At 37.6% G+C, this 144,179-nt stretch overlaps 1 long non-coding RNA gene and 1 pseudogene across 1 annotated transcript; one reads left to right on the forward strand and one right to left on the reverse strand.

Moving 5' to 3' along the window:
- Window positions 1-36,981: 36,981 nt before the first annotated feature.
- On the forward strand, window positions 36,982-114,491 carry LOC130682317 (putative bifunctional UDP-N-acetylglucosamine transferase and deubiquitinase ALG13; annotated as a pseudogene).
- On the reverse strand, window positions 86,943-89,161 carry LOC130682321 (uncharacterized). Its single transcript, XR_008995541.1, has 3 exons — window positions 89,151-89,161; window positions 87,914-88,059; window positions 86,943-86,986 (listed from the first exon to the last, which is right to left on the reverse strand). It is a non-coding gene; the product is annotated as an uncharacterized LOC130682321 (long non-coding RNA).
- Window positions 114,492-144,179: the final 29,688 nt, after the last annotated feature.

The following is a 144,179-nucleotide window of genomic DNA, read 5'->3' on the forward strand; positions in this document are numbered from 1 at the left end:
ATTATACACACTAATCGTAATGCACGCTTTCTTTCTCCCCCCTCCTTATCCCTCCATTGCTACTTATAGACCCCAGTCCCTTTCCCTTTGTTAACTGTTAGTCCATTCTTGGGTTCTATGAAACTGCTTCTGTTGTGCTCCTTCGGTTCTTTCTTGGTTCTCCTTCTCCACATGTGGGTGAAATCGTTTGATAGTTGTCTTTCTCCCCCTGGCTTATTTCACTGTGTACAATTGCCTCTAGCTTGAACCATGTTGTTGCAAATGGTAGTATTTGTACTGTTCTTATGGCTGAATAGTATTCCATTGTGTATATGTACCATGTCTGCTTTATCCATTCATCTACTGATGGACACTTAGCTTTCCTACTGTGAATATTGCTATGATAAACATAGGGGTGCACATATAATTTTTACACTGGGCTGATACATCATTTCATCTATCTATTTATCTATCTATCTATCTATCTATCCATCTATCTATCTATCTATCTATCTATCTATCTATCTATCTATCTATCTATCTATCTATTTATCACTAATCTACAATTACATGCCTACCATTATGTTTACTAGACTCCACCAATGACCAAGTTTCCCCCAGATATCCCACTGCAGACCCTTTCCATCAGCGTAGTACGGTAAAGTAGAACCACTACTACTTTTCTCTGTGTTGTTGAGCCCTCCCCATGCCCCCCCTTCCACATTATACATGCTAAACTTAATCCACATATTCTACCTCCCCCCTTGTCCCTCCTTTCCCAAACATCCACCCCAGTCCCTTATTAACTTTTAGTCCATTCTTCAGTCTGTGAGTTTGGTGCTGTTTTGCTACTACAGTTTTTTCTTTGTTCTTGTACTCCAATGATGAGTGAAATCATTTTATATATATATGTATGCCAGATCCACTGATGTTTGCTAAGATGATGCCACTCCCCACAGCTTCACAGTCTGCTCCCTCTGGGCATCCTGGACTGGGGACCGATGTGATGCACTGGCCGAGGCCTGTGACTACTTCCCGGTGTAATTCTATCCTGTGGAGAATCGTGTTCCTTCATTTGCTAAACTTGACAGCCTGCAACTGCGTTTCCTATATGCGTTTCCACTAGGCAGGTGCAAGGTGGGTAGAGACAAGAATGGAATAACAATTCCATCCCGCCATCTTGGGGTGGAGTTTGCAAGAGCATCACGGTTGCCTGGAGATTCCATGATATCTCAGTGATGCCACGTTCCTAGACACAGAATGTGTATGCTGAGAGATGCAGCTAACCACTTTAGAGCCTGGTGCCCAAGACAGGGGTGTGATTTCAGTGAGGTGGGTGCTGACCACCTTGACAGCATCAGGGAAAATGGAAATAGATCTAAGGTACTCTGTGTTTCTTTTTATTTTGGTGTCAGTACTAAACAGTTACATAAGCAACCTTATGGTTACTGTAATACCCCCATTATCAAATCCCCACCACATAGCCCATAAGAGTCATAGTCCATCAGCGTAGTATGGTAAATGTATGTGCCCAGTAATATGGCCTAGAAGCACTACTGAACTTTGCTGTGTTTTACTGCCTTCGTGCCCTCTCCTGGCCCACATTATGCATGCTACTCGTAATGCCCCATTTTCCCTCTCTTCCCTCCCTTCCAACCCATGCTCCTCAGTCACTTTCCCTTTGGTAACCATTAGTCCATTCTTGGATTTGGCGTGGGTGCTACTGTTTTGTTGCTTCATTTTTCTTCATTTTTCTAATACTCCACATGTGAGAGAAGTCATTTGACACTTTTCTCTCTCTGCGTGGTTTATTTCACTGAGCGTAACACCCTCTGGCTCCATCCATGTTGTTGCAAATGGTATGATTTGATTTCCTCATATGGCTAAATAATATTCCACTGTGTATATGTACCACATGTTCTTCATGCATTCATCTACTGATGGACATTTAGCTTGGCTATTGTGAATACTGCTGTGATAAACATAGGGCCACACATATCTTTTTTAAACACGACAGTGGCATTCTATTCATTTTTGAACTATTTATTTATTTGTTTCTTTATTTATCATTAATCTACAATTACATGAGTCACTTTATTCACCAAGTTCCCCCTGCATACCCCATTGCAGTCAGTTTACATCAGCATAGTAAGGTAGTGTAAAATCACTACTTGACTTCTCTGTGCTGTTCAATCCTCCCCGTGCCCCTATCCCACATTGTACATTTTAATCATAAATTCCATTTCTCCCCCACCCATTATACCTCTGTTCCATCCCATCCTCCCTAGTGCTTTTCCCTTTGTTAATTGTTATTCCATTCTTATCTTCTGTGAGTCTGCTCCTGTTTAGCTCCTTCTGTTTTTCCTTTGTTCTTATACTCCAATGATGTGTGAAATCATTTTATATATATATAAGTAGGCAAGAACCACTGATGTTTGCTAAGATGATGCATCTCCCCATGGCTGGGCTGTCCCAGCCATCTGGGGGTGGAATTTGCAAGAGCAACACTGTTGCCTAGAAGTTCCATGACATCACAGTGGTGCCTCTTTCCTGGAGACACAATGTGTATGCTGAGAGCAGCAAGTTCCCACTTCAGAGCCTGGTGCCCTAAATGGGGGTGTGATATCACTGAGGTGGTTGCTGACCACCTTGACAGCATCAGGGATAATGGAAACCAGATCCAAGGTACTATGTGTTTCTTTTTATATGGTTTCAGAATGAAACTGTTATGTGAGCAACATTATGGTAACTAGACACCCCCCGTTATGAAGTTCCACTTACATACCATGTAAGACTCAGTGACCATCAGCCCACTAATATTTGGTAGAATCCCTACTGATTTTTGCTTTCTGACACTGCCTTCCCCATGCCCACCCTGTGACCACATTATGTGTGCTACTCTTAATGCCCTATTGTCCCTCTCTTGCCTCCTTTCTAACTCATTCTCCTCAGTCACTTTCCCTTTGGTAACCATTGGTCCATTCTTGGGTTGGTCAAGGCTGCTACTGCTGTGTTCCTTCACTTGGTTTCTTTTTTCTAATACTCCACAAGTGAGTGAAATAATTTGAGACTTTTCTCTCTCTGCCTGGCTTATTTCACTGATTATAATACCCTCTAGCTCCATTCATGTTGTTGTAAATGGTAGGATTTGATTTCTTCATATGGATGAAAAGTATCCCACTATTTATATGTACCACATGTTCTTCATCCATTCATCTACTGATGAACACTTAAATAATAGTGCCACGATAATCATCGGGGAGCACATCTTTTTTTAAACTCAGCTGCTGCATTCTATGTATTTCTTTATACATTTATGTATTTATGTTTATTTATTGTTTATAATTAATTTTCAGTTACAGGAGTAACATAATGTTTGCTAGACTCCCCCCATCGCCAAGTTCCCCCCAAATACCCCATTACAGTCACTTTCCAACACTTCTCTGTGTTGTAGAGCCATCCCTATGCCCCTGTCCCCCATTATAAATGCTAATCATAATTCACAGTTTCCTTACCCACCCCCTTTTCTCTCCATTCCCATCCATCCACCCCAGTCTGTTTCCCTTTGGGAACTGTTAGCCCATTCTTGGGTTCGGCGAGGCTGCTACTGTCTTGTTCCTTCACTTTTTTCTTTTTACAAATACTCTACAGGTGACTGAAATCATTTGGCACTTTTCTTTCTCTCCCAGCTTATTTCACTGAGCATAATATCCTCCAGTCCCATCCATGTTCTAGTAAATGGAAGGATTTATTTTCTTCTTATGGCTGAGTAATATTCCATCGTGTGTATGAACCACATCTTTATCCATTTATCTACAGAAGGACACATAGGTTGCTTCCATTTCTTTTGTATCCTGTATAGTGCTGTGTTAAATACAGCCATGTGTATGTCTTTTTTAAACTGTGCTTCAGCATTTTTTTAATTTATATGTTATCACTTATTTGTTTGTTTTTTTAGTTTTCATTTTTCATTAATTGACAATTACATGAGTAACTTTATGTTTCCTAAACGGCCCCCATCACCAAGTACCCCATAAACTCCATTGCAGTCACAGTCGATATGTGTAGTAAGATACAGCAGAATCACTGCTTGTCTTCTCTTTGTTTTATAGCCATCCTCGTTCCCAACTCTCACATTATAAATGCTAACTACAATGCGTCCTTTCTTTCCCTTCACCCCTTTGTCACTGCACTCACACCCATCCTCCCTTTTAGTAACTGTTAGTCCATTCTTGGGTTGTGTGGATCTGCTGCTGTACTGCTCCTTCTGTTTTTTATTTCTTCTTGTACTCCAATGATGAGCGAAATCATTTTATATATACATATAATAAGGGCTGAACCGCTGATGTTTGCTAAGATGATGCAGCTCCCCATGGCTGGGCAGTGTCCGCCAACTGGGGGTGGAGTTTGTAGGGAGCACTGCTGCCTGCAGATTCCATGACATCACAGTGGTGCTTCTTTCATAGAGACAGAATTTGTATGCTGAGAGGTGCAGGTTCCCACTTATGAGCCTGGTGCCCTAGATTGGTAGTGTGATTTTGGTGAGTTGGATGCTGACTAATATGACAGCATCGGGGAAAATGGAAACCATTTCCCTACATTAATCTACAATTACATGAGTACTATTGTGTTTACAGGTCCAAAGTACTATCTGTTTCTTTTTATTTTTGTGTCAGTAGTAAACAGCTACATGAGCTACATTATGGTTACTACACTATCCCCACTATCAAGTCACCAACACATACCCCATAAGAGTCACTGTCCACCAGCCTAGTAACATGCTATAGAAGTGCTACTGATCTTCACTGTGTTATACTGCATTGCCCGTGCCCGCTCCTGGCCACATTATGTGTGGTACATGTAATGCCCCATTTTCCTACTCTTCCATCCCTTACCACCCAACATCCTCAGTCACTTTCCTTTTGGTAACCATTATTCCATTCTTGGGTTTGGCAAGGCTGCTACTGTCTTGTTCCTTCACTTTGTTTCTTTTGTCTAATACTCCACAGATGAGTGATTTAATTTGAGACTTTTCTTTTTCTGCCTAGTTTATTTCACTGAGCATAATACCCCCTAGCTCTTTCCTTGTTGTAAATGGTAGGATTTGTTTTCTTCATATGGCTGAATAATATTCCACTGTGTATATGAGTACATTTTCTTCATCCACTCATCTACTGATGGACACTTAGCTTGGCTATTACGAATAGTGCTTTGATAATCATAAGGGTGCACATCTCTTTTTCATACTGGGCTGCTGCATTCTGTTTATTTATTTATTTAATTTTTATTAATTATTTTTCATTAATCTACAATTATATGAGTAATATTATGTTTACTAGAATCTCCCATCACCAACTTTTCCCCAAATAACCCCTTTCAGTAACTTTCCATCAGAGTAGTATGGTACTGTAGTATCACTGTTTTTCTTCTCTGTGTTGTACAGTCCTTCCCGTCCAATCCCTCCCTCATTATATGTGCTAATCTTAGTGCACACTTTCTTCCCGCCACCCCTTGTTCCTCCTTTCTGACCCATCCACCCCAGTCTCTTTTGGTATTGGAACTGTTAGCCCATTCTTGGGTTCTGTTAGTCTGCTGCTGAACTACTCAAGTTTTTCATTGTTTGTCTTTATTCTGTTATCATTAATCAACAATTACATGCAGAACATTAAGTTTTCTAGAATCCCCCTATCATGAAATTCCACCCACATACCCCACTGCAGTCACTTTACATCAGTGTAGTAGTAAAGTCCTGTAGAATCACTACTTGTCTTCTCTGTGTTGTACAGGCCTCCCTGTAATCACCACCCACATTATACATGCTAAACATTATGTGCCCTTTCTTCCCACCTACCCCTTTTCCCTCCATTCCCACCCACCCACCACAGTCTCTTTCACTTTGTTAATTGTTGGTCCATTCTTGGGCTCTGTGAGTCGGTTGCTGTTTTGCTCCTGACTTTTCTTTCTTCTTATACTCCCATAATGAGTGAAATCATTATATGTATATATACATACACACACACACACACACACACACATGCACACACACACACACACACACACACACACACACATATATATATATACACACAGAGAACCGCTGATGTTTGCTAAGATGATGCAGCTCCCCATGGCTGGGCAGTGTCCGCCAACTGGGGGTGGCATTTGTAGGGAGCACTGCTGCCTGCAGAATCCATGATGTCACAGTGGTACTTATTTTATAGAGACAATTTGTATGCTGAGAGGTGCAGGTACCCACTTCAGAGGCTGGTACCCTAGATGGGGATGTGACTTTGGTGAGTTGGATCCTGACCAATTTGACAGCATCAGGGAAAATGGAAACCAGGTCCAAAGTACTGTCTGTTTCTTTTTATTTTGGTGTCCATACTAAAGAGTTACATGAGCTACATTATGGTTACTAAACTATCCCTACTATCAAGTCCCAACACATATCCCATAAGAGTAACTGTCCACCAGCACAGTAATATTCTGTAGAATCACTACTGATCTTCACTGTGTTATACTCCCTTCCCCGTACTCGCCCCTGGCCACATTATGCATGCTACTCATAATGTCCCATTTTCCTACTCTTCCATCCCTTGCCACCCATCATCCTCAGTCACTTTCCTTTTGGTAACCATTATTCCATTCTTGGGTTCGGCGAGGCTGCTACTCTCTTGTTCCTTTACTTTGTTTCTTTTTTCTAATACTCCACAGATGAGTGAAATAATGTCAGACATTTCATTCTCTGCCTGTCTTATTTCACTGAGCATAATACCCTCTAGCTCTATCCATGTTGTTGTAAATGGTAGGATTTGTTTTCTTCACATGGCTGAATAATATTCCACTGCATATGTAACAGATCTTCTTCATCCATTCATCTACTGATGGACACTTAGCTTGGCAGTTGTGAATAGTGCTGTGATAAAATTAGGGCTGCACATGTCCTTTTAAAACTTGGCTGCTGCATTCTGTTTATTTATTTATGTCTCTTTATTTTTTATTTAGTATTAATCTAAAATGTCATGAGTAACATTATGTTTACTAGACTTTACCCATCACCAATATGCCCCAGATACCTCACTGCACTCACTCTCCATGAACATCTAAAGATACTGAAGAATCACTACTTGTCTTTCCAGTGTTGCACAGCCCTCCCCTTGACCCCCCTCTGACATTATACATGCTAATCATAATGCACATTTTCATTCTCCACCAGCCCATTATCTGTCATTTCAGACTTACTACCCAGTCCCTTTCCCTTTGGTAACTGTTAGTCCATTCTTAGGTTCTGTGAGTCTACTCTTGTTTGGTTCCTTCAGTTTTTTCTTGGCTCCCCTTCTCCACAGGTGAGTGAAATCATTTGATACCTGTCTTTTTCCACCTGGCTTATTTCACTGAGTATAATGCCCTTTGGCTCCATCCATGTTGTTGCAAGTGATAGGATTTGTATTCTTCTTATGGCTGAATAACATTCCGCTGTGTATATATACCACATCTTATTTATCCATTCATCTACTGATGGACACGTATCTTGGCTGCTGTGAAAAACATAGGAATGCACATTACTTTTTTACACATTACTTTTTTTACAGTCAGTGTAAAAAAAGCTCCATTCTATTTAGTTATATATCTATTTGTCTGTTTATTTATTTATTTATTCTTTATCATTAATCTACAATTACATGGGAACATTATGTTTACTTGACTGTCTGCATCATCAAGTTCCCCACAAATACCACATTGCAGTCACTTTCCATCAGCATAGTAAAGTACTGTAGAAACACTATTTCTCTGTGTTGTAGAGGCTCCCTATAGCCCCCCATCCCACATTATACATGCTCATCATAATGTGCAATTTCTTTCCCCTCACCTTTGCCCCTCCATATCTACCCATCCACATCAGTCTGTTTCCATTTAGTAACTGTAGGTCCATTCTTTGGTTCTGTGAATCTGCTGCTGTTTTGCAGCTTCTGTTTTCTCTTTGTTCTTATACTCCAATGATGAGTCAAATCATTTTATGTATATATGTAGGCCAGAAACACTGATGTTTGCTAAGATGATGCAGCTCCCCTCGGCTGGGAAGTGCCCACCATCTGGGGGTATAGTTTGCAAGAGCAGCACTGATGCCTGGAGATTCCATGATGTCACAGTGGTGCCCCTTCCTTGAAACAGTATGTGTATGCTGAGAGGACCAGGTTTCTATCCCCTACACGAGGGTGTGATATTGGTGAGGTGAGAACTGACCACCTTGACACCATCAGGGAAAAAGGAAACCAGATACAGTGTACTGTGTGTTTCTTTTTCTTTTGGTGTCAGTACTAAAAAGTTTCATGAGCAACATTATGGTTACTAGAGTACCCCCATTATCAAGACCCCAACACATACCCAGTAAGAGTCACGCTCCATCACCCAGTAATATACTGCAGAAGCGCTACTGATCTTCACTGTGTTACACTGTCTTCCCCGTGCCCACCCCCACCCGCATTATGTGTACTAGTCATAATGCCCCATTTTCCATCTCTTTCCTCCTTTACAATCCCTCCTCCTCAGTCACTTTCCCTTTGGTAACCGTTAGTCCATTCTTGGATTTAGCAAGGCTGTTACTGTCTTGTTCCTTCACTTTTTTCTTTTCTCTAATACTCCACAAGTGACTGAAATCAGTTGACATTTCTGTTTCTGTGCGTGGCTTATTTCACTGAGCATAATACCCTCTAGCTCCATCCATGTTGTTGACAATGACGTGATTTGTTTTCTTCACATGGCTGAATAATATTCCACTGTGTATATATATCACGTCTTCTTCATCCATTCATCTACTTATGGACACTTATGTTGGCTATTGTGAATTGTGGTGTGATAAACATAAGGGTTTACATGTCTTTTTTAACCTGGGATGCCTCATTCCATTTATTTATTTATTCATTTACCTTTATATTAAGTCATTCATTTATTATCATTAATCTCCAATTACATGAGTAGCATTATGTTTACTAGACTCCACTCATAAACAAGTTCCCCCCAAATACCCCATTGCAGACACTTTCCATCAGTGGAGTGTTGTATTGTAGAATCACTACTTGTCTTCTTGATGTTGTACAGCCCTCCCTGTATCCCCTCATTACACGTCTGAATCAAAAAGCCTCCTTTCTTCCCCCAGCACTTTTCCCTCCATTGCATCCTATCCTCTCCAGTGGCTTTCCCTTTGTTAACTGTTACTCCATTCTTAGCATCTGTGCATCTGCTGCTGCTCTGCTCCTTCAGTGTTTTCTTTGTTCTTACACTCCACAGACGGAAATATTTTGATACTTGTCTTTCTCAGATTCGATTTTTTTCACTTAGCATAATACCTCCTACCTCTATCCATGTTGCCGAAAGTGGTAGGATTTGTTTTCTTCTTAAGGCTCAATAATATTCCATTGTCTATATGTACAACATTTTCTTTATCTGTTCATCTCCTGATGGACACTTAGCTTGGCTATCATGAATAGTGTTGTGATATAGAAATGGGTTCATATATCTTTTGGAAACTGGGCTGCTGTAGTGAAATATTTATTTATTTATTTTGGTGTCATTAATCTACAATTACATGAGGAACATTATGTTTACTAGACTGGCCACATCACCAAGTTCCCCACACACACCCCATTGCAGCCACTCTCCTTCAGTGTAGTAAGATGCTGTAGAATCACTTCTTGTCTTCTCTGTGTTGCACACCCCTCCTCATAGCCCCCAAATTATAATACATGCTTATCATAATGCCCCCTTTTGTCCCCACCCTTATTCCTCCATTCCAACCCATCCACGCAGTCCCTATCCCTTTGGTAACTGTTAATCCTTTCTTGGTTAATGTGATTCTGCTGATGTTTGTTCCTTCAGTTTCTTCTTTGTTCTTATACACTAGGAATGGGTGAAATCATTTGATACTTGCCTTTCTCCCCCTCGCTTATTTCACTGAGCATAATACCCTCTAGGTGATTGATACTGTTGCAAAAGGTAGGTTTTGTTTTATTCTTATGGATATATACCACCTCTTCTTTATCCAGTCATCTACTGATGGACACTTAGGTTGCTTCCATTTCTTGGCTATTGTAAATAGTGCTGTGATAAACATAGGGGTGCATCTGTCTTTTTCAAACTGGGCTGCTGCATTCTTAGGGTAAATTCCTAGAAGTGGAATTCCTGGGTCAAATGGTATTTCTATTTTTAGTTTTTTGAGGAACCTCCATACTGCTTTCCACAATGGTTGAACGAATTTACATTCCCACCAGCAGTGTAGGGGGGTCCCCTTTCTCAACAACCTCACCAACATTTGTTGTTGTTTGTCTTTTGGAAGGTGGCCATCCTTACTTGTGTGAGATGATACCTCATTGTGGTTTTAATTTGCATCTCTCTGATGACTAGTGATGTGGAGCACCTTTTCATTGTTCACCATCTGAATTTCTTCTTTAGAGAACTGTCTATTCACCTCCTCTGCCCATTTTTAATTGGATTATTTGCTTTTTGTTTGTTGAGGTGCATGCGCTCTTTATATATTTTCAATGTCAACTCTTTATTGGATCTGTCATTTATGAATATATTCTCCAATACTGTAGGATACCTTTTTGTTCTATTGATGGTGGCCTTTGCTGTACAGAAGCTTTTCAGCTTGATATAGTCCCACTGTGCATTTTTTATTTTGTTTCCCTTGCCTGGGGAGATATTTTCATGAACAAGATGCTCATGTTTATGTCTAAGATATTTTTGCCTATTTTTTTCTAAGAGTTTTATGGTTTCATGACTTACATTCAGGTCTTTGATCCATTTCGAATTTACTTTTGTGTATGGGGTTAGACAATGATCCAGTTTCATTCTCTTACATGTAGCTGTCCAGTTTTGCCAGCACCATCTGCTGAAGAGACTGTCATTAACCCATTGTATGTCCATGGCTCCTTTATCATATATTAATTGAACATATATGTTTGGGTTAGTGTTTGGAGTCTCTGTTTTGTTCCACTGGTCTGTGACTCTGTTCTTGTGCTAGTACGAAATTGTCTTGATTACTGTAGCATTGTAGTAGAACTTGAAGTTGGGGAGCAAGACCCCCCAACTTTATTCTACCTTCTCAGGATTGCTTTGGTTATTTGGGGTCTTTGGTGGTCCCATATGAATTTTTGAACTATTTGTTCCAGTACGTTGAAGAATGCTGTTAGTAATTTGATAGGGATTGCATTGAATCTGTATATTGCTTTGGGCTGGATGACCATTTTCACGTTAATTTTTCCTATCCAGGAGCATGAGATGAGTTTTCATTTGTTAGTGTCCTCTTTAATTTCTCTTAAGAGTGTCTTATAGTTTTCAGGCTATAGAACTTTCACTTCATTGGTTAGGTTTATTCCTATGTATTTTATTCTTTCTGATGCAACTGTGAATGGAATTTTCCTAGTTTCTCTTTCTATTAGTTCATTTTTTGTGTATTGGAAAGCCACAGGTTTCTGTGTGTTAATTTTGTATCCTGAAACTTTGCTCTATTCCGATATTAGGTATTGTAGTATTGGAGTAGAGTCTTTAGGGAATTTTATGTACAATATCATTTCATCTGCAAATAGTGACAGTTTAACTTATTTACCAATCTGGATTTCTTGTATTTCTTTGTTTTGTCTAATTGTCGTGGCTAGGACCTCCAGTACTATGTTGAATTACAGTGGGGAGAGTGGGTATCCCTGTCTAGTTCCCGATCTCAGAGGAAAAGCTTTCAGCTTCTCGCTGTTCACTATAATGTTTGCTGTGGGTTTATCAAATATGGCCTTTATTATGTTGAGGTACTTGCCCTCTATACCCATTTTGTTTACAGTTTTTATCATGAATGGATGTTGAATTTTGTCGAATGCTTTTTCCACATCTATGGAGATCATCATGTGTTTTTTGTCTTTCTTTTTGTTGATGTGGTGAATGATGTTGATGAATTTTCGAATGTTTTACCATCCTTGTATCCCTGGGATGAATCCCACTTGGTCATGGTGTATGATCCTTTCGATGTATTTTTGAGTTTGGTTTGCTAATATTTTATTGAGTATTTTTGCATCTACATTCATCATGGATATTGGTCTGTAGTTTTCTGTTTTGGTGGGTTCTTTGCCTGGTTTTGGCATTACAGTGATGCTGGACTCATAGAATGAGTTTTTGGAGTATTCCCTCCTCTTCTATTTTTTGGAAAACTTTAAGCAGAATGGGTATTATGTCTTCTCTGTATGTCTGATAAAATGCCGAGGTAAATCTGTCTGGCCCAGGGATTTTGTTCTTAGTAGTTTTTTTATTACTGCTTCAATTTCATTGCTGGTAATTGGCTTGAGTTCATAGTTTTTGTAGCCTGAGAAAGAATGTGAAGTGAAAATCAGAAAGGTTCATTTTAATTATTTTAACAATATTGTAGCTTTAGTATGATTTGGGGAGTAATTTTTTATAAGCAGCAAACTCACATACAGATAGGATTTTAAAAGCTTACAATTTAAGCCTGATATAAAGAGATCAGACCTGTAGTGTGTCTACCACCATGCTTGGCACATCAGGAGTGTTCAGTAAAAATTAGTTTTTCCCTGCCTCTAATACTTCAAGTAGTGTTGTTGCCAAACAGCTGTGTCTGGAAAGGTCTCTCCCTGTGCACTAGGCGAAGCACTTGGAGAAACCTGAACCTGGAGGGGGCGGGTTTTTTACTCTGATCGAGAAAGAATTCTCAAGCAGGTCAGATGAGTGTAGGTCAGGAAGGAATTCATTAACGCAGAGCAGCAGGGAAGGGCAGCTGCCTTTCAGGCAGCAGAGAACAGGAAAGTGCAGAGGGAAAGTTCTCGGCCTAGGATAGTTTCGCTTGCCACCTCCTGAAGCCAAATCATCTGGCATCCTGTGTCCTATTGGGTCTGCATGGCATGAGGACTAGCCACTACAACTCCAGGATTTGGAGGAGCCATGGAACACAGGAAGAAGTGAGACTATGTTCTGAGAACTTCCCAAAAAAAGGAGATTTCCAGGTCAGCTACCAAGAGCAGATCGCACAGTTGCAGTTTCATCCATCCAGGTCACCCAAGCGACAGAAACATGCAGGTCCAAATCTGAGCTTTCAGCACTCCCTTCCTACTTAATAGGAGTAAAGTGGAAACCGAATGAAGACTTGGAAATAAAATGAAATAGCAAAGAGACAAATTTCAATAATTTGAGCAGTGAGAAAGCTTTATTTGAAAGCATGCAATGAAAGAAAGGAAAATACAGGCATTCTCAGAGAGGAGGCACACTGAAAGTTTGGGGATTCTGTCTTTTTTACACAGCAGGGGGTTAACAATATCACTGATCCATACAAGAGGCATATACTCAAGTAATGTTGCACTAGGAGAAATCTCAACTTCTCCCTAACAAACTTTACAAAACTAAGTAAGTTTAAAAGAAATGTAATGCGGCAAAGGGCAGGGGGTGTGGTTGTTGGGCATAGGCTTGAATTGTGTCTCAAGGTGTTTGTATTTGGTGAGAGACACCATGTCTCCTCCTTTCCTTTATTATAAGTTCTCCAGCTAATTCTGCTAAATAAACCCAACACAAGGATTTTATTTATCCTGTTCTTCTCCAAGACAGTGGTTACTCTCAAGCAGTGAGGACATATCAGTTAAGACTGCTTGCCCTTCCTTGAGGTAGACTGTGGGGTTATTGTCTAATTACCAGAGAATATGTTAGGAATTTTACTTTATAACTCTCTGCTTTTGAAAATGGAATACTAGTATTAAGATTGGGTCGCTCCTGTTCTTACTATACTGCTTATATCTCAGCATTTTTCATTATAGCCAGGAAAAGTTAATTATGATTCTTGTCCCATATCCTTGGCCCTACCTCACTGTTGCAACCCACTGTCATTCATCACAGCCCATTGAAAACCCAGTTTTATACTTATATAGTTTTACAACCAAAGCCTAACACTTGGATCCAATTTATTTGAATTAATTGTTTCTGCTTCTTCATTTATTCTTATATATATATATTTTTTTCATTAATTTTATTTTGGTATCATTAATCTACAATTACATGAAGGACATTCTGTTTACTAGGCTCCTCCCTTCACCAAGTCCCCCTCACATCCCGGTTCACAGTCACTGTCCATCAACATAGTAAGATGCTGTAAAATCACTCCTTGTCTTCTCTGTGTTGCACAGCGCTCCCTGTGCACCCCCACTGTACATGCTAATAGTAGTGCAACCTTTCTTTTTTTCCTGCCCTTAACCCTCCTTTCCACCCGTCCTCCCCAGACCCTTTCCCTTTGGTAACTATTAGTCCATTCTTGGGTTCTGTGCTTCTGCTGCTGTTTTGTTCCTTCTGTTTTCTTTGTTCTTATACTCCACATATGAGTGAAATCATTTGGTACTTGTCTTTCTCTGCCTGGCTTATTTCACTGAGTATAATACCCTCTAGCTCCATCCATGTTGTTGCGAATGGTAGGACTTGTTTTTTTCTTATGGCTGAGTAATATTCCATTGTGTATATGTACCATATCTTCTTTATCCATTCATCTACTAACGGACAATTAGGTTGCTTCCATATCTTGGATATTGTAAATAGTGCAGTGATAAACATAGGGGTGCCTCTGTCTTTTTCAAACTGGAGTGCTGCGTTCTTGGGGTAAATTCCTAGAAGTAGAATTCCTGGTTCAAATGGTATTTCTATTTTGAGCATTTTGAGGAACCTCTGTACTGCTTTGCACAATGGTTGAACTAATTTACATTCCCACCAGCAGTGTAGGAGGGTTCCCCTTTCTCCACAACCTTGACAACATTTGTTGTTTGTCTTTTTGATGGTAGCCATCCTTACTGGTGTGAGATGATAGCTCATTTTTTGTTTTAATTTGCATTTCTCTGATGACAAGCGATGTGGAGCATCTTTTCATGTGTCTGTTGGCCATCTGAATTTATTCTTTAGAGTACTGTCTATTTAGCTCCTATGCCATTTTTTTATTGGATTATTTGCTTTTTGTTTGTTGAGGTGTGTGAGCTCTTTATATATTTTGGATGTCAACCCTTTATCGGATCTGTCACTACGAATATATTCTCCCATACTGTAGGATACCATTTTGTTCTATTGATGGTGTCCTTTGCTGTACAGAGGCTTTTCAGCTTGATATAGTCCCATTTCTTCATTTTTGTGTTTGTTTCCCTTGCCCGGGGAGATATGTTCAAGAAGAGGTCACTCATGTTTATGTCTAAGAGATTTTTCCCTATGTTTTTTTCTAAGAGTTTTATGGTTTCATGACTTACATTCAAGTCTTTGATCCATTTTGAATTTACTTTTGTGTATGGGGTTAGACAGTGATCCAGTTTCATTCTTTTACATGTAGCTGTTCAGTTTTGCCAGCACCATCTGTTGAAGAGACTGTCATTCCCCATTATATATCCATGGCCACTTTATCAAATATTAGTTGAACATATATGTTTGGGTTAATGTTTGGAGTCTCTATTCTGTTTCATTGGTCTGTGTCTCTGTTCTTGTGCCAGTACCAAATTGTCTCAATTACTGTGGCTTTGTAGTAGAGTTTGAAGTTGGGGTGTGAGATTCCCCCCCACTTTATTCTTCCTTCTCAGGATTGCTTTAGCTATTCGGGGTCTTTGGTGTTTCCATATGAATTTTTGAACTATTTGTTCCAGTTTATTGAAGAATGCTGTTGGTAGTTTGATAGGGATTGCATTGAATCTGTATATTGATTTGGGCAGGATGGCCATTTTGACGATATTAATTCTTCCTAGCTAGGAGCATGGGATGAGTTTCCATTTGTTAGTGAACTCTTTCATTTCTCTTAAGAGTGTCTTACAGTTTTCAGGGTATAGGTCTTTCACTTCCTTGGTTAGGTTTATTCCTAGGTATTTTATTCTTTTTGAGTCTATTGTGAATGGAATTGTCTTCCTGCTTTCTCTTTCTATTACTGTATAGGAAAGCCACAGATTTCTGTTTGTTAATTTTGTATCCTGCAACTTTGCTGAATTCCGATATTAGCTCTAGTAGTTTCACAGTGGAGTCTTTAGGGTTTTTATGTACAATATCATGTCATCTGCAAATAGTGACAGTTTAACTTCTTCTTCAGCAATCTGGATTCCTTGTATTTCTTTGTTTTGTCTAATTGCCGTGGCTAGCACATGCAGTACTATGCTGAATAACAGAGGGGAGAGGGGGCATCACTGTCCTGTTCCTGATCGCAGAGGTAAAGCTTTCAGCTTCTCGCTGTTTTGGTGCTGGCTGTGGGTTTATCATATATGGCCTGTATTATGTTGAGGTACTTGCCCTCTGTACCCATTTTGTTGAGAGTTTTTATCATGAATGGATGTTGAATTTTATTGAAAGTTTTTCAGCATGTATGGAGATGATCATGTGGTTTTTGTCTTTCTTTTTGTTGATGTGGTGGATGATGTTGAGGGATTTTCGAATGTTGTACCATCTTTGCATCCTTGGGATGAATCCACTTTGTCATGTTGTACGGTCCTTTTGGTGTATTTTTGAAATCGGTTTCCTAATATTTTTTGAGTATTTTTGCATCTATGTTCATCAGGGATATTGGTCTGTAGTTTTCTTTTTTGGTGGGGTCTTTGCCTGGTTTTGGTATTACGGTGATGTTGGCTTCATAGAATGAGTTTGGGAGTACTCCCTCCTCCTCTGTTTTTTGGAAAACTTTAAGGAGAATGGGTATTATATCTTCTCTGTATATCTGATAAAATTCCAAGGTAAATCCATCTGGTCTGGGGGTTTTGTCCTTTGGTAGTTTTTTTATTACCACTTCAATTTCGTTGCTGGTAATTGGTCTGTTAATATTTCCTGTTTCTTTCTGGGTCAGTCTTGGAAGGTTGTATTTTTCTAGGAAGTTGTCCGTTTCTCCTAGGTTTCCCAGCTTGTTAGCATATAGGTTTTCATAGTATTCTCTAATAATTCTTTGTATTTCTTTGGGGTCCGTCGTTATTTTTCCTTTCTCATTTCTGATTCTGTTGATGTGTGTTGACTCTCTTTTCCTCTTAATAAGTCTGGCTACAGGCTTATCTATTTTATTTTCTCAAAGAACTAGCTCTTGGTTTCATTGATTTTTGCTATTGTTTTATTCTTCTCAATTTTATTTATTTCTTCTCTGCTCTTCATTATGACCCTCCTTCTGCTGGCCTTTGGCCTTATTTGTTCTTCTTTTCGCAATTTTGATAATGGTGACATTAGACCATTCATTTGGGATTGTTCTTCCTTCTTTAAATATGCATGGATTGCTATATACTTTCCTCTTAAGACTGCTTTTGCTGCATCCCACAGTAGTTGGGGCTTCGTGTTATTGTCATTTGTTTCCATATATTGCTGGATCCCCATTTTGATTTGTTCATTAATACATTGATTATTCAGGAGCATGTTGTTAAGCCTCTGAGTGTTTGTGAGCCTTTTTGCTTTCTTTCTACAATTTATTTCTAGTTTTATGCCTTTGTGGTCTGAAAAGTTCATTGGTAGGATTTCACTCTTTTGGAATTTACTGAGGCTCTTTTTGTGGCCTGGTATGTGGTCTATTCTGGAGAATTGTTCCATGTGTACTTGAGAAGAATGTGAATCCTGTTGCTTTTGGATGTAGAGTTCTGTAGATATGTATTAGGTCCATCTGTTCTAGTGTGTTTTTCAGTGCCTCTGCGTCCTTCCTTATTTTCTCTCTGGTGGATCTGTCCTTTGGAATGACTGGTGTGTGGATGTCTCCCAAAATGAGTGGACTGTATTCTATTTTTTCCTTTAGTTTTGTTAGTATTTGTTTCACATATGCATATGTTGGTGCTCCTGTATTGCGTGTATATATATTTATAATGGTTATATACTCTTGTTTGACTGAGCCCTTTATATTATTTAATGTCCTTCTTTATCTTTTGTTACTTTCTTTATTTTGAAGTCCATTTTCTCTGATACTAGTATTGCAACTCCTGCTTTTTCTCTCTGTTCTTTGTATGAAATATCTTCTGCCTTCCCTTGACTTTAAGTCTGTGCATGTCTTTGGGTTTGAGGTGCGTCTCTTGTAAGCAGCACATGGATGGGTCTTGCTTTTTTATCCATTCTATTACTCTGTGTCTTTTGATTGGTGCATTCACTCCATTTACAATTAGGGTGGTTATTGAAGGGTATGTACTTATTGACATTGCAGGCTTTAAGTTTGTGGTTACCAAAGGTTCAAGGTTAGCTTCTTTACTACCTTGCTGTCTAACTCAACTTGCTTATTGAGCTATTATAAACAGGGTCTGATGATGGTTTATTTCTCTCCCTTCTTATGCCTTCTCCTCCCTTATTCATATGTTGGGTGTTTTGTTCTGTGCTCTTTTTAGGAGTGCTCCCATCTAGAGCAGTCCCTGTAAGATGCCCTGTAGAGGTGGTTTGTGGGAGGCAAATTCCCTCAACTTTTACTTGGATGGGAATTGTTTAATCACTCCTTCATATTTAAATGATAATCGTGCTGGATACAGTAGTCTTGGTTCGAGGCCCTTCTGTTTCATTGCATTAAGTATATCATGTCATTCTCTTTTGGCCTGTAGTGTTTCTGTTGTGAAGTCTTTGATGATAGCCTGATGGGTTTTCCTTTGTAGGTGACCTTTTTCTTCTCTCTGGCTGCCTTAATACTTTGTCCTTGTGTTTGATCTTTGCCATTTTATTTATGATGTGTCTTGGTGTTGCCCTCCGTGTATCCCTTGTCATGGGAGTTCTGTGTACCTCTGTGGTCTGAATGGCATTTCCTCCCCTAGTTTGGGGAAGTTTTCAGCAATTGTTTCTTCAAAGACACTTTCTATCCCTTTTTGTATCTAATCTTCTTCTGGTACCCCTATAATGAGGATATTGTTCCATTTCGATTGGTCACACAGTTTTCTTAAAATTCTTTCATTCCTGGAATCCTTTTATTTCTCTCTGCATCAGCTTCTCATTGTTCCCGTTCTCTGTTTTCTAGTCCATTAATTGTCTCTTGCATCAAGTCCTTCCAGAGATTGTTTAATTTCTGTAGCCTCCCACCTTAGTTCTTGCATATTTCTCTGCAAGTCCATCAGCATGGTTATGAACTTTGTTTTGAATTCTATTTTAGGAAGATTGGCTAAATCTATCTCTCCAGGTTCCTTCTTAGGGGAAGATGGAAGATGTCAAAGCTGTCTGGGTTAGTCTTGTCTGGATCAAGTTTTTTTTGTCTTTTCATGTTCATAGTTGCAGTGGAATGTTATTGACGCATCTAAAAGCTGGGAGAGTCAAGAGTCTTTCCACTTGGCTCCTGGCCTTTCTTTACTGGGACAGCTGCGATCCCTAGTGGCCTGTGTTGGGAAATTGCGTGTAGACTGTGTCTTTGTATCTTGCCAGGCCGGTATGGAGGAAGCTCCCTTGCTGTGGTCATAGCCAGCCTCAGGCTGCTCTCTGCTATGGTGGGGCCCTGGAGGGGTAATGGATTGGGTCTGTTTGGCTGTTTACCTCCGTGAGGGGTCTCAGAGCTGTTGCCCATGGGGTTAGTGTGCCCAGAGTTTCCTAGAATTTCCAGCTGCTGGACTGTGACCCGTGATGCTTCTGTACAGCTGTGGGGTCCCTGTCCCTTTAAGACTTTCAAAGAGCGCTCGCTTTTCTTTTTCACAGGGGTGCTGGCTGCGGGACTGGCTCACAGGTCTTACTGTCCTGCTTCCCTAGTACCCAGAACCCCACGTATGCACTGTGTCTGCGCTCTGGTGGGGATGGCGGGGCTGGGTGTTCAGCAGTCCTGGGCTCCCTATCCCTCCCTGCTCTGACTCCTCTCCTCCCACCAGGAGCTGGGGTGAAGGACCTCGTGTCCCACCGGGCTGTCACTTATATCTTACCCCTTTCACCAGGCGCTGGGTTCTCACAGGTGTGGATGTGGTCTGGCTGTTGTCCTGTGTCTTCTGGTCTCTCTTTTAGGGATAGTTGTATTTGTTGTATTTTCAAATATATATATATGTTTTTTTGAGGAGATTACCACTGTCCTACTCACAATGCCATCTTGGCTCCACCTTCTTAAATATTTTTAAATATCTTTTTTGAAACTTGGTTATATTAGCTCTCTTGCACACTCTTGGGTAAACGAAGTTCTTCATTTTACTCACTATTATCTTTAAGAAACAATGTAACCTAGCCTGAACTTTTAAAATACAGTTGAAATAAAAATATTGATTAGTAAAACAAAGAGGAAATAATATTTTTTGTTCCTTTTTTATTTCTAGGTTCTCATCCTGGAGCCTTGCAAATTTAGACTGGCAAAAGACAGAACAACAAGCAAAAAGCAAACAGAAGTTTATTAATATGTGCGTTATGCACACACATAGGAGTACTCAATGATGAGTACCTAAAGGGGTAGTTATAACTTGAGCTTATATAGCATCTCAACAAAAAATACATTTTAAGAGAAGAGACATGAGCGGCAGAGCCAAGATGGTGGTGTGAGTAAGACAGTGGGAATTTCCTCCCAAAAAACGTATATATATTGATAATACAACATATACAACTATCCCTAAAAGAGAGACCAGAAGATACATGACAACCCCCAGACTACATCCACACCCGTGATAATCCAGCGCCAGGTGAATGGGGTAAGATACAACCCCCAGAATGGTGGGATTCGAGCGCCCCTCACCCCAGCTCCTGGCAGGAGTAGAGATGTCAGAGCGGGAAGGGAGGGGGACCCAGGACTGATAAATAGCCAGCCCTAGCCATCTGCACCCAGAGTGCAGACACACAGTGTATGGGGTGCTGGACACTAGGGAAAAAGTACAGTAAGACCTGTGAGCGGGTTCCCACAGCTGGCAACCTTGGAACAAAGAAAAGCGTGTGATTTTTCAAAGTCTTAAAGGGACAGGGACCCCACAGATGGAGTGAAGCACCCCGGGACACTTAGCCCAGCGGCTGGGAATCCTGGGGAACACTGAGGGCCCTAACCCCCTGGGCAGCAGCTCTGAGGCCCATCATAGGGATAAACAGCCCCCTGTCTGTTCCCCCTCCAGCACCCTTCCATAGAAGAGTAGCAGCCTGAGGCTGGCCATGCCCACAGCAAGGGAGCTTCCTCCATACCAACCAGGCAAGATACAGAGACACAGTCTACATGCAACTGCCAAACACAGGCTGCTAGGGGTTGCCATTGTCCCTGTAGAGAAAGGCCAGGAGCAAGTGAAAAGGGTCTTGGCTCTCCCAGGTGACAGACAAGTCAGTAGCATACCACTGCATCTATCAACATGAAAAGGCAAAAAAATTTGATCCAGACCAGACTAACCCAGACAACTTCCACATCCTCCCCTAAGAAGGAATCTGGGGAGATAGATTTAACCAATCTTCCTGAAAAAGAATTCAAAACAAAAGTTATAACCATCCTTATGGACTTGCAGAGAAATATTCAAGAACTAAGGATAGCGAATACAGAAGTAAAACGATCTCTGGAAGGAGTTCAAAGCAGAATGAACGAGATGCAAGAGACCATTAATGGACACGAAATCAGAGAAAAGGAATGCAGAGAAGCTAATGCAGAGAGAGATAAAAGGATCTCCAGCAATGAAAGAATATTAAGAGAACTGTGTGAACAATCGAAACAGAAGAGTATTCTCATCATAGGAGTACCAGAAGAAAAGAGAGAGAAAAAGGGATAGAACGTGTATTTGAAGAAATAATTGCTGAAAATTTCGCCAAACTAGGGGAGGAAATGCCCTCTCAGATAACAGAAGCACACAAAACCCGCACGACAAGGGACTCAAGGAGGGCAACACCAGGACACATAATAATTAAAATGGCAAAGATCAAAGACAAGGACAGAGTATTAAAGACAGGGAGAGAGAAAAAAAAAGGTCACCTACAAAGGAAAACTCATCAGACTATCATCAGACTTCTCAACAGAATCCTTACAGGCCAGAAGAGAATGGCATAATATATTTAATGCAATGAAACAGAAGGGCCTCAAAGCAAGAACACTGTATCCAGAATGATTATCATTTAATTATGAAGAAGGGATTAAACAATTACCAGCCAAGTAAAAGTTGAACGAATTTGCCTCCCACAAAACACCTCTACACGGTTTCTTAGAGGGACTGCTCTAGATGGGAGCACTCCTAAAAAGAGCACAGAACAAAACAACCAACATATGAAGAATGGAGGAGGAGGAATAAGAAGGGAGAGAAATAATCATCAGACTGTGTTTGTAATAGCTCAATAAGTGAGTTAATTAAGACTGTAATATAGTAAAGAGGCTAACCTTGAAACCTGGGTAACCACAAACTTAAAGCCTTCAATGGCAATAAGTACATATCTTTCAATAATCACCCTAAAAGTAAATGGACTGAATGCACCAATCAAAAGACACAGAGTAATAGAATGGATAAAAAAGCAAGACCCATCTATATGCTGCTTACAAGAGACTCACCTCAAACCCAAAGACATGCACAGACTTAATGTCAAGGGATGGAGAAGATATTTCATGCAAACAACAGAGAGAATAAAGCAGGTGTTGCAATACTAGTATCAGACAAAATAGAGTTCAAAACAAAGAAAGTAACAAGAGATGAAGAAGGACATCACATAATGATAAAGGGGTAAGTCAAACAAGAGTATATAACCATTGTAAATATATATGCACCCAACACAGGAGCACCAACATATGTGAAACAAATACTAACAGAATTAAGGAGGAAATAGAATGCAATGCATTCATTTTGGGAGACTTCAACACACCTATTCACTCCAAAGGACAGATCCACCAGAAAGAAAATAAGTAAGGATACAGAGGCACTGTACAACACACTAGAACAAAGGGACGTAATGGACATCTATAGAACTCTACATCCAAAAGCAACAGCATACACATTCTTCTCAGTGAACATGGAACTTAATCCAGAATAGAACACATACTAGAACACAAAAAGTGTCTCAGTAATTTCAAAAAGATTGAAATCCCACCTAACAACTTTTCAGACCACAAAGGTATAAAACTAGAAATAAATTGTACAAAGAAAGCAAAACTTCTCACAAACACACAGTGGCTTAACAAATGCTCCTAAATAATCAATGGACCAATGACCAAATTAGAATGGAGATCCAGCAATATATGGAAACAAATGAGAAAATCAACACAAAGCCCCTTGTACTGTGGGATGCTGCAAAGTCAGTTTTAAGAGGAAAGGACCTAATGTCACAATTATCAAATTGGAAAAAGAAGAACAAATGAGGCTGAAGGCCAGCAGAAGGAGGGACATAATAAAGATCAGATAATAAATAAATAAAATTGAGAAGATTAATACAGAAGAAAAAAATCAATGAAACCAAGAGCTGGTTCTTTGAGAAAATAAACAAAATAGATAAGCCTCTAGCCAGACTTATTAAGAGAAAAAGAGAATCAACACACATCAACATAATCAGAAACGAGGCAGAAAACATCACCATGGACCCCAAGGAAATACAAAGAATTATTTGAGACTACTGTGAAAATGTATATGCTAACAAGCTAGATAACCTAGCAGAATTGGAAACCTTCCTAGAAAAATACAATCTTCCAAGACTGAACCAGGAAGAAACAGAAAACCTAAACAAACCAATTACCAACAACGAAATAGAAGTGGTAATCAAAAAACTACCCAAGAAACTGTCACTATTTGCAGATGACATGATACTGTACATAAAAAACCCTAAAGACTCCACCCCAAAACTACTAGAACTGATATCGGAATACAGCAAAGTTGCAGGATACAAAATCAACACACAGAAATCTGTGGCTTTCCTATATACTAACAATGAACCAACAGAGAGAGAAATCAGGAAAACAACTCCATTCACAATTGCATCAAAAAAAATAAAATACCTAGGAATAAACCTAACCAAAGAAGTGAAAGACTTATACTCTGAAAACTACAAGTCACTCTTAAGAGAAATTAAAGGGGACACTAACAGATGGAAACTCATCCCATGCTCGTGGCTAGGAAGAATTAATATCGTTAAAATGGCCATCCTGCCCAAAGCAATATACAGATTTGATGCAATCCCTATGAAACTACCAGCAACATTCTTCAATGAACTGGAACAAATAATTCAAAAATTCATATGGAAACACCAAAGACCCCGAATAGCCAAAGCAATCCTGAGAAAGAAGAATAAAGTAGGGGGGATCTCACTCCCCAACTTCAAGCTCTACTATAAAGCCATATTTATCAAGACAATTTGGTACTGGCACAAGAGCAGAGCCACAGACCAATGGAACAGACTAGAGAATCCAGACATTAACCCAGACATATATGGTCAATTAATATTTGATAAAGGAGCCATGGACATACAATGGCCAAATGACAGTCTCTTCAACAGGTGGTGCTGGCAAAACTGGACAGCTACATGTAGGAGAATGAAACTGGACCATTGTCTAACCCCATATACAAAAGTAAACTCAAAATGGATCAAAGACCTGAATGTAAGCCATGAAACCATTAAACTCTTGGAAGAAAACATAGGCGAAAACCTCTTAGACATAAACATGAGTGACCTCTTCTTGAACATATCTCCCCGGGCAAGGAAAACAACAGCAAAAATGAGTAAGTGGGACTATATTAAGCTGAAAAGCTTCTGTACAGCAAAAGACACCATCAATAGAACAAGAAGGATCCCTACAGTATGGGAGAATATATTTGAAAACGACACATCCGATAAAGGCTTGACGTCCAGAATATATAAGGAGCTCTCACGCCTCAACAAACAAAAAACAAATAACCCAATTAAAAAATGGGCAGAGGAACTGAACACACAGTTCTCCAAAAAAGAAATACAGATGGCCAACAGACACATGAAAAGATGCTCCACATCGCTAATTATCAGAGAAATGCAAATTAAAACTACAATGAGGTATCACCTCACACCAGTAAGGATGGCTGCCATCCAAAAGACAAACAACAACAAATGTTGGCGAGGCTGTGGAGAAAGGGGAACCCTCCTACACTGCTGGTGGGAATGTAAGTTAGTTCAACCATTGTGGAAAGCAGTATGGAGGTACGTCAAAATGCTCAAAACAGACTTACCATTTGACCCAGGAATTCCACTCCTAGGAATTTACCCTAAGAATGCAGCAATCAAGTTTGAGAAAGACAGATGCACCCCTATGTTTATTGCAGCACTATTTACAATAGCCAAGAATTGGAAGCAACCTAAATGTCCATCAATAGATGAATGGATAAAGAAGATGTGGTACATATACACAATGGAATACTACTCAGCTATAAGAAAAGGGCAAATCCAATCATTTGCAGCAACATGGGTGGAGCTGGAGGGTATTATGCTCAGTGAAACAAGCCAAGCGGAGAAAGAGAAATACCAAATGATTTCACTTATCTGTGGAATATAAGAACAAAGGAAAAACTGAAGGAACAAAACAGCAGCAGAATCACAGAACTCAAGAATGGACTAACAGGTACCAAAGGGAAAGGGACTGCGGAGGATGGGTGGGTAAGGAGGGATAAGGGTGGGAGAAGTAGGGGGGTATTAAGATTAACATGCATGGGGGGGTAGGAGAAAAGGGAGGGCTGTACAACACAGAGAAGGCAAGTAGTGATTCTACAACATTTTGCTATGCTGATGGACAGTGACTGTAAAGGGGTTTATAGGGGAGACCTGGTATAGGGGAGAGCCTAGTAAACATAATATTCGTCATGTAAGTGTAGATTAGTGATAGCAAAAAAAAAAAAAAAAAAAAAAAAAAAAAAAAAAAGGGCAGTTCCTGTGTGGTAACCTCCAACGAGTTCTACACAAGGGTATAAAGGGCATATAAAAGTGTAGGCAAAGGGTCTGTTTGTGTTTATACAGAGGATCAAAGCCTAATTGGGCTACCCCGAAAATGAACTAAGATACGATATGAAAAAGAACTTCCAACATCTGCACCCTCTGGAAGACTCATGCCAGAAGATGATCATCAAAAAACCCCAACAAAGATCCACGCACTGCTACAGCTGTAGATGCACTCATCCCACCAGTTCCTGGACCTGCCATGGGAATGAGGAAGGAGATATCTAAGCTGGCCTGTGCATACAGTAAAACAACAAAATTGGACTGGATCTATACTGTTGGAACTCAACCAAGAATTTGGAGAAGTGCAAATTGTAGCGCTCCAAAGTCTTACAACTACAAACTATTTATTGTTAAAAGAACATATGGCATGTGAACAGTCCCCAGGAATGGGTTGTTTTAATTTGTCTGATTTCTCTCAGACTGTTCAAGTTCATTTGGACAATATCCACCATATCATAGATAAGTTTTCACAAATGCCTAAGGTGCCTAACTGGTTTTCTTGGTTTCACTGCAGATGGCTGGTAATTACAGATATGCTTTGGTTATGTAACTATACTCCTATTATGTTAATGTGTGTGTGCAATTTAAGTAGTAGCTTAAAACCTATACATGCTGAAGTTACTCTACAAGAAGATATATCAAAGAAATAATCAATCTTCCCATGTTTTCTTCCGCCTGCTACTTCTATAGCTTTTCTTCTTCCTTCCTAATTACAACCCTTAAATAGAATTCGTGCCTCATATCAAATTTACCGAGTATCATAATTCTTCCAAGTGGTAAAGATACCTCAAGACAAATGCTGGGCATAGAAGCCACAGGGCATAAATATGCAAAGAAGTAAAAAGCTAACTTTTTCAAACAATAAGGCTTCTCTCTCACTTACCAACTTCACATTTCCCTGTATGGCCCCGGAAGATGACTGGTTAGCCAGAGACGGGTAAGATTCCTCAAGGGAGGAACAACCTAAGACAGGCACAGTCGCAGGGGGGCCATCAGGTGAGAAATTGGGGATCAACAGAGGTGAGGCTTACTACCTCACCCCCCCGCTCTGAGAGAAATCTTCTGCATACGTGGATGTTTTATTGCCCTGGTCTAGCTTGGATTAACACATAGTCTACAGGCACACACCTGATCATCTACATGTGCTCTCTTACAACACTAAACTATGTTTTCTACCTTTATCTTGTATCTACCTACCACTTCAGCATTTTATTAAAAATAATAATAATAAAGAGAGAAATGTGGTATCCACATATAAATCAAGTATAAAAACCAAATGAGTATTCATATTTGAACTGACTGTTTATAGTTCATAATGCATGAGCAAAACCGAAAGTTTCTGTGATGACTGCCCTTGTACTGTTCACTATGTAACTTATTCATTATGTAAGAATTTGTTCTACATGTAAAAACTTGTTTGTTATGCCTCAGAAGATTGGAGACTGACAAAAATTAGGCTTGGGGTGGAATAATGATTGTGCATTGAGCATTGACTCCCCTATACAGAATTTTATTGTCGTTAACAACCATTTGATCAATAAATATGAGAGATGCCCTCACAAAAAAAAAAAAAGAAAAAAAGGACAGACTTCCAATGGTAAAATAAATTAGTAACCGGGATGTAAGGTATAGCATAAGAATATAGTCAAGATATTGTAACAGCTTGGTAGGGTGATAGCTGGAACCTAGAATTATGTATATAAATGTTCTACCACTGTGTTGTACACTTGAAACTCATGTAATGTAATACTGTGCGTCAACTACCCTTCAATAAAAAATAAAAAATAAAAAAAATAAAAAAAAATAAAAAAAAAAAAACTACCCAAGAACAAATTCCCGGGCCAGATGGATTTACCTCGGAATTTTATCAGACATACAGAGAAGACATACTACCCATGCTCCTTAAAGTTTTCCAAAAAATACAAGAGGAGGGAATACTCCCAAACTCATTCTATGAAGCCAACATCACCATCACCCTAATACCAAAACCAAGTGGGATTCATCCCAGGGATGCAAGGATGCTACAACATTCGAAAATTCATCAACATCATCCGCGACATTAACAAAAAGGACAAAATACATGATCATCTCCATAGATACTGAAAAAGCATTCGACAAAATTCAACATCTATTAGTGATAAAAACTCTCCACAAAATGGGTATAGAGGGCAAGTACTTCAACATAATAAAGGCCATATATGATAAACCCAAAGCCAACATCATGCTGAACAGCGAGACGCTGAAAGCTTTTCCTGTGATATCGAGAACAAGACACGGATGCCCACTCTCCCTACTGTTATTCAACATTGTACTGGAGGTCCTATCTATGGCAATTAGACAAAACAAAGAAAGTTTTCCAAAAAATACAAGAGGAGGGAATACTCCCAAACTCATTCTATGTAGCCAATATCACCCTAATACCCAAACCAAGTGGGGTTCTTCCCAGGGATGCAAGGATAGAAACCAGATTGGTAAAGAAGAAGTTAAACTGTCACTATTTGCAGATGACATGATATTGTACATAAAAATCCCTAAAGACTCCACTTCAAAACTACTAGAACTGATGCTGGAATAGAGAAAAGTTGCAGGATACAAAGTTAACACACAGAAATCTGTGGCTTTCCTATACACTAACAATAAACTAATAGAAAGAGAAATTAGGAAGACAATTCCATTCACAATAGCATCAAATAGAATAAAATACCTAGGAATATACCTAACCAAGGAAGTGAAAGACCTATACCCTGAAATCTATAATACACTCTTAAGAGAAATTAAAGAAGACACTAAAAAATGGAAACTCATTGCATGCTCCTGGCTAGGAAGAATTAACATTGTCAAAATTGCCATCCTGCCCAAAACAATATACAGATTCAATGCAATCCCTATCAAATTACCAACAGCATTCTTCAATGAACTGGAACAAATAGTTCAAAAATTCACATGGAACCACCAAAGACCCCGAATAGCTAAAGCAATCCTGAGGAGGAAGAATAAAGTGGGGGGGGGGAACCAATCCCCAACTTCAAGCTCTACTACAAAGTCACAATAATCAAGACAATTTGATACTGGCACAAGAACAGAGTCACAGACCAATGGAACAGAATAGAGACTCCAAACATTAACCCAAACATATATGGTCAATTAATATTTGATAAAGGATCCATGGACATACAATGGGGAAATTACAGTCTCTTCAGCAGGTGGTGCTGGCAAAACTGGACAGCTACATGTAGGAGAATGAAACTGGACCATTGTGTAACCCGATACACAAAAGTAAATTCAAAGTGGATCAAAGTCTTGAATGTAAGTCATGAAACCATAAAACTCTTAGAAAAAAAACACAGGCAAAAATCTCTTACACATAAACATGAGTGACCTGTTTTTGAACATATCTCCATGGGAAAGGGGCACAAAATTAAAAATGAACAAGTGGTACTATATGAAGCCAAAAATATTCTGTACAGCAAACAACACCATCAATAGAACAAAAAGGTATCCTACAGTATGGGAGAATGTATTTATAAATGACATATCCGATAAGGGCTTGACATCCAAAATATATAAAGCGCTAACACGCCTCAAGAAACAAAAAGCAAATCATCCAATTAAAACATGAGCAGAGGAGCTGAACAGTTTTCCTAAGAAGAAATTCAGATGGGCAACAGACACATGAAAAGATGATACACATCACTAATTATCAGAGAAATGCAAATTAAAAAAACAATGAGATATCACCCCACACCAGTAAGAATGTCTACCATCCAAAAGACAAACAACAACAAATGTTGGTGAGGTTGTGGAGAAAGGGGAAAAGATGATACACATCACTAATTATCAGAGAAATGCAAATTAAAACCACAATGAGATATCACCCCACACCAGTAAGAATGGCTACCATCCAAAAGACAAACAACAACAAATGTTGGTGAGGTTGTGGAGAAAGGGGAACCCTCCTACACTGTTGGTGCTAATGTAAATTATTTCAACCATTGTGGAAACCAGTATGGAGGTTCCTCAAAATGCTCAAAATAGAAATGACCCAGGAATTTACCATAAGAATGCAGCACTCCAGTTTGAAAAAGACAGATGCACCCCTATGTTTATTGCTGCACTATATACAATAGCCAAGATATGGAAGCAACCTAAATGTCCATCAGTAGATGAATGGAGGAAGAAGAGGTGGTACATATACAAAATGGCATATTACTCAGCCATAATAAAAAAACATATCCTACCATTTGCAACAGCATGGATGGAGCTAGAGGTATTATGCTCTGTGAAATAAGCTAGGCAGAGAAAGACAAATACCAAATGATTTCACTCATATGTGGAGTATAAGAACAAAGGAAAACTGAAGGAACAAAACAGCAGCAGAATCACAGAACCCAAGAAGGGACTAACAGTTACCAAAGGCAGAGGGACTGGGGAGGATGGTTGGGAAGGGAGGGATAAAGTTGGGGGAAAAGAAAGGGGCATTACAATTAGCATGTATAGTGGGGGGGGGCACAGGGATTGCTGTGCAACATAGAGAAGACAAGTAGGGATTTTACGGCATCTAACTACACTGATGGACTGTGAGTGTGAAGGGGTATTTGTGGGGAACTTGGTGAAGGGAGGAGCCTAGTAAACATAATATTCTTCATGTAATTGTACATTAATGGTACCAAAATTTTAAAAAAATAGTTGTGCAGCCAGGGAAGGGGACGACGATAAGTTTCAGGGAAAGAATTGCCCAAACTAAACCTCATCATAATCTCATTAAAATAAAATTTACATTGTAGAAAAGAAAAGAAGAGACACGACAAAGGAAGAGGACTGTGAGTTTCTTGGGTGGCAAATTGTTGGAAGGTAAACAAATGGGAGAAATGGATCCTAAGTGTTAATTAGTAAAGTTTGCTATGTAGATATGTAGATTACTATGGTATTCCTATGTAGAATTATCTCTGGTGGTTATCTTCTTCCTTCCTGGTAGAGTGGAGGGTACACCTTTATGATTAATTCTAGGCAAATAAAGGTAAGCAGAGTGTTTTTCTCATGTATCTGCTTTTTCCCAATAGCCTTCAGCTTAAAATAATCCTTACCTCAAAGCACCATATTTTGGGGTGGGGTATTTTGTTACCCTTTAAAATTAAACCATTTTTTTTATGGTTCTCCCAAAATTGACTCATAATTTTGTAGTATTATTTTAATCCAATATTTGAGTTGTGTAACCAAGAAATTATTATTTTGGTGTCCCTGAAACATTTGTGAAGAGGGGGAGGAAAGGGAGAGGCAAGTTTTGGCAACTTTTCAAGAATATAATGGACCCACAAAGCAGAGATTAAAAACAAATGTTTTACAACATGCAACTTTCTGCCTGGTTATCTGATTCTATAGTGGTTTGTGTCTTTTATTGGATTTTGAAAGAGCCCTGGAAATGTTGCCTCAGTTCACTGGTATGCTCTGAACGTTATCTAAGTGATATTGTTAGGCAGAAAGACAGAAATGAGCAGGTTGCAAAGGAGAAATGGCCCCCCAAAGATGACGCAGGGAGTTGATCAAATAGAACCAGAAAGAAAAAAGGACTCAGAGAGTTAATTAGATGAAGCCATAGGGTCCAAGAGTGACTCAGGAAATGTCCAGGGTCCCCCCAGATAAGAAACATCACAAGCACAGAAACAGCACAGCCCCCATTTCACCAATCAGAACAACCTTAGAGAGCCAACAGCTCTCAAGGAAGGACCTCTCTGCCCTGCCAAAACCACATAAAAGAAGCCTCAGAATGAGCATCCTGGCCTGTCTCACCATAGGCAGGCCTGCTCTGTTACTCTATTCAGAGTGCACTGAAACTTTGCTTTCTTAACTTTGGTTTCTCATCTCACTATATCTGATTTCCCAGCGACACCAAGCTGAGTCCTTTCCTTCCTAACAAAATAGTTTCAGAACCCTGAACCCCAAGTCTATTCTTTGAAGTTCCAATCCCTTGAAGTACTTGGTATGGCTCTTTTCTATGAGGTTCTGAAACTGTTCTTTGTTGAAGATACAAATTCTAGTAGTTTATGGTAGAAGCATCAGGTAAGTTTTAGAGTAAACAATAACATTAACAGATTTAATGACTATAGTTAATTTATTACTATTTCCAATGCTATTTTAATAGAAGTTAAACTCAGTATTGGAGTACAGTATATAACAGTTTCTTAAGAGTTTTGATGAGGTGAGGGTTACCCCTGAAGGCAAAACTGTATTACATCTGAAGGACAGGGAGGGCACTGACAAGTCATCAGGGACTTCCCATAAAGCATATAATTTCTGAAATGTTTATGTAATAATATTTTATCAAAATAAACTTAATTTAGGGGAGGTTGAATGTCTCTTGATCTGATAGCTCTTCCCATGCAACTTGATAATAGTAATACATTAAACAAACATAATTCTTTCCCAATATCTCTCTTTATAAGGATAGCAAATCTCAGTGATTCCAGAGGCCCTCTGAGAAGTATTCATGGTTTTACGTATAAAATTTCATTTTAGGTATAAAGTATACCCTGAAATTTTTATTTGTTCTAAATTTAGGAACTGATTTAGGGAAGGCAAAATCAAGAGTTTCCAGAGATTTGAGCACTTTATTAGACAGGCTCATGAGTGAAAAACCAATTTAATCAAAGCACAGCAGTCCCCCTTACTGGTGGGGGATTCCTAAACCTCAAGTGGGTGCCAGAAACTCTCGACAGTACTAAACCCTATATATACTGTTTCTTCCTGTATTTACATATCCATGATAAAGTTTAACTTATAAATTAGTCACAGTACAGATTAAGAATAATTAACAATTACAGCAATGTACTGTAATAAAATTATGTGAATGTGGTCCCTCTCACAATATCTTATTGTACTGTACTCACCCTTCTTGCAATAAGTGAGATGATAAAATTCCTACATGATGAGATGAAGTGATGAGAACAATGTAGGCATAATGCACATATTAATAAACTTCTGTTTGCTTTTCTCTTGTTGATCTGTCTTTTGCCAGTCTAAATTTGCAAGGTTCCAGGAGGAGAACCTAGAAAGATAAAGGGACAAAAAGATTTTTTCCTCTATGTTTTACTAATCAATATTTTTATTTCAACGGTATTTTAAAAGTTCAGGCTAGGTTACCTAGTTTCTTAAAGATATGTCAGCAGGATAATCTGCTTCTGGACTATAGTAAGCAGTGGGTAACAAACTATAGGAAGTGAAACCATGGATTAGATGGGGATTACTGTACAAATAAAGATTTGAAAAGAAACAGAATAAAACACTATTGTAAGTGAAGAGCCTCTGTGCTCTGGGGTTTTTTCCCCTTAAATTATTAAAGACATGATAAAGGCAACTTTTTAATTTTAATTTTTTATTGAAGTATAGTTGATATTCAATATTATATTGGTTTCAAGTATAAAACTCAGTGATTCAATAGTTACACACATTAAATCCTCACCCCAACTAATGCAGTTATTAACATTGAAAGATGTTACAGAACCACTGACTACATTCTCCATGCTGCACTTCCATCCCCATGACCAACTTATATTACAACTGAGATTTGATGTCCCCTTATCCCCCTTGTAAGATAAATTTTAGCCGAAGTAAGCAGGCAGAGAGAGGCAACAAAGGGCCAGGTACTTTATTTGAATATCCCCAGGCGAGGTTCCGTGGCCTTCCTGTCACAGGCCAGGGAAGTCACACCTGGTCAGGGAGGTGGGGGTTTATAAGGGATTAGGAGGGGGAGGAGTGGGCAAACTATCCTATGGGGTGTGGAGAGGTATGATTGGCTAAAGGTGACATAATAGACAAGTAGAAACTTTTTTCCTTCCCAGAGGGAGGAGGCTAACATCCCGGTCTTAGTTGGCACTTCAGAAGGATGGAATTCAGGAAGTGCTGTCCCCTTTCCATATAAGGCACGGACCTTGGGGTCTGGTCTGTTCTCCCCCTATGCCATCTCCCTGTTCTGTTTGCATGTCCTTCTTTTTCCTTCCTCCAGCCTAACACCCTCACCCTACCCACTTACCCCAACCCCTCTCCCATGATAACCACCAGCCACTTCTCAGTGTCTATAAGTCTACTACTGATATGTTCATTCTGTTTTGTTTGTATATTTAAAGGCAACTTAAATCATAGAAAATTAGTCTTGTAAGACATAGAATCTCTATCTAGGCAAGATTACACTTAAAGAATGACCTTTCATACTGTAGGAGGAAAAATTCATTACTAAATAAAGGAAACAAGACTTTTTAAACTGAGGGAGTACTGTAAACACTAATATATTTTATAGCTTTGTTTCAGCCTCAGGTATTATAAACCAAAGCAAATAAAATTCACTTTCTAAAATGTCCTTTTTCATACTCTCTTGTATTCTTTTAGAGGATCTGTGAGGTCAAAATGATTTTCATTATAATACTAAAATGTAATTTGTCTTTTCGACTCTCATCCTCTCATGAGCGTACTGTATTTCCCAGAGGCTATGATAATGCAATAGATTAAGTGTAGAAGAAGATAAAAGGATCCATTTCTCTTCTGTGAGCTCAGATAGTAAAGAGATTTGCAAAAAATGTGAAACAATGCTATTCTTTTCAGAGAAATTCTGGTTTAAATAATATAGTTGTTTTTCATAAAAATTAGGTCATTTAGATTAACATGCAATGTGTTCATCATTGCTACTTTCCAATGAATCAATATTTTTAAACTTTCTCATTTTTAATATCATATTGTAATTATCAATAGTTATAATTCACATTATAATCCACATAACCAAGAGCTCTTTGAGGTTCTCAACAATTTTTAAGAGTATAAAGGAGTCTGGAAACCAAAACTCTGCTTTAGAAAAAAAAAGTATTCTTTTTCCTTGAAAAACCAAAGTACATACACATATACTGTTGTACTTCTCTGTCACTGTTACTGCTTGAAGACCCTCAACCACCTATATTAATTCTCAATTTTAACCAATGTGACTAACTGTGGGTAAAATTGCAGGATTTCCAGAATCTCTCCCCTGGCTTTAGTGCATTTCCATATCAACAGGTGTTCCTAAGGGGTGGAGAGAGGTAATTCATCTCCATATTAATGGATAATTACGTGGGCAACCCAGGGCTTATCTGAACCTGAGAGGCTGGAGAGGACGGGTATTTGCTTGCTTCTGACGGAGCAGGAGAGAAACAAACCCTGACCGCTGTTTGTAAACAATAAATAGGTTTTAAACTTCATTTCTCCCTTTGACTGATTTCGGTTTCAGCTAGGTATTTTGCCCCTGGATATCCTCTCCCCGGAGTTACACTAACCTTTATTAGAAAAGTGCAGAGTAGACAATTGAGAACTGTCTGATTTACGCAAGCATTTTAACATTCTAGCAGAGCTTTAGAATGTACGTGACAGAATTTTCTATAACTATCAAATCTTTTTCATAACTTCTTATAATGGTGAAAATGAACACATTCCTCAACTCCAAGATATAGCTTCTTTATAGCATTTCAAAGTATGAAGCAAAAGGATGTCAATTTAGCATTATGCTTTGTATAAACCAGTGTTTCAAAATTTTACTTATAAAGTAGCTGTGCAATGATTAACTATTAATTTACTCAGTTTAATGTCAGGTCACAACTTTTAGTTGCTTAAAGATTTTGGAAATTATTCTCAAGCTGGTATAATATAAAACAGTTGTTGTTGAAATAAAGTTTGTCAGAATACTGATTTAATGTAGTTGAAAACAAATTTCTATTTTTCATAATTATAAACATTTTCAAAGTGACATTAATTTATTTGATCAGTAAGCATGTATGAGTTTATTAAAAACACACAAGTAAAATAAAGTGCATGCTTGTATTATATTTAACACTAATAGAGAAAAGACTTGCTAAAATTTTCCATTAATTATGTAATCTTGGATTCTTAAAACATTTGTGGATCAGCTTGTGCAAGATGTTTTAACTTTGGCACATTTAAATTATAAGTTCAGTTTTCTTATTTTCTGGAAGTTAAAGCCTATTCGATTTATATATATGTTTATTCACTCTATGAGCTAATTTAAACAGTGCTCTTTTAATGCTTTTCAGATATATGAAAAAATCTTACAGACACAAGAGGTAAAGGCCTTTCTGAGTTTCAGAATACTTTGGAATATTTGTTGTCTTTATAGTTTAATAAGTACTCGTGGTTTATTACTCTTATTGGGCAGAAAACATAAGTATGCTTATGTTTTACTATTTAACCACAGCCTTTCTACATTTGTCATTATGAACTTTAGCTGCACTGCATCATTCGTTCTTGAAATTTGGCATCAAGAAAAGGATAGCAAAATACCACTCCTCAAAAATGCAATTAAACAAGCTACAAGATATAAAGAATCCAGCAGAAATAGACTAGGTTTTTTCAGCATATGTTTTAGCCCTAATTCACCTCCAATCCTCTTTCTCTTTCAAAATAATTTCTTCTCACAGCTTTCTTCCTGTATATCATCAGGCAGGACAAAGCATAAATATGGTTTAAAGGGAGATTTTAATCAGGAAAGAAAGAAGACATTAGAATGAAAAAGAGCACCTGATGATCTAATGCTGGGAGGAGAAGTCTTGATAAATCACCTCTCCTGTACTTGGCTACCTGAGTGTAATTATCTGTGCTGTTTATTCAGGCTAATGTATAACTTTAAATTTCATCATACTTTAACATATCTTTACATTTTAAATGGTTCAATGGATGGGTTCAATGAATGATAGATGTAGGTTTCAGGCCTTAATGCCTCTTATTTTACACACAAAACTTGTTAATGGAGTTTGACTCTGCAGCTTCCCAGGGACCCCATAAGCGCTCTGACTTCTTGAGAATCACATTTGTAAGAGACCATTGCCAATTACTTTGAAATGGCATTATTTTTGGATTGCAGTCAACAGACTTGAGGCAAAACCATCACTCAAATGTATATGGGCGAAACATGTTCACAAATAAAGAATCCCAAACCTCAGCATCATTGAAAAGATTTGTGGTATCCAACCAATTATGTGAACTCTTAGGATAGGGTATGAGGCTTCACTGTTCTTGCTTAACCACGACGTTTTAAGAGCTAAATTAAGTCTGTCAGTTCCCTCCTCCTTCTCCTCCTGGTGAGGCTGCCGTGACTTATACACGCAGAGGGTTATCATCAGTGGCCGGCTGGTGGGCCATAAATAGTCTTTGACTCCACCCTCCCCGCCCCAAAGATCTGATTTCCAACGCCCTATGGCGGCCGTGGCGGACTTCCGCCTCCCGCACCCCCCGCGGCCCCTGCGCTCCTGGATTCTGTACGTCATATCCGGTCGTTGCGGTTCGGGGGAACGAGCCTGCGCGACGAAGTGTTTGTTACTGTAGGGACCATCAGCTTTGACGACCTCATCGCGTGCGTATCGGCGCACGCCAGTCGGCCAGTGAGTTGAGGAGGCGAGCAGGCGGGCAGCGGCGTTGTTCGCTGAGCTCGCCGCTTGTAGCTTGCCACCGCTAGCCTCGGTAACCTCGGCCTGATCGCAGCGCTCACTCAGGTGCCACCGCCCGCTTCGCTAGCTCTTCCCCGCGCCCGGCTGGGCCCTCTTGCGGCCCACCCGGCCCTCAGGGCCCTCTGCCTCCTCAGATCGCTCCCCCACCCTTTTCCGGCGCCTTCTCCTGCCCCTGGCTTTTTTCCTCAGATTCTCCGCCTCCGCCTCTCTGCCCAATAACTTCGCCCCTTCTTCCTGAGGGCCGGGGCTGCTCTCGCCGGCTCCACTGGCTCGCTTTGGGCCGCGTGGTGGACAGTGGCCGCCTCCGCGCGCTCCGCTGGGCCTGCCAGGCGCGTCGTCTCGGCTCAGCCCCGCCGTGCTGGAGCAGCGCCCGCGCCCGGCCCGCCTGAGGCGCCCTCGCGGCAGGCGTTTTTGGGCGCGCGGTGAGTCCTGAGCGCGCCTTCTCCTCAGGGCTAATAGTTCGCGCAGCCCCATCCGGGAGGCCGAGCGGGCCAATTTCTTGGTCTCCTCACTAGTTTTCGACACCCTTTTCAGAGTCCTTGCCTGATCTCATGCCCCTCGAGTGGCCAGTTCTTTCACGGCTTGGTCAGCCAGGTCGCTTACGTCCATTCCGGCCAAGTGAGCTAACTTGCTGGGCCCAGTACAGGGAAAAGTCGTTTTGGAAAACTTACTTTATTCGGTCATTCTTTTGGACAGCCCGTGCTCTGGCCTGAACACCGACCATAGGGTTTGTTGTTACTGCTGTTTTTCACAGTGGCCTGTTGAAAAAGCCCGTTTTTTTCAGTTTTCTCTATTTAGATAATCAAGAGACTTGGTTACAACCGGCTTGTCCTGCAAATAGGTAGAGGAAAGGTGGTACCTGAGCCATTCAGTACGGAGTCATTTACTCTGGATGTTTACAGGTACAAGAATTCCTTGACAGAAGACCTTGGGAAGGCAGATCTTGTTATTAGTCATGCAGGTCAAGTGTTTTAGAATCTCAAAGAGTTCGGTTTTGGTAGACAGTCACAAATCTGAACCTTTTGAGGTACAGTAAAATCACTAGAGTAACTCTAGCCCTTTTGAATGTAATGCTCAAATATAACAATTGAGAACATTTGTGGAGATAATTTATTTCTGGGTGACAGAAGGCTGAAAAAAATTAAATCACCAACCCAACTTTAAGAAACCCTTAACACAGAGGGAAAAAATAATTTACCTGATAACACATGCAAAGAGTTGTGAAACTTGAAATTACTGTTTGGGCTTAAGCAGGAGTGTTCAGCCAGCCAGTTGGTTGGATTGATCATGGAGAAATTAGCTTAGAAAGATTTTTTACATATTTGTTAAAAGTGAGTGTGAAATGAATGCTTTCAAAAATGTTCTTTAACGATCACATACTGTGTAACTCATTGCTAGCTTCTTAGAGAACCATCCTGTTGTAGTTAGATTGCCAGTACCTTCAAAAGAACTGCTTTTGGGGAGGATTGCTGTTTTGACTGCTGGAAAAGTGAGGGAGTAAGTTTCTTGGTTTTTAAAAAGCCTAGTTTGAAGAGAGGTCTTTCAAAATAGACATTACTACCAGATTTGGTGATTAGAAATGTATACGATAGTAATAGATTTTGGTATGGTTTTGCATGATTTGTGTATATAACTTGTTGAATTCTCCCAAACAGTCCTATGAACTCTAGTGTGTGCAATTCACAGGAAGAAACTGAGACACAGAGGTTAAGTAACTTGTCTAGTCAGTAAATGGTAAACAGTCTGCTGCTAGAGTTTGTTTTAACTACTACCCTAGCATCACCTAAAGATTTTGCCTAGTTACTTATCAGTCTCTTTGCTCCCACTTAAAATAGCTAAATGATTTTAGATTTCAAAGTTGAATTGACCCAAGTATTGTATATACGAACATTAGTGGAGATTTGTTCTTGACTATTTTTAGGGTGGTACCTCACAGGCAGAATCATAAAAAGTGTTAAAAATTTTTCTTTATTGGTGTGTCTTCCTATTGAACGCTTGCTATATCTACTTGCGTTTGAATGGAAGTACATTCAGTTTCATGTACAGTGTGTTGAACCTGAGACTGATGTAGATTCAAGACTCATACTTAGGGCTTAGTACTAGAGGGCAGGTGGCAAAGCACTCAGTCATGGGTCATCAGTGGTAAAGAATGTTTTCCAAGTCAGTTTTATAACACTTCATTAGAGAGCAACTGATGATTACATTTTTGTCATTTTAAAGGTATATAATTAAAAGGCCGGGATTGTAGTGTTGTAAATGTTTTTTTTTTTACTTTTTAATTTTGTTATCATCAATCTACAATTACATGAAGGACATTATGTTTACTAGGCTCTCCCCTACCCCAAGCCCCCTGCACAAACCCCCATTACAGCCACTTTCCATCAGCATAGTAACATGTTATAGAATCACTACTTGTGTTCTCTGTGTTGTACAGCCCTCCCCTTTCCCCCACCCCCTACATTATACATGCTAATCATAATACCCCCTTTCTTCTTCCCTGACCTTATTCCTCCCTACCCTCCCATTCTCCCCAGTCTCTTTCCCTTTGCTAACTGTTAGTCCATTCATGGGTTCTGTGATTCTGCTGCTGTTTTGTTCCTTCAGGTATTCCTTTGTTCTTATACTCCACAGAGGAGTGAAATCATTTGGTATTTGTCTTTCTCTGCCTGGCTTATTTCACTGAGCATAATACTCTCTAGCTCCATCCATGTTGTTGCAATTGTAGGATTTGTTTTCTTCTTATGGCTGAATAATACTCAATTGTGAATATGTACCACATCTTTATCCATTCATCTACTGATGGACACTTAGGTTGCTCCCATTTCTTGGCTATTGTAACTATTGCTGCGATAAACATAGGGGTGTGTCTGTCTTTTTCAAACAGGAGTGATGCATTCTTCAGGTAAAATCCTAGAATTGGAATTCCTGGGTCAAATGGTAAGTCTATTTTGAGCATTTTGAGGAGCCTCCATACAGCTTTCCACAATGGTTGAACTAATTTACATTCCCACCATCAGTGTAGGACAGTTCCCCGTTCTACAGAACCTTGCCAACATTTGTTGTTGTTTGTCTTTAAGTTGGTAGCCATCCTTACTGGTGTGAGGTGATATCTCATTGTGGTTTTAATTTGCATTTCTCTGACAACTAGTGATGTGGAGCATCTTTCCATGTCTGTTGGCCATATGAATTTCTTCCTTGGAGAACTGTCTGGCTCAGCTCCTCTCCCCATTTTTTAATTGGATTATTTGCTTTTTGTTTATTGAGGTGCGTGAGCTCTATATATTTGGATATCAAGCCTTTATTGGATCTGTCATTTGTGAATATATTCTCCCATACTGTAGGGTACCTTTTGTTCTATTAATGGTGCCCTTGCTGTACAGAAGCTTTTCAGCTTCGTATAGTCCCACTTGTTCATTTGCTTTTTTTCCCCTTGCCCAGGGAGATATGTTCATGAAGAAGTTGCTAATGTTTATGTCCAAGAGATTTTTGCCTATGTTTTTTTAAAGAGTTTTATGGTTTTGTGACTTACATTCAGGTCTCTGATCCATTTTGAATGTACTTTTGTGTATGGGGTTAGACAGTGATCCAGTTTCATTCTCTTACATGAAGCTGTCCAGTTTTGCCAGCACCATCTGTTGAAGAGACTGTCATTTCGCCATTATATGTCCATGCCTCATTTATTGAATATTAATTGACCATATTTGTTTGGGTTAATGTCTGGAGTCTGTAATCTGTTCTACTGGTCTATGGCTCTGTTCTTGTGCCTGTACCAAATTGTCTTGATTAATATGGCTTTGTAGTAGAGCTTGAAGTTGAAGAGTGAGATCCCCCTCACTTTATTTTTCTTTCTCAGAATTGCTTTGGCTATTCAGGGTCTTTGTTCGTTCCATATGAATTTTTGAACTATTTGTTCCAGTTTGTTAAAAAATGTTTTTGGTAATTTGATAGGGATTGCTTCAAATCTGTATATTGCTTTTGGCAGGATGGTCATTTTGACTATATTAATTATTCCTAGCCATGAGCATGGGATGAATTTCCATGTGTTAGTGTCTCCTTCAATTTCTCTTAAGAGTGACTTGTTGTTTTCAGGGTATAGGTCTTTCACTTCTTCGGTTAGGTTTATTCCCAGGTATTTTATTCTTTTTGATGCAATTGTGAATGGAATTGTTTCCTGATTTCTCTTTCTATTGGTTCATTGTTAGTGTATAGGAAAGTCACAGATTTCTGTGTGTTAACTTTGTATCCTGCAACTTTGCTCTATTCCAGTGTCAGTTCTAGTAGTTTTGGAGTGGAGTCTTCAGGGATTTTTATGTACAATATCATGTCATCTTCAAATAGAGACAGTTTAACTTCTTCTTTACCAATCTGGATTCCTTTTATTTCTTTGTGTTGTCTAATTGCTGTGGCTGTGACCTCCAGTACTATGTTAAATAACAGTGGGGAGAGTGGGCATCCCTGTCTTGTTCCCGATCTCAGAGGAAAGGCTTTCAGCTTCTCGCTGTTCAGTATGATGTTGGCTGTGGGTTTACCATATATGTCCTTTATTAAGTTGAGGTACTTGCCTTGTATACCCATTTTGCTGATGGTTTTTATCATGAATGGATGTTGAATTTTTTTGAATGCTTTTTCAGCATCTACGGGAATGATCATATGTTTTTGTCTTTCTTTTTGTTTATGTGGTTGATGATGCGAATGGATTTTCGAATGTTGTACCATCCTTGCATCCCTGGGATGAATCCCACTTGGTCATGGTGTATGATCCTTTTGATATATTTTTGAATTCGGTTTGCTAATATTCTGTTGAGTATTTTTGCATCTACGTTCATTAGGGATATTGGTCTGTAATTTTCTGTTTTGGTGGGTTCTTTGCCTGGTTTTGGTATTAGGGTGATGCTGGCTTCATAGAATGAGTTTGGGAGTATTCCCTCCTCTTCTATTTTTTGGAAAACTTTAAGGAGAATGGGTATTATATCTACTCTGTATTTCTGATAAAAATCCAAGGTAAATACATCTTGCCCGGGGTTTAATTTCTTGGGTAGTTTTTTGATTACTGCTTCAATTTCTTTGCTGGTAATTGGTTTGTTTAGATTTTGTATTTCTTCCTTGTTCAGTCTTGGAAGGTTGTATTTTTCTAGGAAGTTGTCCATTTCTTCTAGGTTTTTCAGCTTGTTAGCATATAGGTTTTCATAGTAGTCTCTAATAATTCTTTGTATTTCTGTTGGGTCCGTCGTGATGTTTCCTTTCTCATTTCTGATTCTGTTGATGTGTGTTGATTCTCTTTTTCTCTTAGTAAGTCTGGCTAGAGGCTTATCTATTTTGTTTATTTTCTCAGAGAACCAGCTCTTGGTTTCATTGATTTTTTCTATTGCTTTATTCTTCTCAATTTTGTTTATTTCTTCTCTGATCTTTATTATGTCCCTCATGATCTTTATTATGTGCCTCATTTGCTCTTCTTTTTCCAATTTTGATAATTGTGACGTTAGACTATTCGTTTGGGTTTGTTCTTCCTTTTAAAATTATGCCTGGATCGCTGCATAATTTCCTCTTTAGACTGCTCTTGCTGCATCCCACAGAATTTGGGGCTTTGTGTTGTTTTCATTTATTTCCATTTATTGCTAGATCTCCATTTTAATTTGGTCAATTATCCATTGAGTGTTTAGAAGTGTGTTGTTAAGCCTCCATGTGTTTGTGAGCCTTTTTGCTTTCTCTGTACAAGTTATTTCTAGTTCTATAACTTTGTGGTCTGAAAAGTTGGTTGGTAGAATTTCAGTCTTTTTGAATTTACTGAGGCTCTTTTTGTTCCCTACTATGTGGTCTACTCTGGAGAATGTTTCATGTGCACGTGAGAAGAATGTGTATCCTGTTGCTTTGGGTGTAGAGTTCTATAGGTATCTATTAGGTCCATCTATTCTAGTGTGTTGTTCAGTGCCTCTGTATCCTTACTTTTCTGTCTGGTGGATCTGTCCTTTGGAGTGAATGTTGTGTTGAAGTCTCCTAAAATGAATGCATTGCATTCTATTTCCTCCTTTAGTTCTGTTAGTATTTGTTTCACATATGCTGGTGCTCCTGTGTTGGGTGCATATATATTTGTAATGGTTATATCCTCTTGTTGGACTGAGCCCTTTATCATTATGTAATGTCCTTCTTTATCTCTTGTTACTTTCTTTGTTTTGAAGTCTATTTTGTCTGATACTAGTACTGCAACACCTGCTTTTCTCTCCCATTGTTTGCATGAAATATCTTTTTCCCTCCCTTGGCTTTTAGTCTGTGCATGTCTTTGGGTTTGAGGTGAGTCTCTTGTAAGCAGCATGTAGATGGGTCTTGTTTTTTTTCCATTCACTGACTCTGTATCTTTTGATTGGTTCATTCAGTCCATTTACATTTTGGGTGGTTAATGATAGGTATGTACTTATTGCCATTTCAGGCTTTAGATTCATGGTTACCAATGGTTCCAGGTTACTTTCCTTACTATCTAAGAGTCTAACTTAACTCACTTAGTATGCTGTTACAAACACAATCTAAAGGTTCTTTTCTATTTCTCCTTCTTTTTCTTACTCCTTCATTTTTTATATATTAGGTATCTTTTCTATTTCTCCTTTTTCTTCCTCCTTCATTTTTTATATATTAGGTATCAAATTCTGTACTTTTTGTCTATCCCTTGATTGACTTTGGGGATAATCAATTTAATTTTTTTCATTTGCCTTGAAATCAGCTGCCTCACACTCCCTTCCATTGTTTTACTCCCTCAGGTGACAAGCTATCCAGCCCTAGGAACACTTCCATCTATAGCATTCCCTCCAAAATAGGCTGCAGAGATGGTTTGTGGGAGGTAAACTCTCTCAGCTTTTCCATATCAGGAAATTGTTTAATCCCTCCTTCAAATTTAAATGATAATCTTGCCAGATAAAGGAATCTTGGTTCCAGGCCCTTCTGCTTCATGGCATGTAATACATCATGCCACTCCCTTCTGGCCTGTAAGGTTTCTGCTGAGAAGGCTAATGTTAGTCTGAAGGGCTTTCCTGTGTATGTGATCTTATTTCTGCCTCTGGCTGCTTTTAACAGTCTGTCCTTATCCTTGATCTTTTCCATTTTAATTACTATGTGTCTTGGTGTTGTCTTCCTTGGGTCCCTTGTGTTGGGAGATCTGTGGATCTCCATGGCCTGAGAGACGATCTCCTTCCCCAGATTGGGGAAGTTTTCATTAACTACCTCCTCAAAGATACTTTCTAACCCTTTCTCTATCTCTTCTTCTTCTGGTATCCCTGTAATGCATATATTGTTCGGCTTGAATTGGTCACACAGTTCTCTCAATATTCTTTCATTTTTAGAGAGCCTTTTTTCTCTCTATGCCTCAGCTTCTTTGTATTCCTCTTCTCTAGTTTCTATTTCATTTGTTGTCTCCTCCACTGTATCCAACCTGCTTTTAATACCCTCCATCGGTCTCTTCTACAATTCGATCTCTGCCCTGAATTTGTTCCTTAGTTCTTGGATGTCTTTCCATACCTCCATTAGAATGTTGCTAATTTTTATTTTGAACTCCCTTTCAGGAAGAGTCTCAAGGTCCATGTCATTTAAATCTTTCTTGGGAGTTGTATTAATAATTTTACTCTGGACAAGGTTCCTTTGACATTCATGTTTGTATATGGTTCCCTCTAGTGTACAGAAGCTCTATTCTGGATCTGCTCAGCTTCTGAAGCAATGTCGGGGGTCGCAGGGGAGCAGTACTGATGCCTTGGGGGAGGAAAGAGCTGTTCCCCGCTTCCCGGCTGCTGTGCCTGTCTCCACCGCCTGAGCCAGTGGGCCGGGCACACAGACATAAGTTTTTGTCCCATAGCAGCCGGATATGGATCCCTGCTTTCCACAAGTGGCCGGAATCCCAGTCTCCCCAGGAACTCTGTCTGTATTAACTTTCCAACCCGTTAGTCATGCGAGTCTTATGAAAGCACCATGAAATGTAGGTTTGTGCTCCCAGAGTAGATCTCTGGAGCTAGGTATTCAGCAGTCCCAAGCCTTCCACTCCCTCCCTGCTCCGTTTCTCTTCCTCCAGCCAGTTAGCTGGGGTGGGGGAAGGGCTCGGGTCCCACTGAGCCACATCTCTGGTACTTTACCCTGTTCCATGAGGTCTGCTCTTTTCTCTAGCTGTATGCAGTCTGACATCGTCCTCTTTCCTGTTGCTCTCTCAGAATTAGTTGCGCCAATTAAATTTTCTCATTGTATTCATTTTTAGGAGGAAGTCTCTGTCTCTCCTCTCACGCCGCCATCTTTAACCCTCAAAATAGCTCTTCTTCAAGTTTTTTATCTTTTGAGTCCTAGCTGTAATGCTTGGTGCAACACCTTAATTTTTTTAAAAACTGTATTAACACATTTGATTTATTTGTGTAGGTGCGGAAAGTTGTTTGGAGACTCTTGAAAACGGAAAGCCACTTGTAGTGGTTGTAAATGAAAAATTGATAAGCAGTCATCAGCTGGAATTGGCAAAGCAGTTCTACAAAGACAGACATCTCTTGTATTTTACCTGCAGGTATGCTAGAGACTGATGATTTGACCTATTTAATGTCTCCCTAGCCCTTGCCTACCTGCCTAACCTTTCTGTCTTTTTGACCTCCTACCTTTTCCCACTTCAACTGTCATTTCTGTGTTGTATTTCTTTCAAGTATAATTTCATTGCATGTGAGTATCTGTGTGTGTGTGTGTGCACACACATGTATGTATATTCATCTGGACATGCAAGTCACAAGAATATAGTTTTTTAATTTGTTTAGATTTTCTTTATCCAAGGAATGCATTTGCTTATTAATTGAAGTTTTGCCTTCAGTAAATGCATTGGAATCCCTAAATTAAGTTTTTACTCATTCATTAATACGACTAAACCTAGTAAGTGGCAGCCATTACCTTAGGTGCTATGGATACAGGGGAAATACAAGAGAAAAAGTCCCTTCTTTCATGGTGCTTATGTTCTAGTTGTGGGAGTTAGTAAACAGTTCATAAATAAGTCATCAAGATAGTTTCACATGGTGAAATGTGTTATGAAGAAAATAAGGCAGGATGATGGAATGGGTGTGGTGGGTGAAGACTAATTATATAAATTCAGGGCAGCCATGACTTGGGTGTATAACGTTTGAGGTGATACCTCAGTGACAAGGAAGAAGTAGTAATGGGAAGCTAGAGGCAGAAAGAACAGCAGCAATTGCAAAAGGCCCTAAGTTAGGAATGAACGTGGAGTTTGGTGCATTTGAGGAACAGAGGGAAATTTAGTGTGAAAGAAGTATAGTGAACAAGGAAGAATGTAGTGTAAAATGAGACTGAGTGGGGACAGCTCGTATGAGTTCTGATTTTATTCTGTTTAATGAGAAGCCGTTGGAATATTTTAAGCAAAGGCATTACTTTATGGTACGGAGTATTATTTTCTAGAAGTATATTAGAATTCTGCAAGAACTGATCAACATCACAATAGAAGGATGAAGAAAATTGCTGTTTATTTTCCTTAGTAATGCTTCTTGAGACAATAGAAGCTTGACAAAGGGTCAGGTCAGTAATTTCCAATTGTTTGAGTTTAAAAGCTATACTAATTTGATGTTGTAAAAAGTAAAGACCTCAGTGCAGTATTACAAAATTGATAATTTTTAAGTTAAAATAAATTGAAATTAAGAGAAATGAATCTTAGAAGAAACTGACTAGAACATATTGAGCTTTTCTTTTAATTCTATGTTTCTCTTAGGCAATTTAAAATAAAAATGAACACATGTTTATCATTAAATATTTATTGCATGCCTACTATCTGCTGGGCATTATTATAGGCACTTAGCATACATCACTGAACAAAACAGATTCCTATTCTCATGGAGAGGAGACAGATTTATTGATTATTTCAAGAGCAGTTGTTGGTGTCCAATTCCCTATAATGATGGAGAAGAGGAAATGTCAGGTTGGTTTTATAATAATAGAAGCCATTCTAGAAAGCATTGTGAGTCAGGGGAGAAACTAGTTAATCAAAATTATGTGGGCTTCAGATAATGGACATATCTCTCCCTGGGTAGTTGAGATTATTATTGGTTAACAGACATTTCTAAAGAGAATAAATTCTCACCTTCCTAATTGGTTTATGTAAATCAGTTTTTCCCAGTCACTTTTGATGATTATTTTCATTCTAAATGTTGAATTAGCTTTAATTATATGTTGGTACATTAAAAAAGAGAAAACCATTGATTTCATAAACATATCCTATACTTTGGTTGAAGAGGAGGAAGCTATACAAGTCTCCACTTTATTCATTTTTTACAGTTTTTTAGAAATCTTTTCTTTGTTATATTACTTTCAAGAAAGTCATACACACAAATGCCATAAAATGGTTGTATTTTTATTTTAGGTATATCATTTATTTGCCCCAAATCTGGGCTGGGTGGTTGTATGTCTATTCTAATTTAAGTGACTAGTTTAATTAAATTTCTGAATTGGAACCTTATTACCAATGTTCCTGGTGGCTGGGCATTGCTTAATTGTATATGTATTTATGTTAGAAAATTATTGGCAAAAGAAGTTTTTCCACAATCTTCATGCATGGTTTAGTAGTCTCCCCAGCTTATTCTTATCTGGTAGCTATTAGTTAAAGTTGCATTTATTCTGTTTTCATAAATTAATTTTTTCTCCCAATTACATATGCCCAGTCCTGAGAAGTGTTCCAAAGCCATGTGACCACATCTTCTATGAAATAATGTTTCTGAAATATTTCAGTTGACATAAGAGAAAAAGTGTGTGTTGGATTGATATCGACATATAGTCTCTTCATACTGCTTTAATCTTGGTATGTACATCTGTAGTAGCAAAATACTTATTCATGTGCAGTTTGAGAAGCATCACAGTGTGCTTGGAAGTTAGATTCAGTCATCAAGTGGGTAGCAGATGAATTATGGGCTTTTCTCCCATGTTACCTAATATTTTTCTTCTGTTGTTTTAGTACACTTCCTTGGTTATTACAGCCAGTGGACTTGTCAACACTGAAATGTTTCCTCCTGGCCAGCCAGAAAAATTTTCTGCATTTTTGGATAAAGTTGTTGGATTACAAAAATAAACACTTAAAACTCTGAACACTTTAAAAACACCCCACAAATCCAGTCTATGGAATATGGTTAAGTCAAGTTAAATACATACTACATGTTTGCAGAATAATATAAATTAATAAATTTCCTACATTTATAGAATGTATAGAAAATTTTATGGTGTAAATGTTAGCATTTGGGTACAAATCCTAATTGCAATTTAATAAATTGATTAGATATTTTTCTCATATTTTCATAAAAGAAATATGTAGTAACCATTCATAGGTTTGTCCTAGAATCCTCAGTGGATTCAGAATCATGAAAAAAATGAACAAAGCTTAAGAACTTGGACAAGAACATCAAAGATAGTTGCTAGTTTGAATTTTAAAAATGAAATAGTAAGAAACTTCTTAAAAAAGAGCAAAGAGCACCTTTAGCTTCTTAATCCAAGGAACCAAATTTTTTAAAAGAGACAAGCAAAAATGATGCATTGTGCTCTGAAATAAAAAGCTCAGTAGTTACCTAAAAGAAATGAACAAGATTAACCATCAAGTCATTTGATGTATTGTACTTGGAGAAACTCTTTTTATCCTGAAGGGTGAAGTGGATGTGTTTGTTCACTTTCCTCTAAAATACAAATAGAAAGTGACAAAATAATCTTGCCTGATGTCAAAACTTTACTGGTTTCAGAAGAGTAAATCAGAAAAGACTTAACGCCAATAGGACTTGATGTTATTTTTTAAGGCCCTCTCTTGCAGTGGTATTGAAACATTTATTGAAACATCAGAGGAATTGATAATTTATGTGCTTAGAAAATTAGTTGTACAAATGTTTAAGTGATCTGATGTGTGTAATGCCTAAATATATCATTTAGAGTTCACACAATTGAAGATACACATATATATAGGAATTCTGATGAACAGAGATTACCTTTAAGACCAAAAATTAAACCAGATAAGCCATAAGTGTTCATAGTTTCCTGGTGGAAAGTTTAGATACAATCCATTCATAAAACAAGAGCATTCACTATGAAGACCTACTTTCCACTGTATTATCCCAAAATGTTGAATATTCTAAACATTTGACTGGGGATGCATTAAGTGATGTTTTTGTAGATTTATTTTCCTCATTGTGTTTTACTTAAGCTAATGTTTATTAAAAATAAATTCTTACTAATGGTAGAAGGTGGTGGCTAAGAAGTACTCTGGTTAGCAGGAGGAAGCCAACTTGGATTACAATTTTGCTGAGAATAAGTTTAAAAGTGAGTAATTTGCATCTATATGGGTAGGAATTCACAGCACCATAATCATAATTGTATAGTATTTTGATGTGCTCATGTTGTAGAAAAGGCCCTATTCAAATATATGGGGAGAATTTGACTTCTGTGCTTTTAAAGTGTTTCTCTGGTTTGAGAAAAACAATTGTGGCTTAAAATTTATGTTTACTCAATCTTTAATCATTTTATGTCATGAAGGACTAACCATAGAGAAACAGGAACAAGTGAAAGGTTTACTTAGAACATCAGACAGCTGAAAAACAACATAGGGCCCCACAACCTTGGCTTATTTTATTTCCCTAGGAATACATAACCCAGATTCAGTTTTTTTGTTTAGCAGAAGCTTAAGTCAATGGTGTCAACTGTGTATAATGACATCCCTTTGATTACATATTTGTGAGAATTATGTCAGTTGTGGGGTTTAAAAATCAAAGGATATCTTCGCATCAATTTGATTTGGCGGGAATCCTCAAGATCGTCTAGTCCAATCTCATCATCTTCTCAGTTGAGAAAGAAGGTCAGAGGTTATAACTTGTCTAACAGCCTTTGGCAGAGCTGCCATTAGAAGCAGCTCCTCGACTCCTACTCCTGTGCTCTTTCCACCATACCATAATATATGGTGTAAGCTTTTTGTTTCTTTATAGTTTTGTTTAGTGTTTAGTTACTTTAATCTTCAGAGGAAAGTTGTTCATTTCCAGAAGCTGTTCATCTCATTTCAGTTGGAATTGAACACTTTGTGTATTTAAGTTTTCTGTTGGTGTATGACAGCCTTACCTTAGACTTATAAATCTGTGATTCCTGAGTGTTTGCAGTCTAGCAAGATGTTCTGAGTGGGATTGGTACTAGATTGAATGAGTGAGGGCTTCAAGACAAATAACTAGATTTTTGGAGTTGGAAGAGAATTTTAAATATACCAGATGGAAACCACTCATTTTACAGATAAGGAAAGAGGCAAAGATGAATTAATTGCCAAGTTTACATGGCATTGATCCTTATGAAAAAATTAATGATAATCAAAATTCTATTAGAAATAATTTGCTCAGTGGAGTGAAATCACTTTGGTGTTATTACAAGACAGAGCTTCAGGTTCTTGAAAGCAATGAGTAAGTGGAGTGCACTTTATTTAATAGCAGCTTTCTGCTGCACATATTTCGAGTTCCAGGAATAAGGAAGCAATAGAGAAAGGTTAGTGTTTTGAGAAATTTGCATCGTGGATAGGTTCAGAGGTGGAAAAGTAATAGTTAGAAAGTTGATGTTGGAGTAGATAAAAAATGATGTGAGGTTATAGGGTGATGGGAAAGATTTTAGATTACTGTGCTTACAATTTTGGAGGAAAAGTAAGAGCTGGTAGGATTTAGTGTTAGGTAAGAAAGAGTATACGAAGGTATTATCACATTTTTTTAATTTCAGACACCTTAGAGCACTACTTTGTATGCCTTTAATGGAAAATAATGCAGACACACAGGGCAGTGTAAAAATATGTTCATTCTGATATTTTCAGTCTTAGAAACTCTTCCTCAGACTAAGTCATTAATGACTAGCAGTGATCTAGATAATTTTCTTGGCCCTTTATTATGGTATAAGCACTTAATCCCACTGATTTGTTCACATATAAAATTTGCAGAGATGACCAAGAATCTTTACACAGTCAGAGAAATGAGACCTATCGGTGAACTATTAGAAATTAATTTTTGAGAACAATTTGGAATGAGTAGTCCTGATAGCTATGCAGTAATCAATTTTCTGCTGTACAATTAGCTTCACATTTCTGTGGGGGAGTAGGGAATGAAAAATAATGCCTGTTGTGTGCTTAGTAATATGTCAGGTACTATTCAGAGCACTTTACACATATAAGTACATTTAATCTTTATAATAACCCTATGAAATAGTTACTATTATCTCATTTTACAAACAAGGAGAATGGGCTCAGAGCATAATGTGAAAAAGGAGTTTCATGTTAAATGAAGTGTCCAAAAGATGGCTTTGGAATTGTAATTGGAACACTGAATTATATTTCCACCATTTGTGGGGATAAGAATAGAATATTTGAAATCCAAGAAATTTTGATGGTATGATAGCCACAGGTATTTAATATACTTCAGTTTTTACATTGCTATTCAGAATTATACAATTCATGTGGAGAAATTTTCCCAGTAGGTTTACCTAGTTGCAAGTTCTTTACTGGTTCTTTCATTTTCTCTTTAAATATTTGTGTTTTAGCTTCCATTTTTGTTCTTTAATGTACTTATATTTCCTTGGTATTTTTATCACTTCCACAGCTTCTACTACTGATTGCCCTATCTGTAGTCCTCCATCCAGTTGCCTTTTGGTCTTGTTTGTCTGTTAGCTCTCTAGGCACCTTAAACGATGTGCCCCAAACTAAAATCATAGTTCTGCTTTTCATCCTTCTGGGATCCTTATCACCATTTAGTGGTAATAATGGTGTTACCGTTTAGTCAGTCCCCCACGCTTTTACTCTTAATCTCCAACCCTGTATTGGTCACCATGTATTCTGAGCTTTACCTCCTAAGTGTCTCATGCCCATTTATTTCCTTATTTAGTATTTTAACAAAAATGCATAGTAAGACTTTTTTGTATCACAGGACTCAAGACAGGATTCCTGGCCTGGAGTAATGCTCATACAGTGTAGTTGAGGATGAACTGTTTTAGTCATTCTTGAAGCCTCTGCCTGAAACACTTTAGGCTTTCCATAAATGATAAGTGTACTTTTGTAACTCAGTATTCTTTTCTCATTATCTTGCTTAGGAGTTGGTACTGGTTTTAGGAAATACTGTCATCACGCACATACTCATTTCATACAGTCTTTGACTTGACTCCAAAGTATTATGTCTTTTGTTCAGGAGGAAGTTGTGACCCTCACATTGTATGGTGAGTTTGTAGGATCAAGCATTTACAGGAGTAGCATCTAAAACATAGCAGTGCTTATCCTGTGTAACGTCTTAATGGTATTTAAGGGTCTGTCATAATGGTGCTTATTGGGGATATTTTGTTAAAATGTGATGTAAATTAGTTTTATTAAAAGCAGTAGCTATAGTGTTTTTCAGTAAAAGACTATGTGGATAAAGGTTAAGGATAACTGCTGAATGACATTTAATTTGGTTCCCTGTTAGTTGATTAATTCCTGAAATATTTTAGCACAATCTTAATATTGTATGGTCTTTTAATTCTTACAATTTTTGTAGGTGACTAGACAAAAGGCGAGCAAATCTAGTTAGCTTCCAACAGGAAAGTACAATATATGCTTCTTGATTGATACTGATTCCTGTAAAATAGTTTGAGGCGTTTATATATTGTTATATACCATCTATTAACATTTCAGAAACTTTTAGATCTTTATTGTCTTTATGAATTTTTACCACATTCTGGTCAAAATTATTTATTATGATTGGCACTGATTTTATTTTAATGGCTACAGTCCTATTGTTTAAGGCAGTAGTTCTTAAGCTTCCTTGGGTTGTGCAGTCCTTCAAAATATTTAAAACTATTGCTCCTCTCCCTACTGGCACATACACAAATTTTGCAGTGAATGACATTTCAGGGAGTTTAAAGATGCCTTGAGACCCTAAGTAAAGAAACCTTAGACTAAGGGCAACTTCAGTAACTTCATTCCTGCTTGTAGGAATTATAGGTCATTGCTTATTATAATTATTAGACTCCTTTATAATTAAATCCTTTTGTTAAGTACATTTGAGTTTAATAATTCCCAGTTTTTAAAATAATATAGCAAATTATAAATTTTTCTCACCAAGTTTAACACATAACCAAACAACATGTTTTGAAACTAACCTTCATATTATTAACCCAGTATTTATAATCCCCAATGGCTTGTGTAGCGCTGTTTCTAATTGGTGAAAGGAACTAAATGGAATTTAGTAATTAGTTTTAGGGTATACTGCATTAGGCTATTTGGTAAACCTGTACAGTAATTTAGTTATTAACTGTCAAGTGTGCTTCTAAAGTATTTGTTTCCTGAGCTGGTAGTCACTGTTGGAGCTGTCTGTGAGAAGCCACATAGTGCATCTTTTTTACTGTTCATTTTCTCTTTTGTACAGAATGTACTGGTTATTTCTCCACTGCCAGTATGAAGTGGGTGGATAATAAGTGCACCAAATTTAGGAGTGAAAAACATTCCTAAATCCTTAGCCTAAGTAATATTCTGGATCTTAGTTTCCCCATTTGTGAATTAGTAAGACTAACTTCCTTCACTGGCATTTTCTAAGACATAAAACCAATTATGTGGAAAGTTTGAAAATAAATGTCAAAATAAGACATTTTCTCTTGGTTAAGAGTTTTTGTTTTAAGAAATAGGAATAGTCTTAGAGATAGTTGCCTAGAATTCACAGTAGACAGTCCTAAGTAATACAGAAAGCAAAGTCCTCATTGACACCGAATTTCATATTTAAATTCATATTCAGTCTCTGGTTGGGTTTATAGAAAACTGAAGTGAATGGGCGTTTCCAGCACATCAAAACAAAAGAATGGTCTGGTCTTTATTCTCCCTTTCCTCAGTGCCCTGTCTGTCTATAGAGTGATGAGACATTGCAAATAACATAAATAAAAAATGAAACCAAAACAAAAATCCTCAGTATTTCTGCATAAATATGATATATTTTTAAACAAGTACCGTTTTCCTTTTTTCTTATCTATATAGGCATGCTTCAGGTGGAAGTGGGGAAGAGAAGAAAATGAAAGCAAGTAGTTCTTGGTAATGTTTCTTCTGTTTTGTATATCTGAGAAGGATCACTGCTTTATTGGAAATCAATTCTTCCTTGTCTTTATTGTCTTCATTAAACCTGAGGAGGAGGTTGAATAGGGCTGTGTGGCCATATTTTGTTGTAGAACCATTGTGTTCCCTTACAAATAGTGCCTTACTAATTCTGTTTAAATGTCTACCATGAAAGAAAGTGGCAGGTTCTAGTTGAGGGGGCTGTTAAAAAGTGTTTTTAAAAAACTTTACCATCATATTTTTCATTAATGAAAGACATTAAAAATAAGTTATCAGAGTTGATGTATTCCCCGAATTGTCCCCATGTTTTTTGGTGCTAAAAATAATTGAAATAAATGGTTTAGTATTAGTTTCTAAAATACCAATTGTCTTTTCAGCCGGTTCTGCCACAAGTTGTTATGTACATGTGTTTGTTATCTCTTTTTTTTCCACTTTTATTTACATACAATTGACATAATACAATTGACTTATATAATTGTATAAGTTTAAGGTGTAGAACAAAATGGTTTGGTATATGTATGTATTGCTAAAAGATTACCATAGTAAGTTTAGTTAATACCCATCACCACACAGTTACAAGTTTTGCTGTCTTTTTAAAAATCTAGGTCTATTTCTTTCATTTAGTAATGCAAGATTTATTATTCATTTTTATGTGGCCGAGTCAATCCTACATTTTGCTAGAATGTTAATTCCTCTATGAGCTATTTTCATGGTTAATGTGGATCATTAATTTGACCATCTAAATATATTATCCATCATTGAATCACAGAGAATCAGACTTCCTTAGACTTGAACGGGTGCTTAGAGATTGTGCAGCCCATCTCCTTTATTTTACAAATGAGGATACTGACCCAGAGAGATTAAAGTGGCATAATCAATTTCATAACACTCTTTTCATGGTACCATGATGCCTCTCAGAAACGAAAATAATTCAAGAGCATCATGTCCCATATACATTTACAACTATACTTTGTATGTTACAGGTAATACATGCTTTAGAAATATTCCAAGCGTATACCTCATTTGTTTGAAATATGGAGGAGTGTTCTTAGAGTTAAAACTGCTAGTATTCATATGTTGTACTACAAAGAAGAAATAGTTTTAGAAATTAAAACAAATTACATTTTTTAAATTTTGGTATCATTATTCTACAATTACATGAGGAACATTATGTTTACTAGACTCCCCCCATCACCAAGTTCCCTCCACATTCCCCATTGCTGTCATTGTCCATAAGTGTTGTAAGATGTTGTAGAATCACTACATGCCTTCTCTGTGTGTACAGCCCTCCCCATGCAACCCCCCCCACATTATACATGCTAGTCATAATGAACCCTTTATCCCCCACCCACCTTATTCCCTCCCTTCCCACCTGGTCCTTTTCCCTTAGGTAACTGTTAGTCCATTCCTGGATTCTGTGAGTCTTCTGGTGTTTTTGTTCCTTCAGGTTTTCCTTTGTACTTAATACTCCACAGATCAGTGAAATCACTTGATACTTGTTTGTCTCTGCCTGGCTTATTTCACTGAGCATAATACCCTCTAGCTCCATCCCTGTTGTTCCAAGTGGTAGGATTTGTTTTCTTCTTACGGCTGAATAACATTCCGTTGTGTATAGATACCACATCTTCTTTATCCATTCATCTAGTGATGGACACTTAGGTTGCTTCCATTTCTTGGCTGTTGTGAATAGTGCTGGGATAAACACAGGTGTGCATTTGTCTTTTTCAAATGGGGCTCCTGCGTTCTTAGGGTAAATTCCTAGAAGTAGAATTCCTGGGTCAAATGGTATTTCTATTTTTAGCTTTTTGAGGATCCTCCATACTGCTTTCCACAATGGTTGATCTAGTTTACATTCTGACCAGCAGTGTAGGAGGGTTCCCCTTTCTCTACAACCTCACCAACATTTGTTGTTGTTTGTCTTTTGGATTGTGGCAATCCTAATTTTGTGGTTTTAATTTGCATTTCTCTGATGACAAGTGATGTGGAGCATCTTTTCATGTGTCTGTTTGCCGTCTGAATTTCTTCTTTGGAGAAGTGTCTGTTCAGATCCTGTGTCCATTTTTTAATTGGTTGATTTGCTTTTTCTTTGTTGAGGTGTGTAAACCCATTATATATTTTGGATGTCAACCCTTTATCGGATCTGTCATTTATGAATATATTCTCCCATACTGTAGGATGCCTTTTTGTTCTATTGGTAGTGTTCCTTGCTATACAGAAGCTTTTCACTTTGGTGTAGCCCCACTTGTTCATTTTTGCTTTTGTTTCCCTTGCCCAGGGAGATATATTCATGGAGAAGTTGCTGATGTTTATGTGCAAGAGAATTAGAGAATTTTGCCTTTGTTTTTTTTTAAGAGTTTTATGGTTTCATGACTCACATTCAGGTCTTGGATCCATTTCGAATTTACTTTTGTGTATGGGTTTAGACAGTGATCCAGTTTTATTCTCTTACATGTAGCTGTCCAGTTTTGCCAACTGGACAGCTGATGAAGAGGCTGTCATTTCCCCTTTGTATGTCCATGGCTCCTTTATCATGTATTAACTGACCGTATATGTTTGTATTTATATCTGGACTCTCTGTCCTTTTCCACTGGTCTGTGGCTCTGTTCTTGTGCCAGTACCAAATTGTCTTGATTACTGTGGCTTTATAGTAGAGCTTGAAGTTGGGAGTGAGACCCCCTCACTTTATTTTTTCTTCTCAGGATTGCTTTGGCCATTCGGTCTTTGTGGTTCCATTTGAATTTTAAATCTATTTGTTCCAGTTCGCTGAAGAATGCTGTTGGTATTTTGATAGGCATTGCATTGAATCTGAGGATTGTTTTAGGCAGGATTGCCATTTAGACAATATTAATTCTTCCTAGCCAAGAGCATGGGTTGAGTTTCCATTTGTTAGTGTCCTCTTTAATTTTTTTAAGAGTGTCTTGTAATTTTCAGGGTATAGGTCTTTTACTTCCTGGGTTAGGTTTATTCCTAGGTATTTTATTCTTTTTGATGCAATTGTGAATGGAATTGTTTTTCTGCTTTCTCTTTCTGCTAGTTCATCATAAGTGTATATGAAAGCAACAGATTTCTGTGTATTAATTTTGTATTCTGCAACTTTGCTGAATTCAGATATTAGTTCTAGTTGTTTTACAGTGGTGTCTTTAGGGTTTTTTATGTATAATATCATGTCATCTGAAAATAGTGACAGTTTGACTTCTTCTTTACCAATATGGATGCCTTATATTTCTTTGTTTTGTCTAATTGCCATGCTTAGGACCTCCAGTTGAACAACAGTGGGGAGAGTGAGCATCCCTGTCTTGTTCCTGATCTTAGAGGAAAAGCTTTCAGCTTCTCACTGTTAAATATGATGTTGTCTGTGGCTTCATCATATATGGCCTTTATTATGTTGAGGTACCTCCCCTGTATACCCATTTTGTCGAGATTTTTTATCATGAATGGATGTTAACTTTTGTTGAATGCTCTTTCAGCATCTATGGAGATGATCATGTGTTTTTGTCCTTCTTTTTGTTTATGTGATGGATGATGTTGATGGATTTTTGAATGCTCTACCATCCTTGTGTCCCTGAGGTGAATCACACTTGGTCATGGTGTATGATCCTCTTGATGTATTTTTTAATTCAGTTTGCTAATATTCTGTTGAGTATTTTTACATCTATGTTCATCAGGGATATTGGACTGTAATTTTCTTTTTCTATGGGGTCTTTGCCTGGTTTTGGTATTAGAGTGATGCTGGCTTCACAGAATGAATTTGGATGTATTCCCTCCTTTTCTGTTTTTTGGAAAACTTTAAGGAGAATGGGTTTTATGTCTTCTCTATATGTGTTATAAAATTCAGCACTGAATCCATCCGGACCAGGGGTTTTGTACCTGGGTAGTTTTTTGATTTACCACTTCAATTTCGTTGCTGGTAATTGGTCTGTTTATATTTTCTGTATCTTCCTTGGTCAGTCTTGGAAGGTTGTATTGTTATAGGAAGTTATCCATTTCTTCTAGGTTTTCCAGCTTGTTAGCATATAGATTTTCATACTATTCTCTAATATTTTTTTCTATTTCTGTGGGGTCAATCCTGTTTTTTCCTTTTTCATTTCTGATTCTGTTGATGTGTGTCGATTCTCTTTTTCTCTTAATAAGTCTGACTAGTGGCTTGTCTGTTTTGTTTATTTTCTCAAAGAACCAGCTCTTGGTTTCATTGATTTTTTGTGTGTTATTTTATTCTTCTCAATTTTATTTAGTCTTCCCTGATCTTTATTATGTCCATCCTCCTGCTGACTTTGGGCCTCATTTGTTCTTCTTTTTCCAGTTTCAATAATTGTGACTTTATAGACTATTCATTTGGGATTGTTTTTCCTTCTTTAAATAGGCCTGGATTGCTATATGCTTTCCTCTTAAAACTCTCTTTGCTGTATTCCACAGAAGTTGGGGCTTTGAGCTGTTTTTGTCATTTGTCTCCATATATTGCTTGATCTCTCTTTTAATTTGGTCATTGATCCATTGATTATTTAGGAGCATGTTGTTAAGCCTCCTTGTGTTTGTGAGCCTTTTTGTTTTCTTTGTACAATTTATTTCTAGTTTTATACCATTGTGTTCTGAGAAGTTGGTTGGTAGAATTTCAATATTTTTGAATTTACTGAGGCTCTTTTTGTGGCCGAGTATGTGGTCTATTCTGGAGAATGTTCCATGTGCACTTGAGAAGAATGTGTATCCTGCTGCTTTTGGGTGAAGTGTTTTGTTGATGTCTGTTAGGTCCATCTGTTCTAGTGTGTTGTTCAGTGCCTCTGTGTCCTTACTTATTTTTGGCTCATTGATCTGTCCTTTGGAGTGAGTGTTGTGTTTAAGTCTCCTGAAATGAATGCATTGCATTCTATTTCCTCCTTTAATTCTGTTAGTATTTGCGTCACATATGTTGGTGCTCCTGTATTGGGTGCATATATATTTATAATGGTTATATCCTCTTGTACTGACCCCTATATAATTATGTAATGTCATTCTTTATCTCTTGTTACTTTATTTGTTTTGAAGTCTATTTTGTCTGTTACTAGTACTGCAACACCTGCTTTTTTCTCCCTATTGTTTGCATGAAATATCTTTTTCCATTCCTTGACTTTTAGTCTGTTTATGTATTTGGGTTTGAGGTGGGTCTCAGAGGCGTCTTGCTTTTTTATCCATTCTCTTACCTTTTTTCTTTTGATTGGTGCATTCAGTCCATTTACATTTAGGGTGATGATTGAAAGATATGTACTTATTGCCATTGCAGGCTTTAGATTAGGGGTTACCAAACATTCAAGGGTAGCTTCTTTACTATCTAACTGTCAAACTTAACTCATGTATTAAGCTATTATAAACATAATCTGATGATTCTTTATTTCTATCCCTTCTTATTCTTCCTTGTCTGTTCTTTATATGTTAGGTGTTTTATTTTGTTCTCTTTTGTGTTTCCTTTGACTGCTTTGTGAGTAGTTGATTTTAACTTTTTTTTATTTTTAGATAATTATTTTTTATTGAAGGGTAGTTGACGCACAGTATTACATTACTTTAGTTTCAAGTGTACAACACAGTGGTAAAACATTTATATACATAATTCTAGGTTCCAGATATCACCCTACCAAGCTGTTACAATATCTTGACTATATTCCTTATGCTATACATTACATCCCGGTTACTTATTTATTTTACCATTGGAAGTCTGTCGTTTTTTTTTTTTTTTTTTTTTGTGAGGGCATCTCTCATATTTACTGATCAAATGGTTGTTAACGACAATAAAATTCTGTATAGGGGAGTCAGTGCTCAATGCACAATCATTAATCCACCCCAAGCCTAATTTTCGTCAGTCTCCAATCTTCTGAGGCATAACAAACAAGTTCTTACATGGAGAACAAATTCTTACATAATGAATAAGTTACATAGTGAACAGTACAAGGGCAGTCATCACAGAAACTTTCGGTTTTGCTCATGCATTATGAACTATAAACAGTCAGTTCAAATATGAATACTCATTTGGTTTTTATACTTGATTTATATGTGGATACCACATTTCTCTCTTTATTATTATTATTTTTAATAAAATGCTGAAGTGGTAGGTAGATACAAGATAAAGGTAGAAAACATAGTTTAGTGTTGTAAGAGAGCAAATGTAGATGATCAGGTGTGTGCCTGTAGACTATGTGTTAATCCAAGCTAGACGAGGGCAATAAAACATCCTGATTTTAACTTTTGCCTTTAGTTTGTATTTAGTTGTTCTGCTTTCTTTGCTGTGATTTTATTTTCTCTGCTGACATCTATTATCCTTAGGAGTGATTCCATCTAGAGCAGTCCCTTTAAAATTCCTTGTAGAGGTAGTTTATGGGAGCAAAGTCCCTCAACTTTGGTTTTCTGGGAATTGTTTAATCCCTCCTTTGTATTTAAATGATAATCATGCTGGATACAGTATCCTTGGTTCAAGGCCCTTCTGCTTCATTGCATTAAGTATATAATGCCATTCTCTTCAGGCCTGTAAGGTTTGTGTTGAGAAGTCTGATGATAGCCTGATGGGTTTTCCTTTTTTGGTGACCATTTTTCTCTATCTGGCTGCCTTTAATACTCTGTCCTTGTCCTTGATCTTTGCCATTTTAATTATTATGTGTCTTGGGGTTGTCCTCCTTGAGTCCCTTGTATTGGGAGATCTGTCCCCATGGTCTGAGAGACTATTTCCTCCCTCAGTTTGGGGAAGTTTTCAGCAATTATTTCTTCAAAGACACTTTCTATCCCTTTTTCTCTCTCTTCTTCTGGTAGCCCTATAATGCGAATATTGTTCTGTTTCGATTGGTCACACAGTTCTCTTAGTATTTTTTCATTCCTGGAGATCCCTGTATCTCTCTCTGCCTCAGCTTCTCTGTGTTCCTGTTGTCTGATTTCTATTCCATTAACAGCCTCTTGCAGCTCATCCAGTCTGCTCTGAAGTCCTTCCAGAGATTGTTTTTCCTCTGTATTCTCCCTCCTAACTTGATCCTTTAGCTTTTGCGTATTTCTCTCCAGGTCCATCAGCATGGTTATGACCTTTATTTTGAATTCTTTTTCAGGAAGATTGGTTAAATGTATCTGCTTAGGCTCCCTCTCAGGGGTTGTCTTGGTGATTCTGGACTGGATCAGATTCTTCTGCCTTTTTATGGCTATAGAGGTAGTTGTGGGCAGTTTGTGTGTGTGTTAGCTGCAAGAGCAAAGTCCCTTCATGCTTTCTGGTCGCCTTGCCCTCCTCACTGCCTCTGCTGGTTACCCACCCACAGGTAGCAGCTTCCGGTTTTATTTCCTGAGCCGCCATGGGCGGGGCAGCCATCAGGGCATCCCAGGCTCTACAGGGAGTGGCAGGCATGCTGGGTACACTCTGCTGCACGAACTGCGACCTTTAGTGCCTTGTCTCGGCTCCCTCTGTTTGTGTGTGCTGGCGGGGCCTCTGAGTCTGCCCCAGCTGGCTGCAGAGGATTCTCTGGGCAGTTGCTGTGGGCGCAGCTGCTCTCAGGCTGCTCACCTGCTATGGCAGGTCTGCCCCGGAGGGGGGATGGGCGGGAGCCTGTTTGTAGCCGTGAGGGGCCTCACAGCTGCGCTGCCTCCCAGGGGGCTGGAGCGCCTGAATTTCCCCTGGATTCCCAGCTGCTGGGCTTAGTGTGCCGGCATGCTTCCATCCAGCTGTGAGGCCCCTGTCCCTTTAAGACTTTCAAAAATCACTCGCTTTTCTTTTGTCCCAGGGGAGCCGGCTGCAGGGACCTGCTTGCAGCTTTTACTGTTCTGTTTCCCTAATATCCAGCATACCACGCAACGTGTGTCTGTGCTCCCAGTACGGATGACTAGGGCTGGGTGTTTAGCAGCCCTGGGCTTCCACTCCCTTCCCTCTCTGACTCCTCTCCTCCCGCGGGGGAGCTGGGGTCAGGGGTGGGATGCTTGGGTTCCTCCGGGCCACGGTTTGTATCTTACTCCCTTCATGAGGCACTGAGTTCTTGCCGATGTGGATGTAGCCTGGCTGTTGTACTGTATCTTCTGGTCTTTCTTTGAGTAATAGTTGTATTATTTGTACTTTCAAAAATATATATGGTTTTGGGAGGAGATTTCCACTGCCCTACTCACTCCGCCATCTTGGCTCCTATGTTATTTATTTTTAAATTTAAATATAACAAAGTATTTTTCTTTTACAGGTTGGTAAGATTTTACAAATGAATAATCATGTAACCACTACTATAGTGAAGGTACCTAGCTCCATATGTTCTTTCTGCTATCCCTTTTTAGTCAGCCCTTCCCTACAGTCCTAACTAGTGACAACTGATCTGTTTACCCTTCTTATGGTTTTGTCTTTTCCAATATATCATAAAAATGTAGTCATAAAGTGTGTAGCCTTTTGAATCTGTCTTCTTTCACTTGCCACAATGCATTTGATATTCATGCATGTTCTTGTGTATATCCATACCTAACTTTTTATTGCTAAGGAGTATTCTGTTGTATGAATGCCATGGTTTCTCCATTTACCAGCTGAAGTATGTTTGGATTGTTTCCAGTTTTAGGGGAATCTTGGTTATGAATATAGCTGCTATAAACACTGATGCATGGTTTTTTTGTGTGGACTTAAGTTTTCTATTTCTCTTGAACAGATAACCAGAAATGGGATTGCTGGGCCATATGGTAACTCTCTCCTTATAAGAATTGCCAAACTATTTTGCCAGAGTCCCTGTATTGATTTATGGTCTTAACAGCAACATATGAGAGTTCCAGTTGCACTGCATCCTTGGCAACAATTCAGTTGTTACTATCAGTTTTAAAAAAATGGGTTTAGTCATTCTATGATGTATGTAGTGGTATCTCATTAAAGATATGCAGATGGCCAATAGGCACATGAAGTATGCTCGACCATATTAGCCATAGAGAAATGCAAAGCAAAACCACAAAGAGATACCACTTCATATCTACTAGGATGGCTAAAGAGATAACAGTAAGTGTTGGTAGGATGTGGAGAAACAGGAACCCTCAAAATGCTGGTAAGAATGTAAAATGGTGAAGCTGCTGTGGAAAAACAGTCTGATAGTTCCTTGAACAGTCAAATGTAGAGTTATGTGGTTCAGCAACTCCATTCCTAGGTATTACCCAATAAAATGGAAACATGTCCAAACAATAACTTGTCTGTGACTTTATAATAGCATTAGTCATAACAGGCAAAAAGTAGAAAGAACCCAAATGTCTATCAACTCATAAATAGATAATTAAACATAGTTTATACAAAGGGTTTAGATATTGGTAAATGCCACAGCATGGGTGAACCTTGAAACTTCATGCCAAGTGAAAGAATCTAGTTACACAGGACTAAGTACTGTGTGATTCTATTTGAAATACCCAGAATAGGCATATAGAGACAAAGTAAATAGTGGTTGCCTGGAATTGGTAGGGATAGGGGGATTAAAGGTTGATGGTAATGGGTGTGTGGGTTTCCTTTTGGGGTAATGAGAATGTTCTAAAATTTGGGTGGTGAATGCACAACTCTTAAGTATCCATTACATGCTTCGAATTGTATGGTTTGTGAATTTCAAAGCTTTTAAAATTACTAGTTTTAAATGTACAATTCAATTTTTAGTAAATATATACAGAATTGTGCAAACATTACCACAAAACAGTTTTCAAATATTTCTATCACCCCAAAAGATCCTTTGTTCCTCTTTGTAGTTAATAATTATTTCCATCCCACACCAGGCAACCAGTGATTTTCTGTCTCTTCAGATTGGTCTGTTTGGTATATTTCATATGAATGGAATCATGTATCTTTTGGAATCATACTCCTTTTGCCTCTGGCTTCTTTTAATAAGGTTCCAGTTTCTGCATGTCCGTGCTAACACTTGTACTGTTTGTATTTATTATAGCCATCCTAGTGGGTGTGTAGTGATGTCTCATTGTGGCTTTAATTTGAATTTTCTTACTGACCAATGTTGAATATATTTTTACATGCTTATTAGCCACTCCTGTATCTTTGGTAAAATGTGTGGTAAAAGTGCCCATTTAAAAATTGTTATTGTTGACCTTTGAGAGTTCCTTATATATGTTGGCACAAACTTTTTTTTTTGTCAGATAGGTGATATACAAATGTTTTCTTCCAGATGGGCTTGTATTTTCATTCTAACAATGTAATTTGCAGAGCAGTTTTTAATTTTGACAAAGTCCAATCAATTTTTATTACATTGTATTGAAGAAATCTGCCTAACTCAAGGTCCACAAGATTTTCTCCTATGCTTGTGTTTAAAAGTTTCAAAGTTCTACAGTTAGTTCTTTGAGCCATGTGGAGTTAATTATTGTACAGGATGTGAAGTGCAGGTGGAAGATCATTTTTTCTTTTGCATATAGATGCCAATTATTCTAGCACATTTGATGAAACTACTATCATCTCTTATTGAACTGCTCTTGCACCTTTGTTAAAAATAAATTGACAGTATTTGTGTGGGTCTCTTTGTGCTTTCTCTGTTTTCTTCTCTTTTTTGCCTGCTTGTCTTTTTCTTTTCTTTGTTCCCTTCCTATTGGACTCTCTCTCCCTCTCCCAGTTTTCCCTATTATCTTCCTTATGGTGAACTATATTGATTAATATTAATTGAAATTTTATATATACAGCTATAAATATGCAGAATTGTATTTTTTCTCTTCAGGTAAAAAAAATGCCAGAAATGATTAACTTTTTATTATAACCCTTAGTTTTTCTCAGGGAATTTGTGGCCTTAAAGAAAGATGGTGGTCCCTCTTCCCAAACGATGTTTCAGAACTTTTGCAAAAAGAGTTATTTCCCCAGTGTTACAGTTCCTTTAAAAAAGAAATTAGTTACGGTAATTTCAAATTGGTATGCTGAAGGGAGTCAAGAATTCACTCTTTTTTCTAAAATGCCTGTAGTTCATCCCTTAATTATAAGGTTGATTACTGACACTTCTCCCCTAGGCAGCAGTAATGATTACTACTGGATCCACAGATATGAGAAAAAGTTTTTAGAAAGCACCTTAATTTTGTAACTTCTCCAAAGCCAGCTTTGATCTATATTTTTTAACACTTAAACCAATAAAGGAATTAGAATTTTGTATTTAAATAAAAACGAGAGACTTGACAATGAAATCAAGTAATACAAGTGACCAGTCCTGGTTTTGAACCCTACAAAGCACAGTCATATTTTATTTTGGTTTTCTCAGAATCTAGTTTTTCAAAAAAGTGCCCTGATACATTGAAACACGTCTCTTACATAGTTTCTTAGAAAGTTTGTGGGCAAGATGTTTCTTTCATGCTGCTTCAGTTGAAGTTTCCATTGTTTCCATTTGTTTGGAAACACCCTTTTTTGTATTTACTCTTTTTGTTAATGCTATACAATAGTTTGGAGATAGTAGTTCAGAATTCTATCAGCATTTCCTTGCATAATTAAGGAATTTAGTTTCTGTGATGCTAGCAGAGGGTTATTATTAACTGGGAGAATGAAATGAGATTATATAAACCCATACCTGAAATCTCCAGCTGCTTGCTTTTGGCACTTTGCCTGAACTGTGATTTCTGCCCCTTCAGGTTAAGAGATCCTTTCCCCCAACCACAGTCAGTTTCTCTGTTTTTTAAGATGTTCTTAATATTAAAGCTTACTAGTTCATTAGTTTCAGATTTTTTTTCTCATCTCCATGAAACTCTGGATAGAGCAGGGAACTTGGCAGAGACTGTTGTGGAAAATTTGGGCAGAGATAATAAAGCAATGTAATGTGGGCCAGGCTGTGTCATAACACACCTGAGCCTTATTGCAGACCTTTTCTGCCTCCTGCAGCAGTTGTCTTGAGTTAAGAAGCAAACTCGGCTTCTTTTTGGTCCACGCTCAGCTGTTTATGCATATTTCTCAACCTTGGGCTGATTGGATTAATTCTGTCCTTCCCCAAAAAGGTAGCTCTGCAAGTACCTTCCCCCTCCCACATCTTCTCAAGTCTAATTCTCTATACCTAGGAGCTTTGGCTTTTCCTCTTCTTTTCACAGGGTGGGGACTTGTCCTGGGCAAGCCAGCCCTTTGCTTCTCCTGCTCCTGAGAAATGCCAAGATTCTACAGTGCTGACTCCCAACTGCCTTCTCATACCTAGACTTTGGGCTGCTTTCCAGATACCTGCATAAACAAGCCCTTGTCACTGCTACCCATTCCTACCTGCACCCTTTTTCCTCTTTGCCACCCTGTTCCTTTATCCTTCCCTCCCACCTCCACCCTCTCGTGCACAATGTATAAAGAATGGGAAAAGTACTACGGCCAGAAGTCTCTGAGAGAGGCATCAATGGATGAATATTTAGGCAGCTTAGGGCTGTTTCGGAAGCTGACTGCCAAGGATGCCTCTTGCCTCTTTCGGGCTATTTCGGAGCAGGTAAAAGGAAAACAAATGTGTCTTCCCTATACTGAGTTTTCAGAGTTTGAGACATGGCATGGTACTGTAGCTAGAAGACCTGTAACCCACCAAAACAAAACTCCCTTAACCCTTCCCTAGTAAAAACATCAGGTCTATAAGCCAGTTATTACCTTGCTGTGTGCCTTTACTCGTTAGTCCAAATCTGTTGCTTCCTTTTGCTATCTTAACTTTTCTAAGTGCCACTTTGGAATGTAAGGAAGGTAATGGGGTTAAACAATATTTTGAAGTGTATCTTGATCCTTTTCAGCAGCGTTCCACTTCTTTGAAATTTTATGCCTAAGGAAAAATTTATAGGCTGTTCCCCGAAAGACTAGAAAAGCAGGGGGGTGGGGCATTGACAGAATCATCTCCCCTCATTGTCACTAAAGGAATCACAAATTTTAGTGAGGACTTAATTCCCTAATTTCCTACATATGTTCTGATTAAGGAATAATGAAGTGTCCAGTTCATAGTCTTAATTTAGAAGCTTCTGTGTCAAATTAATGCTGACAGTGAGCTGGTCTTTCTATTTTTTTAGTTGTTTTGCAGCCAGGTCCATCATTTGGAAATCAGGAAGGCTTGTGTTTCATATATGAGAGAAAATCCACAACCTTTTGAGTCTGTAAGTAGAATACATACCTGAGCGAGAGCTGTGGATAGAGTACATAGCATGTGGGAAATGAATTTTGAGCTTCTATGTATGAAAATTGTATCATTCTCTCAATAGCAAATATTAATTTCCAGCTGGCTTCCTTCCCCCTGGCTAGCCATGCTTCTGGACCTCCTTCTGTAATTAGACTGTTTTGTACTCCAGTTAAAAATTGAGAAGAAACAGTTAATCTGTATACTTCCAACTACTTTCTCCCCCACACCAAAAATTCCCCAAAAGTTAACATTTTGACTGCTGTTTTTTATTATCCATACCACTGTTTTCTTGCACAATTAATCATAGTTCACAAAGGTTTGGCTATGTAAGTGTATATTTAAAAATATGTACAAATACAAATCTCCTCTGCTTTAATTCTGTGTACAATGCCCTTCAGCCAACCAACTTAATCTTATAAAACTCAATTGTAAGGAAACAAATTAGGAAACCTATTTTCATGTGACAAATTGGTAATTGAAGCACTGTAACTAATGTTTGACTTTAAAACAACTTAGAAGACATCTTTGAGTATGTTGAAGCGTTTGAATTCTTGGAACAAAATAAGGTTTTATCAAGGCGTTTTTTGAATTGTGTCTTTTGTGTGGCTGTTGGGTGTTGTGTGTTCTTTTTTTTTTAATATGTTTAGTTTTTCCAGTACTATATGTTTTCTTCTGATTATATTTTGGGTATTTGCCTGCTGTTCGAGGTTTACTCTAAATTTTCTCAACAGGTTTTGGTGAATTTTAACACTACGTAAAGGCTTTTATACTTTAAAGCTTATTACCTTGAAATTAATTACAGTCTTCACCCCACCTGGGGAAGGATTATTTGTGAAATTACTTTAAATGCAAGATGATGGTGTAAAGCAGTGCATCTCAAGTACTTTTGTGCCTACCAATCACCTGGGGATTTTGTTATCATACAGATTCTGATTCAGTAGGTCTGAGCAGGGCCCATAATTTCTGCATAGTTAAACTCCCAAGTGATGTTTGCTGTTGTTTGTGCATGGCATTTTGAGTAACAGAGGTGTGTAAAATTTTAAAACTATGAGGATGAATCTCCAAATAATTATGCCAAGTGCAAGAAGCCAGAACCACCCTCCCACCAAAGTACATACCATACAATTTCCTTTATTTAAAACTCTAGAAAATGCAAACCAATCTATTGTGACAGAAAGCAGATCAGTGATTGCTTGTGGGTCGGTGGGGCTAAGGAGGGGCACAAGGAAACTTGATATTCACTATCAAGATAATCATGGTGGTTTCATGACTGCGTACATATGTCAAAACTTAACTGCATTTAAATATTTGCAGTTTATATGTCAGTTGTACTTCAAAAAGTTAAAAGGGTTTGAGGAAAAATTAAAATTTGATTTCACATCTTGTGATATATTTTCATGGAACTAGTCATATATAGTCCTTGAATTTTTATTTTTATTTAGGTACTTTACATACAGTAAAATTGGCCATTTTAAGTTGAGTGTTACTAGTTTTGGCAATAATATGCAGTCATATAACTGCCACTGTAATCAAGATACCGAACAATTCCATCACCCCAGAAAGTTGCCTTGTGCCCTGGGCTTTTTTGAAATAAATTTCCTTTAAGATTCCTCAGTTTAACTTGGTAAATGCATGTCTCCTGTCAAGTATGAAATTATTCTAATTATTGGGCTTGCTTGATTCATGAAAATTGTCAGGTCACTTAAATAGGAATTTCAAAACTAAAAGGCATACTAGTGGATGAAATGCACAGGTAGTTGAATAAGCCAGGATCAGTTCCGAAGATAATTGTATAGTCCATCTTTTCTCCACTCAAAACTTTGTGTATGTGCAAATCTTCTTGAGATGCTGTGCAAAGTCGTAATTTAATACTGAGATTGTTGATTTGAACAAAAATCCACTGGGGGATAATATTGCAGAATATAATCAGATTTTGGTAATAATATGTAATTGGTTAAGTCAAGATTTTTTTTATTTTTGAAGTACGTAGAGGGATCTTTTGAGAAATACCTGGAACGGTTGGGAGATCCCAAGGTAAGATCAAATATGGGGGTTTACACTTTTCAGAGTATTTGGAATAGTAACCTAAATACTCATTTCAGCTGTGTCACTTTAGCTAGACTCAACCTGTTTTCTTAAGTAGCTAGCTGATTTGAATCAAATAGTTCTTGCAAAAGTTTGGAGACTGGCTACAGACCTATTGTTTTGTGTCGAATAATGAGAATTCTGTGTTAAGAATTTTATCATCCATAGACTAGTAAACGAGTACACACTGGGAACAGGACAAGCCTAAGCCTTTTCACTCTAATCGGGGAGGGGGAATGGTAATGAATGTTACTAGGAGGTTGTTACTTAGAACTCTTCTGATTTGTAGTTATCTTTTTTGTGTGGGAGTAAGATCCATAAACACATTTATTTAAAAATAATGTATGTGATTAGTTCCATAGTTGTGGACTTAAAACACTTGTACTAAATACCCTGCTTACTTCATATTCTTACACTAATTCCATTTTTATTGTGCCTTTTAAATCTTCCATATTAATTGTCCTTGTTAATAACTAACTAAGGTTGTCTTTAGGTCTATTTTTTTCAGACTAAGTTTATGTTAATGATTAACTATCGCAATATCCCAAGCCTCAAAGCAAGTTATAGAAGTTCTTCATCTAAAGTAGTGCTAAGTATCTAAAAAAACAATTGTTAAACTTGGAAAAACTACCTCCTAGCTGCAGAACATTTTTAAAACTTTATGCACTATTTATGTTTAGGAAAGTGCTGGCCAGCTGGAAATAAGGGCTCTTTCTCTAATTTATAAGTAAGTTGAACCTCCTTTTTTTAAAAAAGAGAAAGTGTGTGTATGTGTGTGTAAGATTTCTATTAAAGTCCCCTTAGTATTGGGAAAATTTGAGATTTGATGTATCGATATATAGAATGAAGAGACTAAGGAAAGTCAGTTGGTACAATTTTGGGGTGGAGAACCTCTAGAATTTGTGTACATTTGAAGGGAAGAATAAAGGATTTTAAGAACTGCTGGTATTATAAAATTAGAATATTTATCTTAGAGTTTTTATGTGTTTAACTTTGTGCCTCTTTTGCTTGCATCCTTAATGGAACAGTATCACTTCTAAAATAAATTGGATCTTAAGGACAAAAACATTAGATATTACAATGATGGTATGTGGTTCTTCAAAGAATTACAATACATAAGTGTACAGTGTATCTGGTATTAAAATTTCATAGGGAAATTAAGAAAAGCCTAAAAAGGCTTTTTAGGGAGGTGATAATGGGAAATTTGAGAAACACTGCCCTACTGCTTTTGCAAGTTCTATTTTGGTCTTTAGAACTGTAAAAGCATTTTTGAAAGCTGTGCGATTTTGAAAAATAGCTACATAATGTAGGTTAGAGGTGTAGAAATCTTGTTCATTTGAGAAGTTTAATCTGTTTTGACTCCTTAAAAATTTTTAAGATGGTGAGATGGCATAAACTTTGGTAGGGTTAGAACCCTCTTCTGGGGAGTTAGTTGTTCAAGTCAGTATTTTGCAATCTTCTCCTTTCTTAGTTAAGTCCAGCAATAAGTAGTATTGAAGAGGCATTGGGCAGGCTGATGTCAGTTGTTGGCTTTTAACTCACTGGCACCCGGCTTGTAAATTGGCTTGCTTCTGTTTTTGTGTGACCCTCAGGCTAAGAATGCTTTAAAAATTTCTTTAAATGGTTAAGAAATCAGAAGACTATTTCATGGCATGTTAAAATTACATGAAATTCAAATTTCAGTCTGCATAAAAATAGTTTTATTGGGACACAGTTATCTGCGTTTGTGCATTGTCTCTGGCTGCTTTCAGAGCTACAATGTCAAAGTTAAACCATATGGCATGCAAAAATTGAAATGCTTAGTGTCTGGTGTTTACCAAGAAAAAATTTGTCGACACCTACCTTAAATAAATGGGAGCCCCCAAAACTCAAAAACCTACATACACTTGTTAATCTATCTTTGCTCTTTCTCCCATGTTAAGATACATATATTAAGCAATCCACTGGACTTGACCTACCTTAATTTAGCATTCTTTAGTCTTTTAAACATTTGGATTATTTTATATAAATGAAATATGCAGTTTAAAAGCACAAATACTTGTTCTTACAAGTTTCTCATTTATATACTAAGTTACCTGTTCTCGCCCACCATTGTTTTCTATTCATGTAGACGGGATTTCATTATTTATTGCTATCCCAGAAAACCTCCAATTTATGTCACAGATAACGGCTATGAAGACAAGGTAAGAAGATGAGTGATTGTTTACTAAAATAAACTGAATGATACTGCTGGCTTACCAGGGCATAGGAAATCCTTTTTTTTTTTTTTACCTAATTAATGGAAAAAATAAGCATAGTCTAAATGAGAATTTTCTCTGCTACCAGCCTTTTCCTCTCCAGTCAGTCCTCCAACCTTAGTATACCATGCTTCCAGATAGTTTTCCTTTGTATCTCAAATGTCAATTCTTTTGAAACTTTCCCAGCTCCCCTGGAGTTATTTCCTCCCTTTGATTTCCTCTAACATGACCTGAAGTAATTACAATATTTATCACATTGTATTGTTTTCATTTCTACGTTCTCATTAGTCTGAACAGTGTGCTACTACTGACCAGTAGGGTGCTTGGAAAATAGTAGGTTGTTTTGTTGGTTGAGAACTCTCAACAGGTAAACAAATTGTTCTTCAGCATACAATTTTTATTTCAAGAATATTTTAAGAAAAGCCTTTTATCCTGATTACAGATTTTAAGAAAAGCCTTTTATCCAGATTATTTGATTAGTAAATATAGACTGCACAGTATTTGAGTTTTGTAAGTTGTTTCGTTCCATGGAACAAAATTCAGGCAACATTTTTATTATGGTGAGAGAAGACTGGACACTGAGAGAACTGTTAAGATGTTTAAGTAACCTAGATGAAAGATGTGAACTACACAAATGGCATTAGGAATAGGGGAAGACCAAGTGGGCTGCAATAGATAATTTGGAAAATAAGTATAAATTGGGGCGCATTGTTTTACTAATGGTACTTCCATCTGTTTTACTCAGCAAACATTAATCCTCTGTAGTGTACCATACACTTTACTGGGCTTTGGGGATACCAAAGTAAATACAACAAAATCCTTGCCAGGGGTCTTAAGGGGTTATCAAGACAGACATGTAATAGTTAACTACAGCAAAGTAATACATTTTATAAAGAAGTATGTACAAAGAGCATAGGAAAAAAAGCCCTTCACTCTGCTTGAGTTTAGAAAGTTTCATGGTGGTAGTGACATTTATGGGGAATACCAAAAAATGAGTCCAACAAGTATGAAGGCTATCTATTTAGAGGAAACATATGCAAAGGGATGGAAGCAAGAGATCCTTTGGGACTCAAATAATTGGGTGGGGAGAGGACAATGCTGAAAAGACAGGCTAGAGTTACATGAGGGGTGTTAGAGAAGAATTTGGCTTTTTATTGTAAAGAATAGTCAATTGAAGTTTTCTTCTACTATTTTATTATTGAGCTTTTAAAACATACAGAAAACCTAAAAGTATTTTACAGTGAGCATCCATACTCACCACCTAGTCCGCTGTCAGTATTTGGTGTCCTTGTTTTATCATATATCTATCCCATCTCTGTTTACCAATCCATCTTAATTTTTGGTGTCTGAAATGTACTTTGAAATACATCAGTACAGGTGCCCTTGAACAGTTTTTAAACAAAGGTGTGACATAGTCTGAATTGTTTGAAGAAGAGGAGTGTTAGCTTTTTTATTTTAGCAATTTTACACAGCATTGCCTGAGGAGATTTAGACATTTAGATCTTTATTAGGATGCTTTAGACCTGCAATTCATTTTTTTCCTGGACATTTTATTCTGAAAGTTTTCATATAGAGAAAAGTTTTGAAAGAGTTGAGTAGTGAATATCCATATACCCAGCCCTTAGTTTCTACAGTTACACAGCTCCATTTTCAAATGAGTCCTATACATCTTAGAGATATTATTGAACTAATTAAGGGGAAAGCATCATACATTGGGAGCCATGATACTACAAAAATGCAAGGTCTTTTGAGTATGCAGCCATGAGAATAACATGTATAAATCTCATTCTTGAGCTGATGAGACTCTTACTAGCTTATAGAGAGAGAGCTAATACTTATCAGCATTTGTGTATTTACATGCAAAGGATTGTGTATATATGTCTAATTTGGGAGTGTGTAAGTGTGTTTGTTCATACTGAAACTTAAGAATGGAAAAGCCAGGTGGCAGCAGAGTATTTTTGTTAGGTGACACCTTGATTTGCCTTAAACTTGTACTGTATCTCATTTTAGGCTCTTAAGATTTGTATTTGAATTGTTTGGGTTTTCAAAAATCACTATCAGAGACAGTGAGCATTATCAGTGAGCCTTCCATAAAATATATTCTAGAGCAAATTCTCAGATAAATGCCTAATGGTCACCTTGGTTCCTTTTATCATCTATATTGACTTAACTCTGTATTTTACATAGCTATCCAGTATCAGAGAAAATGCTACTGGAAACTAGCCATCTTCACTCAGCCTATTGGTCTATCTAGAAAGAATAGAAATAAATTAATATATTAAAAACGAAATAAAACTTAAACCTGGGCATGTAGAGTAAAAAAATCAAGTCCCCGTTCATGCTCTTAAATCTCATGCTTTAAACTAGTTTGGGTGGGTATCCCTCTGTATCGTTCTCTTTCTTTGCATTTATTTTCTAAATGTAGATGGGCTCAACTTAACATTCTGTTACTTGTTCTTTTCAAATATCTATCCTCATCAATAATGCAGATCTACTTCATTTTTTCACTACTTTATTGACATTACATCCCACCCACCTACCCCCAACAGACAGACCACCCACAAGTTTATATGAACGAATTATTTTATGTTGGGATACCACCAAGAACATGAAAGCCATCGTGCCTAGTTTTGCCTCTTCTGTCAAAATTGAACTCATTGCTACTTGAATAGAGAAATTGTACAGTCATCTTTCTTCTTTACTGCTTGTTCATCAGTTTTGGAACTGGCAACGTTTTTATTATGTTTTATTAGTTAATTATGTTTAGTTTTATTGTAACTACTCCCTAACAACTACTCTCAGTTATTAACCTTTCTTAGTTTGAGTTCCCAGTTCTAGTCCAAAATACAGAGGCTTCTCTGCTCAAATCTGCTTACTGTTCCTTGTGGATTAAAAAACTCCTCTTAAATGTAAATACCCCTTGGGGTGGGTAAAACTTAAAAAGTTAAACTTTTCTGTGAGTAACTTTAGCTTGACACTTGCCCTCAGTTCTCTGAATTGGATTATAACTGTTGGGATTAAAGTTGTGATCGCAAACAAAAGGCTAGGGAAGAATAAAAAATCTAGAATCAGAGAATTTGATTATTGGGAGAAGTTTGCCCAGGGTAGTGTAAGAAGGTAGAAAAAAAAGTAAAAAATAGAAATAATAAAAGAGTCAAAAATTAAAAAGATAATTTTCTGCCAAGGAACTTTGGTGGCAACGTCTTCCCAGAGAATCACCTTTGGTACTTCAGGTTGCTGATAACCAGAGATATCTTCAAATTAGGCTAAATCACTAAGGATTACATCTCTTACACAAGACACAGGGTTTTGAACAAAAATTCAAAAAGGTTTTGGAGCAGTTTATAAACATATTTCCTCACATGGAACTAGGGAGCATTTTTACTGAAATAATTTGGTTAGGTAACATGGACTTTGAATTGGTGTTCCGGAAAACTAGGAGACAAAGGAATCAACTAAGAAATTAACTCATTCTTTAGCCATCTCAGTGCCTTAATTCATTAAGGAAGTCTCTTTAGTAGTATTGATAGCCTGGTATATTGCTATTTGGTACAGTGGAAAACATATTTAATAAAATTGAAGTCCCTTCCCAATACAGTGGAAAACATATTTAATAAAATTGAAGTGCCTTCCCAATCCCCCATACTCTGGGTTTAGGGTATTTGAGTATTTGACCTAATTTTTCCAGTCATTTTTAGAAGTTAAGCTAAGTCTTTTAACTTCTGGTAGGCTTTCTGTTTTATTTACCCAATTTGTAGAGGTTTCCATGTTTTGCAAATCTGTACATCAATACTTGTTTCTTGTATTTACAAGAATGTGATCGAGGCTTACAGTGAAGTCTGAGCAGGGCTTTCAATTTTAACCTCAGCATTTAAAAGTCACTGTCAAGAAAATCTCTGAGGTATAGCTTGGATTTATCTATGTGTAAATTTTAAAAATCACTTTTATTCAGCTTTATTGAGATACAATTGGCACATTATGCTGGATGAAATAAGAGACAAACACTGTATGATATCACTCATATGTATAATTTAGAAATCACTGTTTTTAAAAAGCAGTTTCTGTTTAGCAACTTAATTTCAAGTAGTTCATGGTTGTAAGATGTGTAACATTCACTTAATTGTTCTGTGTGTGGTTTTTTCTTCAGTTTCTACTCTGCTCTTCAAGTAATGGGCATTATGATTCAGTATACTCAAAACAGTTTCAATCAAGTGCTGCTGTTTGTCAAGGTACTTGAAGACTTTATAAATGTTTTGGTGTGATTTCAGGTGATTTGTTGGCCATCTTTAAATTGAAGGACCCACCATGAATAGCTCTTTTAAAACCCTGTTGATACCTATTGAATTTGTATACTGGTTAATAGCTGTTTACATTGTTATAAAACCACCTTATTTTGATAATTTGAATTTTGGTCATTTCTTCCTTTAGCTATATTGTATGAAATTCTCTATAAAGATGTGTTTGTTGTGGATGAAGAAGAGTTGAAGACTGCAGTTCAATTGTTTCGAAGTAGTTCCAAAAAGAACAGAAACAATGTGACTGGCAGTGAGGATGACCTTACTGACTACAAGAGTTCAACTCAGGATAGGTAATAAAGGGAAAGGGGAAGTCAATCACAAGATCATTAATATTCATGTTTCTATGCATCATCATTTGAAAGTGGAAGGGACCTGGAAGCTTATGCCTTATACAACACATATGAATGTAGGTATATGTGTATTTATAAGGATATACATTTTTTTAATGGGGAAAGAGAAGTTTTACCAAAAAGATAGCCTGTACTGTGAGTTGCTCAGGCTTTGGGGGGTTTGGTGCAAGTTGGAATCTAGTTTTTTTTATTGCTAGAAGGAACTTTAGAACTATCAAATCCCATGATTCTCAAACTTCAGTTGTATACAAATTGTTTAGGGTGCTTGTTAGAAAGGCAGATTCTGGGGCCTACCTTCACAAAATTTGATGTCAGAGTGAAGTTAAGAATCTGCTTCTTTAACAAGTACACCCAAGTATTCAGATGTAGGTAAACTGTGGACCACATATTGACAAAAAACTGATTCAGAACCAGCCCCATCGTTCTTTAGAAGGTAACTGAGGTTCAGAGTGGTTACTTGACACACATCCATCTAGTAAAGAATCTCAGGCTAAGACTAGTTTTAGAAGCTTTTGAATGTCTGCTTTTGGTACCCCTAAGTATGTAGATTGTGGCAGCTATTAAACAGATTTAGTCAAAAACTTACATTTAAAATTGTAGTTTTATATTCTTGATTCCTAGTTCTGTCTGGAAATTCAGATAGGTTTGGCTCCAGTAAGGTATCACATTGTCTTTTTGTCATACAGTTGTATTTCTTGGATGTTTAATGCTTGCGATTATTTTCTTTTTTTGGTAGAAGAGGGTTTTCTTGGGTGTTTTTTTTTTTTAAAGCTTATATGGGAATGCAGGAGGTAGCTGCCATATATCAGGGTAAAAGTTTCTTTTCACTGATTTTGTCTTAAGGGATTCAGGCTTACAGAAACTACAGTAGTAGGAAGTCAAGGTATATTAGTTATCTATTGCGTAGCAATATTACCACAAACTCAGCAGCTTAGAATAACACACTTATCTCTCAATTTATGTGGGTTAGGAGTCTGGGTATAGCTTAGCTGGGTTTTCTGCTTAGGGTCTCACTCTAGTATGCAATGAGGATGTTAGTATTGAGTTCTTACCTGGAGTTTTGACTGGGGAAGGATCCACTTCCCTACTCACATGGTTCTTGGCAGCATTCCGTTCCTTTCAGCTGTAGGACTAAGATTTTTTTTCTGGCTGTCAGCTAGAGGTAACCCTCAGCTCTTTACTACATGGGGCTGGAGAACATGGCTACTTGTTTTCTTAGAGTCATAGAGCTACCAGCAACATAGTCATTACATTCTTATGTTAATGTAATGATACACATCCTATTGGTTAGAAGCAAACTTAGGGAGAGGGGAATCACAGAAGGGCATGATTATAGGGGCCATCTTTAGAGTGTTTCCCCACAGGAGGTATGAAATATAGGAGGTAATCTGAGTATACTTTCAGAAAGGAAGCATAAAGGTAAATGTTGGGATGAAAAAGTATTTGCCTCATTTTTAGAACTGAGCTACTTTAACCGCTAGGTGGTGCTACAGATGTCAGGCTTAAGACTTCTTAGCTTCTGCATTTATATAAAGCTCTTTGTTCTAAATCTTTTTAATTAGGACTGAAGAGTTAGGTGCCTGCTGTGATGCTGAAAATATACCAGAGGAGTACAGTGAAGGAACAGATGAAGCAAAGGTTTGAGATTTTCTAGGGCAAAGAAATTTCATATTCTTGGCATATGGCATCATAAATTAACTCGTTAAGGTCAAATTAAGTGCATTCTAGTTAAATGGGGTGGTGGAAGAGTTGATGTTTTCCTTTGTGGAAGTCTTAATCTGAAAATGTAAAATACATGCTTAATGTTCTCTCTATTTCTATTCTTCAGGAATTGTAGATTTTTTTTTCAAAGTAAACCAAACCCTTGATAAATTTCAGCTCTTTTCAAGTTACATTACAAACCCAATAGATAATTAGTTTGTAATCAGTCTTCTGATGCTAAGGTTTCTTTTCGTCATTAAAAATATAATAACCCTGTTCTGCAAAGAAAATAGTTGATAACCATGGTTGAAGAAACAGGAGAAATGTTACCATCTGTATAGGCATAAAATCAAGCAAACCTTCCATTTGTAGGACATTATTACAGTAATCACTGTGCATACTTCAAGTGCTGATAATTTGCAGAAAGAATTGAACATAGTGAAATTCTCAGAAGTAGAAGAGTAGAAGAAGGTAATTCCTTTGGAAATCATAACAAATTTTGACGAAAGCAAACTTTTCAGATTTTTTCCCAGCGATTTTAGGATATAGAAACACTTGCACCTCTGTGTGCATATCAAGATGAGACTCGTTGAATATTTGTGACTGAATACTTAATGCTGGTCTGTATTGCTTTGATTTATAAATATGTCATGTCTTGAGTTGTTGGCTGCTTTAGACAAAATTTCCCTTCTGCCATCTTTTTAGATCATTTGCATAATTGCTGCTTTAGTTTCCTCACCTTTCAGATGCAATAAATAAAATTTATTGTGGCATACATTTATTCTTTTAATAAAGAAGGTATGGAAGCCATATGTACATAATTTTTTAAAAAAAAGAAAAGGAAGGAAAAGAACCTAATTCTTCCTTCTTCATAGAAGGAAGACTTAAGCTAAGGATGGGGAGTTTGTAGCATGATTATTTTTATTTTAGTCTCCAGGAAACCAGTCAAAGATGCCCTTCCCCTACAAGGTGCTCAAAGCCCTGGATCCGGAAATCTATCATAATGTAGAATTTGATGTTTGGTTGGACAGCATAAAAGGTAATGACATGTCAACAGAATACTTTTGAATCCTGACAGTTCCAGGAGAATAATTTTGCAGATTGTTTCTAACAAGAGATGTTATTAGATGTCAATGCACTGTTATGTTAAAAAAAAAAACCAGCCTGGGACTTTTTAGCTTAATACATGGTTTAAATCTAAAGAGGAAACAAATAAACTTAGAAGTGAGGATGGATCTTGGAATCTGATGTTTATGTGGGACATCAACTTTGCAAAGACTGTGTGGTGATAGTGTGTAGATAGCTAGGACTACCAGACACTTAAAACTGGAAATAAGCTTATTTAAATTGTTAAGACTTCCCTCATTGATAATACATCAGATGTCTGCAAACCATGGCCTGTGGACTAAATCTGACCTGCCACCTGTTTTTATGTGTTCCATGAGATAAGAATGGTCTCTATAATTTTAAGTGGCAGGAAAACTTGAAAGAACAGTGTATTGTGACACATGAAAATTAAATGAAATTTAGATTTCAGTATCCAAATGTCAGTGACAGCGTTGAGTAGCTGGAACAGTCTTTGTGGCCCACAGAGGTTAAAACATTTACTATGTGGCTCTTTACAGAGAAAGGTTGCCAACCCTTAAAATAGGTCATTGTTTTCTCCTTTTTAGGTAACTAAGTTGATCAAAGTAATCCTTAAGTTCTGCCTTCAATGTAGCCCTTAATGTTTAATATTCAACAACTTGAACTTTGCTGAACCTAGCTATTGTTAACAATCTAGAATGAGGTTATGACCTCATGGAACACAAAATGTTGTTAACAATAAGAGACTACTTGAGGAAGCTGTGTAGTCATACTTGTTTTACCTTTTTTCATTTTTTTTTTAATTGAGGTGTGTTACTTCCTGGTGTTTGACCAATTCTAGGATTATAACCTCAAGTTTCCACCTATTTGTGTTTTGTAGAACAAAAATATTCTGGCAGGTGTCCTTAAATTGATAGAGAAAAACCCATGAAGAGGAATAGAATGACTCATTAAAACTTTTTAAAAGAAACTTAGCTTATAGTGGTAGCATTATCAAAGACACTGATAAAATTTACAAAATCAAATGATGTAGAGCACTTGAGCTTGAATCTTCATTTTCTCTTAATAGAACTTCAAAAACCGAATTACATGGAGTATGCTGGGAGACTGTACTATTTGGGAGACAAGTGTCAGGTTAGTTCTTTCTTTAAAGAATTAGTAATATGTTTTTCCAAATAATTTGTGGCTATAGTTATTAATATAAAGTTTAGAAAACTAATTTACAAAGTGCTCGAAAAATGTGCCTTCTAATGTTTGTGTTAAATTTTAATTATAAATGTTTGTGATTAGATATAAGGCTCTTTCAGCATGTGCTGCCTCCATTGAACCAGACTGCCAGTGTTGATTATCAACTGGTTTAATAAGTACACGTCTGAACTCCATTTGGGAGAACTGATCTTTTTATTTGGCAGAAGCCAGATAATGTCTATCAACCTGAGACTAGATACATTCTTACTGTCTCTTCCCATTTCAGGTTCACTTGGATTCAGGTGGAAGATACTATAATGCTTATATTCAGGAAGTTGGAAATGAGAACAGTTCAGTAACAGTCTTCATTGAAGAATTGGCAGAAAAGTGAGAATATAAAAAGTTGTTGAATTACCAAAATCTTTGGCTCTTGATGCTTTTTTGTTGAGAATTCCCAGCATGCTAGTAAAAGAACCCAAGTTATATCTGGTAGAAGCTTAAGATAACTTACTTCAAATTGTAAAATCATATGCTGAAGTATGATGTTTCAGTATACGTACTTGTATAAAAGTTTCCAAATCCTAGGCATTAGCAAACTTATTAGGAATATTAATACAACAAAATTCTGGTATAAAACTGTTCAGATGAATTAGAAAGCTGCTTTGCTAACTGAGTCTCTGCAAGTTGAGAACATAAAACTAGGTTATGCTGTCCTAACAACCAAAGAAATCTCAGGCTTAAACCAATAATGTTCATTTCTTGTTTAGCATGTTTACAGTCTGTCAGCAAAGAGGACTCAGTCCAGCAAAGTCTCTATCTAGGCATATGTTTCCATGATCACAGTTAGGGAATGAGACCATGACAAATCATGTTCAGGTTCTTCAGGTATATGCTCACATTTTATAGGCCAAAGTGGGTTACATAGATGATCCTGAAGTCAGTGGAGGTGGGAAAATATAATCCTCTTCCAAGGAGAGGGAACAAGTATTTGTAAACTTGTCTACCACAATCTCTCCTCTGGAACAGGATACATGCTATAAATAGCTATGAAATTGTACAAACTATTATTAGATTTTCTAGTCTGAATAGAAAACCTTAACAGATAGCTAGTGTCAATGGTTTAAGTAGAATACACTTGAAAATGAAGCAGGAGGGGTTGGGGTATGTGTAACTACTGAGAATCGAGTCTTGTTGCAATGGCTTCATGGTGACATCTTTAAAATTTTAAGGCATGTTGTTCCACTGGCTAACTTAAAACCAGTTACCCAAGTGTCACCTGTTCCTGTCTGGAATCCTGTGCTTGTTCAGAAAAGAAGAGGTTACCAGAAAACTTCGGGGATCTATGGCCCAGAAATGGGTTTGTATGCTGAAGGTTTTATTATTTTCCCCTTCTTGTACTTGTCTATATTGTATTTTTTTTAAGGTATAACATAAGATAGAGTTTCTCAACTTTAGCACTGCTGACATTTTGGGACAGATAATACTTTGTTTTGGGACATGGTCCTATGTATTGTAGGGCATTTACCTACATCTCTGGCCTCTGTCCATTGAATACTGGTAGCATCCTCTCCCCCGTTGTGCCAACGAAAAATGCCTCCAGACATTGCGAAATGTGCCCCAAGTAGCAAATTTATCCCTGGTTGAAAATCAGATTCCTAGGGGATTTTGTATAAAGTTAAGCTGAAATAGATTTTAGAGACAAGATTTCTCAAAAGAATGAGGACAAACACCTCACAGAAGCAGCCAGGGATATTAATAGGCATACTTTCTTGGATAATAGTAATGTAAGCAATGAGAATGACTTTTTTGAGGACCAAAGTTGCCTATACAAAAGATAGAGTTGAGATGTCTATTGATAGAGATTACCTGCTCATTTTGCTCTTCCAAATACAAAATTTCCCTCCCTGTATTTATTTGGTTTGTTAAAAAAATTCTGATAGTTTTAGGCATTTGTGAGAGTTGGGAGGAGACACTACATCTTTTGGTTTGGTTATGAAGTTTATTTGCTGCCTCTTGGTTTGCCTGAAAGCTACGTCAGACGTGAACATGAAGCAACGGAAGAAGATGTTCAAGAAAGTTAGAGGAAAGGAGATTCATATGACTATGGCTTACATCGAGGGAGACACTTCGTTCCCGCCAAGACTTCAGCAGAGTACACATTACGGGCATAACCAGTCACAGGAAGCTGGCAGTACTACGTCTAGTGAATATTCTTATCCTCAACATTCATCTCAGAGACCCAGTTGGATATATGGGATGCCCAGGTAAGGCTTTACTGACTTTAACGATAATGTACATCTCTATTTAAATACTGTAAATCATTCCTGGACAGAATTACTGTAGAATTTAGAAATATCTTAATAGTTTACATTTCTCTTATAATATCTGCCTAAAGGGAGCATAGAGGATAGAAGTTATGTATACTTAAATTCTCATCTAATAGATGTATTGGAAGATAAGTATTCTCAGAGTCTAGGGAAATGTGGAGCAGTTGGAAGAGATGCTAGGTGATAGAATGCTATCAAGGTGAGCGCCGTAAGTGTGGCATTATATTCTTGAATGATGGATAGACCTAATACCAGTGGTGAGGAGAGCAAGGCTGTATTTGGATGATTTTAGAATGATGTTGTTTATTCTGTTTAACTTGAAGAACTGACTTCTCAAGCACTACTGAATAAAGAATTATATTTTCCCATCCCTCTGTTCTTAGGGATTCATCTTGCTTTATAAATAGGCACAATGTGGAGGGCCCTAAAGTTGGTTTTTACTCTGGCCCAGGTAAAAGGTGCTGCCAGAGCTATGATAACTTTTCCTATAGATCTCGGTAAGTGAATATTCAGTGTTGAAAGAGAAAATGGGTAAGTTTGGCTTCATTGCTAAGTAACAAATGTGTGATCTAAATTTTTTTTAAGTTTCAACATTGAGATGTTTGAATTGTTATTTAGAATTAGAAACAAGTTACTACCATGTTCTCTCATTTTTTTCTCCTTCTCATACTCTGAAATACTTAAGTTCCTTTAGGCGTAGTCAGCACCAAATGCATTGTGTGAATAAGAAGAGTGAGAATAGCTTTGCTCCGGAGAATGGACAGATGCCCAGGGACTTGGAAGAAACCATTACTGTTTGTGAAGTTGAAGAAGAGAGTGGGACTGCTTATCCAACTATATCTGTAAGTAGGTCAAAGTTTCACGCAAAAAGCTGTTTACCTTTCCCTTTTCCTTTTTTTTAAAATAAAGGCTATGTGGATAAATTTTAGCTTTTTACACAGACAACCAAATAAAGCCCCTCTGATAAACATGAGTTTTGCATCTTAGCGCTTTTAAAGGTGAAAAACTTATTTTTTAAGCTTTTCTTAGAGATTTGTTGATAGAGGTGGACAAATAATTTGGGCAGTATTTTCTGTTTTCTTGATTATTATTTCTTCATTTTTCTAATGTCAAGTACATTTAATATATTTATAACTCTTTTCTCCTGACTAAGGAGGCAGAGAACTGCATGTGTATGTTTATGTGTGTGTGTGTATTTGGTACAGAATCATGGAGGACCCTCTACAATGGTGCCTGTTCCTTTGAGACACTATGTTGAAAGGCAAGGACATAGCTCAGGCACACAGACTTTGAATTCAGAGGAGGGCAATGACCAGAATGACAATGGTGAGTCAGTTACAATTATATAAATGTTTTTTTTGAAGATGATTCTGTGGCACTGTAGATTCAAAGTTTTGTGGGTATATATTCTGGTTTTTGAAAGTTACCAGTTCTTGTGTTAGAGCTTGTTAGGTTTTTGAAGATGTTTTGGTATTTTTTAGAAGAACATACTTCTATTTCTGTAGGCCACTAAATTGTTATAACTTATTTTCAGGTCTCTGCATATGTCTTTAGTGAATTTGATTTGGTGGGACTCCAGTATGGAAAACAACTATTCCTTATTAGTAAAACACTATTCCTGTTGTCCTCACAATTTGTATAACTACTTTAGGCTTTTCACATGACTAGCTATTATTTTATGAGACTTCTATGAGATAACTCTTTCATCCAAAGTAATTAATCTCCTTTGTTGATGAACATTACTATTCACTGAATCCTATTGACCATCCACTGTACTAAGTAATTATATTGATAATTTAATAAAATACTTTATCCCTCTGATGGATGTGGTGTCCTTATTTTGTATATGAGGAAACTGAGATAGAAAGGATAAGTGACATGGCCAAATTCATACCCTTGGTAAGTGACAGAGATTTATATTTTTAATATTTACTTCATTTAGATATCTGCATACCACACAATTCACCTATTTAAAGCATACCATTCAGTGGTGTTTAGTATAGTCAGTGTTGCATACCTATCATCAACACAATCAATTTTAGAACATTTTAATCATCCCAAAATGAAACCCTGTACTCATTAGCAGCTACTCCCCATTTTCCGCCCATCTGCCTCCACCCAGCCCTAGGAAACCACCAGTCTGATGTCTGTCTGAATGGATTTGTCTATTCTGGACATTTTGTGTAAATGGAATCATGTAATATGTGATTCTTTGTGACTGGCAGAGATAATTTTGAATTTAGGTTTGTCTGGCCCTAAAATGTATACATATATGCCCTTAACGGTTGTTACAGTGCCTCTCTCACCACAAGTGTGCTTATTTTTACCATTTTACTGTAAGGTGGCATGCCAGCTGAAGCATTTCTGAGGGAATTGGGTGATTAAAGAGGTGCAAAGCAGCTGAATGACTTAACAGTCAAGTTGCTTATTTTCTTGTGATGCTCCTCTTTCTGTTTACTTATGTAGAAGGAAATAGATATTTCTAGAAATTTAATAAGAAAACATGTAGCACAGGATCAATCTGTGAAGACTTTGTAGGTGCATGTGCTTAAGGATGTGTACTCTCTGCTCTTTTACTCAGCATGGTCCTTTTGTCTTCTCTCTTTAGCCTGGTGGGTACCTTCAGATGTACTGCTCACTTGTAGTGGCATAATCACAGTCTTTGTTTCTCACCTTAAATCCTGATGTTTGGAGTGGTTGCATGCATGCATGTTTGATAAGTGATGTATTTAAGAATCAAATCCAGTTTTGACCTGTGGGGTTTTGCTTGGTGGAAAACTGTCCAGTTTAAGATCGACTTTCTCTGCATTTCAATGGCATAGCAATCGTAAAGCAAAGTACCAGAATCCACTGAGCCATCCTTTGAGAACAAACTGATTTTAAATGTATTATTTACCTGAAACAGGTGGAAAAAACAGATGAGGCATGACATATCTGTAATGTTTAACCTTAGCAAACTATGGATTATACTCAGATTACTTTGTACACCATTAACTCTTATGTCAAGCACCATGTCCTTTTCACCCATCCCCACCTATTGGTGAGCTATGTTCTGTTATCCATGTCTTACGGTGAAGAAATTGAGATACAAACTAAATAACCTGCCTAAAGTAATATAGTTCACCAGGATTCAAATCTAGACAGTCCTAACTCTAGAGCAATGAACTTAATCACTGGAAAAATTGAACATAGCTGTTTTTCTTTTTTTAACCTCTGCCTGACCTCTAAGAACTAAGGGAATTTTCAGAGGAGAGATTTCTATTGTTTAAAGCCATTTTCTGGCTGTATTATCTTCGATCACTTGTTTCAAGGATGCATACATTTTGGCTTTGAACACGTATCAATAAAACTTGAGAAAAAGCAAGTTTTATTTGGCCATTTGGTTCTGCTGAGTTAAAAAGCCCTACACGAACATCCTTCTTCTGTCTTTTATATAAATACAAAGATATATGTATCCTTCAGGTCAGTGAGATCTAGATGTAATCTGACATTTATCATTATTTTATAAAATTTCAGACTCTAAAATAATGCTCACTTTTTACTTTACTTTGGCTATATTCTCTAGAACCGGTCTATGAAACTTCAGATGTTCATAGCACAACTGAATCTACAGCAAACTTGGTAGGTATTTAACAATAATTGCCAGCACCTATAGCTCCTACTGTGTACTAGGGCACTGTTCTAACAGCTATACATATAAATATATTTTAATCATAACAATCCTATAAGGTATTTAGGGTATCATTCCCATCCTATGGATGAAGACACTGAGATCCAGAAATTAAGTAACTCATTCAAGATCACACCCCTTTTCTGAAATTAATCTGTTTACAGATATTCCTAATACATGTCAATACAAGAGGAAATTAAAACATCAGGCATGATATTTTAGAGGATTTTATCACGCTTTTTGTATTAGTAGGAATGGTCCATAATCTCACTTAATATAACAAAAGTTTGCCTCTTGGTCATGCTGCATGTCCAGTGGAGGTCTACAGGAGGGCTCTGCTCAGGGACTCAGGCTGATGGAAGCTCCAACCATGATTTCCAAAGCAGGAACCAAAAGGTAGTGAATGGTGCACTGCCTCTTACAGCTTCCACCTGGAGATGCTATGAGTCACTTTCTTTGCATTTCTTTTTCATCAGCCAGAGTATGTCCCACCGAATAATCTAATTTCTCTGTGCCTGGAAGTCAAAAAGCTGGAAATATTTTAAAAGCACTTAAGGACTAAAACAGTTCAGCTCAAACTCCCTCCTATAGGCAGAATGCTTGATTTCACCTCAAGGGTGTCAACCCCAAAATCATGTTCAGTGTAATTAAACTCAGTCCAAGGTTTCTGGGAAATGTGTAGTGCTTTCTGTATTGTGTCCAGATGTGGCTCCTCTTGATCTGGAAGCCTAAAATTAAAGAGACAAAATAATTTACCTCCTACACACCCAGGTTATGACAGGGGAGTGGGGACTGAAAAACTGCAGTAAAAATTCCCACTTGGGGAAAATGGGAGAAACATTACCTGCTTGTAACAAGTGTGTTATGATAGACAGACATTGTGAGGACCCTCAGCTGAGGCCTGGGGACTGCTCCCCAGAGGGGCTCCCTCGTTCACTGTTTTCTAGAACTCTTGGGTACTCAACCTACTTTATACTTATAGGAAATTGGGGGCCCAAGGGACATTTTATCTCAGTTGCACTGTTTTAGTTGTTATAGTTTCTTCGACTGATTTACTATGCTGCTGCTTTGGTTCCTGTTAGTTTCAAGTGCCAATAGCCATACTGCCAGTTCTTTTTTTTAAAATAGATATACTACTTAGATTTGCTATAATTCTTTGCTTTCTTATTCCTATGTCTCTCTCTTACCTAACTGCAGATACCTTGAGCTTATCAGGAATTGATGGAAGATCCATCTTTGGATGCTTTTTCATGAGCCATTTTGGTAAAGTTCAAGATTCATTAGGTGCTATATTCTTAGTTTGGATTCTTGCTTTGAAGCCAAGTTTTAACTGTTCTTTGTTGTTCAGAGCATTTATCAATTTTATCTGTATAGCTGTGTGTTAAAGCAGTTGCTTCAACCCTACAAGTTTCTGTATTCAAGGACTCTATTCCCTTTCATTTTTGCCTGCAAACTACTTTTATATACATGTCTGTCTTAGGATACCTTATTAAACTCGTCTACTAGTAATCACAATATGAAACTTACATTGTTTTCTAAATGTCTTCCCCCAATGGCTTCAAGTTCATAATCTTCTCAAGTTAGGTTTTTGTTAACAGCAGCACCCTACTTCTAGTTACCAACTACTGTTTAGTCAGGTTAGCTGTAGTATCAACCTCTGAAAATCTCAGCAGCATCACACAGGAAAGTTTTCTTGCTGATATTGTATGTCCAGTGCAGGTTAGTTGCAGGCCTTTGTTCATCATAGTCACTCAGGGACGCAGACTGTTGGACTTGGGCTTTCACAGTCACCTTGGCAGGGCTAAAGATAGGAAATTGAACACTGGTTCTTAGTATTTCTGCTTGTATTTCATTGGCCAAACAAGTCACATGGCCATACCTCACTTTAGATGAGGCCAGAAGAGCAACCTACCATGTACCCAGGAGAACTGGAATATTTGTGAAGAACTTGAATAACTACCCTCCGTTCTCTAACTTTGATAGCTTCAGGTACAAGATTTTTGGTTTTACTTTTTAGGCCATCTTAGGAAGGTGAAAACTATGATGTGTAATTCTTTTCCCCTTACTTCTCCTTTCCTTTCTTTGCCCCATCTAGAGAAATAGGTTTTTCCCCCTCCATCATTACTAGTCTCATATCACGTGTCTCTTAAAATAGCCTTTCACTTAAAACAGCGACTTGCACAAAAAAATGAAGAAAACAAGTAAAAAATCTTAACATCAGGGATAATAAGAGTAGACATTTCTTTCTGTTCACTTATTTTCACTTGCCACATATTCTCTTTTGTTCTGAATTTACTTTATCATACATCACCAGTAGCTTTCAATCTCTTCATAATGTGCTCCACTTCTACCCTCTAGTCACCAAATCCATAGCTAGTTCCTAAGTAATTTTTTCACAGCATTCTGAGGGGAGAGGACCAATGCAGAACTTAGGGATTTCTGGGCACAGGACTTCTGAAAAACTGTGAACATTTCTTCTTACATCTTATTTCCATGCCCAGTTCTCAACTAAATATTTTCCTAGAGTTTAACATTGATACTGGATCTTCAGAGCCAGGGCCAAAGATTGCTTTTTGGCAGGTGCTTTGGCTGTAGTTGAACAGACTTTAGAAACAGGCAATCTTATGTCCATGTAAGTTAGGCTCACCTTTGTCACAGTGTGATTCCTCTTTTTTCCTGTGATTACTTCCCTTGATACCCTCTGCGTTATCATTATTACCAATTTCCACTGCTAGTTTTTCTTTCTGTCATGACCATTTGTCATGCATAACTCTGAGCACTTTAAAATCATTTTACTTTGACAAAGACAAGGTCTTGAACCAGAGGGGAGCAGTGTTTGCACTATACTACATCCTTCTTGGATAGGATGTGGCTGAACAACCAGATACCTACCTTTGTCTTAAGTTACATCTTCGAATGGCATGCTTTCTTTTAGCAAAACTGCTGCTGGTCCTACTGATGTTGAAGCTTCTAAGGCAAGGAAGGCCACAAAGAAAGTGTTTACATTACAGTCCTCCATTTTATTTTAGTATCTACATTGGGACTAGAGTTGCATATGATCAGGATCTCTGTAGATCAGAAATAGAGCAGTCACCTCAGTCAGGCAGCAGATTGATACCTTCTGGAATATTACCTTAGTAGTCACTTCCAAATTTGAATACTTTGAGGATATACCATATTTGCTTAATTTTAGGAGATGTTGAAACAGAGCAGATTTTTTTATTAATATGTTTGGTTTCTTGATTTCCCTTTATTTAACTATATTTCTGTATTCATTAAAGTCTCTTCAGGACAGAGGACCATGTTCTATGTCTCCTCAGGACACAGTTACCTCATACAACTACCCCCAGAAGGTAATCTTCATTGTTTTATCAAGCAGTTGCAATGGTCTGAAAAGAGGAAAATGATTTTTTTCCTCTTGTTCACTTTGCCCTTCATCATACTTTCAAGAAGCTGCTTATATTTCTATATTAAGTATTATTGTACTTTGTGGTGCCTGGCACAATGAGTAGTAAATTCATTCAACAAATTGAGCATCTATTGTGATCACGACACTGTTCTGTGTGCTGGCATTAGACTACTCATATTATTCTACTCTGGATCTCTTGTATAATGAGTAAGCTAATACAAATTACCTGTCAAGTCTATGTCATTTACTAAAACTTCCCAAAACTTCCTTCCCATACAGGGTTTACGTAAAGATTGACTTCTCGATGTTTTAGTAGTCAGAATACTAATTCATGAAATTTAGGATGAGGTAAGAGACCAATATTATTTGAAAAATTGAACTTAGAGTTTTAAACTTTCTTCCACACTTACAGGTGCTGGTAAATTCTGCAGGAGTTGCAGCTTCCTGTGCCAGTAATGTTCCAGCTTCAGTCTTATCAAACTGTGCAGCAGCTAATCAAGCTGGTAATACCACTTCAGTTCCCTCAGAGAATGTTATGCAGCCTCTGTTTGTATCTCCACCTACACAAGGCAGGCCAGGTAGGTTATCAGTGGTTGCTACTTTGGAAACCTCTTTTGCTATTCACGAACATGCACATACAACAATTCTAGTGATTAGATAGGATTACTTTAATAACCAGTATTAAATTTAAGCTAGTTAATAAAGTATGTTCTATAGTTGAGGAATCCGTGATATTTAAGAGCCAGAGTTTCAGTTTTTTTCTTGCAAATTTCGCTTTGATATGATTTTGTAGCTATTTTGCTACTCCACTGAGAGTTTAGAGGACTTCACAAATTTCTTAAACTTTGAGTCAAGTTTTATTGTACAGGAATTAGAGATGTTTCTCCCTTCACAGATAATTTGTAAAAAGTTTGCTATAAAATACTTCCCATATAATGAATCATTTTCCCATGAATGTTGTAATAAAGAATTATGGGTTCCAGAATTTAAGAAATCTAGGCTTGAATCTTGGTTTAACAACTTAGTAGCTGTGTAACTTTGGGTAAGTTTTTGAACCTTTCTGATCTAATAGTAATTTAAAGTTCTCAGAATTCTGGAAAGGTAATGTCAGCAGCATAAGTTTTCAATCTGAGTCTTCAAATAAAAATGGAAATAGCAAATCCAAACCATGGACAATACTTACAACAAAACTAGGAAACCAAAGCATCACCCTGAACCCCCCAGATTTAAACAGGTCGGGACAAACCACCAGTCACAAGACTTGCATGCTATCAGGTCTGTGTGGGTGCAAGAAAACAGAAGCACTGGGGCTGTTGTATGATGGACCTGAGAACAGGAGAACTACAAAAGAGCTAATAATTCATGGGAAAGTGAGGCAGCCAATTTGGAAGGAGCAGCCAAGACTGGGAAGGGATTTGACCTCTCCAATACTGGGTGAGTGCTTTGGGTACATGGTAAAGGAATTGAAGGGCTTGGAACAATTTAGCCCCTAAGAACACTCAAAACTGACATTCCAAGGAGAAACTGCTGAGAGTGCAATCAAAATTGATCAGTATAGTAAAAAGAGCAGGTCCTGATTGAAGTTGAGAACAGAGTCAAGGCATCCTAGAAAGCATTCATGGTTTTTAATACTGCACAAGAAAATAAAGTCCTATGAAGTTAGAAAACCTTACCTGTACTCATTCTAAAGTTCATGAAAAATAATTTCACTTAAAAATGAATGGAAGAAAAGTGCAAAATAAAATTCTGTACAAAGATATTTTGAGGGGAAAAAAAATAATATCCCTAAAGGCATGAGGTATGTCAGAAATATGCCTACTTAATTAACTTTCAGAATGAGCTAAAGACATTAGTAAAATGGTAGAAAAATAGCAAATGAGTTAGAAAAACTCATGTGACAGACTTCAGGAAAGCATTAGAAATGGAAGAAAGTAATTTCAGTAATGAAGGCAAAACTATAACAAACATGACCAAAAATATACAACAGATAATGCTTTAAGAGAAAGATGTAAGAAAGAAGGGAAATCTAAAATGAAGAAAAGGAAGATTAAAAAAATCAAAAGTGATGTATTAAACATAGGCATAGGAGACTAAACACTGTAGAAGTCCTCCCTGAAGAAGAAAACCAAAGTAAGGAGAAAGAACAAATGGTTACACCTCTAATTCAGAAAACGTTTATGAAATTGAAAAAGCTTTAAAACTGTGTACTGAAATAGCACTCTGCTTACCTGAGAATATTGACCCAGAGCAAGCAACAGCAGAACATTCTAGTAAAATGTCTGGACTTTAAAGAAAAAGTCCTTTTGTAATCTAGATGAAAGAGCCTATGGGACATAAAAAAATGAAATGCAATTCATCAAACTTAATAGCCTCTGCCAGAAGAAAATGGAGTAACATTTGAGATAATAAATAAGAATGTAAACCAAAGATTTTATATCTAATTAAACTGATTATCAAGCCTAAAGGCAGATGTAAGAATTGAGAGAATCTTAGTTGCATGAGCCCTTCCTGAAGAATCTACTAAAGCCATGCCATCAAGCAGGGTAATCACTAGCCACATGTGACTATTTAAATTTCAGTTAATTATAGTTGAATAAGCTTTCAGTTGCTCAGTCACCAGCCACATGTCAACTGCTCAAAGTCACATAGAGATAGAGGCAACTATATTGGACATCCCAGAAGTGTTATTTCTGCCATCACAGAAAGTTGTATTGAATGGACATCAGTGTACTAGAGAATGAGCTTTGACTTTAAGACTACTAAAACAATTAGAAATATCAGCATAAGATCTGATGGTATTAAATACATAATTACTGGAAGAATTAATACAAACAGGTTAGAGGTTGAGAATTTACTGGGTAATAGCAACAGCCTTATACTTAGACATTGTAGATACAGCATAGCTATTTTTAAAAATGGGAGAGTTGAGAGACCATGTGGTAAGCATTTTTTAATGCTTTCATGAATCATATCAAGTTCACTCAGATTGTTCTGAAACGAATCTTGGCTAAAACAAGAGTGAGTATGGGATATTCTAATTTTATCCCCTCATGTCCTAGCAAACCAGGAGTCTCAATATGGAAGAAAGGTAATACAGATGCGATAAAGAGGCTGAGTAAAAGCTTCTGTGGTCCCAAATTTGAAAGTATCGATATAAACTTAAGGTATTTTATCTTTAAATAAATGTGTATTTTTCGTAGCTTTGTCCACAGAAAAGGCCTAGAAATGATGAATAACCTTAGCACTCAATTTGTAGTCTTGAAATACTATTCCCCACTTAAAAAAAGGTGGGGGCTTTGTGGAGAAATGGCTGCAAGAAATTTTCAAGATTAGCCTGGATCATTTTGTCATGGCAGATAGCTAGGAAGAGTTACTAGACTCACGTCAAAAGGACTTAGGACCTGTCTTGAACAGGTTCCCACTGGCCAAAAATGGAATAATTTAAGCCTCAGCAATGATAATTAAAGTAGGTTAGAACACATAAAATGTGTTAAATTTTAAATTTCTTAATGTTTTTTTTTTTTTTTTTTTTTTTTTTTTTTTTTTTTTTTTTTTTAATAATTATTTTTTATTGAAGGGTAGTTGACACACAGTATTACATTACATGAGTTTCAAGTGTACAACACAGTGGTAGAACATTTATATACATAATTCTAGGTTCCAGCTATCACCCTACCAGGCTGTTACAATATCTTGACTATATTCCTTATGCTATACATTACATCCCGGTTACTAATTTATTTTACCATTGGAAGTCTGTCCTTTTTTTTTTTTTTTTTTTTTTTTTTTTTTTTTTTTTTTTTTTTGTGAGGGCATCTCTCATATTTATTGATCAAATGGTTGTTAACGACAATAAAATTCTGTATGGGGGAGTCAATGCTCAATGCACAATCATTATTCCACCCCAAGCCTAATTTTTGTCAGTCTCCAATCTTCTGAAGCATAACAAACAAGTTTTTACATGTAGAACAAATTCTTACATAATGAATAAGTTACATAGTGAACAGTACAAGGGCAGTCATCACATAAACTTTCGGTTTTGCTCATGCATTATGAACTATAAACAGTCAGTTCAAATATGAATACTCATTTGGTTTTTATACTTGATTTATATGTGGATACCACATTTCTCTCTTTATTATTATTATTTTTAATAAAATGCTGAAGTGGTAGGTAGATACAAGATAAAGGTAGAAAACATAGTTTAGTGTTGTAAGAGAGCACATGTAGATGATCAGGTGTGTGCCTGTAGACTATGTGTTAATCCAAGCTAGACCAGGGCAATAAAACATCCACGTATGCAGAAGATTTCTCTCAGAACGGGGGGGTGAGGTTCTAAGCCTCACCTCTGTTGATCCCCAATTTCTCACCTGATGGCCCCCCTGCGACTGTGCCTGTCTTAGGTTGTTCCTCCCTTGAGGAATCTTACCCGTCTCTGGCTAACCAGTCATCTTCCGGGGCCATACAGGGAAATGTGAAGTTGGTAAGTGAGAGAGAAGCCTTATTGTTTGAAAAGGTTAGCTTTTTACTTCTTTGCATATTAATGCCCTGTGGCTTCTATGCCCAGCATTTGTCTTGAGGTATCTTTACCACTTGGAAGAATTATGATACTCGGTAAATTTGATATGAGGCACGAATTCTATTTAAGGGTTGTAATTAGGAAGGAAGAAGAAAAGCTATAGAAGTAGCAGGCGGAAGAAAACATGGGAAGATTGATTATTTCTTTGATATATCTTCTTGTAGAGTAACTTCAGCATGTATAGGTTTTAAGCTACTACTTAAATTGCACACACACATTAACATAATAGGAGTATAGTTACATAACCAAAGCATATCTGTAATTACCAGCCATCTGCAGTGAAACCAAGAAAACCAGTTAGGCACCTTAGGCATTTGTGAAAACTTATCTATGATATGGTGGATATTGTCCAAATGAACTTGAACAGTCTGAGAGAAATCAGACAAATTAAAACAACCCATTCCTGGGGACTGTTCACATGCCATATGTTCTTTTAACAATAAATAGTTTGTAGTTGTAAGACTTTGGAGCGCTACAATTTGCACTTCTCCAAATTCTTGGTTGAGTTCCAACAGTATAGATCCAGTCCAATTTTGTTGTTTTACTGTATGCACAGGCCAGCTTAGATATCTCCTTCCTCATTCCCATGGCAGGTCCAGGAACTGGTGGGATGAGTGCATCTACAGCTGTAGCAGTGCGTGGATCTTTGTTGGGGTTTTTTGATGATCATCTTCTGGCATGAGTCTTCCAGAGGGTGCAGATGTTGGAAGTTCTTTTTCATATCGTATCTTAGTTCATTTTCGGGGTAGCCCAATTAGGCTTTGATCCTCTGTATAAACACAAACAGACCCTTTGCCTACACTTTTATATGCCCTTTATACCCTTGTGTAGAACTCGTTGGAGGTTACCACACAGGAACTGCCCTTTTTTTTTTTTTTTTTTTTTTTTTTTTTTTTTTTGCTATCACTAATCTACACTTACATGACGAATATTATGTTTACTAGGCTCTCCTCTATACCAGGTCTCCCCTATAAACCCCTTTACAGTCACTGTCCATCAGCATAGCAAAAAGTTGTAGAATCACTACTTGCCTTCTCTGTGTTGTACAGCCCTCCCTTTTCTCCTACCCCCCCATGCATGTTAATCTTAATAACCCCCTACTTCTCCCACCCTTATCCCTCCCTACCCACCCATCCTCCCCAGTCCCTTTCCCTTTGGTACCTGTTAGTCCATTCTTGAGTTCTGTGATTCTGCTGCTGTTTTGTTCCTTCAGTTTTTCCTTTGTTCTTATATTCCACAGATAAGTGAAATCATTTGGTATTTCTCTTTCTCCGCTTGGCTTGTTTCACTGAGCATAATACCCTCCAGCTCCATCCATGTTGCTGCAAATGATTGGATTTGCCCTTTTCTTATAGCTGAGTAGTATTCCATTGTGTATATGTACCACATCTTCTTTATCCATTCATCTATTGATGGACATTTAGGTTGCTTCCAATTCTTGGCTATTGTAAATAGTGCTGCAATAAACATAGGGGTGCATCTGTCTTTCTCAAACTTGATTGCTGCATTCTTAGGGTAAATTCCTAGGAGTGGAATTCCTGGGTCAAATGGTAAGTCTGTTTTGAGCATTTTGATGTACCTCCATACTGCTTTCCACAATGGTTGAACTAACTTACATTCCCACCAGCAGTGTAGGAGGGTTCCCCTTTCTCCACAGCCTCGCCAACATTTGTTGTTGTTTGTCTTTTGGATGGCAGCCATCCTTACTGGTGTGAGGTGATACCTCATTGTAGTTTTAATTTGCATTTCTCTGATAATTAGCGATGTGGAGCATCTTTTCATGTGTCTGTTGGCCATCTGTATTTCTTTTTTGGAGAACTGTCTGTTCAGTTCCTCTGCCCATTTTTTAATTGGGTTATTTGTTTTTTGTTTGTTGAGGCGTGAGAGCTCCTTATATATTCTGGACGTCAAGCCTTTATCGGATGTGTCATTTTCAAATATATTCTCCCATACTGTAGGGATCCTTCTTGTTCTATTGATGGTGTCTTTTGCTGTACAGAAGCTTTTCAGCTTAATATAGTCCCACTTACTCATTTTTGCTGTTGTTTTCCTTGCCCGGGGAGATATGTTCAAGAAGAGGTCACTCATGTTTATGTCTAAGAGGTTTTCGCCTATGTTTTCTTCCAAGAGTTTAATGGTTTCATGGCTTACATTCAGGTCTTTGATCCATTTTGAGTTTACTTTTGTATATGGGGTTAGACAATGGTCCAGTTTCATTCTCCTACATGTAGCTGTCCAGTTTTGCCAGCACCACCTGTTGAAGAGACTGTCATTTCGCCATTGTATGTCCATGGCTCCTTTATCAAATATTAATTGACCATATATGTCTGGGTTAATGTCTGGATTCTCTAGTCTGTTCCATTGGTCTGTGGCTCTGCTCTTGTGCCAGTACCAAATTGTCTTGATTACTATGGCTTTATAGTAGAGCTTGAAGTTGGGGAGTGAGATCCCCCCTACTTTATTCTTCTTTCTCAGGATTGCTTTGGCTATTCGGGGTCTTTGGTGTTTCCATATGAATTTTTGAATTATTTGTTCCAGTTCATTGAAGAATGTTGCTGGTAGTTTCATAGGGATTGCATCAAATCTGTATATTGCTTTGGGCAGGATGGCCATTTTAACGATATTAATTCTTCCTAGCCACGAGCATGGGATGAGTTTCCATCTGTTAGTGTCCCCTTTAATTTCTCTTAAGAGTGACTTGTAGTTTTCAGAGTATAAGTCTTTCACTTCTTTGGTTAGGTTTATTCCTAGGTATTTTATTTTTTTTGATGCAATTGTGAATGGAGTTGTTTTCCTGATTTCTCTCTCTGTTGGTTCATTGTTAGTATATAGGAAAGCCACAGATTTCTGTGTGTTGATTTTGTATCCTGCAACTTTGCTGTATTCCGATATCAGTTCTAGTAGTTTTGGGGTGGAGTCTTTAGGGTTTTTTATGTACAGTATCATGTCATCTGCAAATAGTGACAGTTTAACTTCTTCTTTACCAATCTGGATTCCTTGTATTTCTTTATTTTGTCTGATTGCCGTGGCTAGGACCTCCAGTACTATGTTAAATAACAGTGGAGAGAGTGGGCATCCCTGTCTAGTTCCCGATCTCAGAGGAAATGCTTTCAGCTTCTCGCTGTTCAATATAATGTTGGCTGTGGGTTTATCATAGATGGCCTTTATTATGTTGAGGTACTTGCCCTCTATTCCCATTTTGCTGAGAGTTTTTAACATGAATGGATGTTGAACTTTATCAAATGCTTTTTCAGCATCTATTGAGATGATCATGTGGTTTTTGTCTTTCTTTTTGTTGATGTGGTGGATGATGTTGATGGACTTTCGAATGTTGTACCATCCTTGCATCCCTGGGATGAATCCCACTTGGTCATGGTGTATGATCCTTTTGATGTATTTTTGAATTCGGTTTGCTAATATTTTGTTGAGTATTTTTGCATCTACGTTCATCAGGGATATTGGTCTGTAGTTTTCTTTTTTGGTGGGGTCTTTGCCTGGTTTTGGTATTAGGGTGATGTTAGCTTCATAGAATGAGTTTGGGAGTATCCCCTCCTCCTCTATTTTTTGGAAGACTTTAAGGAGAATGGGTATTATGTCTTCCCTGTATGTCTGATAAAATTCCGAGGTAAATCCATCTGGCCCGGGGGTTTTGTTCTTTGGTAGTTTTTTGATTACCTCTTCAATTTCGTTGCTGGTAATTGGTCTGTTTAGATTTTCTGTTTCTTCCTGGGTCAATCTTGGAAGGTTATATTTTTCTAGGAAGTTGTCCATTTCTCCTAGGTTTCCCAGCTTGTTAGCATATAGGTTTTCATAGTATTCTCCAATAATTCTTTGCATTTCCGTGGGGTCCGTCGTGATTTTTCCTTTCTCGTTTCTGATACTGTTGATTTGTGTTGACTCTCTTTTCTTCTTAATAAGTCTGGCTAGAGGCTTATCTATTTTGTTTATTTTCTCGAAGAACCAGCTCTTGGTTTCATTGATTTTTGCAATTGTTTTATTCTTCTCAATTTTATTTATTTCTTCTCTGATCTTTATTATGTCCCTCCTTCTGCTGACCTTAGGCCTCATCTGTTCTTCTTTTTCCAATTTTGATAATTGTGACATTAGACCATTCATTTGGGATTGCTCTTCCTTTTTTAAATATGCTTGGATTGCTATATACTTTCCTCTTAAGACTGCTTTTGCTGTGTCCCACAGAAGTTGGGGCTTAGTGTTGTTGTTGTCATTTGTTTCCATATATTGCTGGATCTCCATTTTGATTTGGTCATTGATCCATTGATTATTTAGGAGCGTGTTGTTAAGCCTCCATGTGTTCGTGAGCCTCTTTGCTTTCTTTGTACAGTTTATTTCTAGTTTTATGCCTTTGTGGTCTGAAAAGTTGGTTGGTAGGATTTCAATCTTTTGGAATTTTCTGAGGCTCTTTTTGTGGCCTAGTATGTGGTCTATTCTGGAGAATGTTCCATGTGCACTTGAGAAGAATGTATATCCCGCTGCTTTTGGATGTAGAGTTCTATAGATGTCTATTAGGTCCATCTGCTCTACTGTGTTGTTCAGTGCTTCCGTGTCCTTACTTATTTTCTGCCCAGTGGATCTATCCTTTGGGGTGAGTGGTGTGTTGAAGTCTCCTAGAATGAATGCATTGCAGTCTATATCCCCCTTTAGTTCTGTTAGTATTTGTTTCACATATGCTGGTGCTCCTGTGTTGGGTGCATATATATTTAGAATGGTTATATCCTCTTGTTTGACTGAGCCCTTTATCATTATGTAGTGTCCTTCTTTATCTCTTGTTACTTTCTTTGTTTTGAAGTCTATTTTGTCTGATATTAGTACTGCAACCCCTGCTTTCTTCTCACTGTTGTTTGCTTGAAGTATGTTTTTCCATCCCTTGACTTTTAGTCTGTACATGTCTTTGGGTTTGAGGTGAGTTTCTTGTAAGCAGCATATAGATGGGTCTTGCTTTTTTATCCATTCTGTTACTCTGTGTCTTTTGATTGGTGCATTCAACCCATTAACATTTAGGGTGACTATTGAAAGATATGTACTTATTGCCATTGCAGGCTTTAAATTCGTGGTTACCAAAGGTTCAAGGTTAGCCTCTTTAGTATCTTACTGCCTAACTTAGCTCGCTTATTGAGCTGTTATATACACTGTCTGGAGATTCTTTTCTTCTCTCCCTTCTTGTTCCTCCTCCTCGATTCTTCATATGTTGGGTGTTTTGTGCTATGCTCTTTCTAGGAGTGCTCCCATCTAGAGCAGTCCCTGTAAGATGTTCTGTAGAGGTGGTTTGTGGAAAGCAAATTCCCTCAGCTTTTGTTTGTCTGGGAATTGTTTAATCCCACCGTCATATTTGAATGATAGTCGTGCTGGATACAGTATCCTTGGTTCAAGGCCCTTCTGTTTCATTGTATTAAATATATCATGCCATTCTCTTCTGGCCTGTAGGGTTTCTGTTGAGAAATCTGACGTTAGCCTGATGGGTTTCCCTTTATAGGTGACCTTTTTCTCTCTAGCTGCCTTTAACACTCTTTCCTTGTCCTTGATCTTTGCCATTTTAATTATTATGTGTCTTGGTGTTGCCCTTCTTGGATCCTTTCTGTTGGGGGTTCTGTGTATTTCCGTGGTCTGTTTGATTACTTCCTCCCCCAGTGTGGGGAAGTTTTCAGCAATTATTTCTTCTAAGATACTTTCCATCTCTTTGCCTCTCTCTTCTTCTTCTGGGACCCCTATAATACGGATATTGCTCCTTTTAGATTGGTCACACAGTTCTCTTAATATTGTTTCATTCCTGGAGATCCTTTTGTCTCTCTCTATGTCAGCTTCCATGCGTTCCTGTTCTCTGATTTCAATTCCATCAATGGCCTCTTGCATTCTATCCATTCTGCTTATAAACCCTTCCAGAGTTTGTTTCATTTCTGCGATCTCCTTTCTGGCATCTGTGATCTCTTTCCGGACTTCATCCCATTTTTCTTGCGTATTTCTCTGCATCTCTGTCAGCATGTTTATGATTCTTATTTTGAATTCTTTGTCAGGAAGACTGGTTAGGTCTGTCTCCTTCTCTGGTGTTGTCTCTGTGATCTTTGTCTGCCTGTAGCTTTGCCTTTTCATGGTGATAGGAATAGTCTGCAGAACTGGGACGAGTGACGGCTGGAAGGACTTCCTTTCTTGTTGGTTTGTAGCCCTCCTCTCCTGGGAGAACAGCGGCCTCTAGTGGCTTGTGCTGCGCAGCTGCGCGCAGACAGGGTTTCTGCTTCCTGCCCGGCTGCTATGGAGTTAATCTCCGCTGTTGCTGTGGGCGTGGCCTGGCTCGGGCAGCTACTCCAAAATGGTGGAGTCGCGTTGGAGCAGGAGCTGCTGGGAGGCTATTTATCTCCGTAAGGGGCCTCCCTGCTCCCTGCAGCCCAGGGGTTAGGGTGCCCAGAGGTCCCGGATTCCCTACCTCTGGATTAAGTGGCCTGCCCTGCCCCTTTAAGACTTCCAAAAAGCACCCGCCAAAACAAAACAACGACCACAGAAAAAAAAACAAGAAAAAAAAAAATTTTTTTTAATTAAAAAAAAAAAAAAAATTTTTATTTAAAAAAAAAAAAAGGTGGTCGTTCGTTTTTCTTTATTCTCCGGTGCCAGCCTCAGGCCTCTGCTCACCGGTCTTTCTGCCCTGTTTCCCTAATATTGGGGTCCCTGTCCCTTTAAGGCTTCCAAACAGCGCTCGCCAAAACAAAGCAACAAAAAAGCCAAAAAAAAAAAATTGGTCGCGCGCTTTTCTTATGTCCTCTGTCTCCCAGCCTCCAGTGCCTGCTCACTGTTCTTACTGCCCTGTTTTCCCAGTATCGAGGGCCCTACACTCTGGCCCGGATGGCTGGGGCTGGGTGTTCGGCAGCCCTGGGCTCCGTCTCCCTCCCGCTCTGCCTGCTCTTCTCCCGCCGGGAGCTGGGGGGAGGGGCGCTCGGCTCCCGCGGGGCCGGGGCTTGTATCTTACCCCCTTCGCGAGGCGCTGGGTTCTCTCAGGTGTGGATGTGGTCTGGATATTGTCCTGTGTCCTCTGGTCTTTATTCTAGGAAGGGTTGTCTTTGTTATATTTTCATAGATATATGTTGTTTTGGGAGGAGATTACCGCTGCTCTACTCACGCCGCCATCTTCCGCCCCCGTCCCCAATTTCTTAATGTTTTTAAATTTGTTACCTTAAGAGGATGATAGGAAACCAGTTCATTTTCTTGAACACTGCAAAATCAAGTGAAAGAAGCATTTATCCTGCTTGCCTTATATGAACTGAACCAATGTGTAACCAAATAGTAGTTGAGGGCAAATGTTTGTGTGTGTGTGTGTGTGTGTATAGTTAGATGCATGTGTATAATATACATGCATATATATATATATGATCAGTGAATAAAAGGGGCAGAACATAATCATTTTGCAGTCCTTACTGAATGGATGGGTATTAAGCAGAAATAGCTGCTGAGATTGCAGAGGCAGTCATATGTTACTTACAGAAGCGCCAAGGGAATTAATCCTGAGTCTGATCCAGCCTCCTGGATCCAACTGCCCAGTTTCAGGAAATGTGGAAGAACATGTTGAAATGCACCAAGTGTATGTGATCAGCAAAATCGAGACTGGGAAATTTAACAGGTCCAAGGGCCCAGATTCTTCAAAAAAAAAAACTGAAAGGAAATGACAGAGGTGGAGAAAGGACCAACAGACTTAAAAGAGATTCAAGACATAAACTTAAAAAAACTATCTAGGGATACATATTTGGGTAACAAAACCCTTAAGACCATAAGGAAATGATATTATGAAAGGATAACAGTTAATTATGGTGGGAAAGGGAGGGTTATGATTGGGATGGGGCACATGGTATTTTTCTTGAATGGCTGGCAAAGTTTTACTTGACCTTCATAGTGTCCACTTTAAAATAATTCATTTGATGTGTTTTCTTTGATGTAGAACTTAAAAATTAACTGTTTAGCACAGTGCCTAGAACAAAACCATGCAGTATATGTTAATTGCCATAGAAAATTTTCACTGCAAATGTTAATGTAGACCCTGTTTTACTACTTTGTGCTAATTGTAAGGAAATCCCACTCTGTTTCTAGCAGATGCATGAGCTTAAAAAAAATGAAGTAACAGCTGAATTAAACATTGTAATACCTCACTTACAGTCATCAAACGCTTACTCTTTAAATGCCAAATTGTGTTCTATGTAGATATTTCTAAAAATGTATACTGCCTTCATTTATTTTACTTTTTGTTTTTTGAGTCACTTAGGAACCTCAGCTGTAAGTCTACTAGTTCATGGCTGCTTTTTAGTTATTCTTTATCATTCCCGTCAGTCCTCTAGATGAAGCAAATCATATTTTGCATTATGTTATTCATGTGTTTCTCTGGCACACCATTTCATCCTGTTTTAAGCCACTTCTTACCTACTAGATGCTATGATTGCCTTTAACATGAGTCTCCTCACAAGCATTAAATCCTGTCAACTGAGTTTTGGTAACTTCAAAGGTGCTTGTCAGAGCTGCGACTAGGGACTCATTTGCCTTGGATGCAAGATTTAAGGAAGTGCCAAAAACCCACAATAATCAAGATAGTACTTTAATGCACTATTTTAAAAATAAAGGTTAATGCAGAAAATATCCATGATAAAGTATTGAAACTTTAAATATAAAATCTGTATGCCAGGCTTAGGGTGAGTTGAATGAGACATTCATTGTTGGGGGTCATGCAGGTGCAGGCTTGGATCCTGTCTTAATTTAGAATTTTTATATTTTACTTGCCATGGGTTATTTTGAGTGTTAACTTGGTGGCCCCTTCAGTTTTGCACCTCACTACACCTAGGTCCAGGCCTGATCTGTAAGAAGCCGAATCTTACTATGCATATTCATATTCTCCCCTGAAATGTCCTGAAGCAGACTGCACCTACAAAGACAAGGGAGAATAAGCATTTTTAGTACATTACATTGGTTTCCACTAATACTTTAGAAAGGTTCCATTGTCCTGGAGTTACCTCTTTAATTATATACCCTTCAAGCCTATAGAGCCCTATTAAAACTGTGCATGAGAATGCTCATGTTTCTCTAGAGAGTAGCTAGAAATTATGAAAGCTTTTTCTTAGGGGGTTTATTACATTATGTACTTAGAAGTACAGTGAGTTCAGATAAAGTTAACCTCCATATCTCTTCTGCCCTTGATCCTCTCAGGCCCATGAGAACTTACTTAGCTACATCTGTGTCTAATACTTGGTTTTTATTTAGTGATCATGACCACATTCTGTCTTCAGCTGAGTGAATTTACTCCATTTGCTTTTTTAAAATGGTGTGATTTGAGTGCTAGTTTAAGAGAAATAAGAGTAAACAAATCCATGAGGTCTTCAAAGCATTTGGAGATGTTCTAAAAATTAGATTCCTCTTCTAAAACTGTACAGGTGAGTATTTCTATATGCAAAACAAAACTCCAAAACAGTTGAGCACGTTTTTAAAGTTTAACTTAGATACAATAAAATTTGTCTTTTGGTGCCCAGTTGTTTAAGTTTTCACAATACATAGAGTTGTATAACACCACAACCAAAAAAGAAGTTTCATCACCCCTAAAGAGCTGTTTATCAAGTTTTATATTACCCTAAGACACAGATTTCCTATTACTATTAGCCTGTAACTGTATAAAGAGTATAGATAAGTGTGTTATTAATATTTATGTTAGTGAATGAAAACAGTGTGGTTTACTTCTAATACTTGGCCTTATTCCTCATTAAATTACTAGGATAACAAATTCAGCTTATGTGGACTGTTAGTTGAACTAAGTGTTCTAAAACTGAATTTAAACCTTTATTGAAGAACAAGACTAAATTTTCTATACTTCTCAGGATTAAAATTAAAGTGCGGGTAACAATGATAAAGTTTAGTACTTGACTTTCTAAGTCAGCTAAAATGATTCAGTTAAACTTGAAAGGTTCTATCACTCACCTTTTGTCAAAAATGTAACACATTTTCTGGCATACTATGTATATATAGGGATATTTTTTACTAGGTTGGAACTGCATTGTTTCCTTTATCATCATAGAGAAATGTATTCATACTTGAACATATTTGTATTTTAATTGTCAAAAACTGACTCCTATATGAATATTGTTTTTAAAACATAGTAACAGGCGTAGAAAGTTAAAGGAATAAGGTATTTCAGCTAGCCTGTTTTAGATTCTGTACATGCTTAGAAATGGAAATATCATGATTTAGAGTTCCTTATGTTACTCCAATGCTACAAGTAGAAACCTTCAAGGATTACTTCATCTGTAATCTGTGCAATTTAGTCTCTCTTACTAGCTTCTTAATGATCCAATAGTGGCAGATGTCTGAAAACATCCTTAATTTTGTATTAAGCTAAGTAAAAATTTTGCTTTAATGTATTTTATTTATGTACCTGTTAGCTAATGTTTAAAGTCTTTGGTAGTCAAAGTTCTTCACTTTCAGTTTTTTTCCGTCTTAATTTCAAGTAATTTACAAAACTAAAAGTAACCTGTAATAAATCCTAGTTTTTGACTGGCTTGTCTAAGAGAATATGGGCAACTTACCTTCCAAGTTTTTTATTTTAAGTCAAAACATAAGAATTAGAGTTGTTCGACATATTGGGGGTGGAGGAGGAGTAGACAATGAGCTATTGCTTGTAAGGTATTAAGGTTGTGCATTGCTACTTTTTGTTTCTTTTTTAGTGATCACCTCACCATCCTGTCCATACCTCTCTGCTCCTATTCCTGCTGCCTATCTACCAACACCACCTGTTTCTCCTCTTCCTCCTCCTTTTCCTCCTCATCCTTCTTATCCTGCTTATCCTTCCTATCCTTCCTATCCTTCCTATCCTTCCTATTCTCTTTATCCTCTTGAGGTGGGAGAGACTTCAAATTTACCACCTCCACCTCTTCCACCTCCACCTCCACCTTATTCCTGTGATCCAAGTGGCAATGATCTGCCTCAAGGTAAGTAGATTTTGAGACTTGGGTGAGGGTTATTTAGGTCTGAGATGTTTCTCCCTGAAGAACATTCTCAACTGGATATCTTTGCTTTCTCAACTGTTTTTCTTGAAAAGCAGGAGTCGATAACAAATTTTTCTTCATTTCATAAATTCCTACCATAAGTGTATGAAACTGTTGTAATCTTTGGTATTTAGGATTACCTACCTAAATGTAATTCCAACCTAATTTCAAAGATTTGGAGAATGTTTTTGTTTGGAGGAATTGGGGGTCTGATTTGTCATGGATTTCAGCCATGTGTTGTTTCCTCCATCAAAGTAAAGAGCAGTTTCCCATAGGAAATTCTTTGTTTTACACCTCTGTTTGGCAGTATTTTTCAAAAGAGATTTGTAGTTGAAAATTGTAGCTTATTTATACTTTCTTTACTTTAACGTTATCTTGATTTTTTAGCTGCTGCTCTGTTCTGTTTTTTTTTCTTCCTAGCCCATATGGTAGTTACCAAGATCATCTTCACCTCCATTCTTTCCTTTTTCTTTACCTTAAAGCTTCATTATCACCTTTATATAGATGGTTCCTAAATCTGTCTAGCCCTGGCCTCTGAATTTTCAGGTACTTGTGTCTAGCCACTTGCTACATTTGGCTTTCTTACTTTCAAACTCAGTCTGTCTATAATGAAATTCATTGTTATCTCCCTTTTTCTTCTCTCCAGGCCATGTAAAACATGGACTCTTCTTGGTTTCCTGTTTTGTTAATAATGTGTCATTTCTACCTAATTTACCCAGTATCTAAATCCTTACTCCTTCCCTTCACTTACGTACCCCTGCCCAGGATCTACTCAGTTGGCACATAATGCTAATTATACATATTCCAGCATTTTATGAAAATGTTCAAACATACATGAAAGTTGAATTTTAAAATAAATATTGATATATCCACTACCTGGATTTTATCATTAACATTTAACTGTACTTCATGTATCCATCTTTCCCTTCAATCCATCTTATTTTTGGTGCATTTCAAAGTAAATTGTAGACTTCAACGATCTATTGCATAAAAACTTCAGCATACATATCTTTAACTAGAGTTTGATATTTATTTTTTCTTCTGATGTAAAGTTTACATATGAAGAAATGCACAAATCTTAAATGTACACTTGCTGAGTTTTGACAAATAGATACTTGCACCTCTGTAACCTAAATCCTGGTCAAGATAGAAAATACTACCATTATCCCACAAAGTTCCCTCATGCCACTTTCTAGTCATTTCCCATCCCTAGCTCCACTTCCTTTAAGAGGCAATCACTGTTCTCTTTTTTCTGCCAGTTTTATCTGTTTTAGAACTTCATGTAAATATAATCATACAGTATGTGCCCTTTGTGGAAGGCTTCTTAAACTCAGCATTATGCTTCTGAGGTTTTTCCATGTTGCTGCATATGTACCAATGGTTGTCCATTGCTTACCAGTATAATTTAATTGTATGGATATTCCACAGGTTGTCCATTCTATTAATGGACATCCGGGCTATTTCCAGTTTGGGGCTCCTATGAATAAACCTTCCATGAACATTCTCATAAAAGTCTTTGCGAGCATGTTTTCATTTCCTTTGGGTAAATTCCTAGGAGTGGAATTGATGGGTCATAGATTGGTGTTTGTTAGTTTTGTGTAAAATAGTTGAACCTTATCTCCTCCTACTTTTTTTTCCCCAAACTTGAACCTTAGCACCTACTTTACAAGAACTCTATTCACCTGGTTTTCTGCTTCTGAGATGGTGATTCCACTGAAATTCTCTCCATCCACTTAGACATTTTCATGATAATCCCCCATTGCATTTCAAAATGATTTTTTTGAATTTTTATGGTTCTTACTGTGCCACTTGTTTTTAACAGCTTGAGCTATAATTCACATACCATATAAGTCTCCCAGTTAAAGTTTACAACTCAGTGGTCTTTAACACATTCGCAAATATGTGCAACTATCACTAATTCCGGAATGTTTTTATCACCCCAGAAAGAAACCCTATCTGCATTATTAGTCGCTCCTCATTCTCGTCCCTGGCAGCCACTATTCTACTTCCTGCCTCCATAGATTTGCCTGTTTTGGACATCTCATATAAGTAGAATCATACAATATGGGGTCTCTTGAAGTTGGTTCTTTTGACTTAGTATAGTGTTTTCAAAAGTCATCCATGATTGTAGCATGTATCTATTCTTCATTCTTTTCTGTGGCTGAATAATCCATTGTATGGATATGCTGCATTTTTATCTGTTGGTTTATTGACATTTGGGTTTCCACTTTTTTGCTATTGTGAATAATACTGCTCATGATATTTTTTTGAAGAATCATAGATACACCATCTTATGAAGGTTCCACATGAACACAACATTCACCTGTATTATCAAGTCCACACCACCGCCCACCATTGCAGTCACTGTCTATCAGTGTAGTAAGATGCTATAGAGTCATTGCTTGTCTTTTCCATGCTGTATTGCCTTCCCCATGACCTACCTATACTGTGACTGTGAATTATAGTGCCCCTTAATTCCCTTCTCCCTCTCCACCCACTCTCCACAACCCCTCCCTTTTGGTAACCCCTAGTCCTTTATCAGAGTCTGTGAGTCTGCTGCTGTTTTGTTCCTTCAGTTTTGCTTTGTTGTTAGATTCCACAAATGAGGGAAATCATCTGATACTTGTCTTTCTCTGCTTGGCTTATTTCACTGAGCATAATACTCTTCAGCTCCATCCATGTTGTTGCAAAAGGTAGGATTCCTTTTCTTCTTATGGCTGAAAGATACTCCATTGTGTATATGCCACATCTTCTTTATCCATTCTTCTACTGATGGACACTTAGGTTGTTTACATATCTTGGCTATTGTAAATAGTGCTGTGATAAACATAGGGATGCATATGTCTTTTTGATTCAGGAATCTTGTTTTCTTCGGGTAAATTCCTGGGGTGGAATTACTGGGTTCAGTGGTATTTCTATTTTTAGTGTTTTGAGGCACCTCCGTATTGCTTTCCACAATGGTTGAACTAGTTTATATTCCCACCAGCAGTGTAGGAGGGCTCCCCTTTCCCCTCATCCTCACCAGCATTTGTTGTTTCTTGTCTTTTGGATTTCGGCTTTCCTAACTGGTGTGAGGTGATACCTCATTGTGGTTTTAAGTTGCATTTCCCTGATAATTAGCGATGTGGGGCACCTTTTTGTGTGCCTGTTGGTCATCTGAATTTTGTCTCTGGAGAAGTGTCTGTTCAGATCCTCTGTCCTTTTTTTAATCGGGTTATTTATTATTTGGGTGTTGAGGCATGCTAGCTCTTCATATATTTTGGATGTTAACCCCTTGTTGTATAAATCATTTACAAATATATTCTCCCACACTGTAGGATGCCTTTTTGTTCTGCTGATGGTGTCCTTTGCCATACAGAAGCTTTTTTGTTTGATGTCATCCCACTTGTTCATTTTCTATTTTGTTTCTGCTGAGGATATTTGTGTACAAGTTCTGTGTGACTGTATATATATATATATATATATATATATATATATATATATATATATATATATATATATATGCTGAGGAGTAGAATCTCATGCCATTTGTGAATTTCCTGCTATTATCTTTTCATATTTTTTAGCTAGAGCATTAGGCTTTATACTATACTCCCACAAAGTAGTCAAAATACAAGCTGATTCTTCAAAGTGGTTTTATGTATGTTTTTACTTAAGAGTTTCCAACTTAAGAAAGCTGTTTTCTGAGAGTTCATTTGTTAGTGGAACACGTTACCTTATTTATGAGAATGTATATGTATTCCAGGTCAGTCAGTGAAGATAAATATAGAGAGAACGGTAATGCTGTGACTGTTTCCCCTCCTACCATACCATCTAGTTTTTGTTGACTTGTGAGATATTTTAAGTTCTGTGTCTGGAAAAATTTTATCGCCTTAGGGTATAACTTCTTTTGAGTTACCTTCTTAATTGCCTCCTATTTTTGGAGTTCTAGGGGTTGCAAATTGGTCGTGTTAAATAAAAGCAAGATGAATTGTTTCATACACTTATCTCAAAAGGCATCACTAATCTTAGCATTGGGAGAGCATTCATTTGTACAGTGTGGAGCTCCATTAATAGAGGACCAATATGATTGCTTATGTATTAGATTTGTATTAAAGTAAAATTTTAGTCTTGAGGCAAGCAAGAAAATACCTCTACTGGATTTTTTCTAAATATTAGCCAAAGTGGCATTCCTGTAATGTCTGCCTAATATTAAGAATAGAAATAAAATATGTATTTGGTAAATTAAACTTTGGATCAGAAAATGGTCTCTATAGTGATAGGTAAGTAGTCATTTACATTTACTAAGGGAGACTTGAGGGTGATGTTAATGTGTTGATAAGGTATCTACCTTAATACTCAAAGAAAAGCTTCTAAGTATTCTAAATGCTTATGTCTTGTAATCACTAAAATCAAAATTTTTAATTTTAGATATGAAAGTTCTGCAGTACTATTTCAATCTGGGATTGCAGGTAAGAGTCATGTTTAAATTGCTTTGATAAAGTCTGTATTAAAAATGAAGCTGTTTTGATAAGCAGACTCTTGAACTTTAATAGCCAAGAATACTGACAGGGGCCTAAAAGTTTTATTCCTGTCTTTAATAATGTATCTCTGAAGGTGATACAGGTCAGTTTTCTACTTTAGCCTCATAGTGCTTCAGTTTCTCTTAAAAATAGTTGTTAAATTATGGTGAGTAGGGGCTCTAAGCACCCTAGCTTTGGCATATATTGGCCTTCACATTTAATATACGCCAATCCTTCAGTATGTTGTTCTGTTTCAAAATAATGAAAGGATTATTTATCCATACTTAAAACATTTTTATGACTAATTCTGCATTTCATTGGAAAAGTAATCAGACTAATTCAAAGACATTTAAAGAGCTCTATTATTTTAAAGTGTTCATATACATAGGTAATTGCCAAACACTGATTTCACTACCCTGAATTGTTGAAGGCATTTACTGACAGATATGTTTATGTCACTGACAGGTGTTTCTGATTTCACGAAAGACCTGTTTTATCATTTCAGCCATCATTTTCTCCCTGAAATACACTTGACTTCTGATACAACAAGATGGCATTTTTCCTGAAAAGGAATAATACATCTTAAGGTCTGGTGAATGATCCAGTCTCCTGGATAATGTTCAGAATAGTTCATATTCCCAAACATGGATTTCTCTAAAACCTTGGACATACCATTTCCAGAAAACTGTATTATCCGACTGTCACACATTTTTAAATTGACTAGTAGAGTGTGTTTTGTTCTTCAAGACTACATTTATTAAATGTAGTTTCAAGAACTGAAAAATAAACTATTTTCCCCTTCAGTTATGTTAGTTTATTATAGTCACATATGGAAAGGTAACTCATTCCATAAGGTATGGCATTTTAAAATATTCTGCATTTTACATCATGGGAATGCAAATAAATGCAGAATAGACATTTTAATGATTTTTCATATTAAAAGAAATAGCAGTCGTTGTCATTAATCTCAGAAATGCTAAAACAGCCAAATTATAACCACTGTACACTGTGTTTCCTTACAGCTTATATACTTTCTTACAAAATATGCGCTGCTATATAATTTTATAAATTTTTAAGTTAACAATGTGAGCACTTTTTTTCTATTACAGCATTTTCATATTGCCTCTATTGGAATTCATCATTCCGTTGCCTGTTGTCAAATAGTTGTGTTGTTCATTGTTTTTTTGCTTTTATAAATAATGCTATGAAAGACATCTTTGTATACAGGTCATTGTGTGTATCTCTAATTAAGATGCTTTCTTAAAAGATTTTCTAGGTCCAACTATGAGATTGGGACGCTGGAAAATATCCTAAAAGTTATGATAGAGAATAGATTTAGTAAATGTCATATCTTTTAGGTCAAAAAGTCATTGCTACCCCACCTAAAAATCATGGCCCAACTTTTTTTTAAGTGAGTAACCGTACTATTTTAAGAAAAGGTAACCGTAAAGTATGTGTGTTTTCCCTCTCTTATCTAAGTGCTATCACCACAACTACTGGCACTCCTTGGTCTATGTGCCATATATGCACCAGCAGCGGCAGCTTCATGTGCAGAATTATCCAGGCTATACTGAGACACCTTCTCTGGCAGACCAAACCAGTTCTCAGTTGTACAGTGAGGTGGAGAGCCAAGATGGCACACAGGCAGAAGCATCAGCAAGTGGTGAGTATATAGTAAGATTGCCTGCAAGAAAGACAATTAGATTTTATTGTAAATAATAGTCTTCAGGTATTTCATTAGGTCTATATACCAGAGCAGTGTTTCTCAAAGCATGCTATGCGTGTCCTTTAGGGTCTGTGAGACCCTTTTAAGGGATCCATGAGGCCCAAAGTATTCATCATCATACACAGATTTTAATGGTCTCTTTCACTGTGTTATATTTGCACTGAGGGTGCAAAAATCAGTGGTGGGTAAAACTGCTGGTGCCTAAGCCCCAAATTAAGGCAGGAGCAATGAAACTGTGTGCTAGTGATCAGCATCTTGTTCATTCCCACACCCATAATACAAAAAAAATGCAAGTTTTATTTTTTGTTTCATCAAAGATACTTACTTCTATTAAATCTTTATCGTTGAATAATTGTACCTATTCTGTGTAACAAAATGGTAAGTAGTAATAAGCACTCTGCATATTGATGACTACCTTAAAAGGATTTGTGAGGTTGAGTTCTGATCTGAACTAGCTTTTTTCATATAACACTATTTTTACTTGAAAAAATGATGGACTGACTATGGTTATTCAGACTTGGGGATCTGGCAGACATTTTCTCAAATGAACAATGTGAGCCTGTCATTTCAAATAAAACTTCTGGTAGTATTTGTGGTCCAAGGTAATAATTACAGTTTTTGAATAAAAATTAAAATTTTTGAAAACTTGCCTTCCACTATGAGTTTGACAGCTTCCTAGTACTTAACTCTCATAAAAAGATAGATGGGTCTATTAATGAATGTCATGTTTTTACACTGTATAATGAAGTGTGTCAACATTTGGGATATCGGTATATCTCAGTGAAATAATATTTTCTCTTTTACCAATGTATAATGTCACCTGTGCATGATTTTGTAACATCTCTCAAAAGTACAAGATAAAACTGTATTTTAATACTAACAGAGTACAAAAAGTCCACATTGCTACCGACCTTTAAAAAACTACGACTTACCTAGTTTGGGTGTAGTGTCAGAAGTTATCTACAATTACCTGGAAAGGCTAGTTATTTGAAGACTTCCCTTCCTTCCAACTACAAATCTGTATGAGGCCAGATTTTATTCATATACTCCAACCAAAACAACATTATCATGATCGATTAAATGCAGAAGCAGATAAGAAAATCCAGCTGTCTATATTCACCCATACATTAGAGATTTGCACAAGTGTAAAACAATGCCACTTGTCTCAATTTTTGTTTTGGAAAATCATTTTCTGTAAAAATTTTGTATTACCAGTAGTGGGCTTATTTTTACATGAATTAAATATTCTTAACTTTCTTAGTTTATTTCCTAATACAGTAAATATTGATAGTTATAACCCACATAATCAAAAGCTGTTTCAGATCCTAAATTTTTAAGTATGTAAAGGAATCCTCAGACTGTTGTACCACACCATAAAGATGGTTGCTCTGTCTATGAGTTCACAGTATAACGTGAGGAGGCAATTTGAAGGATTGAGAACAGGATCTTTGGACTGCCCTTGGAAAGAGTCAGCAGGAGGTGGAAGAAAGGATGTAGAATAACCTAACCAAATCTGTTTCCCATCCATCACTGCTCACTTGATGGTGGCGATCTTGGCTGAGTTACTTAACCTCCCTAACTATCTGTAAAATGGGAAATACTTGATTTGCCAGGATTGTTCTAAGAACTAAATGAGAGAGATACCCTGTATTTATATACTAAACGCATAAGTATACTGTGTCAGGGTCATGTGAGGAATATGAATATCCTTCCTTCCCTTTTTATTTTAAAACATACTAATGGTTTTGGAACTTTAGCCTTATGGAATCTTAATCCTAGTCTGGTGGTGTGATGTGGCCTGTGGTAATAAAAATTAAAAAGTTTCAACCTTTAATGTATTTTTGTACCAGGTACCATTTATAAATTTTCAATTGTAGTAAACCATGAGACCTTGGCAGTCTTAATTTCACAGAATGAGCTAATCTATGTTATCCCAAGTAATGAAGGACTCCTTTTTGTTTACTACTTATATAGTCACTATAGCAGGGTCAGAACAGCATCTATGTAGCTAAAGTGCTGTAAAACTAAAACTACGCTAATATCTTTATGACATTCAAGACATGACACTTAAATTGTTTGTCTTTTAGGATGCTCTTTAGACCTTTACCTTAAAGTATAGGCTGGATGGTATAGACACCCAAGTTTTTTTTATTCTGGTATCATTAATATATACTCTTATGAAGGTTTAATGTGAAAAACAATGTCGTTACTACATTCACCCATTTTATCAAGTCCCCCCCATACCCCATTGCAGTCACTGTCCATTAGTGAAGTAAGATGCCACAGAGTCACTACTTTAGACACCTGAATTTTTAATTGCTTAAGATATACAGAATAGTTATTTGGATGATATATGTTACACTGAAAGCTATTGAATAACTTAATTGCAACTGACTGTTAAAAGAATTTAATTGACTAGAAGGACTCTAGAGAAAGTAGCATCTAGTCTGTTTTGGTACTTACATGATCCCAGAGAGATAGTTGTCTCTAGGTAGAATATATTTGACACATATACATACAACACACACTTTTTTTAGGAAATTTTCATACAATCTTCTGATAACCTGTCTTAAATTACCAACGCTGATTATCTAAAGTGCTCCCACCATAATTGTTGTGATCTTTCCTATAGTTAGTGATAAATTTATTTTTACCTGTAAGATCATCCATTTATGTTGATGCTTTATGTATCTTTGTATATAAAGCATACTGTTTACATTCTTTATTTCAGATACTTTTCCAAATGCTGACCCTGCACCTGTGCCTCATGGAGAAGTCTAATATCCAGTGATGTCAGATCCCTTTGGGCAGCCATCTTTGCTTGGTTTTGAATCCTGCCTTCCTGTTGTGCCTTATTATCCTTATGGTTTCCCTTGGCATCCAGTTGGTGCAGCATGTGGTGGTTCTTGTTATATTTTATTCATGGTACTATGAGACCTGGGCCAGTTGGCTATATTGCTTTACCTCCATTAGCTTCTCATCATGTATCTCAAAATATGTAAGATTCAGCAGTATGAGCATTCTTAACACTGCCATTTTTCTTGCTGTTCTGGTTTTTAAAAATTGTTTTATGTTAGTGTTTGAGTTAGGTTGTTAGAGTGGTTACTGTTATATTTGTCTTTAAAATTATTTTATCTTCTGGTTTAAATAGTACTTTAAAATAAAGGAGTATTGCTCTGGGTTGTGGTTAAGGAAATTGAGGTGGATGTGCAGCTAGCCACATACTGAGCATACTTCATTGTACTCAACTGTTTTCCTTTCAGCAGGCTTGTCAACTTCGTATTAACTGATAGTACCAACTGACAAAAAGAATAAATCACATGAACTATATCCTTGGTTTAGATATTACATACCATATTAAACCATGAAAAGTGCAACAACTGCTTTTTTATGAAACCAAGAGCATTTGCTTCTGGGTAACTAGCAGTATTGAATTCTTTCTTAATTGTCTGAACTGAGTTGTGTTCTGTGATAACCATATCAAAGGCACATAGTGCTGTGCTTTAGATTTATCCCATATGCTCTGTTTAATACTGGATTTATGTAAGTGTTCTACTGCACACTACTGAATTGGTGTTCTTTGCAGTTAGCAGTGAATAAAATTTGCATTTAAAATTGCTAAAATTAGTGTGATTTTCATTTCACTTTTTCCTGGCAGCAAAGAGTAAAAGACATTTGATTGTTCCAGTATATTTTCTTCCACTCTACTTTGGTTGTAAAACAACAAATTTATGGCAAGAATTGATGGGACCAGTTGACATGTTATTTGATCGTAAGATACTGCAATGCTTGTACTACCATATCTGGTTGTTTTCCCTTGAGAATGTTTCTTTTTAGGTTGCATTTATTTAAGTCTGTTTACTTCCTTCTGGAACTTTGATCCAGACTTACTTTTTCATTGTCCTGTACTTCCAGTTGTTGTTATTATCTTTCTGTTTTTGTTTTTAGACTTGTATCTTTCCAGGCTTGCCTTGTCTCTGACTTTGTGAGATGTATTTCATCAGCCTTTCTGCCTTCTCCCTTTCATCTACCTAAAGACCAGAAGATTCTTCTGAGTCAGTTCTCTGAGGACTAATTGATCATGAATGCTTTGCAGTTTCTCACCTGACAAACATCTATTTAAAGTGTATTCTTTGGTTGCCACAAAAGTTATTTATATTGTCTTAATATTTATAAAGTCTTTATGTTAAGATCATTAATGCTTGTCCTTTCCAACCTTGAGTTACACCCCAGGCAAAAAATATGGAGACTTTGGGACTTGAGCTGCTGTAACAGCTGAAAGAACTGGACTGGAATCCATTTCAAAAAAGGTATCATATCTTCAATGTGCTGTTCTTGAGACGAATGATATTAATGAGTTCCAAATCAGTGACCTAGTTAAGGCTTGTGCTTCATAAGACACGGAACTGGTTGTGTTTTGTTTTTGCATCCTTGATCTTAAATCCTTGTGGTACAAGTATGTGACAACTTTAGTAAAGAAAGATGGAAGGCAGTGAGTGTACTGGCTTCATAACAATTTGTCTATTAGTGTTTTAGCTTCTCTGCTAATCTCCTGTTTTATACAGGTACAAATTGTTTTATGTTTTAAGGGAAGATTTACTTTCGTCAAGCTTAAAACATGGAGCAGTCTCTGTCTAACATTTTTGTATGCTAATGTTTATGAAATACACATTATTCTCAACAAGTGAATTGTCCTGTACCTTCAACTGTCAGTGATTCACTAAATTAGCTTCTAAGGGGTGTTTTAGATGGTTGTAGTCTTGTCTTGAGAACGTGGGCCTGGAAACTGGTTTTAAGACAGGCACACTTGTCTTAGGCTTCCACTTGGTTTGTTTTTAATTTTAAACTTGTAGGTTGCTGTGGTATGTTACTAATTATTGCAATTTGATGAAATCCTTGTTAAATTAAAAACCAGGGATCAGTGGTGTTTACTAGATCAGCTTAATTGTTACTGTCACCTGTGTTGAAGTCACCAGTTAAATCATACAAGTATAGTCTACACTTGTTTATGTATTACAGTCTTCTCAGAGAAATAATCAAGGAGTATACACTGATCCTTTTATTGTCTTGGGGGTAGGGAAGATGGAGATAACCTGTTGTCTTGCCAGTGGGTTTCATCCCTGGGCAAGTTCGCTGTGGATTCAGTGTGACCAAAGAAACTGACAGCAAAACGTTCTCTGGGGTGAAAGGGTTTATTACCCGGCTTGTTCTCTGGTGGTAGGTCGAGCACTAGCATCTCTGCCTCCACCCAGAGCACTGGGCCAAGTTCTCTATGTAATGCAATGATAGCTTACTGTCTAAAGGTATGGAAGCAGCAGCCCAGCAACAGGCCAGTTACATCATCAGTTGGTTTGAATACTAAAAATTAAACATAAGATTTTAGAGAGGGTGACATGAAATGTCTATAGGTAAGTACCTTGTTAATATATCTGGGGGTTAAGGCAACCCTATACTGTAGGCAGCTATTGGTAAATTCTGTAATTCTCAAGAATATTCACTACATACAGGTAAAAATTAAATTTTTTTAATCCATGACATATATTTGTAGTTAAAACTAATTGAAGTGAGCAAACCATTTTAGGTTTTACTGCTTCATTGTGTTTTCTAATCGCCACCACTCTGAGTTCACTTTTCTCCTAATGTTGCCAGACTAGAGCTTGGAAACCAAGAAATCTTTTACTGTTGAACTGCTTTTTGTTTTTTTCTTTATTTTAACTCTTTCCTGGTAGGTGGCTCTTGCCACTGGCTAAATCTTTTGTGAAAATGGAGTGATTTCAACAATATTAAAGTTAAACTGAATAAATTCTTACGAATTCAGGCCATTCAATAAAAATGTTAAGATCTATTTTAGCCAGATATTACTGATTAACAATATTGTTTTATTGGGGTTAAGTGAGTGGTCAGTCCTTGTACCTAATCAACAGGCAGATCTTTTCTTGGAGACCTTTTGGCTTTTTCAAACTATGTAATACAGGCTTTTCACATTGTTTACAGAATTATAGAAAAGTTTCTGTCCTAGTAATGGGGTAGTAAAGTTTTAGACTTAAAAAAAAAAACTAATGTGTTTTGCAACACCATGGATGAATATAGAGGGTATTATGCTCAGTTAAATAAGCCAGGTAGAGGAAGACAAATACCACAGGATTTCACTTACTTGTGGAGTATAACTCCCAACAGAGCAATACAGAATAAAAAAAATACCAGTAGGCTAATAGACACCAAGAAGGGACTAATGGTTACCAAAGGGGAGGGTTTGGGGAGCATGGGGGTGTGGTTGGAGGAAGGGGACTAAGGGGCACAATAGTCCACAATCATAATATAGGTTGGTCACAGGAACAGTAGTACAGCATGGAGAATACAATGAATGATTCTGTAATGTTTTTCAGTGTTGACGAATAGCGACTGCACTAGAGGGGATGAGGACTTGATAACATGGGTAAATGTCGAACCACTGTGTTGTGTATTTGAAACTAACATAAGATTGTATGTCAGTGATACTTTAGTAAACAAAAAAACTAATGTTTTGCTTCCTTGTTGGTATATTAGCCTGATCAAAGTGACAATTTTTATCCTGATAAATTTCAGTTATGTAAGATGAATAAGTTCTAGAGATCTGCTGTACAACTTTGTGTCTATAGATAACAATACTGTATTACACTTCAAAATATGTTAAGAGGGTAGCTCTCATGGTAAGTGTTCTTAGCACAATAGAAATAAAATGTTCTATCACATGTATAGCCCTACCAAAAAGAACTCCACCATTTTATAGTCAATTGTTTTGCTTACTTCTGCAGTTGAACTTTGTTTCAATTTTCTTTCATTCCTTTAGCTCTGCTGAAATAGTTTCAGCTACCCAAAAAGTTTTCCTCCTGGTTGTTTTGAAGCATAATGTAGATTTGGCTTTTGTTAACCTAGTTCTTTTCCTTTGCTCACTGCTTATTTTCCAGTGTTTTATTTTGAAAAAATTTAAACATAATAGGAAGTTGAAATAATTGTGCAATGAGCATCTGTATATCCACCACCTAGATTCTACAATTAACATTTACTATACCTGCCTTATAAATCCTTATTTTTGATGCATTACAAAGAAAATTGCAAACTTAAGTACAGTTCACCCTTAAATATTTCAGCATGTGTCTTGTTAACTAAAAGTCATTGTTAAAAGGTTTTTTTTTTTGCTGTTGTAAAGTTTCCATGCACTGCAATGCATGAATAGGTGTTTGATGCAGTGAATTTTGACAAATGACACATCTGTGAAACTCAAGCTCTTATCAAGGTAACATTTCCATAACTCAAGAAAATTCCGCCATACTCCTTCCCAATTCCTGCTTCCCTGATCCCCACCCCTATTCAACCACTGTTCTTCTGATATATCCCCCATCATAGATTAGTTTCTATTTTTCACAGTGTATGTAAATGAATCAGACTATGTGTACATTTGCATAAGGCTTCTTGCAGCATAATGTATTTGGAATCCCATCAATGTTGTGTCAGTATTTCCCTTTTATTACTGAACAGCATTCATTGTAAAGATATGCCATTGTTTGTCCATTCTGTTGATGGACACCGGGGACATTTCCAGTTTTTAGATATGAATAAAACTGAACCTTTTTGTACAAGTCTTTATTAGCATTTGTTTTCATTCCTCTTGGAATGGAACTGCTTGGTCTTTAAGTTAGGTGTATATTTAGTTTTTTAAGGAACTGCAGAACATTCTTCTAAAGTGGTTGTGCCAGTTTACACTCCCACCAGCAATGTATGACAGTTCCACTTTTCATCCTGGTCAAGATTTGGTGGTGTCATTCTTTTTGGTTTTAGCCATTCTGGTGGGTGTGTATAAGTGATATCTTGTTATGGTTTTAATTTGCATTTCCCTGATTGTGTTTAGCATTTCTTCACTTGTTTATTTGCTAGTTGTATATATTCCCTTTTGAAGTATATTCAAATTGTGTTCTATTATTGAGTTATAGGAGTTCTTTGTGTATGTTGGTTATGGAGCTTTTTCAGATATTAATTTTGAATCGTCCTGAATCATCTAACCAATATATAAATGTTGCATACCCAATCATGCTTAAAAGAAATTAGGCAAGGACTTGGAAGTGAGTTATTTGACTGAAAGGAAAATAAGCTATTCTGGTATGCTAACCAGTGCTCTGGTGGCCTAAAAGTTAATATTGATTAGTAAAATATAAGACAGTATAACTTAAGGAGTCTAAATTAACGAGGAGAAAGCTAATTGCTGAAAAGTCTATTACTACAAAATCTTAAAAGGAAATGTCAACTGATACTTGAGGAAATATTGCCCAAATGTACCCAGATTATACTAGTTTAATAATGATCCGCTTGATCCAGTTTACATGTGTTCTCACCCACAGATTCAAACTGTTCTGTATAACATGTGTCATATTTGGGGTACTCTTTTAAGAAATTTCCAGGAGAAGGCCTGTAAGTTTTCTCAGTGTTGTAAGCTATAGCTTTATAGCTGTATTGGTCCTGTCGTATCATCATCTCCAAGTTCTTTATAAATGCTATTCAATGCTTAAATATTCAATATCACAGCTTGGTTTAATGGGAAACACAAGTTAGAATGATACTTATTTTCAATCATGTATTTTTTCAAATATATTGGAATGGGGAGGTCTCCTTTAAGTGTTTCTGCTGTTTCAATGATAGTGTAAAATGCATTGTTTATAAGTGTTTATTAATAATAGTTGGCTATAAATGATTACATTGGAAAAGGAACAAAACAGCTTAATCTGAGCAGCCGTACATTTCAGGGGAAAAAATGAAATGCTCTATTTCTGTTTATACTGAAGCTAAAAATACACAAAATCATTTTATTGAACAAGATATTTTTGAACACATTTAAGGATGACACTGAATTTGCACTTTTTACAGAAAGTATTTAAAGTTATAGTTACTCAAGGAGGTTTTAGTTTTCAAAATGGTATTCTGCAAAGCCAAAGTGTGATTTACACAACTACATTTGAAATTTTCCATGTTCATGGTTAAGCTCAGGAGATACAATTTTAGCCTTAAGTTTGATGCAAACATTTTCTGTATGGTGATTTGTGACTGAGGTCTCCAGCTAGGCTAAGAAAGTGAATGAAACACCACTGATTTTCTACTCTTCTTTATCGTCTATCAAATGTTACCTCCAAACTACATTATTTGTTTCAAATAGGAAGAAACTCTTCATCCTCAATTTCATCCCTGTGGAGAAATATTTGAAACAATCCTGTGAAAAGTTTAAATACTGATATTTTCTTGAATACTGCCGCTGGTGCACACTCTTATAAGAAGGACAAAATTCATTCACTTGAGAAGGGTGTGTCTGTTTATCCTTGTCTGAATTAAAATTTCCTTGAAAAAGTCTTTGTGTTTAGGTTGAAATAAGAGAACATACAGCTTTACTTTTACTATCCTAAAAGAGTAATTTGAACTGTTAAAAATTTTTAAATGAATGACTTGTCAAATTGGATTGCCTTTAACATTAAAACCACAGACTAACTAATGTGTTAACCCTTTGGGTTTCGAGGTTTCCTAATGAACTGACACAGCATTCATTTTAAGTGCCATTGGTTCCATTGGTCCTATCGGACACTTGAGAATTCTGCCTCTCTTGACCAAGTATACTAAATACAGTTACCACTCTCCTTGTTGGGACTACAGGCTACATTGCTTTAGCTATTTAAATTGATCACTTAATACATGTTGTAAAAGGAAATCCTACAAGGTGTGACCACAGAGTGATCAAGCTGTACTTTCATGTGACTAGATCGTATACAGGAAATACCTCGTCCAAACATGTGATTTTCAAATGACCTGAAAATTCAGCTGCTGCCGTCCTCCTACTAGAGTAGCAGCCTACTTCTGCTACCAAAGATTCCTGAGTCCAAAACTCTCCCTTCCATTTTTCTTTGATAGCTGGGCTTTTCTTCCTGCTGGAGTCTAGTCACACAGTGTCATTCCTTATGGATCAAATAAGCTTTGGGTTGCCAATTCTGGGTTTGTTTACAACATAATCCTTTGAAACTGGGAATGTGTTTTACTGTTAAACACAGATGTTTCAAGGGTTCACTCAGGGTCTTTCCCAAAGCAGTGGAGGTTCTATACCTAAATACCATGTTATCTCATGTCTCCTCCTTGGGAGGCTATAAACTTACTCTGGTAAGGCTCCCACATTTCAAGCATGTTTGATACTAGCTAGATTCCAGACTGAAAAGAGGAACAAGGACTCTTAAGGGTGTTGGAAATTTTTGTATTGTGATTTTTGTGGTGATCCCAGGGTTATATATAACTGAAAATTCAGTGAATTATACCCTTTTAAATGGGTAATAGTAATTGTAACCAGTAAAGTTAAATAAGTTGATTTCTCAATATTAAGTTGAGAAAAAAAGGACTGGATGTCTCACTGTTTTATAGTGGTACCTATCAAAATGCCTTTTGTGTATTATCACTTGAGCCAGAAAAAGTAGAACTCATTTTGATCACCCAATTTTTTACCTAATATGGATCTAAAATTACTTTTGAACATTTCTAGAAATTTAATCATATAAGATGATGATTTTCTACCATGGAGGATATTCAGAGGTTATATTGTGGATTTTGAAAGTCCTTCCAAAAGCAGAAGTCCATGGTGATTTGACTAACGCCAGAATTTGAATATGGGTACAGCTTCAGGTAAACTGCTCTAAATAACAACGTTCATCTGGGTGTGTAAATTCTGGCATGTTTATGAAAGTATCAGTCCCATTTATACCCTCACTTCATGTGTTTGTTTCAAATATGTGAGGCTAAAATATGACACCAGATGTAGAATCTAGATTTCTCTCATACCAACCAATTTTCCCTTTTGTTTCCTCTCATAAAGTTTGGGAAAAATCATTTATTAGATAAAACTTGGAGAAAACAATCCTTCCAGTAATTGCTCAAATGTGCATATTTAGAAAAGCCAGTCAATATTTCATAGTTTAAAATGTAATCGTATTATGTGTCTAATGTGTTCAACTAAGGAATATGTGATCACTAGGGGAGAACTTGCTATGATATGAAATTCAACCTAAATATTAACAATTCATAGCTAGTTTTCATATACTGTTACACTTCTGGGTTTTGTTGAGGGGGAAAATGATGTTGATAATGTTTTAATCCAGAAACATTTTTTCCCCGTGGGAAGCTCCATGTCATTTTGGTCAGCTAAAATGTTTGACAGTTTGGTGGCCTTATGTTTTAAAGTGCCTATCCATACTTGTCCTTACTTTGAAAGCTTTTCTGTTTCCTTGCTACCACCATGTAAGTACCTCAAGTTTATCCCAAAAACATCCAAAGGCTCTTTTTTACCTTGTCTTCCAAAGGTTAGTTTTAAAGGTTGATTAAGACCAGAGAACTGCCAAGAGGGTTTCTAGGTTGCAAGGGAACCAGTGGCAGTGAGTATTTTGGGAATATAATGAACTTTGTGGGAAAAGACATAAAATGGCCCAGCCTTTCTTAAATGTATGTGCAAGTGGTTGGCCACTTCATGCTAAAATAAAAGTCACACTGCCATACAGTCATTCAAGTGCCACTAAGGGTGATGCCTTTGTATGTGTGTGTGTGCATGTGCTGAGGTACAGCTCCTGGGATGTTAGGTTGCCTTGAAAACTGCTCATAGGTAAAGTCAAAGGGGAAAATATGCTGCAAATTGGTGAAAATGACCTTCACACTGCAGGCCATTGTTACCTCTTCATTTTTTTGGCACTGCAAGGTTGTTTGGAATTGTAAAGTCTTTTTGACAGTAAGTGATGAGGCTAAGGCAGATGTGCAACAATCATGGATTTATGAAGGTTGATTATAATGGTCAAAAGTTGCAGGCACATTCTGTTATTACATAAATTGTTTGCCTTTCATTTGTGTAATAACAGGAAGCTTCTACAGAGCTTTCACAACTTTTCACAGGTAAGAAAACTACCTTTTGGTATAAGGGCATTTCACTTAACTTAATATTTAAACAATTATTAATATGTTCATGTCTCAAGTACCATAAGCACTGATGGTATAGTTTCAGAAAAAGACCACAACTTACAGACAATAAATGAAAACATATACAAATCCACTCTAGAGTGGGAATAAAACAAATATAATGAGCTTGAAAATCCTAGAACATGGAGGAGCCAAGATGGCGACATGAGTAGGGCAGTGGAAATCTCCTCCCAAAACCATATGTATTTTTGAAAATACAACAAATACAACTATTCCTAAAAGAGGCGCCAGAGAATACAGTACAACAGCCAGGCTACATCTACATCTGTGAGGACTTGGCATCTCAGGAAGCGGGTAAGATAAAAGCTGCGGCTGGCGGGACCCAAGCGCTTCCCCGACCCTAGCTCCCTGGCGGGAGGGGAGGAGTCAGACCGGGAAGGGAGTGGAAGCCCAGGACTGCTCAATAACCAGGCCTAGTAATCCACACCGGGAGCACAGACACACATTGCATGGTGCGCTGGATACTGGGGAAACGGGATAGTAAAATCTGCGAGCGGGTCCCTGCAGCCGGCTCCCCTGGGACAAAAGAAAAGCAAGTGATTTTTGAAAGTCTTAAAGGGACAGGGGCCTCACAGCCGGATGGAAATGTCACGGCACACTTGGCCCAGCAGGCTGGGAATCCTGAGGAACTCCAGGCACCCTAGCCCCCTGGGAGGCAACGCAGCCCCGAAGCCCCTCACGGCAAAAGCAGCCTGCTGTTCATTCCCCCTCCGGCATGGCCCCACCACAGCAGCTGAGCAGCCTGAGAGCAGCCGTGCCCACAGCAGCCACCCAGGCCAGTCCCAGGGCTGCCAGTGGCGAGCAGCTTCTTGGCACAGAGGCACGAAGGGGTGCCATTCTTGCAGGAGAGCACACTTGGCATGCCTCCTCTCCCTGCAGGGCTCTGGGCTACCCAGAGGGCTGCTCCCAGTGTGCGGGGAACCAACACAGGCAGCAGAGAGGGGCAGGGCGTCCAGCAAGCAGGAAGGGACTTTGTTCTCCCAGCTAACACATGCGCAACCTGCCTACGACTACCTCTATCGCCATGAAAAGGCAGAAGAATTTGGTGAGTCCAGAATCACCCAGACAACCCCTGAGAGAGGAGGGCCTAAGGAGACATATAACCAATCTTCCTGAAAAGGAATTCAAGATGAAGGTCATAACCATGCTGATGGACCTGCAGAGAAACAAGTTAGGAGGAAGAATACAGAAATAAAAGACTCTGTGGAAGGACTTCTAAGAGCAGACTGGATGAGGTGCAAGAGACCGTTAATGGAATAGAAATCAGAGAATAGGAATACAGAGAAGCTGAGGCAGAGAGAGATCAAGGATCTCGAGGAATGAAAGAATATTAAGAGAACTGTGTGACTAATCCAAACAGAACAATATTCGCATTATAGGGGTACCAGAAGAAGAGAGAGAAAAAGGAATAGAAAGTATCTTTGAAAAAATAATTGCTGAAAACTTCCCCAAACTGGGGGAGGAAATAGTCTCTCAGAGCATGGAAGCTCACAGATCTCCCAACCAAGGGACCCAAGGAGGACAACAACAACACATATAATAATTAAAATGGCAAAGATCAAAGACAAGGAAAGGGTATTAAAGGCAGCCACAGATAGAGAAAAGTTCACCTACAAAGGAAAACCCGTCAGGCTATCATCAGACTTTTAAACAGAAACCTTACAGGCCAGAAGAGAATGGCATGATACATTTAATGCAATGAAACAGAAGGGCTTTGAACCAAGGATTACTGTATCCAGCATCATTATCATTTAAATATTAAGGAGGAATGAAACAATTCCCAGACAAGCAAAAGTTGGAGGGATTTGCCTCCCACCAAGCACATCTATGGGATATTTTAAAGGGACTGCTCTAGATGGAAGCACTCCTAAGGCTAAACAGATGTCACCAGAGAAAATAAAATCACAGCAAAGAAAGAGGATCCAACCAAATACTAAAGGCAAAAAAATAAAATCAACTATTCACAAAAGCAATCAAAGGGAACACAAAGAGAACAGAATAAAACACATAAAGAATGGAGGTGGAGGATTAAGAAAGAAAGAATCATCAGACTGTGTTTCTAATAGCTTAATAAGAGAGTTAAATTAGATGGTTAGATAGTAAAGAAACCACCCTTGAACCAAATTCAAAAATACATCAAGAGGATCATACACTATGATCAAATGGGATTCACCTCAGGGATGTAAGGATGGTAGAACTTTCGAAAATCCGTCAATGTCATCCACCACATAAATAAAAAGTAGGGCAAAAACCACATGATCATCCATGATCATCTCTATAGATGCTGAAAAAGAGCTCAACAAAATTCAACATCAATTTGTAATAAAAAACTCTCAACAAAATGTGTATAGAGGGCAAGTACCTCAAGATAATAAAGGCCATATATGATAAACCCACAGCCGTCATCATACTGAACGGTGAGCTTTTCCTGTGAGATCAGGAACAAGACAGGGATGCCCACTCTCCCCACTGTTGTTCAACATAGTACTGGAGGTCCTACCCATGGCAATTAGACAAAAACAAAGAAATACAACGCATCTAAATTGGTAAAGAAGACATCAAACTGACATAATTTGCAAAAGACATGATATTGTACATAAAAAAACCCTAAAGACTTCAGTCCAAAAATACTAGAATATCTGAATTCAGCAAAGTTGCAGGATATAAAATTAATACACAGAAATCTGTGGGATTCCTATACACTAATGAACTAGCAGAATGAGAATCCAGGAAAACAATTCCATTCACAATTGCATCAAAAAGAATAAAATACTTAGGAATAAGCCTAACCAAGGAAGTAAAAGACCTATACCCTGAAAACTACATGACAGTCTTAAGAGAAATTAAAGAGGACACTAACAAATAGAAACTCATGCTCTTAGCTAGGAGGAATTAATATTGTCAAAATGGCCATCCTGCCTAAGGCAATCTACAGATTCAATGCAATGCCTATCAAAATACCAACAGCATTCTTCAATGAGCTGCATTCTTCAACAAACTGGAATAGTTTTAAAATTCATATGGAACCACAGAAGACCCCAAATCACCAAAGCGATCCTGAGAAGGAAGAATAAAGCAGGGGCGATCTTGCTTCCCAACTTCAAACTGTATATAAAGCCACAGTAATTAAGACAATCTGGTACTGTCACCAGAACAGACACACAGATCAGTGGAACAGAATAGAAAGTACCAATACTAACCCAAACATATGGTCAGTTAATATACGATAAAGGAGCCATGGGCATACAACGGGGAAATGATAGTCTCTTCAACAGATGGTGCTGACAAAACTGGACAGCTACATATAAGAGAAAGAAACTGGATCACTGTCTAACCCCATACACAAAAGTAAATTGGAAATGGATTAAAGACCTGAATGCAAGTCATGAAACCATAAAACTCTTAGAAAAAAACATAGGCAAAAATCTCTTGGACATAAACATGAGCAACTTCTTCATGAACATATCTCCCCGGGCAAGGAGAACAAAAGCATAAATGAACAAATGGGACTATATCAAGCTGAAAAGCTTCTGTACAGCAAAGGACACCACCAATAGAACAAAAAAGCATCCTACAGTATGGGAGAATATATTCATAAACGACAATCCGATAAAGGGTTGACATCCAAAATATGTAAAGAGCTCACCCACCTCAACAAAAATAAAAGAAATTAATCCAATTTAAAGATAGTCAGAGGATCTGAACAGACACTTCTCCAAAGCAGAAATTCAGATGGCAAAGAGACACATGAAAAGATGCTCCACATTGCATCGCTAATCATCAGAGAAATGCAAATTAAAACCACAATGAGGTATCATCTCACACCAGTAAGGATGGCTACCATCCAAAAGACAAACAACAACAAATGGTGAGGTTGTGGAGAAAGGGGAACCCTCCTACACTGCTGGTGGGAATGTAAATTTGTTCTACCATTGTGGAAAGCAGTATGGAGGTTCCTCAAAAAACTCAAAATGGAAATACCATTTGACCCAGGAATTCCACTACTAGGAATTTACCCTGTTAATTCAGCAGCCCAGTTTGAAAAAAACACATGCACCCCTATGTTTATCACAGCACTATTTACAATAGCCAAGAAATGGAAGCAACCCAAGTGTCCATCAGTAGATGAATGTATAAAGAAGATGTGGTACATATACACAATGCAATATTACTCAGCCATAAAAAGAAACAAATCCTGCCATTTGCAACAACATGGATGGAGCTAGAGGGTATTATGCTCAGTTAAATAAGCCAGGAGGACAAAGACAAGTATCAAATTATTTCACTCTTCTGTGGAGCATAAAACAAAGAAAAATACTGAAGGAGAAAAACAGCAGCAGAATCACAGAACCCAAGAATGAACTAACAGTTATCAAAGGGAAAGGGACTGGGTAAGATGGGTGAGAAGGGAGGGATAAGGAGGTGGGGAAGAAAGGGGGCACCACGATTAGCATGTGTAATGTGGCGGGGGACACGGGGAAGGCTGTACAATACAGAGAAGATTAGCAGTGATTCTACAGCATCTTACTACACTGATGGATGGTGACTCTAATGAGGTATGTGAAGGGGCATTGGTGATGGGGGAGTCTAGTAAAATGTTCCTCATGTAACTGTAGATTCACAGTATCAAAAAAAAATCCTAGAACATCCTGGTCTGTTGCCTGAATCATTCCAGCAATTAACTCCTTTACTTCTTGAACATTCTATTTTTAAAAAGCATTGCAGCAGAGAGGGAGCCAAGATGGCGGCGTGAGTAGAGCAGTGGAAATCTCTTCCCAAAAACCACATATATTTTTGAAAATACAACAAATACAACTATTCCTAAAAGAGAGACCAGAAGGTACAGGACAACAGCCAGACTACATCCACACCTGTGAGAACCCAGCGCCTCGCAAAGGGGTTGAGAATAAAAGCATGATTCCCCCTCTAAGTACACTATGTCTGTGGAAAACAACCTATTCAGCCTGTCACTGACACAATGGAAAATCATCCTGTTTACAACAGAATTTATTCCTTTCCAACAAATAATTGAGTACTTTTATGAGCCAGATACTTAACAGTGTCCTAAAAACTAGGCATATGGCAGGAAATAAAACATTCAAAACTACTGGTTGATAGAAAGTAAATAAAGAAGACAAAGAATATACAGTAAATGGTATGTGAGATGATGCAATGAAGACACAGCAAGAAAGCAGAATAAAGAGTATCTGCATTTCGAAGTTAATTAGGGCAGCCAGAGAAGACCTCACTGAGAAGATAACAGTTAAATAAAGACCTGACAGAAGTGAAGTAGAGGGCCATGAGGCTTGTTTGGGTGAATATGTTTTCCAGGCAAAGAAAATGAGTACAGAGTAAAGAAAATGAGAAATGGAGGAAGAGGAGACACCAAGTAAGAAGTGGTTAAAGTAAATCAAGCAAGAGGTTGTCATTTGGACCAGATAAGAAATGGTGGGATTCTGCTATGTTTCTGAAGGTAGAGTCAACAGCATTTCCTGAAGGATGGAGTATGGTTCTAAGAGAAAAAGAGAAGTCAAGGATGATGCCAAGGTTTTTGGCCTGTGCAAGTGGAAAGACAGCATTTCCACTATCCACAATAAAGGACTGAGAATTTCACTTGCACTTAGCAACAGAGAAGTTCCTGGGGACTTTCACAAGAGGAGTACATGGAATGACACAGATCCGCTGGAGACAGGAAGCAAAGAATGCCATTCAGCTGAATGAATGAATGAATCATTAAGCTCATAGTACTTTTACTCATCCTTTTTGCACTTTCCCAAAGCCATACCCGTCAATAGACCCCTGAATCTTGGAATTTAATTGACAATATTTTATCTGTGACCTAGGCTTTAGTGCCACTCAGTGTTCAAATGATAGAATTGCAGCAAATCAAACCACCAAATTCATCACAGCAACCTCAAAACATTTCCTGTGGATTAAAAGACGTCAATTCAAGGTCTCTAATCACTGGCTGCTTTACTCTATCTGATACATACGAGCAAGAAGAGAAACTCAGCATATACTAGATACCAGTTGGAACTTTGATCAGGAGAAAGTGGAGAATGAGTGCCAGAGATCCTTTTTTTAGCTTTCTCTGTTTGAATTACCTAGTACTGTGCCATGTCTCCAAAAATAAACTGACTTGCTGAAAGCAGAGGGAAGAGAGATGACTTGCTCAGGAGTTAAAAAAAAAAGTCCATCCACACAGGAGCAGGACCTAACTAATCCATCCCACAGTCACAGAAAATAAAAACACCGGTGGAAATTTATAAACAAATGCTGAAATTAAACCACCAATTTTTGAGAACGAGGTTATATAAACTCTGTTAAATAATAGAAGATAAAATAATCAAGTAAGTATCTTCTATTTCTTACAACAACTTCCACACCAACTTTGCAAAATTTTCACTGAGGAAAAGAGAATGATCTGAAGGATAAAGACTGGAAGATTGTATTACAAAAGAAAGGATATAAAACACACTTTTTAAAGTAGAAAATACATTAGAAAAAAAGAAATAGAAAGGAAAATATGAATGTGGAGAGAGGTTAAGGAAAATATAAAAATTTGGTCAGCAAATAAGACTAGGAAAAATTCACATGGAAATTATGAATAAAATAATATCCAAGTTTATCTGGGAATAGCACTACTGATATCTATACATTTAAGATCAAAATAAACATCCAGATGTACTATTCACTAGAAAAAAAAATCATTGCAGCAATTAACTCTTTTACTTCTTGAACATTCCATTTTCAAAATCCCCTACCAGCTCCTTTTTCTCTGGACCACCAGGCAGCATACAAATAGAAATCCTAGGCCACATTTCAGCATACATACAGTAATATCTCAAGTATGCAGTAAGTCTAAAGTATGCAGACTTAATCTCCAAAAATATTTATATTTTTACAGGTAGGTTCTTCTGACCTAAATGGTCATTTTATCTTCAAACCAGGTACCCAAAGTCTTATGAACTCTCAATATTAACATTGCATTTGTGCCACAGGGGATGCTGTAATGACAATTCATTTTAGAAAATCCTCACATCTTGTGAAGTTTCTTTCCATTGAAGTTATTCCTGCTCCTGCTCCCTTCAAAATGATCTTGTAGTTACCAAAAGTTATGAAGGGCCATGGCCAGAGCAACCAAATTCTATCAAGTTTCACTGGATGAGTTCTCACTTTTACAAATATCCTCCAAAAATCAATGCAAACCAAATCCCACAACTGGTGGAAAAGTTGATGGAAAAAAATCACCAGAAATACAGTGAAGATAGCATTTATCTGTACTAAAGTATGTCCACATTGGGGTATTGGATATTTGGTTCCCAATGGCTGGTTCTATACCAACAAAATGGATTTTTTGGAACAACCTTTCTAGATAAAGCAAGCCAAGGAAACCATCTAAAATACCCATAAATTTGAGGCCCAGACACAGGGCATGGATTGGAGGGAGCTGACAAGTAGGTATAATGAGGTTATTTAAATGATGTGAACAATCACATCAGCTTCTATTGGCTATGTCTATACAAGCAATATTTATTAGCACTGTTTTGAAAACTCTGTCACCAAAATAATATGAATTTTTCTTATGTCCTTTTTAACAGGAAAAATACATCTGCTCTTAAGTACTTTTTACCAGATGAGCTAACAATCTATGGTCTGGGCCACTTAATACCACTTGAGTTAGTCAAACCATTTGAGTCTCACCCACAAGGCAATATCAACATCAAATGATTTTATTTTTCTTGCTAATGTATCAACTCTCAATTTTCACCAAAATTCTCAGCTTTGCAGGAGAGGTTTTGCACTGTAATAAGAATTATAAAGTCCTTATTGAAAAAGTATTTGATTATTATTTAAGTCATTCAAAAGGCAGAGGATCTAGTTTTTTGTAAGTTGTTTAATCAAATTGTGGAGATACTTAGATGTTTAGGACTTCGTTGAAATAGCGTAAATTAGGTCAGAGTGGAATGAAAAATGAGTATGGGAGGCAGAAAATTTCCAAGATTCCCATATAAGTGGACAGAAGTATAACCTGGAGTGTTTATCTCCCTGTAAAGTTTGGCATCTTCCAAAAATGATTGAGGTTGCAGTCTTTCCCTTGTGTTCCACAGGACTTAAAAGTAGAGGAGATATTTTAACAATGGCCTTTTTCTAATACAGTTAAGACATTTTCTTTGTAGCATTTTTACCTTTATTAATTATCAGAGAGTCTTTGATGAAGCATATGAATACAGGTGTCTAGAAGCGATAAAGCCAACAGTAATGGAGGTGAACCGTGTCATAGACATTTAGACAAAGAGTAAATAATTTTTGTGCCACTTACCATTATATTTGGTGGAGTACATTTTTAATTTGCATTTAAATGCATATGTCATTTTGAAATTTGCATTTCACAGCATTTGGGAAAATGAACAAAAATATATGTGTTGGTCATTCCATTGCCACATCTGTTATGTATAACATATATATGCTTACTAATGTATAAGTTTATGATATAGAAGATTTGGGTTTATTGGCAGCTGTGTGACTTGAGCAAGTCATTATCCTTTTCTGGGTGTTTTTTTTTCCTATGTGTAAAAGAAGAGGTTAAATAGAGTAGATCCTCTCTAAGGTTCTCTTTTAGCTCTAATTTTTTGTTTATAAATTTACTCTCAAGGTGGCTTATAGTCTTTCTGGGGTCCGAGGGCATACTTAAACATAGGACTTAAAATACGTTTCTTGATAGTAGCTGATCCAGAGGGTGGAGAATGAGTTAAGAGTTAATAAAAATGTTGGAATCACCAACATAGATGTTAGGACAATAGCGGTTCAGCTTTAACAACTAACTGGCCCAGTCCCCAACATAGCTAGACCTCCACACAGGTAGTGAAGTTTTAAGCCCAAGTTACAAAGATAATCCTGAGAAGATGTGAAAAGGAATGTACTGCCCATGAAATATGGCACTGCTTTCAGTAGTAGAGACTGGCTGCTGTGATTTGTATACATTCTCTCTTTAGAACATAACTGGGAGTATGACTATACCTAGCTACCCTTTTCTGACAGGTTGATAAGCTGCCAGAACAATTATACTTAGGTTATCATAAGTATATTGCATTCAGGAGAAAGACTCATCTTTCTCTTTTGATGAAATAGGGCCATGTATTAGGTTTTGGTGCCATCAATATTAGAAATGTAATCCAGATTCTATTTATTATTCAGAGTGAATTTTCCAGTTGGAAAAATTGGATCTGTTACTTTAGAAAACTTCCTTCTGGAAAGTAATCTGTTTTTTATGTCAGGGAAATTTATGATAGCCCTACTTAGCAAAGCAAGAGAGAAGTTGTATTTTTGAATAAATGATAATTCAGATATGAGCAAGAAATTATTTTGGGACCATGTCTTGCCAAATGGGTCTTGATTCAGCTTGTTCTCTTAATAACTTTTCCCTGGATAGATCTGAGCTTTATTTTTCAACTCCCTCTCTTCCCCGACCCCTGCCCAATTTGTCTCTTTTTCATGTGGACTATTTTGACCATCAGTCGATGAAGCTAGGGCTGGAAATGGGAATCAAATAACAGAAACTACACTGCCAAAAAATATGTTTTGGAGGCATATTTACATTGTTTTAAAATGATTCATTTCACTCTCTTACTATAAAGTAAACATGAATTTAGATGGATTTCTATAGCTGTTGACATTTACAAGAACAGAGTCACATCTAGCTTTCCTACTCTTCTCAGCTTTACACTATTAATTTAATCTCCAGAACCCAGACCTAGGGTTGTTTCAGGTCAAATGTTAGAGTATAAATTGGGGATACTTTTGTGCTAACGTTGGAAAAGCCACCCCTGTTCAGTAGGTTATCACACAGTTGTTATTAGGTCAAATGTGATGATCATACACATTACAGACTTCATTTCTAACCTGCATTTTTATATACTGATGAGGTACTCTTAAGCTGTAGAAAACAATTTGTTTGGATGTATAAATGCAGAATTCTTTGAAGACTGAATTTGGATCATGTTTGTAGTTCTAAACATGGGTTTAGAACTATAGGGTTCTTTGTTGTCTGGGCCACTTAATACCACTTGAGTTAGTCAAACCATTTGAGTCTCATCCACAAGGCAATAGGAACATAGGGTTCTTTGTTGTCATATATGTAACATAAGTTTACAAATGCAATTCCACTGTCTCCAATGAATATTAGAAGTGCAACCTCAATCAGGTTATCTAGATGTAAAATTGTTTTGTTGCTTTTATCAGAAAGCAATTAATTAAAATGAAGATGCTCTTTTTAGGTTTCAATACCTCAACAGGATGTTATTTTTCTGATAAAAAAGTTTCAAATCCAGGCTTTTAGAATGCTTTTGAAAGCAATAATGATTAAAACTATCAACAGTAGATAGGACCCTATAAATATATCAGCTAGTTATTTTTTCTTGCCAATATATGAAATGTAGTGACTACTGATTAGAGTACAGAAGTTTTTAAAAACAGTACACATCCTAAATACTAATCTCAATGCTATCAAAATGTACTATGTAAGTTAACTGAAATACAGAAACACAGGAGAGGAATTCAGTAATTAGATATGATATATAGTATGGGTAAACATTCATTGGCACACATTTGGAAACTAACATATCTTTAAGAAACAAAAATTCAAAAGTCACAGCCACCACAGTAAGGAGAAGTTGTAGTGTTTAAGAACAAAAACTCAAGAAGGCCAGTTATACCAAGAAACCACAAGTTGACAATTTTTGGAGTCTGTTCAGTGAAACAGAATGGGCAGCATGGAGCACTGGAGAGCAACAGAAATAGGAAGGTTAGTTTGCTTTATCTGATAGCCGGTGGGGACTGCACACCACATCCTTCAGCCCTGTGGGGAAATGGTGTGAGATCCTGAGGAAGGTCAGAAATCTGTGTGGCAGCAACCGTAGCAAAGTGGCACCTGGTGCTTCAAGGAAGCAGGGTAAAAAGCAAAGCTAAAGGGCTAAGCACCCGACTGCACCTCTGCTGATTAGGGGCAAACACCCTTTCAGTTGGTTGTGAAATGGACTTAGTGTTTATAGGTATAAAAAGGCAAATAATAGCAATAATAATATAAGAACAAAAATTAAGAATGTGGCTATAAAAGACAGTGAAAATAGGAGTTTCACTCTCCTTTTTTGGTGGTTGAGGGGGTGCAGTAAGGGAATCATATTCAATGTCACCTTCAAGAGCAAGGAATTACAAATTTCTTCCTGAGTTCCAGAACACATGATAGGGGCTTGACTTAGAGCCGAGTTGTAAGTTGTTCTTCCTGTACATCACCCCATTTATGCATGAGCAGGTCACAAGCCTCTCCCCAACTTTCAAGTACATCCTCTGAAGAGTCTAATCGTTTCAAATTCGAGGAGCAGATGCTGGATACGCAGTGCAGAGAGCTGGAACAGGCTAGAGGGCATTCATTGCTCTGAGCAGCACCCTGGGCTTCACCTAATTCTATCTCACTGAGATTCATTTCACTTTGAGAACAGGCCCCTGCTTTCCCTTTCTCCATCTGAGAATATCTGATGTGCTGCCACATACAGTGCTGCTGATCAATTCCATCAGAAATTGTGTACATTGGTTCTGAACTGGGTTCAGACATATGACCATTAAACTTGGAGAACCGGAGACCCAGTTTCTTGAGAGGAGGGCCCACGAAAGAGCGTTTGCTCGATGACTCAGCTTTGACTTCCCTTGAGTACCGCTGGCTCTTGGCATGGTTCTGATAAGAGGTGGCCCGTGGGAGGCCTTTTCCTTGCAGCCTAAGTTGAAAGAGACATCTTGGATTTGGCCCGCGCCCCACCACTCTCATTGGTACCATCCCTTTGGGAGAGTTCAGTGTTGCCCCTGTGGTGTTTCCTATTGCCTAAGAGGTCAGGCGCTTAATATCAAAAGCTGGGGATGTCCTGTTTTAATTCCTAGGGCAGGAAAGAAGACACATTATGTTAAGAAACTTGGTCTTCTGTTCAAAATAGGCACATTTAGTATCCTTTGGAGTGTTCCAGATTTTGCCTAATACCAAACCATAAAGTACAGAACTACCAGAAAATCTCACATTATTCCAGCACACAAAAAGTATCAATAACTGTAGGCAGGGCTGGCCATTGAAGGAATTGTGCAATTGTAAAGTTGATTTCAGATGCTCACGTCTGCAGAAATGTTGCAAAACTTGTACAGTGAACACCCAATACCCTCCTAGACTCACAATTAACATTTTGTCACATGAACACTTTGTCTATAGTGTATGCACACACATTATTTTTGCAGAATTAAGAGGAAGTTGCAGAAATCATGACACTTCATCCCTTGTATATCCTAAGAACAAGGATTTCCTATTACATAACCATTGCCTAGCAACTGCTACTGATCCTAACATCACACTAATATCTTACTATGTTGATAGAATAGTAACCGCAGTACAGCAGGTGAGGATTTAATAATATGGATAACAAATCACTGTGTTGTACATTTGAAACCAACATAAGATTGTATATCAACAATATTTGAATTAAAAAAGGACACCCAGACATTATATGCTTCCTGACGATGCAATAGGAAGTGAACAACACAACCTGGTAAGTATCCTTGCCAAAAAAGCCACCTGCTTTTGTGAATAAAGTTTGGCACACAGCCACACTTATTATTTTACATATTTTCTATGCCAGCTTTCCTACAGAGCTTAGTGGTTGTAAATTTTTACCATCTGGCCCATACAAAAAAAAATTGCTGACCCCTGCACTAGCTATAACTACCAGTTTTCAAGGAAACACAGAAAATAGAGTAGTAACATGTTAAATGATACCACAGGATGTAATAAGACAATACAGACCATTTGAAGCTCTACCTGATCAATTGGTTTCTGTAACAAATAAATGGTAAGAAAAGAGGAGAAATTGTCAGATTAAAAGAGACAAGACATTTCAAGCAAAAGCAATTTGTGGATCTTGTTTAGAGTATGTAAGATAATGAGATGATTGGGAAAATCTGAACACTGAGTAGGTAGGCATTAAGGAATTATTAAGGGGTTTCTTGGTGTGAAATGCTATTAGGGTTATGTTTTTAAGACTATCTCTAAAACTGACATATTTATAGAAATTCTGTATCTAGAATTTGCTTGGAAATAATCTAGTAGTGGCAGGGATTAGACAGAGTGGAAAGAAGGTTGGCCACAAGATGATAACTGTTTAAACTGGGTGATGTGTACATCATATAATTCTCTGTTCTCCCTGCTTTTGTGTATGTGTGAAATTTCTATGAGTTAATAAAATGACCAAACGAAGACTGAAAAAAACCTGCTGATAAAAGTTCCCCTTTAAAATTCTATGTAGAAGCCAGTAGCCAAGATGGCGGTATGAGTAGAGCAGCAGAAATCTCCTTCCAAAACCACATATATCTATGAAAATATAACAAAGACAACTCTTCCTAGAATAAATAACAGAGGACACAGGACAACATCCAGGCCACATCCACACCTGCGTGAACCCAGTGCCTCGTAAAGGGGGTAAGATACAAGCCCCGGCCCCGCGGGACCTGAGCGCCCCTCCCCCCAGCTCCCGGCGGGAGAAGAGCAGGCAGAGCGGGAGGGAGACAGAGCCCAGGACTGCCGAACACCCAGCCCCAGCCATCCGGGCCAGAGCACAGACACAGTTGGTGCACGGGGCCCTGGATACTAGGGAAACAAGGCAGCAAGAATGGTGAGAGGGAACCAGAGGCCTGGTGCCAGAGGACATAAGAAAAGTGAGCGGCCATATTTTTTTTTTTCTGTTTGGTTTTTGCGAGCGCTTTTTGGAAGTATTAAAGGGACAGGGAACCCAATACTAGGGAAACAGGGCAGCAAAACCAGCAAGCGGGTATCAGAGCCTGGCGCCAGAGAACAAAAGAAAAGTGAGTGGACAATTTTACTTTTTTTTTTTGCTGTTTTGTTTTGGCGAGCGCTTTTTGGAAGTCTTAAAGGGATAGGGACCCCAATACTAGGGCAACAGGGCAGCAAGACCGGTGATCAGATACCTAAGGCTGGCACTGGAGAATAAAGAAAAACGAGCGGCCATTTTTTATGTTTTTTAATAAAAAAATTATTATTTTTTTGTGATCATTTTGTTTTGGCAGGTGCTTTTTGGAAGTCTTAAAGGGGCAGGGCAGGACACTTAATCCAGAGGTAGTGAATCTGGGGATCTCTGGGCACCCTAACCCCTGGGCTGCAGGGAGCAGGGAGGCCCCTCACGGAGATAAATAGCCTCCAGGCTGCTCCCCCTCGAACGCGACTCCACCATTTTGGAGCAGCTGCCCGAGCCAGGCCACGCCCACAGCAACAGCGGAGATAAACTCCATAGCAGCCGGGCAGGAAGCAGAATCCCTGTCTGCACACAGCTGCCCAGCACAAGCCACTAGAGGTCGCTGTTCTCCCAGGAGTGGAAGGCCACAAACCAACAAGAAGGGAAGTCCTTCCAGCCGTCACTCAAAGTTCTGCAAACTATTTCTATCACCATGAAAAGACAAAATTACAGGCAAACCAAGATCACACAGACAACACCAGAGAAGGAGAGAGACCTAACAGTCTTCCTGAAAAAGAATTCAAAATAAAAATCATAAACATGCTAACAGAGATGCAGAGAAATACACAAGAGAAATGGGATGAAGTCCGGAGGGAGATCACAGATGCCAGAAAGGAGATCACAGAAATGAAACAAACTCTGGAAGGGTTTATAAGCAGAATGGATAGGATGCAAGAGGCCATTGATGGAATTGAAACCAGAGAACAGGAACGCATAGAAGCTGACATAGAAAAGGATCTCCAGGAATGAAACAATATTAAGAGAACTGTGTGACCAATCCAAAAGGAACAATATCCGTACCTTAAAGGGGTACCAGAAGAAGAAGAGAGAGGAAAAGGGATGGAAAATATCTACGAAGAAATAATTGCTGAAAACATCCCCAAACTGGGGGAGGAAATAATCGAACAGACGACGGAAATACACAGAATCCCCAGCAGAAAGTATCCAAGGAGGACAACTCGAAGATACATAATAACTAAAATGGCAAAGATCAAGGACAAGGAAAGAGTTTTAAAGGCAGATAGAGAGAAAGAGGTCACTTATAAAGGAAAACCCAAAAGGCTAACATCAGACTTCTCAACAGAAACCCTACAGGCCAGAAGAGAATGGCATGATATATTTAACGCAATGAAACAGAGGGCCTTGAACCAAGGATACTGTATCCAGCACGACTATCATTTAAATATGACGGTGGGATTAAAAAATTCCCAAACAAACAAAAGCTGAGGGAATTTACTTCCCACAAACCACCTCTACAGGACATCTTACAGGAACTGCTCTAGATGGGAGCACTCCTAGAAAGAGCACAGCACAACCCACCGAATATAGGAAGAATGGAGGAGGAGGAATAAGAAGGGAGAGAAGAAAAGAATCTCCAGACAGAGTATATAACAGCCCAATAAGCGAGCTAAGTTAGGCAGTAAGATACTAAAGAGTCTAACCTTGAACCTTTGGTAACCACGAATTAAAAGCCTGCAATGGCAATAAGTACATATCTTTCAATAGTCACCCTAAATGTAAATGGACTGAATGCACCAAACAAAAGACACAGAGTAATAGAAAGGATAAGAAAGCAAGACCCATCTATATGCTGCTTATAAGAAACTCACCTCAAACCCAAAGAGATGCACAGACTAAAAGTCAAGGGATGGAAAAAGATATTTCAGGCAAAAAAAAGGGAGCAGAAAGCAAGGGTTGCAGTACTAATATCAGACAAAATAGACTTCAAGACAAAAAAGTAACAAGAGATAAAGAAGGACACTACACAATGAAAAAGGGCTCCATCCAATGAGAGGATATAACCATTCTAAATATATATGTACCCAACACAGGAGCACCAGCATATGTGAAACAAATACTAACAGAACTAAAGGGGGAAACAGACTGCAATGCATTCATTTTAGGAGACTTCAACACAGCACTCACCCCAAAGGATACATCCACTGGGCAGAAAATAAGTAAGGACATGGAAGCACTGAACAACACAGTAGAGCAGATGGACCTAATAGACATCTATAGAACTATACATCCAAAAGCAACAGGATACACATTCTTCTCAAGTGCACATGGAACATTCTCCAGAATAGATCACATACCAGGCCACAAAAAGAGCCTCAGTAAATTACAAAAGATTGAAATACTATCAAACAACTTTTGAGACCACAAAGGCATAAAACTAGAAATAAACTGTACAAAGAAATCAAAAAGGCTCAAAAACACATGGAGGCTTAAAACCAAGCTCCTAAATAATCAGTGGATAAATGACCAAATAAAAATGGAGATCCAGCAATATATGGAAACAAATGACAAAAACAACACTAAGCCCCAACTACTGTGGGACACAGCAAAAGCAGTCTTAAGAGGAATGTATATAGCAATCCAAGCATATTTAGAAAAGGAAGAACAGCCCAAATTAATGTCACAATTATCTAAATTGGAAAAAGAAGAACAAATGAGGCCGTAGGTAAGCAGAAGGAAGGACATAATAAAGAACAGAGAAGAAATAAATAAAATTGAGGAGAATAAAGCAATAGCAAAAATGAATGAAACCAACAGCTGGTTCATCGAGAATATAACCAAAATTGATAAGCCTCTAGCCAGACTTAAGAGGAAAAGAGAGTCAACACACATCAACAGAATCAGAAAAACGAAAGGAAAAATCATGACAGACCCCACAGAAATACAAAGATTTATTAGAGAATACTATGAAAACCTATATGCTAACAAGCCGGGAAACCTAGGAGAAATGGACAACTTCCTAGAGAAATACAACCTTCCAAGACAGACCCAGAAAGAAACAGAAAATCTAAAGAGACCAATTAACAGCAATAAATTTGAAGCGGTAATCAAAAAACGACGCAATAACCAAACCACTGGGCCAGATGGATATAACTCAGAATTTTATCAGACACACAGGAAAGACATAATACAAATTCTCGTTAAAGTTTTCCAAAAAATAAAGGAGATGGGGATACTCCAAAACTCATTCTATGAAGCTAACATCATCCTAGAAACAAAATCAGGCAAAGACCCCACCAAAAAAAAACTACAGACCAATAAAGCTGATCAATGTAGATGAAAAATACTCAACAAAGTACTAGCAAACCATATTGAAAAATACATCCAAAGGATGATACACCATGACCAAGTGAGATTCATCCCAGGGATGCAAGGATGGTACGACATTTGAAAATCCATCAACATCATACAGCATATCAACGAAAAGAAAGACAAAAACCACATGATCGGGTCCATAGATGCTGAAAAAGCATTTGACAAAATACTACATCCATTCATGATAAACACTCTCAACAAAATGGGTATAGAGGGCAAGTACCTCAACACAATATAGGCCGTATATGATAAACCCACAGTCAACATCATACTGAACAGCGAGAAGCTGAAAGCTTTTCCTCTGCGATTGTTAACAAGACAGGGACGCCCACTCTCCCCACTGCCATTCAACACAGTACTGGAGGTCGTAGCCACAGCAATTAGACAAAACAAAGAAACACAAGGAATCCATATTGGTAGATAAGAAGTTAAACTGTCTCTATTTGCAGATGACATGAAATTGTACATAGAAAACCCTAAAGACTCCACCCCAAAACTACTAGAACTGATATCGGGATACAGCAAAGTTGCACGATACAAAATTAACACACAGATATCTTCAGCTTTCCAATACACTAACAATGAACCAATAGAAAGGGAAATCAGGAAAACATTTCCACTCACAATTTCAGCAAAAAGAATAAGATACCAGGGAATAAATCAAACAAAATAAGTGAAAGGCCTATTTTCTGAAAACTACAAGTCACTCTTAAGAGAAATTAAAAGGGACACTAACAAACGGAAACTCATCCCAAGCCCGTGGCTAGGAACAATTAGTATCGTCAAAATGGCCAGTATCCCCAAAGCAATATACAGATTTGATGCAATCCATACCCAATTACCAGCAACATTCTTCAATGAAATGGAACAAATAATTGAAAAATTCATATGGAAACACCAAAGACCCCGAATAGCCATAGCAATCATGAGAGAGAAGAGTAAAGTCGTTGGGATCAACTCCCCAACTTCAAGCACTACTATAAAGAAATAATAATCAAGACAATATGGTACTGGCACAGGAACAGAGCCACAGACCAGTGGAACAGACTAGAGACTCCAGACATTAACCCAAATATATATGGTCCATTAATACTTGATAAAGGAGTCATGGATATACAATGGCGAAATGAAACTCTCCTCAACAGATGGTGCTGGCAAAACTGGACAGCTACATGTAGGAGAAAGAAACTGGACCATTGTCTAAAACCATATACAAAAGTAATTTCAAAACGGATCAAAGAGTGGAATGTAAGTCATGAAACCATTAAACTCTTGGAAAAAAACATAGGCAGAAACATCTTAGACATAAACATGAGTGTCCTCTTCTTGAACATATCTCCCCGGGCAAGGAAAACAACGGCAAAAATGAACAAGTGGGACAATGTTAAACTGAAAAGCTTCTGCACAGCAAAAGACACCATCAATAGAACAAAAAGGAACTCTACAGGATGGGAGAATATATTTGTAAATGACGCATCCGATAAAGGCTTGAAGTCCAAAATATATAAAGAGCTCACACGCCTCAACAAACAAGAAACAAATAATACAATTAAAAAATGGGCAGAGGAACTGAACAGACAATTCTCCAAAACAGAAATACAGATGGCCAACAGACACATGACAAATGCTCCACATCGCTAATTATCAGGAAACGCAAATTAAAACTACAATGAGGTATCACCTCACACCAGTAAGGAAGGCTATCATCCAAAAGACAAACAACAACAAATGTTGGCGAGGCTGTGGAGAAAGGGGAACCCTCCTACACTGCTGGTGTGAATGTAAGTTAGTCCAACCACTGTGGAAAGCAGTATGGAGGTTCCTCAAAATGCTCAAAACAGACTTACCATTTGACCCAGGAATTCCACTCCTAGGAATTTACCCTAAGAACGCAGCAATCAAGTGTGGAAAAGACAGATGCACCCCTATGTTTATCGCATCACTATTTACAATAGCCAAGAACTGGAAGCAACCTAAATGTCCATCGGTAGATGAATGGATAAAGGTGGTGTGGTACATATACACAATGGAATATTACTCAGCCATAAGATGAGGGCAAACCCAACCATTTGCAGCAACATGCACGGATCTGGAGGGTATTATGCTCAGTGAAATAAGCCAATCAGGCAAAGAGAAATACCAAATGATTTCAATCATCTGTGGAGTAGAAGAACGAAGGAAAAACTGAAGGGATAAAACAGCAGCGGAATCACAGAACCCAAGAATGGACTAACAGGTACCAAAGGGAAAAGGACTGGGGAGGATGGGTGGGTAGGGAGGGATAAGGGGGGGAAGAAGAAGGAGGGTATTAAGATTAGCATGCATAATGGGGGTGTGTGGGAGAAAGGGGAGGGCTGTACAACACAGAGAAGACAAGTAGGGATTCTACAACATTTTGTTATGCTGATCGACAGTGACTGGCAAGGGGTTTAGAGCTGGGACCTTGTATAGGGGAGAGCCAGTAAACATAATATTCTTCATGTAAGCTTAGATTATTGATAATGAGGAAAAAAAAGAAAATGTAAAGAAAGAAAGAAAAGGGGGATAGGTCCCTGATAGGACAAAACTAACTGTAAATCAAAAATTAATGCAATACTTAAATTTCCTTAATATTGATCAGATAAAGTGTGGCAGATGATCGGTATGGAGGTACAGTTTTCTGATAATATCCCTTTGTATTAAAAAAGAAAAACAAGCAGTTCCTGTGTGTTGACCTCCAATGAGTTCTACACAATGGTATGAAGGGAATATCAAAGTGTGGGCAAAGGGTCTCTTTGTGCTTATACAGAGGATTAAAGCCTAATTGGGCTACCCAGAGAATGAACTAAGATGCAATATGAAGAAGAACTTCCAACATCAGCACTCTCTGGAAGAGTCATTCCAGAAGATGATCATCAAAAAACCTCAACAAAGATCCAGGCGCTGCTACAGTTGTAGCTGCATTCGTCCCACCAGTTCCTGGACTTGCCATGTGAATGAAGAAGGAGATATCTAAGCTGGGCTGTGCATACAGGAAAACAAGAAATTTGGCTGGGTCTATAGTGTTGGAACTCAACCAAATATTAGGAGAAGTGCAAGTTGTAGGGTTCCAGAATCTTACAACTACAGACTATGTACTGTTAAAGGAACAGATGGGATGTGAACAGTTCCCAGGAATGTGTTGCTTTAATTTGTCTGATTTGTCTCAGAGCGTTCAAGTTCAGTTGGGCAATATGCATCATATCATAGATAAATTTTCACAAATGCCTAGGATGCCTAACTGGTTTTCTTGGTTTCACTGGAGATGGCTGGTAATTATAGGTGTGCTTTGGTTATGTAACTGTATTCCTATTATGTTAATGTGTGTGCGCTATTTAATTAGTAGATCAAAACCTATACATGCTTAAGTTACTCTACAAGAAGATATGTCAAAGAAATAATCAATCTTCCCATGTTTTCGTCCATCTGCTACTTCTATAGCTTTTCTTCTTCCTACTTCCTAATTAAACCCTTAAA

This window comes from Manis pentadactyla (genome assembly GCF_030020395.1).
Source record: "Manis pentadactyla isolate mManPen7 chromosome Y unlocalized genomic scaffold, mManPen7.hap1 SUPER_Y_unloc_5, whole genome shotgun sequence".
Taxonomy (NCBI): domain Eukaryota; kingdom Metazoa; phylum Chordata; class Mammalia; order Pholidota; family Manidae; genus Manis; species Manis pentadactyla.